Source organism: Marmota flaviventris, chromosome X, assembly GCF_047511675.1.
Source record: "Marmota flaviventris isolate mMarFla1 chromosome X, mMarFla1.hap1, whole genome shotgun sequence".
Lineage (NCBI taxonomy): Eukaryota > Metazoa > Chordata > Mammalia > Rodentia > Sciuridae > Marmota > Marmota flaviventris.
Genome location: NC_092518.1, coordinates 111302721 through 111446899, shown reverse-complemented (window position 1 = coordinate 111446899; position 144179 = coordinate 111302721). Strand labels below are relative to the sequence as shown.

The 144179-nt window shown below is 36.8% G+C and overlaps 1 pseudogene; it reads left to right on the top strand.

Moving 5' to 3' along the window:
- Nucleotides 1-49887: 49887 nt before the first annotated feature.
- LOC114096529 (calnexin pseudogene) lies at nucleotides 49888-138739 on the top strand (annotated as a pseudogene).
- Nucleotides 138740-144179: the final 5440 nt, after the last annotated feature.

Here is a 144179-nt window from a genome sequence, read left to right as displayed (position 1 = left end):
ATCTCTAACCAAACCATGATCCAGCTTCTGTTACATGACCATCACCATTGCCTCAAAGACACTCTGTGCCCCAAACAAGGGTCCAGATGCCACCCCTTCCCAGCATGAAGATGCTACAGAAGATTGATTTATGTCTCTGACCCTTAGGGGGCCCAATTTTAAAAAGGGAGAAATGTAAGGTCCTTGCTTAGCATCTGGATGGCCCTCTTATGTGACAGCAGCCATTTTAAGACAAATTTCACTTTCCCGCCCCAGGGCATTTCAGAGAAAGGCTCACCACTCCTTCATACCAACCCAATCCTAACCACCTGCATTAGGACCTGCCTAGCTCTAATCTCTGAGCCTGCCCCATAAAAGCCCCAAACCCCAAGCCTGTTTTGCCTCTCTCCATCTATGGAGAGATGTGCCTTTATTTGTCAGCTCTGACAAATAAACTCTTGTGTGTGTCTCTGCCTGGTCTCTGTCTTTCATTTCTTGCTTGCCCACCTCCCAGTTCCTCACTTTCCTTTCACTTCCAAACTTATTCTCTGAGGTGAATATTACCCTGATTCCAAAACCAGGCAAAGGCACATCAAAGAAAGAAAACTTCAGACCAATATCTCTAATAAACTTAGATGCAAAAATTCTCAAAAAATTCTGGCAAATTGAATACAAGAACATATCAAAAAGATGGTGTGCCATGATTAAGTGGGGTTTATCCTAGGGATGCAAGGTTGGTTTAATATATGGAAATCAATAAATGTAATTCATCACATCAATAGACTTAAAGATAAGAATCATATGATCATCTCAATAGATGCAGAAAAAGCATTTGACAAAATATAGCACCCCTTCATGTTCAAAACACTGGAAAAATTAGGGAGAACAGGAACATATCTCAACATTGTAAAAGCTATCTATACCTAGTCCCAGGCCAACATCATTCTAAATGGAGAATAATTGAAAGCATTCCCTCTAAAAACTGGAACAAGACAGGGATGCCCTCTTTCACCACTTCTATTTAGCATAGCTCTTGAAACACTAGCCAGATAATTAGGTAGGTGAAAGAAATTAAAGGGATACTGATAGGAAAAGAAGAACTCAAATTAGCACAATATACTGACAATATGATTCTATATCTAGAAGACCCAAAGAAGTCCACCAGAAAATTTCTAGAACTAATAATTCAGCAAAGTAGCAGGATATAAAATCAACACCCATAAATCAAAGTTATTTCTGTATATCAGTGACAAATCCTCTGAAAGAGAAATGAGGAAAAAACTACCCCATTTATAATAGCCTAGGGGGAAAAATACATGGGAATCGACGAAAGAGTGAAAGATCTATATAATGAAAACTACAGAACGCTAAAGAAAGAAAGAAGACCTTAGAAGATGGAAAGATCTCCCTTGTTCTTGGATAGGCAGAATTAATATCGTCTTGTAGACCAATGGTACAAAATAGAGGACACAGAGACAAACCCACATAATTACAGTTATCTTATATTAGACAAAGGCACCAAAAACATACATTGGAGAAAAGATAGCTTCTTCAACAAATGGTGCTGGGAAAACTGGAAATCCACATGCAACAAAATGAAATTAAGCCCATATCTCTCACCATGCACAAAACTCAACTCAAAGTGGATCAAGGACCTAGGAATTAAACCAGAGACCCTGTGCCTCATAGAAGAAAAAGTAGGCCCAAGTCTTCATCATGTTGGATTAGTTCCAATTTCCTTAATAAGACTCCTATAGTGCAAGAATTAAAATCAATAATCAATAAATGGGATGGATTCAAACTAAAATGCTTCTTCTCAGCAAAAGTAACAATCTATGAGGTGAATAGAGAGCCTACAGCTTGGGAGCAAATTTTTACCACTCTCACATCAGATAGAGCACTAAAGAATTCAAAAAGCTAAATAACAGAAAACCAAATAGCCCAGTCAATAAATGGTCCAAGAAACTGAACAGACACTTCTCAGAAGAGGATATATAATCAATCAACAAATATATGAAAAAATGTTCATCATCTCTAGCAATTAGATAAATGTAAATCAAAACCACTCTAAGATTTCATCTCACTCCAGTCAGAATGGTAGCTCTTAAGAATATAAACAATGATAAGTGTTGGCAAGGATATGGGGAAAAAGGCACACTCATCCATTGCTGGTGGGACTGCAAATTGGTGCAGCCAATATGGAAAGCAGTATGGAGATTCCTTGGAACACTGGGAATGGAGCCACCATTTGACACAGCTATCCCACTCCTTGGTCTATACCCAAAGGACTTAAAAACAGCATACTATATGGACACAGCCACATCAATGTTTATAGCAGCACAATTCACAATAGCTAAACTATGAAGCCAAATTAGATACCCTTCAGTAGATGAATGGATAAAGAAAATGTGGTATATATACACAATGGAATATTACTCAACATTAAAAGAGAATAAAATCATGGCATTTCCAGGTAAATGGATGGAGTTGGAGAATATAATTCTAAGTGAAGTAAGCCAATCTGAAAAAAGCAAATGCCAAATGTTTTCTCTGATATAAGGTTGCTGATTCATAATGGGGATGGGGGGCAGGGAGCATGGGAGGAATAGACAAACTCTAGGTAGGGCAAAGGGGAGGGAGGGGAAGGGAGGGATATGGGGGTAGAAAAGATGGTGGAGACATGAATGGTGTGGCTCTACGTTGTGTACAACCAAAGATATGAAAAATTGTACTCTCTCTATATAATATGAATTGAAATGCATTCTGTTGTCATAAATTAAAAATTAGAAAAAAAATTTAAAAAAGCAAGAATAAGTCATAAAAATATAGTGCAATGAAATTTTACAGAGTGAAAACATCAGGATACTACTGCCCACTTGTACAATACATATAATATCACCAACACTCTGGAAGCCCTATGTATGTATTCGTCTTGATAACTATTCATTCCTTCTTCCTTAAAATAAATATCATACTGATTTTAAAATTATTAATTTTCCTTGTTTTTTGGTTTCATATAAGTGGGATCATATAGTATGTATTCTTTTGGGTTTGATTTCTTTCATTCAACAATATGTATATAAGATTTAATTATATTGTGTCATAATTGAATTTTCATCACTGTAGTGTCCATAATTATGCATTCTAATATTAATGGACATTTGCACTGTTGATAACTTTGCCTATTAAAACCCATACACCTATGAATGATCTTATAAATGTGTTTTGTTTCTTTTGGGTATGCACCTAGGAGTGGAATTGCTAAGTGATTTTTAAAAAGTGCATATGTTCATATTGAATATATATTTTCAGTTTTCCAAATAAGTTACATTAATTTAGATTTCCTATCAATAGGTATGAGAGTTCTTTTGCTTCATATCCCATTTAAGAATAGTTTATCTCTTAAATTATTTAGATATTCTCTTGTGTCTTCTGATAAACTTTCAATGTTTCTGCATATTTATCCTACATAAAGATTGTTAAATTTTCTCTCTGAATTGAAAATGTGTGTGAATTATGTTACATCACATTTTATCATCTGTTTTCCATTACATATTTTATTTGAATTTAAAACATTTTAAATTTTGGATGATTTATTTCTGAATACCACAATGGCATTTGTAGTTATTTTGTCACTTGTGCTTTTCTGTTATATGGGTTTGTAATCAGCAAAAGATGATAATATAAATTTCATTTTCAATATTTTAACCTCACCATTTTCCTTGTCCTACTGTTTTAGCTAGGACTTTTAGAACAATATGAACAAAAAATGCATTGATAATCATCCTTTCTTTGATGGGAATTACTTTACTGTTTGAACATTTAATATAATATTTACCATTCATTTTTGATGAAAAATCTTGAAATTAAGGAAGCTCCCTTCTATTTCCAAATTACTTGGAAAGTTTTGATCATGAATTGGTGCAATCTTTATTAAATACCTCTTGGCTATTCTTGAGAATACTCTGAGTTTTTAAAATCATAGCTTTATGATGTACCACACTATAAACTATTTCACATAACATAAAATCTACCCATTAAAGAATAAAATTAAGTGACTTTTACTATGTTTTAAGATTTGTGCAACTATCAATCCTGAATACTTCAGTTACTAAAAAGAAATTCCATATTCATCAGTAGTTTGGCCCATTCTCTTCTCCTTCCAGGCTCTTGGTAACTATTAAACTGTTTTCTGTCTTTGTGGATTTTCTTTTTATGGAAATTTTATATAAATGGAATCATCCATTATGTTCTTTATTGTGTCTTACTTCTTTCACTTGATATAATGTTTTAAAGGTTTATCTATGTGGTATCACTAATCAATATTTCATACCTTTTTAATCCTCAAAATTACAGTGTATATTTCTTTGTCTAACTACCCAGTTGATGAAGATTTGTATTATTTCCATTTCTTGGCCATTATGAATAAAATACTGCTGTGAATATTTATGTACAGGTTTTTGTGTGGATATTTTTAAATTATCTTGTATATATGCCTCATAGTAGAATTGTATGTTTAATACTTTGAGGAAATGCCATATTGTTTTCTAAAATATGTTACCAGCAATTGATGAGTACCTGTAGTGAATACTCCACATCCTTTCTAACACTTGCTATAGGTTGTCATTTTATATTAAATATTATTGTTTTATGTTTTATGGCCATTTGAGCATATTTTTGTGCTTATTGGCTATTTGTGTATTTTCTTTGGAAGAATAACTATTTAGGTCATTTCTTTTTATAATTGTGTTTTTGTATTTTTATTGAGTTGTAAAGGTACTTTATATATTCTAGGTATAAGATTTTATAAGATATATGATTTAAAAATATTTTCTCCAATCTTGTAGGTTTTTTCACTTTCTTGATGATGTTCTTTGAAGCACAAAATATTTAGTTTGAAGAAGTCAAACTTGACTGCTTTTCTTTGTGTTTTCCTTCTACTTTTGGTTTTGTACCTAAGAAACCATTCTCTAATCCAGTGTAATGAAGATTAATATTTTCTCAACTTTATAGCTTTTGGTGTTACATTTAGGTATTGAATTTATTTTCAGTTAATGTTTGTGTATGTTATTTGGTAGGGGAATACTTCATTCTTTTGAATATGGATATCTAGTTGTGCTAGCAATATTTGCTGAAAAGACTAGTCTATTCCCATTGAATTGTCTTGGCATCATTGTTGAAAATGATTGACTTTAATATATGAATTTTTTCCTAGACTTTTAATTCTGTTCCATTTATATGCATGACTATCCTTATATCAATACTGCACTGTCAAGATTACTATTACTTTGTAGTAAAATTCAAAACCAGAAATGTGAATCAACCAATTTTATTCTTTTTTATTAAAATTATTTTGGCTACACAGAGTCCTTGCACTTCCATATTAATTTTATTGTCAGTTTTTCAATACTAAAAATGAACTAGCTTGGTTTTGCTTAAGCTCATGTTGGATTATCAATCAGTTTGAGGATGATTGGTATCTTAATTATATTTAATTTTCTGACCTATGAACATAAGATGTTTTTCCATTTATGCCTTATTTCAATAATGTCTTGTAGTTTTTAGTGTACAACATTTTCACCTCTCTTATTAAATTTATTCCTAAGTATTTTGATTTTATAGTGTAACAGTTTTCCAAATTATAATTTCTAGTTTTTTGTTCCTAGTGTATAGTAACATGATTGACTTTGTATATTGATTCCTGTGTTGATCTTGTAGCCTGGAACCATTATGAAGTTGTTTATCAGTTCTAATACTATTTTTAGAGGATACCGCAAGCATTACAAGGAGCAGATACATTTACATTATGTTTTATATTCATCCATATTGTTACCTTTACTGATTTTTATTCTTTTTAGATGTACAAGACAGTAGAGTCTATTTTGACATATTATACATACATGGAATATAATCTATTGTAATTAGAATCCCATTCTTGTGGTTGTACATGATGTGGAATTTCACTGGTCGTATATTCCTAACATAGGAAAGGGTTATGTCTGATTCATTCTACTGTCTTTCCTATTTCCAACCACTTCCCTTCCCTTCATTCCCTTTTGTCTAATCCAAGGAACTTCTATCCCCCCTCATTGTGTGTTAGCATCTGCATATCAAAGAGAACATTCAACCTTCCATTTTTTTGTTAGGGGTGGGGATTGGCTTATTTCACTTAGCTTGATAGTCCAGATCTGTGTATTCACTGGCAAAAGTCATAAAGTCATATTTTCTGCCAGAATATGGAGACTCGAAGATATCTGATCTCCAACAGAATATTTTCTTTATTTTCCATTGTATTTATATGTGTGTGTGTGTGTGTGTGTGTGTATTTCAGCCTGAATGAATCATTTTATTAATATTTCTTTTAGAATAGATTGACTACTGATAAATTATATGTTTTTGTTTATCTGGAAATATATTATTTTCTTCATCATTTTGAAGGATACTTTTTGTAGAGATAAAATTATGGTTGGCAGTCTTTTTCTTTTTGAGCTCTGAATGTCATCCCACAATCTTTTGGTCACCACAGTTTCTGATCAGAAATCAGCTGTTAACGTTAATATGACTAAGTATTTCTTACATTTGATAAGCTTCTCATTGGCTTTTTAAAGGATATTCTATTTGAATTTTCTGGGTTTATCCCACTTTGAGTTTGTTGAGCTTCTTGGATATATAGATTAATGTTTTCATCAAAGATGAGGAATTTTTTGGTCATCATTTATTCATTCAAGCATTCTTCTACCTTTTTGTATCCTTCAAAGTCCACTTTGGATATATTCTTCTTCATCTTTTATTTGAAGTTTTTTTTTTTTTTTTTTTTTTTTTTTTTCTGGTGGTGGTGGTGGGGTCAATTTTTTGTTTACCCACCTCTTGCCAGCTTAGGAAGTTGTGGTGTTAAACAGATGTCTCTGATTGTTGATGACAAATGTCCAGTTGGAAAAACTGTTCACACTGAATAATCTCTGGGTTAATACAGAAGACAAGCTCTCCAAGTAGGGATTTACAGGCTTCCGACAGAGGCAGTTAATAACAATTTTCAGGAGATGGAGCTTTTGGTAGTCCGAAACCCATTCTTTCCACCTATAGTAACTACAAGGCTGAGGATTTTTAGGGTTACCATGATTTCAAGGCTATTGGTCTTCAACGATACTAAAGAGTTGGAAAAAGGAAGCTATGAATAGGTAGTGTTAAAATGTTGCAAAGTGTACTGTTCTTCCTTAGATCCAGCCATTTTTCTCGAATAAGGGTTTCTTATGGTGTTACAAGTCTTTGGTTAATTCTGAAAATGTTGATTTGATTTGACCTTTTTTTGCCAGTATTTTCATTGCTTTTAAGGAAGATAGGATTTTCAGAGATTCTTCTTCTAACACTTCTATAGTACTCTTTAATGATATGAGTTTCATATGCTTCTGATATTATTCTTTGGATCAGGTGTATCTTGTAGAAGAAGCCTATGGTAGAAGAAGTATATATTCATCCAACATACTATATTTCTAAATATTTTATATTTATAAACCAAGTTTAAAGGACTATTAAATATAATTTGGTTTCTTCCTACCTTAATAATTTTACATTTTATGCTGCTTTTTAACGTCTGGTTTGAATTCAGAGTTCTTAAGCTTCTCAGATTTCTCTGCCAGAATATGGAGACTTGAAGATATCTCCAACAGAATATTTTATTTATTTTCCACTTATTGTACAGAACAGAGAGGAGAATGTGTGGAGGGGTGTCAGAAGAGAATGCTCTAAAGCTCAAGTCCAGGAGAAGGTCTTCTTGCTTAGTTTAATGTTGAATTGCCTGACGTAAAATCTACTTGTAAGATATGATTTTCTAGCATTTTATTGAGAATTGTTATAATAATATTTGGCAAACATTAAATATTACTTTATACATAATTGAATTTTCTTGATAACCAATATTACTCTTATTTTTGATATTTAAAAAACATTTCCATGAAAATATTTTTATAATGAACCTTACATTTCTTTCATTAATTTTGGTCTTTTATTTTAATTTTTAAAACTTCTGTTACCTTTATGAGAGTTCACACTTCTAATGAGTTGTGATATAGAGATGGTCCCACAGTTTATAAAGGTAAATAGTATATAATGAACAAAACATTATTAACAGAATATTTTCTGATTTTAAAATTATTTAAAAATAATTTTAATATTAACATTTAATATTGTTATTGATTTTTAATATTAATGACATTTAGACCATGGAATGCTATTGTATATGGTCAGGTAATATGTTGTATTGTGATGAATATGCAATGTGATATATTGTACAGATTTCTCTTGACAGGAAGCAAAGGTATGCCAAACTTCTGTGGCTTTGTGGATATTTGTCTTTGCTTAAGTTGAATGAAGACTAAGTTGAACTATGCTAAACATGAAAAACAGACAAATGTTATGCATAATTTGGTTTCACTTTGATTTTTGAACATGATGGGCTACAGTTATGGTTTGGATGTGAAATGTCTTCCAAAAGCTCATTGTTAAAGGCTTGGCTCCCAATGCAGCAGTGTTCAGATATGGGGCCTTTGAGAGATGATTGGCATGAGTGCTCTGACATCATCAAGGAATTAATCCTTTGGGGGATTGATAAATAAAATGATAAGATTCCCAGGGAAGGACTTTGTTATAAAAGTGTGTTCTACTCACTTTGCTTCCTGGATAACATGAGTGAAAGCTCTGCTCCATCATGGGCTTTGTCATGTTCTACCTCACCACAGATTCAGAAAAAATGAAACCACATGACTACAAACTGAAACTTCTGAAAATGTGAGCCAAAATAAAAATTTCCTCCTTTAAATGATTTTATCAGTTATTTTGTCACAGGAACAGAAAGCTGACTAACACAGCCACAAATATGAGTATACAGAGAAGGAGAATACAATAATTTGATAATTTGTTGAATATGTTCAAAACGTTATGAAGAAAATATTTTAGTAGCTGAGTTTATGAATATGTTCTTGGGGCTGGGGTTGTGGCTCAGTGGCAGAGCACTTGCCTTGCACATGTGAGGCACTGGGTTTGATCCTCAGCACTACATAAAAATAAACAAAATAAAGATATTGCGTCCATCTATAACTAAAAAAATAAAAAGAAAAAAGAAAGATATTTTAAAATGTCAAAAAAGAATATATTCTTGAACACTTTATAAATGCATTAAATGCATCTTAACTATATCTTTTGATATATTTTTGAATATTTCTAAATGTACTTTTATTTGGGTACTGGCAATTGAACCACTGAGCCACATCCCCAGCCCTTTTTATTTTTTATTTTGAAACAGGGTCTTGGTATGTTGCTTAGGGTCTTGCTAAATTGCTGAGGCTGGCTTTGAACTCTAGATCCTCCTGCCTCAAACGTCCAAGTTGCTGGGATTATAGACATGCACCACCATGCTCAACTCTGAATATATTCTTGAACATATTCTTCAGTATTCTTGAATATAAAGTTACCCATCCATATCTGTGAGTTAAACAGATTTACCTAACCAAGGATGAAGAGCATTTGAGAAAAAATTATTTCTGTACTGAACATGTATTCACTTTTTTCTTGTCATTATTTCATAAGCAATACAGTACTGTAGCTATTTATGTAGAATTTACATTTTTAGTATTATATGTATCTAGAGTTGATTTAAAGTTTAAGGGAGGATGTGCTTAGGTTCTATGCAAATAATATTCCATTTTATCTAAGGGAATTGAGAATCTGTGAATGTTGGTATACTGTTCTGGAATCAACAGCCTGAGGAGCTGAGGGATAACTATATTTAAAATATTTTCTTAGAAATGTCTTTGACTACATTGATGACTACATGCTTGTATATGAAGCATTCTTCTATATATAACCACATTAAGACAATATTCTTGAAAAAGGCTCCACAAGACTTCTTTAAGTACAATTAAATATTAATGTGAATGCTTTATACTTATACCCTCCATTTCTGCCTCTCCTCCAGCTGTAGCAATAGGGAGCTGAGGCAGAATTAAATTGAACATTTCTCAAAATACTGCCATGAAGACAAAATTGAAAATGAACTACATATATTTATTTAAAAGAGCAAGAAATTTAAATATGTTGTTCATTCAGCAAGTTGACCATGCAACTGATTGGCAAATTTTGGTTATGTAATTTAGATTTGTGTGGGGGAAGGACTCTGTGCTAGCTGGGAAGGAACATGACATGTTCTCATACTGGTGTTTGGGAGTTGATCCTCTTTCATGGCCTCTGATGTTCCCTAGGGAATTTCTTGCTGTTGTCATTGCACAGACCTCAAAGAAGTTATCTACTTACTCCCTCTTTGCTGTGGGATGAGAACCACTAAACCATGATTGTTAAAAATTATTTCTAAAATGATATCTGAATATCAGCTTAGGGAGCTATCAGATTACAGGATAGACATTATGACATCCAGTTTTGCTTCTTGGAAACTTGTTTTTTTTGTTGGTGGTTTTCTTTAGCTATGTTTTTGTTCATTTTACTTTTATCCCCCTTGTTGCTGTTAAATGAGGTTTATGGAAAAAGTGTCTCTGATTGAATGAAGCTTGAGATATTACTGTATTTCTGTGGTTTTAATTTATGGAATAATTTAGTGTATATTTCAAAGTTAGAGAAATTTCTTAAAAATGTTATAAACTGCTAGAATCATTGCACTGTTTGATCCACAGCTATACTTTTATTTTCAAAACATATTGATTAATTTTTAAAATTGTATTTATTATCCTAGGTAATTCTGGCTCCTTGACATGATTTGCAAAGCATAAAGTGGGCATTGGAAATTTTTTTAGGACATGGCTATGGCTTTGGGTCCTGTGCTTCAGAAAACATTCTGGAGGAGGAATAGGGATTGAAAGGCCAAACATCAGAATACCTGGTAATCTGGGTCTCCAGCTGGGGAGAAAGAGGTCAAGACGTGAATTCCAGGGAGGGAAATGGGAGATAATGATTAGGAATGTGTATTACTAAGCCAGTGATCCTTTAATATTAGAGTTAATCAAAATAACCTTCAGGGCTTACAAAATGTTGGCTATATTTTTCTACTTTTAATAGTTCATGTTCTCTGTATCTATCAACTTCAATTATACTATGTCTCAAATATTTTACTAAATACAAAAATAAATCAATAGGAATAAATAACCCACTAGTCCTATAATAGGGGGATAGCAGTGGATATTAGTATTTTGGTTAAGTGGCCTTCTACACACTTGCATGCAGGCTCCGATTTCAGAACTCCTCTTCCACTTTAATTGGGGAAGAATAAATGTTATCATAGCATTGTCTGCCTACTTGAGTGGATTTAATGTGTTTGTTTGTACAGTAAATGTTACTTGTTATATATGACTCCTCCAGTCCTTTGCCTAGGGAGGAAAAGGGTCATGAAATAACTCTCCTGATTATGAATTTTAAAAGTACTTAGATTGTACATGGGCTTGATTATTCCAGATATATGTTATTTCTTCTATTTATGGACATTAGGTTTAGGAGACAGGGTTGAGGGAGACTAAGAGGAACACATTTCAGAAAACATAATATCTTGTTTTTCATAGAAGAGCTCTACATAATCAGGGACAATGAAAAAATGGCTTTATTCAAAGAGAGCTTTCTGTAATACCCTGTAAAGCATTGGATGCTCTTTAAAATTGACTTATTGATGTTGAGGGAGTGAGCATAATGAACACAGCCCAGACATGATCAAGAAATGTAGCCTATGTAAAAAAATCCTAATTGCTACTTGCTGAACCCATCAAATAAGATATGTTGTCCCAGTAGGCAGGCTTATGGAAAGAGCATTGCAATAAGCCACCCGATGCCACTTATAAAAGAAGCTGAAATGAAACTTGCAGCATCCAGCACAAGATATGTAACTGTATACTCACCTATATCTTCTATACCTTCATCATCATTATCTGTTTCTGGACACTGAGACTTGGTATTTGTTATGGTTAAGATATAAGGTGTCCTCCAAAAACTCATGCATGAAACAATGAAAGAATTATTTGGAGGTGGAATGGTTGAATTGTGAGGGTTATAACCTAATCAGTAGATGGTAACTGTAGTCAGTTTAGGAGTAGCTAGAGGAGATGGGTCACTGAGGGCATGCCTTTGGTTTATATATTGTCCCCGGGTGCACAGTGCTCTCTTTGCTTCTTGTTTGCCATGTCCTGAGCTGCTTTCTTCCACCATGATGTTCTGCCTCACCTTAGGCCCAGAGTAGTGGAGTGAGCTATCTATGCACTAAGAACTCTGAAACTGTGAGCACCAAATAAACTTTCCTTCCCTATAATTGTTCTTTCCAGATTTTTGGTCACCATGATGAAGAAGCTTGCTAAAACAGTATTTAACATGGGCCATTCTCAATTCCTAAAATTGAAAAGAATAAAACATTTGATGCAAATATTATAAAAAATAGAGTCTTGAAATTTAAAGTGAGGTTAGCTAGATTTGGCAGAGTACCCTGGTTTGTGTCTTACTCTTAGAACTCAATATTTACACATATCGATTGTGATCAAAATACAAGCTAGGTACTTGAAGGGATACAGTGTGTGAGGACAGGAATTTGTCCATGTATTATATACTAAACCTGATGACAGAATATGATAAAGGGCTTATGAAGAATACACAATATTATGGGATTCCATAACAAACCAGATAAGGACTGATTGGGAAAATTAGGGAAGGCTTTAATAATTTAATTTAAATAAGCAGAAAATACGGTTTGGTAGAGTAAGGTAGGGGGGTGGTAGTGGATATCCAAATAAGAGAGTAACAAATTAAATAGGATTCCAGATATCTCCTCAAAAGAATGTTTTAAAATTTTGGTTTTGTAGATTACATACTTTATTTCTTCCTTATCTTCTAAAAAACCCATGTAAATATATATATATATATATATATATATATATATATATATATATTTGTATTTATATTTATATATTGTTTAAAGTAGTGCCTCAAAAATGTATGTGCAGTGTTACCCCAAGTTTGTTATATTTGTATGTAGTACATGGCATAGTGTATTTTTTTTTACTAGTCATGTGTTTAATTTAATACACAGTTGAAAAGCACTGTAACCTCATAATTTAGTGTATATTGTGACTTATGTGGAGTAAAACAGTGACTCAAGTTGAAGAAAATGTTGATCAAATAATAATATAGTTTTAGGGAATTCCTTTTCATAACTCTGAGTATACATTTATTTTTATTTTTATTTTTTTTCAAAGAGAGAGAGAGAGAGAGAGAGAGAGAGAGAGAGAATTTTTTAATATTTATTTTTTAGTTTTCGGCGGACACAACATCTTTGTTTGTATGTGGTGCTGAGGCTCGAACCCGGGCTGCACGCATGCCAGGAGAGCGCGCTACCGCTTGAGCCACATCCCCAGCCCCCTAAAAAATAAAAAAAAAATATTTATTTTTTAGTTGTAGTTAGACACAATATCTTTTATTTTATTTTATTTATTTTTATGTAGTGCTGAGGATCGAACCCAGGGCCTCATACGTGCTAGGTGAGCACTCTACTGCTGAGCCACAACGAAGTATACATTTATTTGAAAACTTTTTGGAAGCCAGCTTTGCATGCTTGCACATGCCTCAGATTCCAACTTGGAAGGCAGAGGCAGGAGGGTTGTGAGTTCAAAGCCAGCCTCAGCAACTTAGCGAGGCCCTAAATATCTTAGTGAGATCCTGTCTCAAAAAAAAAAAAAAAAAAAAAAAAAAATATATATATATATATATATATATATATATATATATATATATATATATATATATATATATAAAGGCTGGGAATGTGACTCAGTAGTTAAGCATTTCTGGGTTCAATCCCTAGTACCAAAATAAATAAATAAATAATACATAAATAAAAAGTACATGGCTGTGGATGTGATTTAGTGGTGAAGCACCTCTGGGTTAATCCAGAAAGCCTATAAATTATGTGATAAACATGTAATTATGAAAATTAATACAAGATTTGGCCCCAAATAGAAGATATTATTTCTGCTCATTAAAATGCTTATAAATTTTTGTTTTAGAGAGGTGTGTGGTATAGGAAATACTGTATAAAGAATAAATGTACAATTTTCAGTCATATTTTCCCTAAATTCCCCTAGTGCCAGACTCATTATTGGGAAGGAACAATGCTACCCGATAATAAACTATTTTCTATTCAAGGCAGCAAGTCAAATATTCGTTCCTCATTAATAATTCAGTGTGACAAATTTATTACCTTGAAGGTGCTACAAGTCAATTAGACAATGGGAAATTGTATCTTCCTTTCAGCCCACATAATTGGCTTCCAAGTGTGACATTCATCAAAATCTTGACTTTTAATGTAAACTTTATTACATGAGTTGGTGTTTAGGTTGACACCAATCACACTTGTCCAACTCTCAGAGTTTGGGGCCTTGTTGACATTTGGCCATGGAATATTAGGGCCTGGCTCTGCAGTGTCACTATTGCTGTTGCTAGGCATGGAAATACTGTCCTTAAAATCTTTTCAAACTGTGTACATTTTTTAAACTGTGTCTATTTTTCTCATTGATGAATCTCACCATCTTCAAAATGATGTGACTGGACTAGTTCAGTGTTTTTTAAATATATTTTTATCAGAGAATAATAAATATACATGGTAATTGGGTTCATCCTGACAAAATCATACATGCAAGGAATTTGATTTCAAGCCACATCCCTTCCTTTTTCTCTCCTCCTCCCTTCCCTTGTTCTCCCTCCTTTATTTTATTAAACTTTCATATATATATATATATATATATATATATATATATATATATATATATATATATATAATTTCTTTTGTTATCTTTATATATGAATATAAAATGCTTTTGTTAAATTCATTCCATTTATCTTTCCCTTCCCCATCCTTCTTTCCTCTCATTCTCTTACTTCTGTTCCACTGATTCTCCTTATATCTTTTGAATCCCATCCTCTCCCCCACTACCTTCTTCCCCTTATTTCTCTAGCTTCTACACATGAAAGAATACATTTGAGTTTTACTTTTCTGAGACTGGCTTATTTCTCCAGTTCCATCCCTTTACCAGCAAATGCCACAATTTCTTAAATTTTTTAAAATATTTATTTTTTAGTTGTAAGTGGACACAATGTCTTTACTTTATTTATTTATTTTTATGTGGTGCTGAGAATGGAACCCAGGGCCTTGCATGTGCTAGGTGAGCGCTCTACCACTGAGCCACAATCCCAGCCCCAAATGCCACAATTTCATTCTTCTTTATGGCTGAGTAAAACTCCACTGTGTATATATACCATATTTTTTGATCCATTCATCTGTTGATGGGCATCTGGTTGATTCCACAACTTGGCTTTTGTGACTTGTGGTGCTACAAACATTGAAGTGGCTATATCACTACAGTATGCTGATTTTAGTTCTTTTGGAGAAATACCAAGCAATGGGATAGCTAGGTTATATGGTGGTTCCATACCTAGCTTTTTGAGGAACCTCCACACTACTTTCCAGAGCGGTTATTATCAAATTCATTACTCCTCCTTATTGTAGTAATAAGTAGGATCTGAGAAATAGAAACATAGGATAGGCAAGATCTTATATTGGGATGGGGAAGGAAAAGTGTGGTGCATGAATTTCTATTTCTAGTCTGCCTATATATTTGAATAGGGTGCTTCAAGAGGAGACGTTTTGCTTTCAAGGATCCCATGATATTGCTTTAGTCATACTCTCTCAGATAAGAACACCTTAAGAAACTACTCTACTAACCAGACCTGAGGAAACATATAATTTAAGGATATATTATTGCTATGACAAAATAATGATCTGACTTGGTATGATTCAATGCAGGGCTATTTTAAGTGTAGAGACTCCTTAGCATATGTTATGGTTTAGATATGAGGTATCCCCCAAAAAGCTTATGAATGAAACAATGAAAGAATGTTCAAAGGTAAAATTATTAGGCTATGAGAACCTTAACCTACTCATAAGATTAATCTATTGGTGAGGATTAACTGAGTGATAACTGTAGGTGTATGAGGGATGGCTGGAACCAGTAGGTCAGTGAGGGCATGACTTTGGGGTTTCTATTTTATTCCTGCTGAACAGAACACTGTCATACACACACTATCTCTATTTCTCTCTCCCCTCCCTCTCTCCCCCTTTCCCTCTCCCTCTCTCCCTCTCCCTCTCTCCCTCTCTCCCTCTCTCCCTCTCTCCCTCTCTCCCTCTCTCCCTCTCTCCCTCTCTCCCTCTCTCCCTTATTGCCCTGTCCTGAGTTTCTTTCGTCCACCACACCCTTCTGCTATGATATTCTGCCTTACTCAGGCCTAGAGCTTTGGAGTTGAACCTGTGAGACTATGAGACAAAATAAATTTCTCATCCTCTATGTTGTTCTTGTCAGGTCTTTTGATCACAGCAATGAAAAATCTGACTAAAACAGCACATGTAAGCATTTGTTTTTATTTTTTATTTTTTTAATTTTTTTTATTGGTTGTTAAAAACATTATAAAGCTCTTGACATATCATATTTCATACATTGGATTCAAGTTGGTTATGAACTCCCAATTTTACCCCAAATACAGATTGCAGAATCACATCGGTTACACATCCACATTTTTACATAATGCCCTATTAGTAACTGTTGTATTCTGCTACCTTTCCTATCCTCTACCATCCCCCCTCCCTCCCCTCCCATCTTCTCTCTCTACCCCATCCACTGTAATTCATATCTCTCCTTGTTTATTTTCCCATTCCCCTCACAACCTCTTATATGTAATTTTGTATAACAATGAGGGTCTCCCTCCATTACCATGCAAATTCCCTTTTCTCTCCCTTTCCATCCCACCTCATCTATCTGTTTAATGTTAATCTTTTCTTCCTGCTCTTCCTCCCTGCTCTGTTCTTAGTTGCTCTCATTATATCAAAGAAGACATTTGGTATTTGTTTTTTAGGGATTGGCTAGCTTCACTAAGCATAATCTGCTCTAGTGCCATCCATTTCCCTGCAAATTCTATGATTTTGTCATTTTTTAGTGCTGCGTAATACTCCATGGTGTATAAATGCCACATTTTTTTTATCCATTCATCTATTGAAGGGCCTCTGGGTTGGTTCCACAGTCTAGCAATTGTGAATTGTGCTGCTATGAACATCGATGTAGCAGTATCCCTGTAGTACGCTCTTTTAAGGTCTTCAGGGAAAAGTCCAAGAAGGGCAATAGCTGGGTCAAATGGTGGTTCCATTCCCAGCTTTCCCAGGAATCTCCATACTGCTTTCCAGATTGGCCACACCAGTTTGCAGTCCCACCAGCAATGTACAAGAGTACCCTTTTCCCCACATCCTCTCCAGCACTTGTTGTTGTTTGACTTCATAGTGGCTGCCAATCTTACTGGAGTGAGATGGTATCTTAGGGTGGTTTTGATTTGCATTTCTCTGACTGCTAGAGATGGTGAGCATTTTTTCATGTACTTGTTGATTGATTGTATGTCCTCCTCTGAGAAGTGTCTGTTCAGGTCTTTGGCCCATTTGTTGATTGGGTTATTTGTTTTCTTATTGTTCAATTTTTTGAGTTCTTTGTATACTCTGGATATTAGGGCTCTATCTGAAGTGTGAGGAGTAAAAATTTGTTCCCATGATGTAGGCTCCCTATTTACCTCTTTTATTGTTTCTCTTGCTGAGAGAAAACTTTTCAGTTTAAGTAAGTCCCATTTGTTGATTTTTGTTATCAACTTTTGTGCTATGGGTGTCCTATTAAGGAATTTGGAGCCCGACCCTACAATATGTAGATCGGAGCCAACTTTTTCTTCTATCAGATGCAGAGTCTCTGATTTGATATCTAGCTCCTTGATCCACTTTGAGCTAACTTTTGTGCATGGCGAGAGGAGGGGATTCAGTTTCATTTTGTTGCATATGGATTTCCAGTTTTCCCAGCACCATTTGTTGAAGATGCTATCCTCCCTCCATTGCATGCTTTTAGCTCCTTTATCAAATATAAGATAGTTGTAGCTTTGTGGATTAGTCTCTGTGTCCTCTATTCTGTACCATTGGTCCACCCTCCTGTTTTGGTACCAGTACCATGCTGTTTTTGTTACTATTGCTCTGTAATATAGTTTTAAGTCTGGTATCGCTATACCGCCTGATTCGCACTTCCTACTTAGAATTGCTTTTGCTATTCTGGGTCTTTTATTCTTCCATATGAATTTCATGATTGCTTTACCCATTTCTACAAGAAATGCCGTTGGGATTTTGATTGGCATTGCATTAAACCTATAGAGAATTTTTGGTAATATCGCCATTTTGATGATGTTAGTTCTGCCTATCCATGAACAGGGTATATTTTTCCATCTTCTAAGATCTTCTTCTACTTCTCTTTTTAGGGTTTTGTAGTTTTCATTATATAAATCTTTCACCTCTTTTGTTAGGTTGATTCCCAAGTATTTTATTTTTTTTGAGGATATTGTGAATGGAGTGTTTTTCCTCATTTCCGTTTCAGAAGTTTTGTCGCTGATATACAGAAATGCCTTTGATTTATGCGTGTTGATTTTATATCCTGCCACTTTGCTGAATTCATTTATTAGTTCTAGTAGTTTTTTTGTAGACCCTTTTGGGTCTTCTAGGTATAGAATCATGTCATCTGCAAATAGTGATAATTTAAGTTCTTCCTTTCGTATTTTTATGCCTTTAATTTCTTTCGTCTGTCTAATTGCTCTGGCCAGTGTTTCGAGAACTATATTGAATAGAAGTGGTGATAGAGGGCATCCCTGTCTTGTTCCAGATCTTAGGGGGAATGCCTTCAATTTTTCTCCATTGAGAATGATGCTAGCCTGAGGCTTAGCATAGATAGCTTTTACAATGTCGAGGTAAGTTCCTGTTATCCCTAGTTTTTCTAATGTTTTGAACATAAAGGGATGCTGTACTTTGTCGAATGCTTTTTCTGCGTCTATTGAGATGATCATATGGTTCTTATTTTTAAGTCTATTGATGTGGTGAATAACATTTATTGATTTCCGTATATTGAACCATCCTTGCATCCCAGGGATGAATCCTACTTGATCATGGTGCACAATTTTTTTGATGTGCCTTTGTATCCGATTCACCAGAATTTTATTGAGAATTTTTGCATCTAGGTTCATCAGAGATATTGGTCTGTAGTTTTCTTTCTTTGAGGTGTCTTTGTCTGGTTTCGGAATCAGGGTGATGTTGGCCTCATAGAATGAATTTGGCAGAGCTCCTTCTTTTTCTATTTCCTGAAATAACTTGAAAAGTATTGGAATTAATTCTTCCTTAAAGGTTTTGTAAAACTCCGCTGTATACCCATCTGGTCCTGGGCTTTTCTTGGTTGGAAGTCTTTTTGATTGCTTCTTCTATTTCATCTATTGTTATTGGTCTGTTTAAGTTGTGAGTATCCTCCTGACTCAGTCTGGGTAAATCATATGACTTAAGGAATTTATCGATGTCTTCACTATATTCTATTTTATTGGAATATAGGTTTTCAAAATAATTTCTAATTGTCTTCTGTATTTCTGTAGTGTCTGTTGTGATATTGCCTTTTCCATCCCGTATGTTAGTGATTTGAGTTCTCTCTCTTCTTCTCTTCGTTAGCATGGCTAAGGGTCTGTCGATCTTATTTATTTTTTCAAAGAACCAACTTTTAGTTTTGTTAATTTTTTCAATAGTTTCTTTTGTTTCAATTTCGTTGATTTCCGCTCTGATTTTGATTATTTCTTGCCTTCTGCTACATTTGCTGTTGTTTTGCTCTTCCTTTTCTAGGGCTTTGAGGTGAAGTGTGAGCTCATTTATTTGTTGGTTTTTCCTTTTTTTGAGGAATGACCTCCAAGCGATGAATTTCCCTCTTAAAACTGCTTTCATTGTGTCCCATAGATTCCGATATGTTGTGTCTGTATTTTCATTTATCTCTAAGAATTTTCTGATTTCTTCCTTTATGTCTTCTGTAATCCATTGATCATTCAGTAACATATTGTTCATTTTCCATGTGATGTAGGATTTTTCCTTCCTTCTTTTATCATTGATTTCCAGTTTCATTCCATTATGATCAGATAAAATGCATGGTATTATCTCCACCCCTGTATATTTACTGAGGGTTGCCCTATGGCATAATATATGGTCTATTTTTGAGGAGGATCCATGTGCTGCTGAGTAAAAAGTATATCCACTTGATGATGGTTGATATATTCTATATATGTCAGTTAAGTCTAGGTTGTTGATTGTGATATTGAGTTCTATAGTTTCTTTATTCAGCTTTTGTTTGGAGGATCTGTCCAATTGTGAGAGAGGTGTGTTGAAGTCACCCATAATTATTGTGTTGTGGTCTATTTGATTCTTGAACTTGAGGAGAATTTGTTTTATGAACGTCGCAGCACCATTATTTGGTGCATAAATATTGATAATTGTTATGTCTTGTTGGTGAATGGTTCCTTTTAACAGTATATAATGTCCTTCCTTATCCCTTTTGATTAATTTAGTCTTGAAGTCAATTTTATTCGATATGAGGATGGCCACCCCTGCTTGCTTACGAGGACCGTGTGCGTGGTATATTTTTTCCCAACCTTTCACCTTCAGCCTGTGTATGTCTTTTGCAATCAGATGTGTCTCCTGGAAGCAGCATATTGTTGGATTTGTTTTTTTAATCCATGTTTCCAGCCTATGTCGCTTTATTGGAGAGTTTAAGCCATTAATGTTTAGAGTTACTATTGATATATGGTTTGTACTTCCAGCCATGTTTGATTATTTATCTTCTTCTTTTTTTTTTTTTTTTAATTTAGTTTGTTTCTCCATGGTTAGCTTTCCCCCTGCCCTCTGTCTTTATAGAGGCACTTCCCACTGATGGTTTTGGTTATTGTTTTTCATTTCTTCCTCGTGTAGTGTTTTGCTCAAGATGCTTTGCAATGCTGGTTTTCTGGCTGCAAATTCTTTTAGCTTTTGTTTATCATGAAAGATTTTTATTTCGTTATCGTACCTGAAGCTTAATTTTGCTGGATACAGAATTCTTGGTTGGCATCCATTGTCTTTCAGTGTTTGAAATACGTTGTTCCAGGATCTTCTCGCTTTCAGCATCTGTGATGAAAAATCCGTTGTTAACCTTATTGGTTTACCCCTGAATGTAATCTGCCTCCTTTCTCTTGTAGCTTTTAGTATTTTCTCTTTGTTCTGTATATTGGATATCTTCATAACAATGTGTCTTGGCGTTGGTCTACTGTGATTTTGTGTGCTCGGTGTCCTGTATGCATCTACAATTTGTATATCCATTTCCTTTTTTATTTCTGGAAAGTTTTCTGTAATTATTTCTTTCAGCAGGTTACTCATTCCCTTGGTTTGAATCTCTGTACCTTCTTCTATCCCGATGACTCGTAGGTTTGGTTTCTTTATGTTATCCCATATCTCTTGGATGTTTTTCTCGTGGTTTTTAACCAGCCTTTCTGAGTTGGCTAGGCTCTTTTCAAGATGATATATTTTGTCTTCATTATCTGATGTTCTGGCTTCTACTTGCTCCACTCTGTTAGTGATACTCTCAATTGAGTTTTTAATTTGGTTTATCGTTTCCTTCATTTCTAGAATTATTGTTTGGTTTTTTTTTTATAATCTCAATCTCCTGATAAAGATGCTTAACTTCTTCTTTTATCTGTCTATGTAATTCATTTTCAAAGTGTTCTTTCACTGTTTGAATTTGCTGTCTCGTATCTTCTTTAAGGTTCCATTCCATCTGTCTAAGGTATTCCTTGAGTTCTTTATATGACCATTTTTCTGCTGACTCTAGGTCCTCCTGAATATTTAGGCTGTCCTTCATTGTTTGTACTACTTTACTTCCTTGCTTTTTTATGCTGCTCATGTTTATTCTTGTTCTGTTTGACTGCTGAGTTACTGTTTACTCTTATAGATTTATTTGATGCTTGAGAGGAAAGATATTAGAAGGGAAGGGAAGAAGTCACTATAGAGAATGAGAGTAGGCAGGTAGAATTCAAGGAAGGTGGAATAAGAAAATTGAAAAGAAATGAAAAGACAAAAGAAACAAGAATAACAAAGATTAGATAATAAAGAAAGAAAGGAAAGATGAAAAAAAAATTTTTAACAAAAATAATAGTGATAATAAAAAATGAAAATTAAAATTAAAAAAATAATAATAATAAAATAAAATAAATTAAAAAAAATAGAAACATTGAAAAAAAGTTAACGAACAACAACAAATAAAAATTGAAAATGAAAGAAAAAGAAGAGAAAAAAAGAAAAAAAAAGAAAAAGAAAAAAAATGATAATAATAATAATAATAATAAATGCAGTCCTAGAGTTCTATTAACTTCTCTTCCAGTAGGTGGAGCTGTGCCCACTGGGCCAAGCTTCTCCTCTCAATAGGTGGGAAGCATTCACTGTGCAGCAGCTCTTTCTCCTAGACTGGGCGGGTCTCCAATCCTGAGTGTCTAGGGCCTTGTCTTGTGTTTCCTCAAGCCAGGCCGTGCTCACCTGTGGCGCTCACCACAATACTGGCTACACGCCAGGTCTGCTGCTCCTGGGAGCCCTGTTTTCATGAACACCTGGGCTCACTCTCCCTGTTTGCCTCCCTCAGACCCTACGTTTGTAGAGCTTGGGGCTGAGATCCCCCAGCGAATTTGCTTGCCCTCCTGTAGCCACGCCCCCGGTAGCTGGTGCAAGAGACCTCAGTTGTCAGCACTGGTGGGAGCGGTAGCAGGGAGTTCCGCGCCGCGAGTCCCGCGCCACTCCTGATTCCCTTGGTCTGGTTATTGCGTTCACAGGAGAGCTGGGAGTGGCCCTTAAGTTTTCCCTGCTGTGTGGAGAGAGATGACTAGGGGATTACACACCTGTAGCGCTGGTTTCAATGCAGTTATCTCCTCCGCCCGTGACGCCGTTTCTCTGCCATGGTGATATCCCATGCAAATGGTGACCGTTTGTTCCCTTTGCCGGGTGACCAATGCAACGGGTGGGTCCTGACTGTCTCTCCCAGTCCCCGTTTCAGTCCTGTGGCCACTGCCTATGAAGGCTCGGTTGGCTTTTACCTCTGTAAGTTCCTAAGGGCCGGCCAATTATTTCAGCGGGATCGTTAGTGCTGAGTCACATGAAGCAGGCAAACCGGAGCTTAATTGCTTCCGATTCGGGCTCTGTGTGTGTGTTCTGAGGGGCCCAGCCTGTACACCCCAGATCCACGTCAGCTCAGCATTGCCTAGTGATCCTGAGCAAACAGCATTTAGACAGTTTACGGCTCCCTATGCCCGCGCAGTTGAAGATGTCAGAGACTTGATCTCTCTGCGCCTGCCACCATGTTACATCTCCTCAATGCTATTCATGTTGCCCTTACAGCTTCCTGGTATAAGCAAGTTCTTGGGATTATACAAACTGCTGCTTCTGTTTCCAGTCCAGATTTCTAGAAATGAAACCCTGCCGCCGTCGCCTCCGTCTCTGGGCCGCGCTTGTCTGCGACTGTAGCAGAGCCGCCCTGGCTTCCGCAGCTCTTCAGCCCTGTGCCCGGCCCCAGGGGCCCAAGCGGCTGCCGCCGCGGCTCTCCGTCCCCCTCCTCCGGAGCACGGGTCCCCTGGCAGGGGGGTGCAGAACGACCCCAGAGCAGGCTCTGCCCGAAGGTGCAGCGGCGAACAGGCCACCGAGACGCTCGAGGCTGCAGTCCAGCCTTCGGAGGACAGGGCTCGGCACGCAGCCCAGCTCCAACCTCTAGGTGCGGCTGCTGGACAGTGTATACAGAGCCATCAAGACAGCAAGCAGAAAGCAAATGGCGGCTCCCGCGGAGTGGATTTTCGGCACAGAAACCACAGCCCCGCCAACAAACCCAATCCACAAACTCTCCCTGTATAAAAAATATTCAAAAAAAAAAAAAAGAAAAAAAAAAAAAAAGGCGGGGCACACTGAGCTTTCTTTGCCTCGGGTACTTACAATCCACTGCTGATTACACATTCAGCTTCTCCGCCCGGAGCGGAGCGAAGCGAAAGAGGAAGCAGATGGGAGCAAAGCGCCCGCGGCTCTGAAGCATTTGTTTTTAGATCCTAAGTAGTTGAGTAAAATATCAAAGGGGACAGCCAAAATTTCAAACAAGTGTTAGAATCAAATGTCTTTAGAAGTTCTATTCAAAATTAGAAGAACATGTCCTGGGAAGCTAATTGAAGAAAATAGTTTGGCTTTCAGTTCAATTTACTAGCAACATATTAAGAAACTTGTTTCATCAAGTGAAACTCGTTCTATAGGTATTTCATTTTCTTCTTTCAAATTTTTATTTGTTCTTTTTAATATACATGACAGTAGAATCTATTTATACAAATGTGGAATATATTTTATTCTAATTAGGATGCCAGTTTTGTGGATGTACATGATATTGAGATTCGTTGTGTTGTATTCATATATGTACATAGGGATGTTATGTCAGATTTATTCCACTGTCTTTCCTATTCCTATAGGTATTTGATTTTCTTCCACCACATGTTCCCAATGTTTCCTATGCAAAAAATGACCTGTAAAAGACTCCTTCAAATTCTTTGCTTGTCAGGAGCTGCTTTACTGGTTATTTAATTTTTGCCTTTGCAGTTTGTTTGCTCATAGAGATTCATTCTAGTCTGTTGAAATTGATGCTGGTTCTTTCCTGGATTTGCTAATATCAGGTCTTAATCTTTTCAAAACATTCTTATGAAGAAGTTCTTCAACCCCAGAGGTATTTCTCAAATCTCTGAAAGGAATGTGACTACCCTGTCATCATGGGATACATTTAAGTAGCAAGTTCCCTTGAAGTAAAATCCAATGACCAGTAGCCAACCATAAGAACTTTTGTCCCTCTGTTGTTGCAGTTCATCTCCTTACTGAATACAACTTGCAGCAAGGTTCAAATTCTTTTCCTCCTAATCTGACAGCTGTTGGGTATATGAACATGAGGTACCTAGCGTGATACAGTGTGGAGGTTGAGAACTAGAATGGGAGGCAATCCAGGGAGAGGAACAGAGGGGAAATGTTCACAATAAGGTAAAGATGGATATTTCTATATCTGAGAACATTTGTTTGAAGCTATGGAGCCCAATTGATACCCCTGCAGAAACCAAAATCCAATTGAAACTATTTTATTTATTTTTTCTTTGTCTTTACAGTAGACCTCTATTTTTAAATTTGTTCTAATTAATTATACATGACAGTAGAACGCATTTTGATGCATATATGGAATATAACTTCTCATTCTTCTGGTTGTACATGATATAGAATCATACTGGTAAGTCATGTAGTCATATATGTATATCATGTCTAATTCATTCTACTATTCTTTCTACACTCTAGACTACCTCCCTTCCCTTCAATTCCTTTTGCCTAATCCAAAGTAATTCTTTTTTCCCTACTCCTCCCCTCCTTTATTGTGAATTAGCATCTACATATCAGAGAAAAAATTCAGCATTTGATTTTTTGGGTTTGGCTTATTTCACTTAGCATGATATTTCTCTAGCTCCATCCTTTTACCAGTAAATGCTATAATTTCATTCTTCTTTAAGGCTAAGTAATACTCTATTGTGTATATATACCACATTTTCTTTATCCATTCATCTGTTTAAGGACATCTAAGTTGGTTACATAGTTTAGCTATTGTGAATTGAGCTGCTATGAACATTGATGTGGATGTCTCAGTGTAGTATGCTGATTTAAAATCCTTTGAGTATAAACTGAGGAGTGGGATAGCTGTGTCAAATGGTGGTTCCATTCCACTTTTTATGAGGAATCTCCATTTTTTCTGAAATCGGTAAAGATCATTAGTCCCTTGCCACCCCCTCTCTCAGATCTCCCTAGTTGGATCTATGGTTTTATTAGGATTGCCACAATACAGAGCAAATTCTGTCAGATTCAAGTATTTTAAATTATTAGTGTTTTTCATACCCCCTGAACATGCCTAAATTTTTTGAGAAGCTTGAAATTAGCTTAGCCCTCATACCCAAGGTTCTTGTTCCACTATGTGATACTACTGTCCAATTTTTGCTTCCCTAGGAATAGAATCACAACCTGAATACTGGCTCTAAAGATGTTTCCATGAAAGGTCTAGGGCCATTCTCCTTTGGATGCCTTACTGTCTTATTGATATGATCTCTGAACAGAGAATATAATGTTGAGTTGTATGCTAGGTGAAAAATGTTTGAGGACTGTATCTACTTGGTATAACTGTCTTTTGCTCCCCCACCAGTTAATAAACCCAGTATGTTTAGTGTTGTTCACCCAAGCTATAACAAAGAGAAATAGAGGCATGGGCTCCAAATTTATCCTATTATTCAGAAAGAGAAATATTATTTGAAGTTAGGTTTATTTTATCTTTGCTTACTTAATTGCTGTGTGAAGATAGATGGATAGATACATAGTACCCCTCAGTATTCATGGGGGATTGATTCCAGGAACCCCCGCAGATACCAAAATCCACAAACGTTCAAGTCCCTTATTTTAAATGGCATGGTATTTGCATGTAACCTAAGCCATCTACCCACATACTTTATTTAAAAAATATTTTTATGAGTGCATTATAATTATACACAATTTTCCTATATACTTTCAATCATCTCTAGATTACTTGTAATACCTATGGCAATGTAAGTTTAATTCTATGTAAATAGTTACAATACTGTATTATTTAAGGAATAATAGTAAGAAAAGTCTGTACATATGGATTTTTAAAATTTTATTTTTGATCTTTGTTTGGTTATGGATGTGTAACCTGTGGATGTGGAGGACTGTGTGTGTGTGTGTGTGTGTGTGTGTGTGTGTAGGATGAGGAAGGAGAAAGAAGAGTGGAGGGGAGCTGGGAATTTAGTTCACAGTTTTCTGTATTTGGCTAAACTCCTGAAAATGTTATCTTGAACTCTGTGTAAACAAAGCAGATAGGGACAAACAAAAAGTGAGAGGACAGTATATATTAGCAGAAATAATTTAACTCATAGTCAAGAGACCTTATTTTTACTGCAGCTTCAATATATTTTCTGACAAACTCTAGGTGGAAGGGAACTTTTTGTATCCGACAAAGGCTACCTATGAAAAACTCACAACTAGTATTTAACATTATACTTAATGTGACACCCAAGAAGCTTTACCTCTAACATGAGGAATATGACAATGTTATCCACCTTCACAATTTTTATTCACCATTGAATTTGTGGTTCTAGCAAGGGAAATTAGTTAAAAAAAAGAAATGGCATCCAGATTGGAATGGAAGGAATAAAAATATCTATACATGCAGATGATATGATCTTGTATAAGGAAATCCTATAGAATCCACAAAACACTATTAGAGCTATTTAACAAATTCAGTCAGGTTGCAGAATACAAAATCAATATGTAAAAATCAATTGTATATCTAACTACTAATAGTGAACAACATAAAAATGAAATTAAGAAAGAGTTCCATTTATAACAGCATGAAAGAGAAAAAAATATTTAGGAATAAATCTAATAAAAGAAGTGAAAGATTTATACATTGGAAATTAAGAACATCATTGAAAGTAGGGCTAAATAAATTATAAGAAATTCCATGTTAATAGAGCACAAGACTTAATATTGTTAACATGACAATACTACTCAAACTGATTGACAGATATAATATGATCCCTAAAAAATCCCAGCTAGTAGCCTCTCAGGAATTCATAAGTTGATCAAAAAAATTTATATGAAAATGTAAGAGACCTATAATTGCTAGAATATTCTTTTTAATCCAAGAATCTTTATTGCTTTGTAGTTATACATAATATTGGGATTCATTCTGATATATTTTTACATGTGCATTACATAAATTGGTCAATTTCATTCTCCAGTACCTCCTCATTCCCTACCCTCCTCCTCCCCTTTATCCCTTACCTCTACTCATCTCCTCTTATAGTCTCCCTTCTATTTTCACGAATTTCCTCCTTTTTTCCCCTTTGTTCTCTCTAGCTTCAATATATGAGAGAAAATATCACCCTTGACTTTTTGAGTCTGGCTTTATGTGAGATATATATTAAAAAATGAATTTTACTCAACCCTAAAGAAGAAAGAAAATTTCCTTTTCAGGAAAATAGGTGAAACATCATGTTGGGTAAAATAAGAAAAACATTTTTTGAAAGAAAACATAGTTAGAAGACTCACATTTTCTGGTATCCAAATTTACCAAAAGTTTGAAAACTCACATTTTTTGAACCCAGGGGTTGAACCCAGGGGTGTTTAACCATGGAACTTCATCCTCAGCCCTTTTCATGTATTTTTTTTTTAACATTGAGACAGGTCTCGCTAAGTTGCTGAGGCTGGCCTTAAACTTGTGATCCTCCTGCCTCAGCTTCCCAAGTTGCTGAGATTACAGGTGTGCATCACTGTGCCCAGCAAGACTCACATTTTCTGATATCAAAACTTACTACACTTTTTCTGTTATCAAGACAGTGTGATACTGGCAAAATTATAGATATTTAGGTTAATGGAGTAGATTTGTAATCCAGAAATAAATCCACACATTTATGGTCTATTGGATTCAAAGATAATTAAGTCAGTACAAACAGTACTGATACAACTGAATATCCTCATGCAAAAGAGTGAGGTTGTCCCCCTGCCACATGTCATTTACAAATATTAATATAAAAGGAGTTAAATTACTAGATTCAATATTGTAAAAATCTTATGAAAAAACATGACTAAATTTTCATAACTTTCTAGGCAATGGTTTCCTAGATATGAAAACAAAACCAAAGGCAACCAAAGGAAAAAAAAAAACAGATAAAATTTGACTTTACTGAAATAAAAGCTGGGTGTGGTGGTGCACATAAATAATCAGAGCACCTTGGGGGTCTGAGGCAGGGGGATCATGAATTTGAGGCTAGTCTCAGCTGCATAGCAAGACCCTGCTTCAAAATTAAAAACAAACAAAAAAGGGCGAGGATGTAGCTCAGTGGTAGAGCACACCAGGGTTCCATCAGCAGTATTGAACAAAAATATAAATCTTCCATGCTTATTTCAAGTGCATTATCAAGACACTGAAAAGATAATCCACAGTCTGGAAGAAGGTATTTTGAAATCATGTATCTGACAAGAGACTTTTACACAGAATATACAAAGGCTTTTATAACTCAATAATTGAAAAATTAATTTAAAAAATTGTCAAAAATTTTAATAGATATTTCTCCAAAGAAAATAGATAAATAATCAATAAGCACATGGAAAGATGTTCTATGTCATTTTGAGCTATCAATGAAATGCAACTCAAGACCACAATGAGAAACCACTTCATGTGTACTAGGATAGCTATAATAAGAGACAGATAATGACAAGCGTTGGTGAAGATGTGGAAAAATTGAAATTCACACTCATTCCATTGTGGGAAAGTAAAATGGTACAAGGCACTTTGGAAGACAGTTCATTAATTCTCGAAAACTTAAACAGTTACCATATGACCCAGCAATTCCATACCTAGGTTTATGCCCCCCAAAATGGAAAACTTGTACACACAAAAACATGGACATGAATGTTCATTGCAGCACTAGTCATAGTGGCCATCAAGCTGAAAACAAACCAACTGTCCATCAATTAATGTATACAAGGCATGCTAAGTGTCTACAGAGGAATATTATTTGGCTATAGAAAAACTTGATGAATGCTACAACATGGATGAGCCTTGAAAATATTATGCTAAGTGAAAGGAACTTGACACAAAAGGCACATATTCTCTGATTTCATTTATATGAAATTTCCAGAATAGAAAAATCCATACAGACAGAAGTTAATGTTTTCCAGGGTCTGGGAAGAACAAAGACGTAGGCAGTGAGTGTACATGGATATGAGGTTTCTTTTGCAAGTGATTAAAATGTTCTGGAATTAGCAGTGGTGGATGTACATTCTTGTGAATATAATAAAAAACCTCTGAAGTGTACACTTGTGAATAGTGAATTTTATGGTAGTGAATTATATCAATGAAGCTATTTTAAAAGTGTATATGTGTATATACACATGCATATAGCCTTTGTGGGATCACTCAAACTTCATTTTAGTTATTTCCTCTGTCAAATAAAGGAAAAAATGATCCCTTCTCTTATTTCTATCTATGGATAGGGTGCAGATCAAAAGTGATAAAATTAAGTATGAAATGTGTCTTGAATTCAAAGGCTTATTTGTTGTTTATGCTAATATTTCTTTGCACTTATTCATAAGTGCCTCTGTCACTTATTGCTACAGAATCTGAAAGGTTTATGTGTAGTTAAGTTTGGGATCATGAGGTTAGAAAAATCAAAGATTTCATCTTCTTTTCCCCCATTGTCTCCCCCACCCCCACATGCACACACATACTTCCATCTCAGCAACATTTTCTTTATTACCTTATAAGGAAAGTCCTGGGTTTTTTTTTTCCTTTCCCAAGGAGAAACGTAAGCAACTGTGTTAAAATGTATGAGACAAAGTTTGAAGAAGCTTGATTTTAGGGTGGAAAAAAATAAATACAGCCTGCAGTTGAAACCACGACAGGGGGACCAGTAAAGTGGCTACATGACTAATCTCTTCTTAGAGCATCACTGTGTCATATGGTTGTTTTAGATAAAATAATGGGCAATAAACCTGTATCCTCCAAATTGTTGTGTTTTGTTAATTCTGCCTTCCTGATCGAAGCCAGGAAAACTGGGATATGGGTAGAACCTGGCACTCCTAACAGAAGCATAGTCAAATGTAGTTGAAGAATGTGTCTATAAATACGTATAGACACATGCAAACTTGTGCACATGTGTCTTCCTTTATTTTATTTGATTGTGGCCATTTGTGTATAACACTTCAGGGTATAAATCAGTTTAACATTAATTAAAATGTATGAAGCCTCATAAAATGATATTAAAATGCCAGGCTTCAGTTGCCACCCCTTTAGGAAAGGACAATAAAAAAGATAAATCTTGTCCTGTTCATCTTTTTTCACCCTGTCTCTTACATTCATTCATACATATACAGATCTCATAAACCCCTTTCCTGTTAGACTTTGCTTGAGTCTTTATAATAGCTCCCTGTTGCCATTTGGATGAACTCCAAGTGCTTCAGACTGTTTTTTAAATAGCCTGTCCTAAACTGGCTGGACCTTACCTACACAAACATGCTTAATTTTGCTCTGTAGAGTCTTTGTTCGGTTTGCATCCTCACTGCTTCCTGCCCACTCCATGTTTATTCTTCTGTAGCTTTCCTAACTATTTTCTAAATCTTTCTTTGTTTGCCTGCATTAAGACCCTTGGAACGAGCTTCTATGGCACAGTCTCTGATAAATCTTAATCATGTTATTGTGTTTACCAATTATGAAGTGTGTTTTAATTTGGTAAAAATAATATATACATATACACATATATGTATTTATACTTTTCCTATATATATTTAACTGAATTAAATTGAAGTGGATATTGAATATATATGTAATATGTATATTCAAGTGGATTAATTCTATAATAGACAGCTCATTCAATCATTTGTAATCAAATGAATGTGATTTCTTGGGTGGGAGAGAAGACTTTAATTTTTAGAATCCTAGATACTCTTATATAAGATTATCTCAGTCATGTAAAAATTAATTCATACATTTATATAATACATACTTATTGAGAACTTTATTCCAAGTGTAAGGATGATAATTCATTGTATGCGTTGTAGAGGGGAACTTGGTTGAGAACTGCTGGCTTACCCACATAATTTAGTACCTGATTATATATTGTTCGATATCTGTCTCTAATTGTTTCTTGAGGTTAAATTTTGTTTCCCCAGTCCCAACTCCCCAACTGAAGCTTTGTGAACTCACTGAAGTCTATTTTAATCCCCTGCAGTAACTAACACAGGAATGAGGATACAGTAGTAGATGCTTAATAAGTATAAGTGATTGATTAAAATATGATTAATGAGAGTCGGAGACATTGGGAAAATTGAAGTGCATAAAATCCAGAGAAACTCATATTCATATCTGACAACTTAAAATTATGAGCTATTAAGTTGTCATCACCCCAGGTTTTGTTTATTTCATTTTTTTAAGTCTCCATCTGAAATTACACTAATTAATAAAAGGGTAGTTAGCTTAAATGTTCTAGTGTGCTTAATTACTTCTCTTTTTATGTGTTTAAAATTTGATAGTTTAAGATTTTGAAATATATATTTAGAAAATAGAATAGATATAGGTATAAAAGGGATTTTAAACTCAGTTATACAATTTTATAGTAATTTAAATTACAATGTAAACTAGAATCAGATAATTTTAGAGCTCAAAGGGGCTTTAAAAAGTCTAACCACTTATTTTATAGTTGAGAAAAGTGAGGTCTAGTCAGGATAAGGACTTATTCAAGGTCACACACTCTGTGGACAAAATGAATGTTCTCTGTTATCTGGATGCACATGGGCTGTTCTTGTACCTGGTTTTATTTGTTAAGAATGGCACAAGTGTGGGAACATAGAATAAATGCATGTCTATTACTGGGGAAATAACCTGCAAAATGACAAAGCTGACACACTCATTGACATGGTAAATTGTAAGTGGCTTAAAGAAATTGTTAACAATTTTTCTGGCCACATGACACGAAATGAAGACAGATAATAAATAATCCCGAAATGATTGATGTGGTGATGGTCTCCTGAGGAGGACAAAGAACTAGCTAGTCTCATGCTCCTCACTTAATCACATTTAATCATGGATTGTTTCCTAAGCTTCTGGCATGATTTCAGAATACATGAACAAGGAAGTGTTCTAAGTAAGAAAATATGCCATTCTTATGATTTTCAGCATACGTCTGTTTCAATTGATTTTTTGTTTATATCATCCCTCTTAAACTTTAGGAGAAAATGTTATCTTCTTTATTATCTGGCTCCTAATCACTTATCTTTTAATTACAGCATATATTCCACATATATACTATATTATCCAATGTTCTTATAATAGTATGTATTGAAGAATAGCTTTTAGTATAAGGTAGAAGACGATTGTACCTTATTTGAATTATTTTTGGTCGAGGTATGATTACATATATGAGTCACATTCTTTAATAGAAAATCTGGTACCAAGAGGGTCTCCCTTGAGGTATCACAGAACCTTTGCATCCAGAGCATCATTTCCCTGAGTGTCAAAGTATGTTACTGGGAATACAATTTCTGGAATATGAGCAGTGAATGGAGGCTTTTTGATCAATTGAGTTTTAGAAAAATACAAGATAGACTGTTTCCTTCAGAGAGTTTACCAATCTATGCAAGTATACTTCAGGGCATGGAGAAGCCCTGCAATAAATTATCTGCTTAACTCCGTCTAGTACTACCCTCATTTTTGCTTAATACTAACATCAAGCAAATGAATTTTGATTGGATACACTTTAGGGAAAAAAATGATTTTTTTGATCTCCTTATTTACTGATTTAGAAAATTAAGAATCTGTGAGGGAAGGTGTTTTACCCAAGGTTGTTAGCTCTTTAGTGGCAGAGCTGGGTCTGCATGTCAATCTTTTGTTGCTAGGTGAAATTCACATTTCAGTGGAGGAACTTCTGTGACAGGACAAAGTGCTAGTATATTCCAGTTTTATCCTTTTCCTTCTGTTTTTATGTGCCAAAGATTTCTTTCTTGTGGCATCTTTCCTTAAGGCACTTGCAATGGCATGTGTCATAGAATCCCTTTTGATCTCATAACTTTTCTCATCAATGTTATAGTCAATAAAATCTGATCTCTTCCTCTTAGTTATGTGATTTCTTCAGTTCTTAATTGGTGAGGTTCTTCTCACCTTTAGATTCAAGCCTAAATAACACCTCTTCAGTGAGACCTCCCCTGATAATCCCATGTTATTCCTTTGCCTCCTACACTACCATTCTCTGTTGCAGCACTATGTTCTTTTATGCAACTTAAGAGTCATAAGTTTCTCAACTGTTTCACTTACCATATGCCCTTAGCACAGTGCCGGACCTGTAGTATTATTCAATAAATATTTGTGACTGGATTAATGAAGAAAACAAGAAATTTTTTAACTCACTATTGTTAGTTTCTGTTTGATAAAAGTGTCTCCCCTCACCTTCCTTGACCTTTGGGTTCTTTTGAACTTTTGATTAGTTGGAGGATCTGCTAAGTAATTTGTGGGATTTCTAACTGATCAGTGTGACACATTTTCTCTGCATATTCCACCCTTGGACCCATTCCTATGCAAGTCAGACATCATTATTTATCTTCTTCATTATAATAAAGATTTGATTAACTATCCTTTGAGAAGAATCTTTTACAATTTCTAGAAGTTTAGTGAGGAGATTTAGTGGAAACACTTGCCAGGAAGGTTATAGATGAAAGACAGGTCTCCAGTACATAATTGACAGACACTTTGATTGATGTGGTCAATTAGATTGCTGTTCAAAAATATCTACTTTCTCCTCCCAACTTCATGAGTACATGTTCCCACCGCTAACTGTGATTACAACCATGTAATTTGCCTTGGCCAATGGAATATTAACAGAAGCAGAAACATGAAAGCTGTTCATGTGGTTGAGCTTGCCCTCTTGTGTCTCTGCTATAATCACAAGAAAGAGCTGCATATTCAGCCTGGTTCCCAAAATTATTTTATGTAACCACACTTGAACCAGTCTTTTATCAAGGAGCCAAGTCCAGCTGGATTTGCAGCTAGAAGGAGAACTGCCTTGTCAAACCCAATCTAAATCATCCAACTTCCTGTGAATTGGTAAACTTATGACAATAAAGCTTTAAAGTTTGTTAAAGCACTGAGTTTGAGATTTTTTTTTTTTGTTTACTTTGTTTGGGATTTTTCCCCTCCAGCAATAGCTGACTGATAGAATGGACTTCTGGGCAATCTGTTAATTTTATCAGGGTGTTTTAGGCATCTCTGAATACTTCATTATGTTCTCTTTACGATAGTGCTTGCTAATGTCTTTCCAGTCTGGGGACAAAGTCAACTTCCTTGAAAGTTTTGTTGAGACAGCTGAAAGCTCATCAACTTAGCTACTTCTAATAACTGGGAGGTAGAATGCAATCATGTTAGTTTGGATAAGAGGAAAACAGGAAGAAACTGGCAAAATGATGACTGTTGGTTGTGGAAGAGGAATTTTGGGGGTAATAATGACTACTGAGAAATTTGAGTAGTTGCTTGGTGTCTGTTATTAGCATTTTCCTCCTCTTGGCCATGAAATATTCAGCAAAATCTATACTATCCACTATTTTCTTATAAGGTTTCTTTTGATGTAATGTATTACTTAATCCTTTGAGGTGGACCTGGGCAGCCATACTGGATACCCAAGGGCTCATGGTGTAATTGCTGAACTATTGAAGCATTGGGATATACAGATAAAATGCAGGAAGGTGAACCATTTGTGGAGAAAATAGTTCTTCAAAAGCTAGTAACAACTTTGTAGGCACTACGTGTCCCAGGTATTCATTTTTTCCTTACCACTCCCCATCTACCATATTGCATTTTCCCTTCCTTTTACTTTCTCCTTTCTTTTGCCCAGAGTTTGGTTAGCATTTGAGAGATTCCATGAAGGCTCCTCATACTAGTTCCTACATCTTAATTACTGGCCTGTTCTGGAAACTCTGAGATTAGAGACTTAATCATCTGGATTCAGACATTGTTTGCCTTGAAATGAAATTGATGGGTATGTAATGGGTACTAGGTAAATATTTGCTGAATGGATAAACATGGCATTAGAAATTTACTTGTAAAATAAGTACATTTCATTTGGGGCAAACTGTTTTAGGACCTTTGGGGATAGGATGCAATAGAATTGTTTTATTTTTGGATTATGAAATAGTTTAAACATAAGAAATAAAGACTATCCATAATCCATAATCCCACATTAATAAATGGTAATATCTTTCCTTTTTAAGAAAGAAATAAAATGTAATGGAGTTGTATTTCCTCCCCCGACTCTTCTTAGAGTTAGCTTGAATCCTACCGTTGATATGTATGCTTTCCTTGTATGTTAGATTATTTACAATATGTTATTAACATGTAATATACAATATAATATTAACATTTATAAATATATATTCACAATAATGTACAGTATTATTTTTAAAAAACTTTATAAATCACTAATCTTACCTGCTTTTTTGTATTATACTCTATGAAACAATAAAACAATCCATTTTTCTTTTGATGAATACTTAGATTACTTCTTACAAACTGTAGCAACATAGTTGAATGTGCTCTTTATTCATGTGTACCCCAGTTTTCTGAGATAAATGACTAGAAGTGGAACTACTAGGCATTAAGTAATATACAAATTGAAGTTCACTGAACATTGCCAAGTTGCTCTTCTACATGATTTCCCAAAGTATATTCCTACCACCAGTATATGGAATTCTCTTACTTGACAATGTTTAGCATTTTCAGACTTTGCATTTTGCTGGTAGTAGAAATGGTACCTTACTTTTCTAATTTGTAATATTTTGATAACTATTGACATTGGACATACTTTCATATATGTATTGGGCATTTGTATTTCTTCTGTGAAATGTGTGGTCAAATATTTTGCCTATTTTCCTATTGTATTGTTTTTCTTGGACTTGTAGAAATTTGTTTTATATTTTGGATCCCTAACTTTTATTAGTCATATGTATTATCAATCAGTGGCTAATTTATAAATATGTTTATAATATGTTTTATAATGCAGAAGTTTTACATTTCCATGTAGTGAAACCTGTCTATCATTTTATTTATAGCTTGTATGTTTGGGTTTTGTTTAAGGATGCCTGACTATAATGAATACCTGAGGGAAAAGAGGACTGAATGGGCAGATGATGGAGGATGAAAACAAACATCCCTTTCATTGTTCTTTTTCTCTTCTTTCTTTTCTCATAATTTCTCCTGGAAATTGATGCCTTTAACGAGCAAGTTGGGCTGCTTTAGGCTGTATTTTTTTCCATTTGAAATCTAGATATCTTTGGCTTTATTCTGTTGGGCCGTTTTCTTTAAAACTTTTCCACTTATTTGGCGTTACTAACAAACCCCAGTGTAGACAACTGGTTTGTTCCTCTGCATAACTACAAAGCCATAATTAAAAAAAAATACCTAAAAAAAACAAAAAAAATCAATAAATATACCTCAGGATTGAAATAAATGTCCTTGCTGAATTACTTTGTATAATTAAAATAATGAGGAACAGATATTATTTGGTGAATCTTGATTGTTTTTTGGCAAAGAAGGTAAACAATCATTGTCTAAACCTTTCTTCCTTTAAATTACTACTGTAGTAACATAGTGCCACCTCTGTCAGCCCCTTCATGATACAATCATATTTGTTGTAACTTCAGTAGAGGATCAGGTGAGGACTATGGAAATTGAAGGGCAAAGTTGCATCAAGTTTTCTCAGACTTCCCCTAATCCTCCCCCCTCCCACCTTCTACCACATATTGCAGCCTGAATTATTTAGTTACTCAAATCAATCCATTTTTCTCTGTTCAGTGGTTGGACAATAAAAGTAAGATTTACTACAGCAAGTGAATAATAAAAAACGAATTAGCTGAAAACAAACAAAAAGCTGCTTACGTGGCAATCTTCTGTGTTAATCAAAACCTTGAGGACAGGTCGGAGATCAATATTTGACAAAAGATGAAAAGAAGCAATGCTTCCATTGAGAGTGGGAAAAGAGGGAGACCTAGGGGGGAAAGACTTAAGGGCAGGGCTCTTCAAAAGTGGTAAAGGGCAAAATTTCATCTGCTCCTTTGGTGGGCTGTTTTAGGGAAGTCTCTTCTGTGTTAGAGAAATAAGTGCTTTCTAAGCACATATCAAAGTTCAGCTTGATTGTCTCATCTGGGGAAGAAGGCCATCTGTCAGTATTCTCCAAATAATCTACATAATTGACTTTCAAACAAGCCTCAAAGAAACGGGCATTTATCACCCTAATTGTGGCAGGTGGAGTGTGTGTCACTGCCATTTTATCAAGATAATGGTAAATGGCACCCAGGTTTCTTCTTTCCTGTCTTATACTAGATTCCCTTCAATTTCTATGTATAGCTACATTCCTCTTTGAGACCAAATTTAGAAAAAAATATCAGCTAGTCTGCCAGGGCCTAGAGCAAGGGGAAACTTGTTTGAATTTTGACAAACCTTGGAGTTAGCCACCTGTCACCTTCTACCCTGCCCCTAGGGACTCAATACAGGAGTAGTTAGTAGAAGAGGGTCACCAAGACTCTACAGTATCAAAACTGGACTCCTGAGTAGCTTAATTCTGTGAGCCTGCATCTTCTAGGTAAGCATCACATGGCTTGAGGTTCCCTTTGGATCTTGGCAGGACTGGGAAAAGACCCAGGACTAGCTTCTCTGTAAATCTAGCACAAGTTAAATGGGTTACATTGGCCTCTAGTACACAAGTGAAATTTATTAAGGAATGGTACCCTTGTTCCTATAGACCCAAAGTGAGACTGAAAAGGTGCTGAGATTATCGTGAGGTCCTTTCTTGCACAGCTTAATCCAGTAACTCATATCTGTGGGAAATTATTGCCCCACAAAATATATGTAAGTATATTAATTAGGATCTTCCCTCAAATTCAAGATCTAGGACAAATCTGCCTTGAATAAATATTTTTTGGTAATTTTCAGGGCAAACATCACTTTTTCCTTTACTTTTCCAGATTCTGAACTGTACTTCTTAATCAGGTTAAGTTTTTAAATTTATTTTAATTAGTTATACATGGCAGTAGAATGGACTTTGATACATCATATATAATGGAATATCATTTCCCATTCTTCTGGTTATACATGATGTAAAATCCCATTGGTTGTATAGCTATATATGCACATAGGATAATAATGTCCTTTTCATTCTAATATCATTCCTACCCTTATACCCCCTCCCTTCCCTTCACTCTCCTCTACCTAAAGTAACTCTATTCTTCTCCAGCCCCTCCCCCCATTGTAAATTACCATCCACATATCAGAGAAAACTTTTGGCCTTTTAACTAGGTTAACTGTAGGCCTCCCTATCTTTCCTATGTGAAAATTGAGATGAAAGACAATGCTGCCCAATATTTAGTAGGGGGAACAAAGAACAAATTCCTAAACGGGGTGGGGGTTCAGTCAAAACCTGTCCCCCTGGGAAGGCTACAATTTTAGCCATAGAAGAAATAAATGGAAGTGCTTTTAGGTTTCTAAGAGTTTGAAAGTATCAGTTTGCTTAAATTAATCAGTAATCCATTAAGGAGATGATACAAATCCAGGCAGGATGCTCTTGTTAACAAATAAGTTACTGAGAACAATATATAAATAAAAATAGCAATCACCTGAAAGTTCTTTTCCATTCATATGAACTTGAACCACTTTTGGTTCCTAGCTATAGTGTTCATATTTAAATTTATACACATAGTAACTCTGTGCTTCTGTATACATGCAGAATATCATATGATGACAACTATTTCCAAGTGTTAAAATGAGGACTTATTCCATAAGACTTGAGTTATAGATATGATGAGGCATTTTTCTGTACTCAATGCCATTATTGAACAATCTTTTATGGTCTGTTTTCTCTCTGATGCAAACATGTGTGGCATTTTGTATTCTGATTAAAGAGTAGAATATAACAGCATCGCCAGGGCTAAATGGGCTGGGACCGGTTATGATAGGCAGTGTAATTCATTGACCTACTCTTACCATGTGAAACTGTTACACTGAGAGGGGAAGACACTGGGCTTTACTGCTTACAGCTCCATCAAAAACTTGGGAGTCAGGTTTGCAGGATAGGAGGTTTTATTTAGAGCTTTGAAGGAAGATAGAAAAATTTTGTTTTGAATCATCATCTGCAGAAAACTCAAAGGCAAGGAAAGCTTTTGTAGAAGAAAAGGCAAAGTGAGACAAAAGGCAGGAAATAAATATATGCAGATTTAGCAAGACTGTGTTAGAGGACACATCACTGGTGCATGGCTAAGCGTAGGAGAGTATGTTTGACTAGGAAGGAAGTGAAGGTAGAACAAAAGCTGGTATAGAGAGACAAATGTGATTGTTTCGTTTGGTATGGATGTCTCTTCCCAGTGTTTGTCACTCAGTGTGCTATGGTACAGTGGTGTCCTTGAAGGAAGACATAATAGGTGTAATGTATCAGATTGGCATTGAGAAAAGATTGAAATGTATGTTCTGGAACATAAGAGAATATTTCTTGTGGGGGAAAACAGGTTGACTCAAATGACTTAAGGCTAAAGGTCAACCAAAAGAATCCATGACTATATTTTTAATAAACAGTGAAATTTTGAAACGCTATAGTGGGGATTGTATTTATTACTCATTTATTTAAAGTTTTTTTAAAAATCTATTTAAGTGTACTGCCACAAATGTTGGTGTGTTGACTTAGATGCAAAGAATGTTATGAATAAAATAATTATATAATTTTATAAATATGAAATCAAGAACAGGCAAACCTAATCCATAGTGATAGAAGAATTCATAACAATGATTGTCTCTGAGTATGTACATGGAAATGACTCAAAAAAGACAAGGAAAATTTTTGGGGTGATGGGCATATTCTGTATCTTGTTTTGAATGGTGGTTATAGGAGTATATATACATTTATAAAAATTAATAAACTGAAAACTTATAACCTGTGCACTTTACTATATGTTAATGGTCTCTAAATAGAAACAGGCAAATGCATAAAATGGAGCATTTGATCACAGAAATACTGAAAGTTGCTGCTGTTCTCTTTATTTCAAGATTCAGCTGCTTTCAGGGGCTATTTGTTATGCGTTTGTTAGGAGTTCCGTGATAAACTTCCTTTACATGGCAAAACTCACTACAAAGTAGAGGATGGCTCCCTTCAAATTTTTACACAACTTTTTGTTGTTGATATTAAGTGATATACTTCCCAAACTCAAGATTATTCAGTCTTAAATGTGACCCCATGTGGAATTCATTCCCTCCACAAATCTTCGTAGTGCTTCTCTGTGGAGCACAGTGCCCTCAGGGTCTTGTGAGTTTCTGCTTCACTGATCTTCTCTCCCACCAGAAAGTCCACCTGAGGGCTGTGCCTGTGCCTGATTTATTGCTGTATCTCCAGCACCTAGCAGTCTGGCATAGAGGGCAAACCATTCAGCCAATCTTTGTCAAACAAAGTGTTCATTACATGAATGGAAAACTCTATCTTTGAATAACTAATTCATTAAGTCAGAAAATGATCTCTGCTTTCTAGGAGCTCAAAAAAAGATCTAGGGGGCTGGGGTTGTAGCTCAGTGGTACAGTTCTTGCCTGGCATGTGTGAGGCACTGGGTTCAATTCTCAGCACCACATACAAATAAATAAAATAAAGGTCCATCAATGACTAAAAAATATTTAAACAAAAAGATCTGGGAAGATGGCTCTTATGTGGTTTAAGTTGATCTACCTTTTAGGAATTTATAGCTTGTTCCATGTATTGTCCTTATTACCCACCTCTCCAACGTGTCTTGAGTCTCTCTACAATAAGCTAAAAGTAAACTAGATGATAAAGTTAGGGATACTTCCTCCACAAGGCCTCAGAGAAAGTACAATTATGCACTGTAGTCTTCTTTAGTTCTCTTCCATTTTTATACCAATATGGATTATCATGCAGATTTAGTTATAGTATATGGAGATCAGAAAGTATGATCTACAGGAAATGAAAGATTTTAGGAGTTTACACATTTCTGTTTAGTCACTATTCATGTGTTGGGCTGAAGACAGTAAGCAGAGGTATTGTGATGTTTGGGGTAGTGGAGTAGAGGATGTTAAAGACCTGTTTCAGTAATATGATTTATTAAGAATCCCTTCTTGAATATGTGCAAGAGGAAAATTTAGAACAAAGAAAATACCTCAACATACAGTTTTTGGAAAGATCCAAAGCCATAACTAAAAGAACCCATACTGAGTTAATGAGGGATGTTTTAATGAGTGTTTTTGCTGTGACCAAAAGAGCTGACAAATAGTTCCCCAACTCTCCCCTCTGACCCGGCACAGTGCTTGCAGCTATGTGGCTGGTCCATAGCTTGCAAAGCCTGGTCCTGATCTGCCCAGTACAAAACATCTCCAGAGAACAGCCCACAGGACCTCCAAAGAGAGAGGTTCCTGATTGGGAAGTAGAACGGGAGGGGGTGAGTGAGGTACAGTTTAGAGACTAGAGACCAATAATTGTGAGGTCCACAGGTGATATAAGGGGATAAGACCAGGCGCCCACATCACAGGAGTGGGGCCCAAAGGAGATCTTTAGGGTACAAGTCTTCCAAAGGGGATCAGCAAGTGCTATACCCCACCTTTAGGAGTTCTTCCTCCAAGTACAACCCCCCACCACCTTGATAACCTTCACCATCCTGAGGGTGGAGATAGCAGCAAACAACAGACAACCCTACCTACTGGATGAGAAGGGAAGCAGGAAAGATACTGATCTCCAAAAGAAATAATCCTCTTATATTCAAGTTTTTTTTCTTTTTTCTTTCTTTTTCTCTCTTTTCCCACTCTCACATCCCCAACATTTGTGAAACCAAATACTTTTCATGCATTAGGCTACTGAGTACTGGAATGTCTCAATAGTATATTAGAGTTGTGTTGCATATTATTTTATCTTCTATTTTTACATTTTATTAATTTTATATTTGTTTCTTGTACTCTCTTGATTGTCTTTCCACTTACTTGTCTCCCCAAAATCTCTCTTTTCCTGTGCTACTAGCCAAACTCTTTTTTTAAATTAATTTTTTATTTATATATGACAGCAGAATGCATTACAATTCTTATTACACATATAGAACACAATTTTTCATATCTCTGGTTGTATACAAAGTTATTCACACCAATTTGAGTCTTCATACATGTACTTTGGATAATCATGTCCATCACATTCCACCATCATTTCTAACCCCATGCCCCCTCCCTTCCCCTCCAACCCCTCTGCCCTATCTAGAGTTCGTCTATTCCTCCCATGCTCCCACTCCATATCCCACTATGAATCAGCCTCCTTATATCAAAGAAACCATTCCTAGCCAACCTCTTTTGATTCTTCTTTCATGCTTCCTAAGATCTAATAATACTATATCCTCACCTCCTACCTCTTTAACATCTCATCCTACATCCCACCCCTGGTTCTCTCTTTGTCCACTATTAGAAACTATAGTTTTTGCAAATCTATTGTTTATATTGTACATAATAATTGAACTCACCATTTCTATATATTATAACAAAACTGTAAACATTCTAATAGGGGCTATTTGGTTTAAGATTGTATATTGTTTGTATTGGGATCTGTTAATATTGATCTCCCCCTTAAAGGAGAGGTATTGGAACCCTGCAGGGACAGTATAAGCCTAAAGGGTTAAAAACTCAGATCCACAGTGCTAGAAGGGAAGACACACAAGCAGTATGAAAAATCAAGGGAAGAAAGTGCCCCCCCAAAATCAAGATATCACACTATTAGAATCTATGGCCAGCACAGCAGAAGAAATATCAGAGAAGAAGTTCAGGATGTACAAAATTAAAATGTCCTGCAAATTAAAGGATGATATAAGAGAGTAAACACAAGCAGCAAAAGATCATTTTGATAAAGAGCTACCTAAGCAAATACATGAAGCAAAAGATTACTTCAATAAGGAGATAGAGATTCTTAAAAAAACAAAAACCAAAAAACCAGAAATCCTTGAAATGAAGGGAACAATAAACCAAATTTAAAACTTAATAGAAAATATCACTAACAGATTAGATCACTTGGAAGAGAGACCCTCAGACAATGAAGATAAAGTATATAATCTTGAAAATAAAGTTGATTACAGAGTGAAGATGGAAAGAAACCATGAGCAGAACATTTAAGAATTATGGGATAACATGAGAAGACCAAATTTAAGAATTATTGGGATAGAGGAACTCATAGAGTTACAAACTAAAGGAATGAACAATCTATTGGATGAAATAATATCAGAAAAATTTCCAAACCTGAAGAATGAATTGGAAAAATCAAATATAAGAAACCTACAGGACACCAAATTTACAAAATCACCACAAATGTACAACAAGGCACATTATAATAAAAATGCCTAGCATATAGAATAAGGAGAGAATTTTACAAGCCACAAGAGAAAAGAATCAGTTTACATATAGGGGGAAACCTACTAGGATATCTGCTAAATTCTCAACCCAAACCCTGAAAGCTAGAACATCATGGAACAACATATACCAAGCTCTAAAAGAAAATGGATGCCAACCAAGAATCTTATATCCAGCAAAATTAAGCTTCACATTTGATGACAAAATAAAAACCTTCCATGATAAACAAAAGTTAAAAGAATTTACAACTGGAAAGTCTGCACTACAGAACACCCTTGGCAAAATATTCCATGAGGAGGAAACGAAAAACAATGAAAATCAGCAAAGGGAGGTATTAAACTAAAGGAAAAAACAATAAAAGGAGAAACAAAGTCAAGCTAAAAAAACCAAAATGTATGGGAATATAAATCATATCTAAATAACAACCCTGAATTTTAATGGCCTAAACTCATCAATCAAAAGTCATACACTGGGGCTGGGGTTGTGGCTTGCCTAGCATGTGTGGGGCACTGGGTTTGATCCTTAGCACCACATATAAATAAATAAAATAAAGGTACATCAACAACTAAATATATAAATAAATAAAAATAAAATATTATATAAATAAATAAAAATAAAATAAAATAAAGGTACATCAACAACTAAAAAATATTTTAAAAACTTATAGATTGGCAGATTGGATTTTAAAAAAAAGACCCAACAATATCCTGTCTTCAAGAGATTCATCTTATAGGAAAAGGCATCCACAGACTGAAGGTGAAAGTTTCAGAAATAACATATCAAAAGACCTGAAGAGAACAACATAGAGGAGGAAAGTTTATCTTGGTTCAGGATTTCAGAGGTTTAGTCCATAGTTGACCAAATCCATAGCTCTGGGACCAAGATGAAACAGAACATTGTTACAGGTGTTTTGGAGGAAACAGTTCAGGACATGGCAACCAGGAAACAGAGAACACTGCTCACCAGCAACAAAATATAAACCCCAAAGCATGCCCCTAGTGATCTACATTATCCAGCTATACTTGTCTACAGTTATCACCCAATTAATCTATATAAGTAGATCAATCCACTGATTAGGTTAAAGCTCTCATAATCTAATAATCTTACCTATGAACCTTTTTGCATTGTCTCACACATGATCTTTTAGGGGATACCTCATATCTAAACCATAACAAAGGGCATTTGAATGCTTGAAGAGCCTCAAACATCTCTAAACTTGGGGGATGACAGGTTGAAATAAACCAGGTCCTTTTATATACTTCTCCAGTACAGAAGTCTATGAATACAATAAATATGTGTTATATAGCTGAGTTGTTGAATGCAGGTATGTTTTCTAATGGTAAGAATTTTTGGTAAAAACAAAAACAAAACAAAACAGAACATAAGGCTGCAGATCACTGGAGCAGTACTTCTATGGAAACCTAGGACCTTGAAGGATAGTTTGCTCTTTAAGGCTATTATGAACTTATCCTCCTCATGAGTGTCCTGGCTCTCAACTCCATAAAACCTGCAATAACTGCTGTTTAATGACCTACACCTGGTCATAACACAAAAGATTGATTGGGCTCCCATCCTACAAGGAGGGAAGACAGCACTTTCAAATATGTTGCTTCCCAATAGATTTTTCATGAGATGAGCCAAAAATGCTTCTTCAAGATTCATGAAGGAAAATATGGTCAGTGCCCAAGTCTGTAAATAATATACTCACTCTTTAAAGCTTATGCTCTGACCATTATGAGTTTGTGGAATTCTTATTAGAGCCAATAATGTATTAGAGGGATGGACTATGCTTTAAAAATTAGATTGAAATGTTATAGAAAAATAAACTGCCGTCTTCATGTATTCTTCCATTTTCTTATCTCCTCTCCCCACTCTGTAACCACTTCAGGAAAGTTTCTGTTAAATCAGCCTGATATTTTCAAGACTATCATAAGCCGTTGACAGTTTTATGCAACTAATAGAGAAGATTAAAAAAGCAACTGTAACTTTCTATATTCTGAAATCCAAAGCAAAAAACAAAACAAAAACCCTCTTGTCCTCTTGTGTGGGAAATGTTAAAGGCTGCCTTGCTGGAAGGTGCTGGAAATATGATAGGAAAAAAAAATGACTTCTATATATCTAAATGGCATTTGAAAGAACAAAAATCAGAGGCTGTTAATGTAGCTAGATGTTGGGATTCAGGTAATATGGCCTATAATTCATTCTGACTGACAGTTGTGAGGAGAAATTAGTGTAGGGCTGACCAAAATAACATTCCTTAAAAAAAATCAGCTTTAAAACTGATAACTCACACATCAACCTGATCTGTCCAAGGGGACTCCTTTCTAGCTAAATGCTGAATTAAATTTCTTATATCACATTTCTTAGGAGAGATTTAGTACTTTAATTATATTTTTTATGTGTCACAGAACTGTAAACATAAATTATCCTTTTGTGTTCTTTATCTTTAAAGGAGTGCTTAGAAAAATAATAATAAAGGTGCATGTGATTCTTCTTTGATTCTTTTCATTGTTTGTGTGGAAGGGACAATAGTTCTTTGTATTTGTGGTTGAGGAACCCTCTGGTCAAACCTCCAGGACATCTCAGCAATGGCTGGAAATCTAAAAGTCATTCAATCAGCTATTTGTTTTGCCTACAGAGACAATGATCATTTTGACATTTTTCTTTTTCTTCCTGAAATGCTTTGAGCTGAGCATTTATTTCTATATCATATAGTTGCTGCTTAGCTACACCATGGGCTAGAGGAAAATGAATGGAAACATTTTCTTAATTTTTAAAATATTTTAATTAGAACATTGTAGCTCAAACCATCCCCCGCTAATCTTTTCAATCCAAATGTTGACATCAGTAGTGTTGGATGATAAAGGCAGAATTGATAATCTAATAGAAGTTTCCGAGCATTTATTTGGCTGTCAATACCTTGAGGAGTGGGGTGAGATATTTTACAAATCAATTGGCCATTTAAAATATCCTCTGATGATATCATGTCAACAGTTGTTTTTCCTACATGTTTACAGAGCTACTAGTAATGTGTTTCTTGCTAGAAAGCTTTGCTACACAAAGACTAGTCTCTTCCCAGGCTGCATGTGGCTTGTAGAACATGCCAGCAATGCTTAATGTAATGGGTCACATCTGTCAAGGAGGATTACAAATTGTACCTGTGATGCTCTGTAATTAGTAACCCTCAAATGGCTCCAGCTGCTATTTCCCTGAGCATTTGCCTTGGTAACATCTTATAGGAAATAAAACTCAGAATCATGAGGATTTAGGTCCAAAAGACGCTAGTGAAATCTGAGTGTTTTCTTCTAATCTAAAAAGAAAATCTCTCTTTTCTTGTCACTCTCACCAACTTTACTAGAGGGTCTTTCATCTGGAGACCAGTGAGGAATGTTTCAGCTTGTTGAGAGAGTTGGCTTTTGACATTGTTTTAGGGCAAAATTCTCCCATGAATCCTGTGAAAAGTAAATATGTCTGTTTTCTATGTGTTAGGGTGATTTCAGAATGAGTGCAAGACTGTAACTGGAGACTTCACACTGGGAAGTTGACCTTTTGCTTGCAAAGGAGATTTGCTATTTGGTTGGCTCATGGGTACATCTGCAAATGATGGCATGCTGGGTTGTGTTTACAGATAAGAATCTATTACTTGCTGAGATCGAAGGTGCAGTATTGCAGTATGGAAAATGGAGGTTTAAAATATATTTCACTAATTTGAGTTTTTAGTATGCTATTTTTCTGAATTTAGCTGAGCAAGTCTCCAGCAAACTCCAACTCATAAATGGCTATCTAATAAGAATAAATTAAAACCATAATCTTATACCATTAAAATTAATGGGGTGATTTAAAATTAAAGTATGAAAATGAGAATATAAAGTAACAAAAAGAAAATGCAGGTATTTATATGTAAACTCTTATAGTAGCAATCTCTCTTTCTCTCTTTTACTGCTGCATAATCATTATAAGATTGGTATACATTGTGATCTTTTCATAGTGTACATAATATGATTTGGTCAATTTCATTCCTCACTACCTCCCCTTACTCTCCCCTGCAACTTCTCTATGTTTCCCTTCTTCTAATCTACTGCCCTCCTTCTATTTTCATGAGATATATTGTTCTTTTTTTTCTCTCTAGGCTGAGAAGACATATGACTCTTGACTTTGTGAGTCTAGCTTATTTCATTTAACATGATGTTCTCCAGTTCCATCCATTTTCCTGAAAATGATATAATTTCATTTTTCTTTATGGATGAATAAAACCCCATTGTGTAGATGTATACCACATTTTCTTTATCCATTCTGTTGACAAGACACCTAGGCTAGATCCATAACTTGGATATTGTAAATTGTAGGGCTATAAACACAGATATGTGTGTGTCTCTATAGTATCCTGATTTTAATTCTTTTGAATAAATACTGAGCAGTGGTATAGATGGGTCATATGTGGTTCCATGCCTAGTCTTTTGAGGAACCTCCATACTGATTTCCATAGTAGTTGTACTAATTTACAGTCCCACTAACAGTGTATGAGTGTACTTTTACCCCACAGCCTTGTTAGCATTTATTATTTGTATTCTTGATGATTGTCATTATAACTGGAGTGAGATCAAATATCAATGTAGATTTGATTTTAATTTCTTTAATTGCTAGGGATGTTGAACATATTTTGATATATTTGTTGGTCCAGTTAAGGGGAAGTATTGGCAATGATCAATTTGCCTTTGGAGTTCTACCACCTCCTCCCCCACCTCTCTTCTGGGGTTTGAGCAAAGAGAACTCTCTCTTAGCTATATTTCCAGCCCTTTTTGTTTTCTATTTTGAGACAGGGTCTCATGAAGTTGCCCAGGCTGGCCTCTGCTGAGAGCCATAGCCAAGTAGGAATGTCGCATGGCATTTTTGGTTGAAAGGTGACACCAGCAAGCCATTGAGATGATAATGGTTATGTTAAGATGTGCATTCAATTGGAGATTAGACCCCTGCTGTCTGCCTTGGCCTGCTACTTTGGAGCTCTTGTGGGACTCCTGGAGAATTCCCATTGGTTGGGGAAGTGCGGTAGGAGGGAATTCCAGAGGAGGGATTTCCTGTTGGTGTAGTGTGTCCCGGGAGAAGGCCGCATGCGTGGCATTCGCGGGAGTTTTGGAAATAAAGTCTGTTCCTGCTTGAGTGGCTCGTGATTTTGTGCCCAGCCAGACTGCGGCATTTGGTGGCCTGTATAGGGAGGAAAGACTGTAATGTCTGACCCTGGAAATTAACCCATCTGGGCTCCAGTTTGGCCCCAGTGAAAAGAGATTATGGTTTGACCACATCTTGACAAGGACACCGCAGGGGTTCTCCCTCTTCCCAACAAAGCCGCTGCTGCCGACAGAGCTGTACCTTTCTCCCGGGCCCCACAGGAGTGAGGACAGGCCACTTGCCTTGCACAGGCGGATTGCTCACAGCCCCACTCAAACTTGGAGCCAGGAAGAACTCACAGCAGTCTCTGCTGGTCTCACTCTTCTGGATGAGCCCAGGCCGGTCCATACCTTTCACGGTTAACATCATTCTTTACCTTTCTAATCATCACCATCACCATCACCATCATCATCATCTTGCAAGTCTTTGCCAGAATCTTTTCATCCAAACCGCCTTTACAATAAGGTCTCCTCTCCAAACCACCTCTCGTTCCAATATCTTCCCACTTCCAAATAACTTCTAGCTTCCAGGTCACTTTTCAGGGGAGGTGGGCAAGTTATGAAAACACTCTCCCCACCCCACAGTTCTTTCCCTACCGCGCCTCACCCTCTCCCAGGGGTAGGTAGGCAAGGGTGGGGGAAGGGCCAGGGCTCATACCGCAGTCTCCCCTTTGCTGCTGTGGCTGAGTCTGTGGTAGAAGCGGCGCCACGACTGCAGGGTCTTGCCCGACCAGATCCAGAAGTGGGTGGTGATGCCCATAATCATGGTCATCAGATATTTGATCATGAAGACGGTGAAATCGGGGCTCATGGGTGGGAAGTGGTTATTATGTATGTTTCTTGTCCTTGGAGCTACTGTTGTTCAGGCTCATGTTGGGCATCAAGATGATATTATTGATATTGAGGATGACCTTGATGATGTCATTGAAGAGGTAGAAGACTCAATATCAGATACCAGTATGCCTCCATCTCCAAAGGTCACCTACAAAGCTCCAGTTCCAACAGGAGAAGTTTATTTTGCTGATTCCTTTGACAGAGGCACTCTGTCAGGGTGGATTTTATCCAAAGCCAAGAAAGATGACACTGATGATGAAATTGCCAAATATGATGGAAAGTGGGAGGTAGATGAAATGAAGGAAACAAAGCTTCCAGGTGATAAAGGACTTGTATTGATGTCTCGAGCCAAGCACCATGCCATCTCTGCTAAATTGAACAAACCCTTCCTATTTGATACCAAGCCTCTAATTGTTCAGTATGAGGTTAATTTCCAAAATGGAATAGAATGTGGAGGTGCTTATGTGAAACTGCTTTCCAAAACTCCTGCGAATGCTATGCGTGCGGCCTTCTCCTGGGAAACACTACACCAACAGGAAATCCCTCCTCTGGAATTCCCTCCTACCGCACTTCCCCAACCAATGGGAACTCTCCGGGAGTCCCACAAGAGCTCCAAAGTAGCAGGCCAAGGTGGACAGCAGGGGTCTAATCTCCAATTGAATGCACATGTTAGCATAATCATTATCATCTCAATGGCTTGCTGGTGTCACCTTTCAAACAAAAATGCCATGCGTCATTCCTACTTGGCTATGGCTCTCAGCAGGCCTCCATTTTTTGATCCTCCTGACTTTGTCTCCCTCTGGAGTATCTGGGATTCACAGGCATATGCTACCATGCCCAGCTGCATCTTTTTTTCCTTTTAAGTTATAATGTCCTAGAGATTTCCAGAGTCCTCAGAGTTTTTACTCACTCAACTATTCAATCATTCATCTATCCAACAAATATTTGTTGCATATATACCATGTGCCAAGCTTGATCATCCCCAACACCCCATTCTGGAAATATTTCCTAGTTGTCTCTTATCCATAATTATCAGTCTGGGGAAACTTTCCCTCAGAATCTGTTAGGTGATTGACAAGGGCATCTTTCTAACAAGTGCTCTCTGTTAAATAGGTGATAATAGTATGGTACTTGAACTTTAAGGGAACCTTCAATATCTGCAATGTAAACATTGCAGATGATTTTATAGGGATATACCCTTCAGAATATGCCACTCTCCCATGTCTACACTTGTTCAAACTGGACGGCAAGCTTCCAATTGTGCTCCTCCCTGTAGTGCCTTGGCTCTCTATTTTATAATTAGTTTACTTGTCTGATTTCCATTAACAAGCATGCTTCTGGATGTTAATAATGCATATCAGTTCTATATTTTAGGTCCTGACCTTCCCCCTCCTGTGCTCTTCTACTTCCTGCCATCTGTCCTACTCTGCCTTCTTGTATTTACATCCTTGTAGTCTGTGATCTGCCACCTTGACTCTAGCTTCCACACTTGTTCTGATCCAAACATCTGCTCAACTTTACTTAGAACCTATATAGTTTTCTACCACTACTGTAACAAATTCCCACAAACAAAGAAGCTTAACACAACATCAATTTATCTTATAGTTCTAGAGATCAGAAGTCTAGAATGAGTTTCACTGAGTTAAAGTCAAGGTGCTGATAGGGCTGCGTTTTTTTTTTTTTTTTTTTTTTTCTTCAGGGCTTAGGGGAGAATCTGTTTCCTTGCTGCTTTCAACTTCATTGGTTGCTTGAAGTCCCCTTCCTCCAACTTCAAACAACATTGCATCTATCTGACAGTTTTTCCATAGTCTCATCTCCCTCTGATCATAGCCACAAAAGGTATCTCCACTTTTAACAACTTTTAGTGGGTTGAATTGTGGTCACTCAAAAGATATGTCCACATTCTAATCCTCAGAACCCGTGAATTTAGCATTGTTCACAAAGTTTATATGTAGATGTGATTATGGACCTTAATATGAGAAAATCATTTTGAAATATCTGAATGGGCTCTCAGTCCTATGACAACTGTCTTTATAAGGGCAGATGGAAATTTAAGATAGGAAAGGAAGAAGAAAACACAGAGGAGAAAATGTGATCCTAGAGACAGATTGGAGTAATGCAGCTATAATTCAAGGGATACTTGGAGCCACCGGAAGCTGAAAAAGGCAGAGAAGGAGTCTCCCCAGAGCCCTGAGAGGGAATGCAATCCTGATCATCCTTGATTTTAGACCAGTAGTATCCAGAATGTGAAAGAATAAATTCCTGTTGTTTTAAGCTACCTAGTATGTAGTAATTTGTTATTGCAGCATCAGAAAGTTAATATAGGACTCATGTGATTACAGAGTCCTCCCAGATAATCTAGAATAATTTCCCTACCTCAAATTCCATAACCATGATCATATCTACAAAATACCTTTTATTATTATGTAAGATGTATTCATGTGTTCCAGGAATTAGGATGTGAACACACTTAGGCAGCCATTATTCTGCCTACCACAGTACACAAGTAGACTGTTTACCCATAAAACCGTGTATTGCCCATGCCTTCCAAAAGCACAGCCAATTATCTTTTACATGTGGCTTCCATTCCTACTTCCTTTTCTAGGATCTGTTTCTTGGATGTCAGTTTTCCAAAACAGAAAGCACACAAATGTGGAGTCAGGCAGATCTGTGTTTAATTTCTGCTTCTAAATTTATTCTCTGCATATCCTTGATCAATTTATTTAATTTCTATAAGTTTGCTCCCTCATCTGTAAGATGTGGGTAGTAATATGCACTCCACAGAGACATTGTGAGGATTAAGGGAGATAGTAGATATAATATGACTAAAACATAGTAAGCATTCAATGCATGTTGCATTTCTTTTCCTATCATCCTATAGTCTATAAACATGTGATGATCTATAATCTTGAAGTAAAATGGTCTAGTAGAGGAGATATTTTGTTTAGGAAGTTTCTCATTTTTCTTTAAATCTCTCTTGGTAGATAGTTTTCTTTTTATATCCCCTCATATATATTAAGGGGAGGTTGATTAATAAAATTTATACATAAGGGCTAGGAATGTAGCTCAGTAGTAGAGTACTTCCCTAGCAAGTCCCTGGATTTGATCCTCAATTCCACAAACTATAAAATAGCCTTCTAATATTATTTTTTCCTGATGCCCTGGCATTTTTAAAAATTTCATGATTAGGTGTACATGACATTATATTTCCTGGTTGAGAAAGGAAAAGTGGAAAGTCCTACCAAATTGGTTGCTGGGCATAATAAAGTATAATAAAAAATAAACAGATGTTTATTATGCAGCTACCATCTGTTAAGTTTTATAGAGACTATGGAAGGAGATTGACACAGTACCTATTTATTGAGTGGGGAAAACTGACTAGGAACTAGCTGATGCTAGTATAGTATGATTTGTGCCATGATGAGCACAAAAGTGGGAGGGGCTTGGGGACAGTACAGAAGGGGAAAAGGCTCTCTGCAGCAAGTGAAGTCTAAGTTGGTATCTGAAGGTGAATAGACAGTAGTTATGTAAGTCTCTTACAATTCTCAAAAAGGAAAAGGAGAAAATGAAAAAATAATTTGCTTAAACATGAATTTTAGTTAAAAATTCTATGTATATAAACATAGCCATTCTTGTTTGTCCTTTAAAAATGTTTGGATATAGTTGCACTACTGAGATTGAAATAAATGGTCCATTGACAGACTTCTTTCAGGTCACTTGGAGGAAAAAAGGGCATTTATTACATTTTATTTTGCACACATGGCCCCAGTGGGCAGGCAGGCAGTTAGTCAAGATGTAAGTGCTATACTATAAATGCCTGCTATGGTTTAGATATGAAGTGTCCCCCAGAAGCTCATGTGTGAGACAATTTAAGAAAGTTTAGAGGTGAAATTATTGGGTTATGAGAGCCATAATCTAATGAGTGCATTAATGCTGTTCAATGGATTAACTGGGTGGTAACCGTAAGCAGGTAGGATATAGCTTTAGGAGATAGATCATTGTGGGCATGGCTTTGGGGTATTACTTTGTCCCTGGTCAGGAGTCTCTCTCTGCTTCCTAATGGTCATGTCCTGAGCTGCTTTCTTCCTTCACAACCTTCTGCCATGATGTTCTGCTATCTTGGGCCCAGAGCAATGGAGTCAGCTATGAACTGAGACCTTTGAAACTGTGAACCCCACATAAACTTTTCCTCATCTAAAATTGTTCTTGTCAAGTCTTTTGGTCATAGAACAAAAAAGCTGACTAAAACAATGTCTTTAAATACAAAGCCCTGATTTAGGGAAGAGGGCAGATGTAGACAGGATTATGGTTATAATAGAATGCCAGGGGTAGGGTCAAATACTATTTGCTCTCTAGAAATAATAATAGCAACCAGGATATGTTGTGCATTTATTTATGTGCAATGTACTGTTTAAGATACTTTTTGGTATATATGGAATAATTCCAAAGGTCAATTTTCAGTTCTCATTTTACTTGATCTTTTATCACAATTTTGCATAGCAGATCATGCTCCTGTCCTCTGGGATATCACTCCTAGTTCATTTTCTCTCTCTCTCTCTCTCTCCCCTATGTACCAGTAATGTTGTATATAAATCTAATTCAGTACTCAAAACAATGTGTCTGTGGGTGGGTAATACTACTATCCTCACTTTATATATAGAAAAACTGAAGTGCAGAGGTGAAAAAGCATTGTCTAAATTTAGATAGTTACCAAGTGATGGAGCCAGGATCCATATGAAGACAATTGGTCTTGAAAGCTTGTGCTCTTAATCCTTAAAGTAGTTGTTCCCAGACTTCCTTAAGGAAAGAGAGTTTTGTGGAAATGTAGATAGAGAAATGACACTTGAGAACAAATAAACCAAATTTCAACATGATCATATGTCCATATACCCATTACATGCCAAGAGACTAGTTGAGTTAGTAGTTACTGAACCCAGATTTGGTATAGGGATAGTCAAGATTGTTGAAAGAAAAAGAAATCTTAAGCAGAGTTAAGAGAGGAACGTAACTGCAACTATTACTAGCTAACATTTTTGACCTCCTACTATGTACCAGTAATGTTGTATATAAATCTATTTCATACTCAAAACAACCTATCCAGTAGGTACCATTATACAGTCATCTGCTAGTATCTGTGAGGGATTTGTTCTGGGACACCCTGCTTCCTATGGATGCCAAAATGTATACATGCTCAAGTCCCCAATATAAAATGGTGTAATATTTGCACATTACCTTGGCACATCCTCCTGTATAATTTAAATCATCTGTACATTACTTATTATATCTTAATACAATGCAATGCAATGTAAATAGTTATTATACTATGTTTAGGAAATATTGACAAGAAAAAAGGCTGTACATAGTCAATACAGACACAGTTTAAAAAAACATTTTTTAGTATAGTGGGTTGGATCTATGAAGTGGGAGCCAGGTTTTGAACAAAGGCATTCTGACTTTCTTAAATATATTGAATTGCTCCAGTGACTCTCTGTCTTTCTGATGTTAACAATCTTTTCCTCTTTGCTAAATTATTCCCATAAGCCTTCAAACATATTGCAATCATTTGCATTATTTAAAAAAAATTTTTTAGTTGTCAATGGACTTTTATTTTGTTTATTTTTATGTGGTGCTGAGAATTGAACCCACTGCCTCACACATGCCAGGCAAGTGCTCTACCACTGAGCCACAACCCCAGCCCTCATTTGCATTATGTTTAAAATCAATTTTTTTCTGTCACTCTTTACAGCAAAAACTGCTGGAAAGAATTGTCTAAACTTACTGTCTCCATTTGCTCTCCTTACATTCTTTCTTGAACCCACTCTAGTCAGACTTTCACCCCTGTGCCTTCACTGACCTTTCTCTTGTCAACATCACCACTGACCTCATCATTGCTAAATGCAAAGGTCAATTCTCAGTTCTCATTTTACTTGATCTTTTATCACAATTTTGCATAACAGACCATGCTCCTGTCCTCTGGGATATCACTCCCAGTTTTCTTTCTCTCTCTATGGATTCTCCAGTTTCCTTTTACTAATTCTTCTTCATAATTCCAAATTCTTTATGTCAAAATCCTAGAATGTTTCTCACTTCTATTCACAATCACTTCCTCAATTATATTGTCTTGTGACATTAAATATCATAGACATAGTGTTGAATCCCCAATTTGTATCTACAGTCCAAATTTCTCTTCCAAACCTCAGAATCGTATATCCAACTGCCTACTTATAACCCCACTTGTATGTCTAATATGAATCTGAAATTTAACATGTCCCAAACCAAGTTGTTGATACTTTCCACACAATCTGATCCTCCCTTTATCTGACCCATTCCTATTAATGGCTGTTCAGTCTTCCAGTTTCTTAGGCCGAAAGCCTTAGCATTATCTTTGACTCTTTCCTTTTTTCTTATATGCCCATCTTAATCTAAATGAACCTTAATACTAATTGCCATGACATGTTGGATTATTGCAAAAGTATTTAAACTAGGCTTCTTGATTCTTCCCTTAATCCTTTAAACAAGAACAGGCAGAGTGACCTTAAAACTTAAAATCATGTCATTTTGTTATCAAATCCCTCCAATGACTCTTCATCTAACATAGATAATGCCTATGCAGTGTTTTTTAAAAAATGTTTTTAGATGTTGATGGACCTTTGTTTTGTTCATTTATTTATATCTGGTGCTAAGAATCGAACCCAGTGCCTCACACATGCTAGGCAATTGCTCTAACACTGGGCCACAACCCCAGCCCCCTACACAGTGGATTTTAATCATTATTATACATTGAAATCACCTGGAGAACTGAAAAAAAAATGTCTAACCACCCCCGCCCCCAAAATGAATTGAACTACATTGTAGTTCTAGGAGGACAAATGTGTGGTGTAGTGTAAATGCCTGTGGTTTTTAAAAGTTCTTCAGATGATTCTAAGATGCAGGGATGATTGAGAATTCCTAGCCTCATTATCCTTTGATCTTCTTTCTGCTGTTCACTATCTCACTTAGTCTACAGCAGCCATATTTTGCCTTCTTGTTGGAAGAAGCTAGGCATGTTCTTTCCTTGGGGGCTTGGCACTACCTGTTCCTTCTGCCTAGCAGGTCCATCTCTAGTTTTCAGTCTGCCTCCCCCCTCACCTTCTTCAGGTCTTCTGTCAAATGTAACTGCTCTGTGAGGCCTTCTCTAGTTCCCTATTTAAGAATGCACCCAACATTTCTACTTATATTAATCTACAGTTCTTATCATCATAAGTACTATTGTTTTAGTTACTTCTTATAGTGACTATCTTCCCCATCTAGAATGTGATGTATCTGAGTATAGTTATTAGACCCACCAGTAGATATTATTTGGCAAAACATACCTCCTGCCTGATTTTTTAATATAACATAAAATTTTTGTGGAAGGCAGCTAGGCTAATACATGTATATATTATTTGTGGCTACTTTGTGCTATAATGGCAGAGCTGAGTAGTTCCAACAGAATACATTGTCCAAAAAGATAATAAACTTTATAGAAAAAAGTTTATCAACCCCTGATTTAATATGTTAATACGCAGGCATTTTTACTGCTAGTATATTACAACTTTAAAATTATTTCAAACTATATTTGAGAAAATAATTGACCTCATGTTTAGTTCTATAACTTTGAGGTAGCAATGAGCCTAAATGATATTTTGACCTATAATATTTTATGGGCATTTTGATTTTGGGGGGGACAAAGTCACAAATACTGTCATTATTAACTATGACTTTTACATTCATAGTTAAAATAAATGCTGAATTATAATTAGAGGTCAGTATAATAAAGACATAATTTTTCCCATCCAAATTCACAGACCCATGAATTCTGTTTATGGACTCTAGTATAAGAATCTACTGAGCTAGGAGCCTTCGTAAGCTGTTCAAAGTGCATGTAAACAATTGAGTGAACATTAAATTCAGAGTGAAAATCCCTTATGAGTTTGGAACAGACACACATCTTGATCACATAGCTTTGTGATTATGGTATAGGATGATGGCAAAATTGATCTCTGCAATGTCCCATACCTCCTAGTAAAGTATGTCAGAAACAGCTACTCAACATAAAGAAATTTATCTATTTATTTATTTTTAAGTTTTAACTTTTATTATTCTCTTTTTTTATTGGTTGTTCAAAACATTACAAAGCTCATGACATATCATCTTTCATACATTTGATTCAAGTGGGTTATGAACTCCCATTTTTACCCCAAATACAAATTGCAAAATCACATCGGTTACACATTCACATTTTTACATAATGCCATATTAGTGACTGTTGTATTCTGCTACCTTTCCTATCCCCTACTATCCCCCCTCCCCTCCCCTCCCATCTTCCCTCTCTACCTCTTCTGCTGTTGTTCAATTCTCTCCCTTGTTTTTTTTTCCGCCCCCTTTCCCCTCACAACCTCTTATATGTAATTTTGTGTAACATTGAGGGTCTCCTTCCATTTCCATACAATTTCCCTTCTCTCTCCCTTTCCCTCCCCCCACTCGTCTCTGTTTAATGTTAATCTTTTCCTCATGCTCTTCCTCCCTGCTCTGTTCTTAGTTGCTCTCCTTATATCAAAGAAGACATTTGGCATTTATTTTTTAAGGATTGGCTAGCTTCACTTAGCATAATCTGCTCTAATGCCATCCATTTCCCTGCAAATTCCATGATTTTGTCATTTTTTAGTGCTGCGTAATACTCCATTGTGTATAAATGCCACATTTTTTTTAATCCATTCATCTATTGAAGGGCATCTAGGTTGGTTCCACAGTCTAGCTATTGTGAATTGTGCTGCTATGATCATTGATGTGGCAGTATCCCTATAGTACACTCTTTTAAGGTCTTCAGGGAATAGTCCGAGAAGGGTGATAGCTGGGTCAAATGGTGGTTCCATTCCCAGCTTTCCAAGAAATCTCCATACTGCTTTCCAAATTGGCCGCACCTATTTTCAGTCCCACCAGCAATGTACAAGTGTACCCTTTTCCCCACATCCTCGCCAGCACTTGTTGTTGTTTGACTTCATAATGGCTGCCAATCTTACTGGAGTGAGATGGTATCTTAGGGTGGTTTTGATTTGCATTTCTCTGACTGCTAGAGATGGTGAGCATTTTTTCATGTACTTGTTGATTGATTGTATGTCCTCCTCTGAGAAGTGTCTGTTCAGGTCCTTGGCCCATTTGTTGGTTGGGTTATTTGTTATCTTATTGTTTAATTTTTTGAGTTCTTTGTATATTCTGGATATTAGGGCTCTATCTGAAGTGTGAGGGATAAAAATTTGTTCCCAGGATGTAGGCTCCCTATTTACCTGTCTTATTGTTTCTCTTGCTGAGAAAAAACTTTTTAGTTTAAGTAGGTCCCATTTGTTTATTCTTGTTATTAACTCTTGGGCTATGGGTGTCCTATTAAGGAATTTGGAGCCCGACCCCACAATATGTAGATCAGAGCCAACTTTTTCTTCTATCAGGCGCAGAGTCTCTGATTTCATATCAAGCTCTTTGATCCATTTTGAGTTAACTTTTGTGCATGGCGAGAGAAAGGGGTTCAGCTTCATTTTGTTGCATACGGATTTCCAGTTTTCTCAGCACCATTTGTTGAAGATGCTATCCTTCCTCCATTGCATGCTTTTAGCCCCTTTATCAAATATAAGAAAGTTGTAATTTTGTGGATTGTTCTCTGTGTCCTCTATTCTGTACCATTGGTCCACCTGCCTGTTTTGGTACCAGTACCATGCTATTTTTGTTACTATTGCTCTGTAGTACAGTTTGAGATCTGGTATCGCTATACCTCCAGATTCACACTTCCTGCTTAGAATTGCTTTAGCTATTCTGGGTCTTTTGTTTTTCCATATGAATTTCATGATTGCTATCTATTTCTACAAGAAATGCCGTTGGGATTTTGATTGACATCGCATTAAACCTGTAGAGAACTTTTGGTAATATCGCCATTTTAATGATGTTAGTTCTGCCTATCCATGAACAGGGTATATTTTTCCATCTTCTAAGATCTTCTATTTCTCTCTTTACGGTTCTGTAGTTTTCATTGTATAAGTCTTTCACCTCTTTTGTTAGGTTGATTCCCAAGTATTTTATTTTTTTTTTTGAGGATATTGTGAATGGAGTGGTTTTCCTCATTTCCATTTCAGAAGTTTTGTTGCTGATATACAGGAATGCCTTTGATTTATTCTTGTTGATTTTATATCCTGCCACTTTGTTGAATTCATTTATTAACTCTAGCAGTTTCTTTGTAGACCCTTTTGGGTCTGTTAGATATATTATCATACCATCCGCAAATAGTGATAATTTAAGTTCTTTCCTATTTTTATGCCTTTAATTTCTTTTGTCTGTCTAATTGCTCTGGCTAGTATTTCAAGAACTAAATTGAATAGAAGTGGTGAGAGAGGGCATCCCTGTCTTGTTCCAGATTTTAGAGGGAATGCCTTCAGTTTTTCTCCATTTAGGATGATGCTAGCCTGAGGCTTAGCATATATAACTTTTACAATGTTGAGTTAAGTTCCTGTTATCCCTAGTTTTTCTAGAGTTTTGAACATAAAGGGATGCTGTACTTTGTCAAATGCTTTTTCTGCATCTATCGAGATGATCATATGGTTCTTATCTTTAAGTCTATTGATCTGGTGAATAACATTTATTGATTTCTGTATATTGAACCAGCCTTGCATCCCAGGGATGAATCCTACTTGATCATGGTGCACAATTTTTTTGATATTCTTTTGTATTCGATTCGCCAGGATTTTATTGAGAATTTTTGCATCCAAGTTCATTAGAGATATTGGTCTGTAGTTTTCTTTCTTTGAAGTGTCTTTGTCTGGTTTCGAGATCAGGGTGATGTTGGCCTCATAGAATGAATTTGGAAGAGCTCCTTCTTTTTCTATTTCTTGAAATAGCTTGAAAAGTATTGGTATTAATTCTTCTTTGAAGGTTTTGTAAAACTCCGCTGTATACCCATCTGGTCCAGGGCTTTTCTTGGTTGGTAGTCTTTTGATGGCTTCTTCTATTTCTTCCTTTGTTATTGGTCTGTTTAAATTGTGTGTGTCTTCCTGACTCAATCTGGGCAGATCATATGACTTAAGAAATTTATCGATATCTTCACTATCTTCTATTTTATTGGAATATAGGGTTTCAAAACACTTTCTAATTATCTTCTGTATTTCTGTGGTGTCTGTTGTGATATTGCATTTTTCATCCCGTATGTTAGTAATTTGAATTCTCTCTCTTCTTCTCTTCATTAGCGTGGCTAAGGGTCTGTTGATCTTATTTATTTTTTCAAAGAACCAACTTTTAGTTTTATCAATTTTTCAATGTTTTTTTTTTTGTTTCAATTTCGTTGATTTCCACTCTGATTTTAATTATTTCTTGTCTTCTACTACATTTGCTGTTGTTTTGCTCTTCCTTTTCTAGGGTTTTGAGATGAAGTGTGAGTTCATTTATTTGTTGGTTTTTTCTTTTTTTGAGGAATGAACTCCAGGAAATGAATTTCCCTCTTAAAACTGCTTTCATTGTGTCCCATAGATTCTGGTATGTTGTGTCTGTATTGTCATGTATCTCTAAGAATTTTTTGATTTCCTCCTTTATGTCCTCTGTAACCCATTGATCATTCAGTAACATATTGTTCATTTTCCAGGTGATGCAGGATTTTTCCTTCCTTTTTTTATCATTGATTTCCAGTTTCATTCCATTATGATCAGATATGGTGCATGGTATTATCTCCACACCTTTATATTTACTAAGAGTTGCCCTATCGCATAGTATGTGGTCTATCTTTGAGTAAGAACCATGTGCTGCTGAGAAGAACGTGAATCCACTTGATGATGGTTGATATATTCTATATATGTTGGTTAAGTCTAGGTTATTGATTGTGTTATTGAGTTCTATAGTTTCATTATTCAGCTTTTGTCTGGAGGATCTGTCTAATGGAGAGAGCGGTGTGTTGAAGTCACCCATAATTATTGTGTTGTGGTCTATTTGACTCTTGAACTTGAGGAGAGTTTGTTTTATGTACGTTGCAGCACCATTATTTGGTGCATACATATTGATAATTGTTATGTCTTGTTGGTGGATGGTTCCTTTTAACAGTATATAGTGTCCTTCTTTATCCCTTTTGATTAACTTAGGTTTGAAGTTGGTTTTATTCGATATGAGTATGGCCACTCCTGCTTGCTTCCGAGGGCCATGTGAGTGGTATGATTTTTCCCAACCTTTCACCTTCAGCCTGTGTATGTCTTTTCCTATCATATGCGTCTCCTGAAGGCAGAATATTGTTGGATTTGTTTTGTTTAATCCAGGTTACTAGCCTATGTCTGTTGATTGGTGAATTTAAGCCATTAACATTTAAGGTTACTATTGAAATATGGTTTGTACTTCCAGTCTTGTTTGTTTATTTATTTATTTTAGTTTGGCTAGTTTTTCCTCTTTGGTTATTTTTCTCCCCCTTTACTGAGTTACCTCCCACTGTTAGTTTTGGGTGCTACTTTTCAATTCCTCTTCTTGTAGTATTTTGGTCAAAATGCCTTGCAGTGCTGGTTTTCTGGCTGTGAATTCTTTTAACTTTTGTTTATCGTGAAATATTTTAATTTCATTGTCAAATATGAAGCTTAATTTTGCTGGATACAGTATTCTTGGTCGGAATCCATTATTTTTCAGCATTTGAAATACGTTGTTCCAGGATCTTCTCGCTTTCAACGTCTGTGATGAAAAATCAGCCGTTAACCTAATTGGTTTACCCCTGAATGTAATCTGCCTCCTTTCTCTCGTAGCTTTTAATATTCTTTCCTTGTTCTGTATGTTGGATATCTTCATAATTATGTGTCTTGGAGTTGGTATATTACGGTTTTGAATGTTTTCGGTCCTGTAGGCTTCCAGGATTTGGCAATCCATTCCATCTTTCATATCTGGGAAGTTTTCTAGGATTATTTCATTTAATAGGTTGTCCATTCCTTTGGTTTGAACCTCCATACCTTCTTCTATCCCGATGACTCTCAAGTTTGGTTTTTTTTATGACATCCCATATCTCTTGGATAGATTGCTCATGAGTTTTAAGCATCCTTTCTGTGTTGACTATATTCTTTTCAAGTTGATAAACTTTGTCTTCATTATCTGATGTTCTGACTTCTACTTGATCTAGTCTATTTGTAATATTCTCGTTTGAGTTTTTAATTTGGTTTATGGTTTCCTGCATTTCTAGGATTACTGTTTTATTTTTATTTTTTGAAAATCTCTATCTCCTGGTAGAGCTCGTTCTTTACCATTTGAATTTGTTTGTTTAATTTGTTTTCAAAATATACTTTCATTGCTTGGACTTTCTGTCACATGTCTTCTCTAATATTCTGTTCCATCTCAGTTAGGTATGCCTTGAGTTCTTTCTCTGTCCATTTTTCTGATGCCTCTAGGTCCTCCTGTAGATTTAAGTTGTCCTGCATTGTTTGTAATCCTTTTTTCCCTTGTTTTTTTCATGTTGTTCACGTTACTTTCCAGCTCTGTTTGACTGCTGTGTTTCTGCTTTCTCCTACAAATTTGTTTTGGTTGTGTATATCTCTGTTGTCTCTCCTTTGTGATGGGAGACTATGCCTTGAAATGTTGGGCTTTATTGTACTTTAAGGCTGATACATTCAATTCATAAAAGGCTTCCAGATTCTGTATGCATATAGTGATTTGTTGTCTGTTCTTAGGACTATGTGTTTAGGTTAGGTGCTATGATGGTATGAGGGTTAGTATTTCTTGGCTACTTTAGAAGATTGCTCTACTGAAGGGGGATACTAACAGGTGATTGGATCAGGGTGTTGGTAGTAGCTAGGTATTTAGGAGCCCTATAGATAGCCTCGAAACATTCACCTATTTGCATTTAGACAATTACACTTAATGGAAGACGTAATGCTTGGGATGAAAGTTGGGGGGTAGGGGAAGGAAGGTGCTCTTAAAAAGAAAGAAGGAGAGATAGATAGATAGATAGATTAGAGGAGAATGGAAAGAACAATAAAACTTGAAACAGGAAAGAAAGAAAGAAGGAAAAGGGGAGAAAAGAACAAAGAGAGAAAAAAGAAAAAAAATTGAAGTCTTAGAGATCCATTTTCTTCTCTTCCAGTAGGCGGAGCTGTGCCCTCCGAGCCGAGCTTCTGCTCTCTATGTGCCGATAGCAATCCCTGTAAGGCGGCTCCTGGGAGTCTCTCAATCCTATTAGTCCAGAGCCGTTTCACTTCTCCGGCCCCTCCCCCCTTCCTCCTGCCAGGCAGCCAGCCAGGTCCTTTTCACCGGAGGCGGTTCCCTAAAGATCTGGTTACACTTGCAGCCCCACCGCGTGTCCTATTTCCCGAACGACTGAGCACTCTCTCCGTCATTCATCTAAGCCCCAGTGCTGTGGTGCGGTGATCTGGGGACCAACAGTTTAATTTTTCCGGACCCCTTTGTTGGGCATGCCCCCGGAAACTGGCGGCTAAGACCTTGGGTGTCACCGCTGGTGGTAAGGGTAGTTGGGGATCGGGAATCCCCTCTGCTTCCCTACAGACACGCCCCCAGGGAGATTCCTGAGGTTTCCTGGCTGCTTGTATCTGGAGGGGGTGGGAGTCACACACCTGCTAAAGTGGATTCCGCTGGGAAGGAATTCCGTTGGCTGAACTCCGGTGATGTCACCTCTCTGCTATGGCAGGCCCCAGGCTCCTTGCCGGAGTGTCCGAAGGGAGGGGTGGGACTGTTCTGTCTCTGGTTGTTTTTCAGCTCCCGGTTTGCTATTTCATGAAGGCCTGGCTAGAGACCTCTTCCTAGAGTCCCTGCGCCGCTCCTGCTGAGCCGCGCCTCGGGGGTTAGCCACCCAGTTGCGGGGGCCACGGGCGGGCGGTCACCGAGTCACGCGGGCAGTGGCTGGCGGGTCCGGACCTCTGTGCTGCGTGGCAGAGATTCACTCGTCTGGGGCAAACTGTCACCTCCAAAAATCCTACCAATTGCCAGCCGGTCTCTCTTCAGTGGAATTTCGCCAGGAGCCTCTCAGCAGGTAGAATCCAAGCATATTGATGTGTCTCTCTGACCCTAACCCTAACCCTCCAACTTCTTAAAATTCCTAATAAAAACTCTACATACCAGCAATAACTTTGAAATACCACAATTTTCACTAATATTACCTCATACCCATTTCTACTTTATAGTGCAGTTTCAATGTAATTGTAGCTACTGCATTGATTGAGTCAGAGAATCTATGTGGATTTCTAAGCATATGTAAGCAAGAGCTTTTTCAGGACCCAGAAACTTATTGTCCCTTTAAAGTGGTAGTTAAAAGAAAAAGAAAAAGCCTGGTATTTTGAATTTATTGCAATAATAGAAAAATTGCTATGTACTTTTGATGAAGGAGTTTAAAGTGAATGTAACACTGCATATATTGACTACATATTTCAATGCACATCCAGATTTATTGATTAGAGAAGGACTGACTCAAGCCAAAATTGATTTGATAGAAATCACAGTCTGCTTATTTATCATGTGGAGAAAATTTACACGTCTACCTAGGCATAAGGGTATTACTTTATTGACTCTGAATTAAGTCTTGGCTGAGTGTCAAGTTTTTACCTATAGTCTGTAAACTTCTTTCAAGAAAATTCTTGTTTGCATATGAGTAAGAAACCATTAATAAAACATTTTGGAAGTTTGAATGCCCAGAATTACTTTGAAAAATCAAAATATGGTAAAACATTGTTAACTGCAATTTGCGGTAATACTACCATTGTTGGCTAAATGAAGTTTTCTTTCCTTCTATTTAAAAAAAGCAAATGAAGAATGGTATTCACAAAAAGACAAAATTTTAAGCACTTTTTAATGTGCTAAAGATCAAATCTAGGGCCTCACACATGCCAGGCAACTGCTTTGCTACTGAGCCACATCCATAGCACTACAAACACTTTCTTTTTTTTTTTTTTTTGTACCAGGGATTGAACTCAGGGGCAGTCAATCACTGAGCCACACTCCTAGCCCCATTTTGTATTTTATTTGGTCTCACTGAGTTGCTTCGGGCCTTGTTTTTGCTGAGGCTGGCTTTGAACTCATGATCCTCTTGCCTCAGCCTCCCGAAGCACTGGGATTACAGGTGTGTGCCACCGTGCCCAGTCCTACAAGCAATTTTTAGGTATGCTCATAAGTAAATGCCAATTAGAAATCAGCCTCTATCTAACAAGTTAGGATGTTAAGGTAAGTAGTCTAGGAACCTGAGTAACTCTACTTAGAAGTATTTGGTTAGGTTAGCAGTAATGTAGCTAACATTTGTGAAATGCTAACAATATGCCAGGATTATGCTATGTATTTTCAGAGATGGTGATTTAAATCATTTGCAAAAATTCTATTTAGTAGCTGTTTGTATTGTTCTCAATTTACATTTCAGAAAACTATGATTCAGAGAGGCTAAGTGACTTTTCAGAAGGCTCACTGTGAAAACATAGAGCTTGGAATAAAACCCACTCCAGGGGGTTCTATAATTTGAGGTTTTTGAGTGAATTATTTTTCCCTTACTATGAGTAGGGGGTAGGAGAGAAAGGGATTGATCAAAAATTGTTAACTGAAAATCCTAAATTTTATATCTTTCAGGAAAGAACCATACTCGGGTTCTTTCCTGAAAGATGCAATCCATGTGGTATTACATTTTGGAAGACAAGGGGTTAACCCAGTTTGCTACTGGTTATTTCCCTTCAGTACAACAACTTCATTTCAAGGGAAATTGCTGCTCATAAGTGTTAAGGGCCTTATTACTGTTCAAATGCCCTTTTAATACTCTTTATGCTGGCAAAGGTACATTACAAATGAAATACAGGGGAAGAATAATTCAAATTCCTCAGATGGTGGCATTTTGTAAACCTCAAAGCCATAGTACAAATCTCTCTCAAACCTCTGGAAATCTATCTTCATAGCACAGAGTAGGTAGGAAGGGGCTTGCAAATCCTTTTCAACCTGACAGCTCAAAAACCTAACTTGTTTTCTGATTCCTCAGCCATGACAGTTTGGTGGCAGAGTATTTTTCACTTCAGAAGCTAAGGACTCTTGCTAGAGTATGAGGGTCCAAGCAACTGGGCCTTAATGCTACATTCTGTGCAGAGAAGACAAAAGAAAGAGGAGAATGTAGTATACTTCAGGCCTCTTCTAATATTTTATATGAAAATAATTTGATGACAAACAATATTTTAGGAGTTCCTATGGTTTCAAATACAATATCCTCTTAGCACATTTTTAACAACTTTCCTGTTATATATATAAATCTATTTGTTCAACTCAGACAACCCTTTCCTTAATTCTTCCTCTTCAAGAAATCTATCTCCATAAAATCTGAGGTGGCAAATAGCCTGTGTGCCCCCAAATATTTCTCTACTACTACCTGTGTACTAAGCCTGAAATTTTCGCTATAATGTTTTTGTTCAATTATTTTCCCACTTATTACAAACGTCCATCTATTCATTCACCTACCAATCTATCCAAAACACACTTTTCATCTTTTCTGTGTTAAGCACTCTGCTGGGTTCTAAAAATTCATTGGTGATTTGGTATAGGCTTTGTCCTTGAATGTATAGCCCATGCTTAAGGGCAAAAGAAATAAACAAGCAAAGGAACACTGAATTACTTTACTTCAAATTGTGCTAAGTGCTAAGATGAATATGGTGGCAGCAGGGAACCATGATCGAAGATAAAAAAGAAGGAATCTATTTAGCATGGTCAAGTGTCACTTCAGTTGAAACTGAGACATTCTTGTGGAGGGATTTCATTTAAAATCTATTTAAAATACTTCATTTAAAATACAAATACATTATGTAGCAGGGGTAACAAACTAACTAGGATGATCAAATTCTCAGAGGATAAGACTCAGAGGCATGATTCTCAGGTCATTTTTTTGAGTGGTGTGTGGATCAGGGATCAGAGAGGTAGACTCATTGATCCTCCGCAATGTTCTAAACTCTGTAGTAGGTACTGTTTTTAAGTGATTATCTCATTGTAACCTCAGTACTAAAGGTGAGTAAAAACTCCATTATAGAAATGGGAAAACAGTTTCTGAGAGGTTAAGTCGACAAAGGTCACAAGCTTAGTCAGTGGAAAAGCCTAGGATTATGAGCGCTAGGGAGTAGTAGTTGAAACTGAGACATTCCTGTGGGGGGAATTTATTGGATTTATTTACTTCAAATTGTGCTAAGTTCTAAGATGAATATGGTGGCAGCAGAGAACTATGATAGAAGATAAAAAAGAAGGCATCTACTTAGCATGGTCAAGTGTCAGTTCAGTTGATACTGAGACATTGGATAGCATCTAAGGCCTATCAAAAGGGAAACAAAAAAAAGGAAGAAAGGTTATGGTGTTATTGACCAAAAATAAAATAAAGACCTAGGCTTATCATGAAATTGCTTACAATTCACTTGGAGAAACATGACAAACTCTTGAGAAAGGAGAAGAGGATATAACAAGCAATACTAATAGTCAAGTCCAAACTCTCTATTATTTCTGAGGAAGATAAACAGAGTATTATTGGGAGGAGCAAGAATTCTTTGAAAAGGCTACTAGGAGCAGGTTGTCAAAACCATCTAAAATGGATACTTCCTTTAAGTGTAGTGCTTATTTCCCTTTGCTTGGATGAAATCTAACTTGCTTTAGATTTTAAGCAAGTACAGTACAAAACCATGATTACTGAACTGTCTGGAAGGTCAACTGGCACATTAAGATCATTGAGTTATGAATCACTGAAGGCTATATGGATCCAGGCAATATCCTGTCTGTGGACACTATTTCAGGTTGAAATACACAATACCAATTGTTGTCCCCAGCTTTACTTCCTGTCACTAAAATGTGACAGTGATTAAATGCAAAATATTATAGTATGTAAGTACAAATTTAAAAATAATGGTGGCTTATTGTCTGACAATATGGAAAGGTGAAGTTTCATGGATTTTGTTCTTATACTTGCAAATGTGATATTTACAATGGGTTGACACAGTGCTACATGACCCAATACAAGGCAAGGAAAGGATCATGGAAAGCAGGACTGGAAAATTGTGAGCATTACCAATTTTTTCCTGGTACTAGGGATTGAACTTAGGGATGCTTCACCACTGAGCTACACCCTCAACCTTTTTAAAATTTTTAAATTTTGAGACAGGATATCCATAAGTTGCCTAGGCTGACTTTGAAGTAGTGATCCTCCTGCCTCAGTCTCCCAAGTACCTGAGATTACACACATGCACCACTGCACCATGAGCATTGCCTTTAAGGAATCATAAAGGAACACACAAAGAGGGAGGAAAGTAATTTCAAGGTCAGTGTTTCTTAGACATTACAAATACTCCCTATGTTTCTAACTTTTTTATGAATCAGGGTAAATGCCAAATTACTAGGTTACCAGTTTGATTCTGGCATAATGTCGCTGAATTTCAATTCTGGTTTGTTAATTTTCTTATAATTCTTAAATCTCTCATTCTGGAAAGGGCTGGAAAGAATCTTAAACTTTGTTCCAAACTTCAATTTGTCAGATGACTATTGTATCACAATGGCTATTGTCATACTTCTCCTCTTTCTCCTCGGGTATAGAATGCTAGTTTCCCATGGATGGATTACTACCCAGAGTAAAAATTTCGATTATAGCTTCCTTATATCTAGCCAAGGCCATGAGGTTAACTTTTAGGCAGCAATATGTGAGCAAATGTATCAAGTGGAAATTCCATGGAGGCTTCTAAATTGAATGAACACATTTAAGAGGGAGCCCCTTTTGTTTTTCTACCTTTTCTCCTTCTTCATGCCTATAGAGAAGACATGATGGTTGGATCTCCAAGGGATCATGAGGTATCTCTGAGGGTTGAAGACATGTGATAATATGACAGAAAGCTAGGAACCTAGGTTTATGATGATACCAGAGATTTTCCCTGTGGTTTTGAAATGTCTGCTGTCCAGCCTGTTTCACATAAAGGAGAAACTAACCTATTTAGCTATTGTTATGTTTACTGCGTTTCCATTACATACATCTGAAACTAATCCTAACTGATGTGGCTATATTGTTTTTGTTGCTTCTGGCATGAATGACCATTTAACTTTGACATGGATACTTGTATTGGTAGGAAACTTATCTTTGAGGTGGCTTATCTTTGAATGCCTATTAGTAATAGGGGTGTTTTTTTATTGAATGTGAATTTATCTTTAGTTAGATCTGTCTTATGGGTCCTAGAATGATTTTTGTGTCACACTTTCTAACCCTCTTTTCACACATCACGTGCTTGAAGATGTGCTCATATTCCTCTGGGTTGGCTCATTGCCAGTATGTATAGCTCCAGTTCTTTCACTTACTCCTCACAGAAGTGATTTCTTCATTTCAACAAACTTAAGCTGACTTTATGTAAAAAAGGCTCTCCCACAAACCCTTATGGAAAAGAGCTCCAGGCTATAAGATTTAGCTATGTTTTCCACAGTCCTATTTATTTACTAGATTCAAAAGGAAAGGCATGCTCTATGTTAAAGTAGCAGCCTGTGGTTTTACATAATGGTCCTCACTATTTTTGAGGTGTAAAATCAAGTTTCAAACAAACATGTTCATTTAATCCTATACTATATTATAATCAGAGTACACATGAAGAGACTTAAAATTTTAATTCATTATTAACCACACTGTACACAAACCAGCTTCTCCTTTTACATAGTAAAAGGCAACATTTTCAGTCATTAGCTGTGCTTAACCTGCTTAAACACAGCTCACTTCCTAAATGATTTCCGAGGACGTAGTCAATCTAGATTGTTGGACTCTCATCTCTGTGACTGTCTGCTTAACACATGTCAATCACTTGTAATGGAAGCATACCTTAGGAGTATACTGAGGAACCATTTTCTGTATGCATTGGAATAAGTTTATAGTCTTTCAAAAATGCATGTCTAGGAGTTATGCTTCTCTCCCTACCATCCAAGTAGAACACTGGAAAAAGTCATTGAATGCTACCTGTAAAATTCAATAAACTAATATTGTTCCTCATCGCAGTTGACACCTCTGTGGTATTTGACACAGTTATCTAAAATATTTTCAAAATCATCATCTCCCTTGGTTACTGATGTAGTAACCCTACTGTTTCTTCTCTGTGGCCATTCTTCAATTTCCCCTGCTGGGTCCTCTTTCCCTGATCACCCTTTAACTGTTACCATTCTTCAGAGCCCTGACCATGGCCCTCAGCTTTTGTCACTTTATAACTTTCACCTGGACAATCCCATCCACTTCTGTGGAATCAACATAGACTATTATCCTTTGAACTATATCTCCAGCTCAAACCACTATTTTTCACTTGCACAGAGGCAGCAGTTTCTTTTTACTTTTATTTTAAAATGTATTTTAAAGTGTACATGAAAATATAAAAATTTTACATTCTTATGGGGTACAATGTGATGGTCTAATACATGTATATATTTTATAATATTTAAATCAGTTTAAATATATCTATCTTCCCCAACACTTATTTATTTGTGGTAAAAATTTTTCAAAATTCTTTCTTCTAGCTTTTTGAAATCTTTATTGTTATTTATAGTTACCCTACTGTGCAATAGCACACCAGAGCTTTTGCTCCTATCTAACTGCAACTTTGATCCCATTGATCAACCTCTCGCCATCTCTCCTTCCTCCTACTCTCCCTAGCCTGTGGTAACTACCACTCTACTCTCAACTTCTATGATGTCAGCAGTATCTTACAGACACACAGGCACCACAAACTATATATCTTCAAAACTCATCTTCCCCTCCAACTCAGATACTGAGGCCACAATCTGAGAATCAAGCCCCATTTTTACCTCTCTGTAGTTATTCCTCCCAATGAAGATGTCATGTAAGTATTATTATCCCCATTTGTAGACCTGAAATTCAAAGCTCAGAGTGGTTAAATTGCTTACCCAACAAATCCTTAAGCTACTACAAGACAGATTCTAATGTATTTCATTCTGACTCTGGAGCTGGAACTCTTAATTGACTGTGCTAAACTGCCCTTACTAGGGGATTCTGTTATAGCATATTTTGTATTCATCTTAAAACCAGAAAGCAAGACCCTGAGGGAAGGGAACACTAGAGAGGACAGTATTGTTACACTTGATCTTAGCCAAAAGGTTGAGAAGCAATGAGGAAACTGTTGTTAATTAGGATAGGAAAGAAGGTAGGGTTGCTGAGAAAATGGGAGAAGCTCAAGCTTAAGGAGGCAAGGAGCAAAAGGCTGTTAAGGGGAAAAGTGGGTGGAGGGAGGACAGAGAAAGCCTGAGTCAAGTTCTCTTAGGGTTTCTTGGGAGACAATTGATGTCACTGAGATTCAGTTCAGCCTGTATGAAAATGGTTTCCATATAGAAAAGGGAAAAACCTTTTGTTAATCCCAAACCTTGATTATCAGATAAGTTGTACTGAAATCAAAAGGGCCTATTGACTGATAGATACACATGGCTGGTAAACATGATAAATAGCTACAGGATATAATAAATGGCATTACTTTGGAACAGAACCAAAGGTACACTTTTTCAACGTAAGTTCAACCATGAAAATTATAAGCCAGTTGAGAGTGAAATAAATATTCTCAAACATTCTTTTTCCAATTTGGTTTGGATAAACATTTTTTTTCTATTCTAGTTTTTTTTTATTCCTTCCTCCCTAGATATTTTCCCCATATTTATTTATTTATTTTTTATTAGTTGCTCAAGATGATACAATGATCTTGACATATCATACATTTGATTCAAATGGGGTATGAATTCTCATTTTTCCATGTGTACAGATTGCAGGATCACATTGGTTATATAGCCATGTATATTTGAGTCATGTTCTAGGGGCTTTAATCTAATCAATCCCTTTAGAAATGGAACTCAATGTGATGGCAAATTTCTTAAATCTGAACATTCTATCAGTATCTGTTGCTTGACTAGACCAAGATTTCAAACAATGTTGTATGTAAGACAAATCCTATTTTGCAGTTGCCTTACAACTTGGGATGCATTCCCGTACATTCCTCCCTATGCCCTCACCAAGTAGAACATGTTAAAAATAATGACAGAGTTACATATCAAGATATTTCTTTAAAAATAATCTGCCATTTCTTAGATGGCTTTAATGCCATACTTTTTTGGGGGGGTGTTTTATTTGGGGTCCCTCTTCTGCCATAGGTCCATTGTTCCTCTTGCCCTTCACCAGGAAATGAATTTATCCTAAGCCTTGCTAATATTCTGAACATATTTTTAAGTTTTTCTATAAGTCTAAATAGTATCTAAAAAGTATAGGTATGATGCTATGCTTTAACACAAGGTACTCCAGCATAAAAATACCTTATATTACATTTTTTGATACTTTAAGATTTAAAGTAAAGGACATCCTTTTTGGAGGAGCGGGTATGGGGATTGAACTCAGGGGCACTCAACCAGTGAGCCACATCCCCAGACCTATTTTGTATTTTATTTCGAGACAGGATCTCAGTTGTGTTGTTTAGCACCTCACTTTTGATAAGGCTGGCTTTGAACTTGTGATCCTCCTGCCTAAGCCTCCAGAGCCACTGGGATTTAAGATCTGCACAACTGCACCTGGCTAAATGACATCCTTTATCAACATCTACATTAGAACTTGGGAAAGTGAATTTGTTTAAAACAAGGAATAATTTTAGTTAAACTCAGGTCTCTATCCCCTCCTTTGTATTGACATTGGCAAAATTCTTTCATGTGGCTTATGATTTCATTTGTAATGTAGTTAGAAAAAAATCCAAATACTTAACCCTAAATAGCTAATAATTTATTTTTTAGGCAACCAAGGCTGCATGGTCTCTATAAATTCATTAAAAAAACTAATAATGTCTTTCATGTGTGTGTTTCTAAATGCCATGTTTATTATCCTTAGACAAGGTATTTAACATCAGAGATCCTGCATTTCAAATAATAACATCACCATCCTATTCCCTTATAGTAGATATGTGAATTTATAGGTTGATGATCAGAAAAATGGGTGAATCTGGTATTTGTTTAAAGGTATTTCATAGGCACACAATGATGTAACTAAATTATGAATTCTGAATTTTTACATCTTTTCTTTGAATTATCCTGGCCCTTTCTCATGTTTCTATAAGAATTTAAGACCTGCTGGATTGGGTCATACCATTCCTTTTGTACCCAAGATTTCACCTTTAACTCTGAAAGTAGGAGAAAATTTATGTGGTAGGATTGGTATGTGTGATTTTCATGACATCAACCTTTAAATCTGAAGAATCATCCCTTATAATGTCTTTTAAACACATTTTAAAATTTTCCATACTTTAATTGACAAAATTGTAAATATATTTATGGAATACAACATGATAATTTGAAGGACATATACATTGTGGAATGGTTAACACAAGCTAATTAACATATATTACATCACATTGTTATCACTAATTGTGCTGAGAATATAAAATCTAATCAATTTTCAAGTATATAATATATTGTTAAGTATAGTCATCATGTTGTAAATGGATCTTTAGAACTTATTCTTCCTAACTGAAATTTTGTATCCTTTGACCCATAAGAATCTTAACTGCTTCCCAATTCATTAAGAAACTCTTATGAATAAATTTATCTTAACATTGTTATGACCTTCTTGCATTTTACACTTGAATTACTGTATTTTTCTACTGTTGATAAACTACAGATTTGACTAATCTTTATCCACTGAATTTCTTGATTTATTGACAGATTAAGTTGGATGTTTTGCCATTTTATAGATGTAGCCAAAGGCACAAACCAAATAAGCAAACTGAATAGGGAAATTGCTTATGACAGTTTGGCCTGAGGGCACTGTCAAGCCGCTCTGGCATTCAACAAGATCCCTTTTTTGGAGAAACCAAAAGGCATGACAAGATCAATGATCAGGTCAGGTCAGCATCCAATATTGATAGCAAGAAAAAAAAAAAAAAAAAAAGAAGGAACTGGTGGCCAACCTGAGTCAGATGGTAAGGACTGAGTGGTATCAGACATACAAGTGAGTGTGACTGCTATGACCTTATCATATGTGAACTGGATGTTACTTGATTTCAAGATAGGAGGTAAGATGGCAAACTTCCGTGTCCTGGGCCTTGTGTTTCCATATGATTTAATTACTGACAAATCAGTTACAGGGGGAATGATATTTAGAGGAGTGCAGAATCCCAAACTAGCAAGGAATGGATCTATTTTAATCATTGGTGACTAGCTTTCCCTTAGTTTTTTTTTTGGTACTGGGGATTGAATTCAGGGATACTTGACCACTGAGCCACATCCCCAGCCCTATTTTGTATTTTATTTACAGACAGGGTCTCACTGAGTTGCTTAGCACCTCACTTTTGCTGAGGCTGGCTTTGAACTTGTGATCCTCCTCCCTCAGCCTCCCAAGCCGCTGGGATTGTAGGCGTGCGCCACCATACTCAGCTTTCCTTTGCTTTTAAGGTAAAATATTAGCTTTCTTTTTAGAAAGCATTCTTTAAAGGGGTATAATCAGGCTGGAGTCTTTTCATAAGAGGAGTACTACTAGTGTGATGACACAAGAACTAAGGATACATAATTAGGAGGATAAAGGTATCCTGGGAGTGCTGTTTTGTCAAGGAGGAGTTAAAGTTGTTGTTTGTGACTACCTACAAGAAATCTAAGAACAGATTTCAGCTGGATATAAGTAAGCATTTTCTATCAATTGGAGCAGTCCTAATATAATGGACATCCTCGATAATGCTTCCTGCTGTGAAAGGTCTTTGGGTACATACATGTACCCAAAAGAGCAAAGAGTAAATGAAGGTGGGGGGAGTAGGTGTGTTTATTCTAATGGAGCTCTCTCTCTATGAACATATGAGGTAAGAAATGAAGTAAATATGGAAAAATGTCCACAGTAAATATGGGGAAAATATGTAGAGTAGACAATGGGCAGGAACAGGGTAGAAGGGAATCCTAAAATGTATGGAGGCTTGAACCAAGTCAATCATTGGTTGAGTACTGGATTGGTATGGCTAGTTAGTGAAGATTCAAAACAAAAAAAGAAAACAAACAAAAAACCATTCAAAGCACTGGTATAGGTTTACAGCTTTTATTTATTTATTTTTAACCAAGTATGGCCTGATAAGGTTTTCGGAGGCAGTAGAGAGCACTTTTCTTCTCTGAGTCTGAAACCTATTAGAATTTGGAAGGAAGATACTTGGCTGTGAGTATAGACTAACACTAGCTCAGTAACCTCAGAAAATTTCATTGAACTGTCTGTGCCTCAGTTTCCTCATCTATAAAACGTGTATAATGATACCTACATCAAGTTTCAAGCATGTGAGCAGTCCTGTGTTCATAATAAATGCTCTATAAATGTCTGCTGTTAGCTCTTATTTGAGACATAGATTCATGAGTCAGTTGGAAGATAAAATGTCACTGTTAACACTGATCAAGCAAAAATCAAGATTGTGGCTTTAGATCTGTAGCCAATTGAGTGTGCTAATACTTTACTCCCATAACCTTACTTATCAAGTCATTGGCTCACCTGGATAATAAGAAGTCTTCTCTGTAAAATCTGATCTCTTACCTGCTTGGCAGAGGAGGTGAACATCCTGTCGGATCAGATGGCTTTAGAAAGTGAGAAATCCAAAAGGGACTAAGTTGAAAGGGCTTACCTTTTTCTTTTTTGAAACTTACTAAATAAAATATTTCACTGCCCCTCCCAAGGCAAGGAGTAAATGAAGGTGGGGAGGGTAGGAGTGATTATTCTAGTGGAGCTCTTTCCTTATAGAGATATGAGGGAAGAAGTAAAGTTTTACCCTCTATAGATGACAGTAAAATGGGGAAAAGAGCAACTACCATTTCAAATACTATCATTTTATATCCCCAAAATATAAAGGATACAATCTCACAATGAATCAAAGTCCTTTAATAAATTTAGCTTTCTATAACATTGCTTCTATTTTCACAGGCCTGCAAAATTTCATTAGGATTTGGCAGTAGTCCCTGGAACTAGCTTTTGGGAGGCACTGAACTAAAAGTCATCTATGACTTTTAAGGTTCTTCTAACCAGGAGATGTTGTAATTTTATGAGAGAATTTCATTTGTACCTGGTTCAAAGAAGAGAACCAAGGGACTAAACTTGGGTCAAGGGAGAGACAGATCCTGAAAATGTGTTTGTGAAAGGGTTGGCAGTCAGACTCAGTGCAAAATATATTTTTTTTCTCTTTGGAATCCTTAATCATATTTCCCAACTGTCAATATGGAGAAAAATCATCTAAAAAGGCCAGAGGGTTGTTGCAAGGAGAACTTGATGTTGAACCTCTGTGCCCAACCTTGGGCTTTAGGATTTCCATTTTCAGCTTATGCACCATGAGAGTTAGAATAAAAGACAAAAATGTCAATTTGGGCTTTTCTCTCAGTAATAACATTTCAAATATATTCATTTCGTTGTCTTAATATTTTATTACCTGCTCATAGTTCACTTTATCTCACGTGTGGTCCCACTCTCTTCCCGACTCCCCCCCCCCACTCATGAACTGATGAAACTACATTGCAGAAAATTGAAATAGAAAACCACATATCCAAGGTGATTTATCGTTAATGTGAAATTCTATCCTAACCCGAAAGTCAAGGAGCAGGAATCCCAAGCTATTTCAGAATTCATATTACAAGACAATCAGATGCCCCCAAACCACAACATTTTGTACTCTATTAATCGTACACTGACAGAGCCTTTTGGTTGCATTTATATTTACAAATAAATACAAACATATGTCACCATTTTTTATTGATTTTGGACTTTCCTAGGAAGGAAACACTGTTAAATTATAATAAATGGTGTCAACTAAAACAAATAGCGCAAAAGCCATTAAGAAGGCATTTGTTGCAGAACTTGGTTTGATTTGTTGGCGTCAGTTGAAATCATGTCAAAATAATGTCTTCGGAAACCAAATAAAAATTTGTTTGCAAATTTGTCTGCAGCAAGCATTTCTAGAGCATAAAAATCCTTAAGAATCAATATGGTTTTATTCAATATGCAAATGAACTGAAAAGCATTACAGCAAAAATTCTATTGCTGAATTATATGATAGTGTTAGTGAATTAATAAATAATAATAGATGATAAATATTATAGTGGCTGAGTTATACAATACATTTATGAAGAAGTAGAGGAAGAAAAAGATTAAGGGGATAGTCTTGGGAGAAGATCAATTTTTAGATAAGCTAAAATAACATTTTATATTCAGAAAATTAATGGAGTTTAGTTCTATAACTCACAAAGTCCAGTTAAACTAAATTCCACTGCAGCCTTTAAAGAAAGAAAGGAGAAGCAAAATGCTTAGGTCTGAAGTGATAACCATTTGGTTCTAATATTAGTCAGGCTGCATCTGTAATTTGCATAACTGTGTTTGCCTTCCAGGTAATTGGGAATTTAATTGCTATCAGAATAAAATTTGAGTCTTATTTCCAAATGATGTCAGTGCAATGTATCCCAATGTGCATTTTTGAGAGTCACTGTAATTAAGCAAGTGGGAGGGCTGCAGTTGGAACTGAGCTTTAGTATGAAAGAAAGTATTTCTCTTTGGCATATACTAGGTCATCTTTCTCCTCATCTTACTGTGTTATCTATGCTGAATTGGACCTTCCTGATCCTTTCTGCTTCCCCTTCATACTGAAGTAGATCCATCTTACTTTCCAGTCCTTCTAATTTCATTCCTAGTATGTCCAAAGGACCCAATTTGATAAATTAGTAATGTCTTTATTCCTTACCTCTCTCAGTTAATTTCTGTTTTTGCTAAGTAAAAACTGAAAAGCAATCCAAACCTCTACCACCATCTATTACCATCCTTTCCTAAAAGGAAAGGCATTTTAATGAATCCCTGCAATAGATGCAGGAAGGACATAATCTCAGAATAATGGACAGTTCTTTTTACTGAATATTATTTAGCTGTATGACAAACTTATTATGGTAAACTTGCTTTCTAATTTTGTTAAAAAAGAGAAACTTCACCACAGCCCAGAATTATTTGCAAAACTGGTATTTGAAAACTTATTCTAAACCAACAGTATTGCTGTGGCATTAAGAAGGGAGTGTGATGTTTCTTGTGACTGATTTTCTATGTTTGGGTGAATTATAGTTTTACAAAAAAGCAGGATAGAGCTATAAGGCTCATTTTAGGGATCAGACAGCAGCAGCAGGCTCTGCAGTAAAGTAGAAAAATGCATGGAATATAGGAATGACAAGTAAGACCAGATCAGTCGGGAAGTATGGTTTGGTAGAAAGGGTCACAGGGGCTTTGCAAACATGGCTGCTCAAGGGAAATCCCCTGACTCTCACAGCCTCTTTGACATGAATGAATAGAATTATAGGGCATTGTGTGGTGAAGCTGACCTTTTGCTGTCCATATCACACTGTGCAGCCAGCCCTGTTGTTGTAGTGATTGGTTGCTACATTTCCCCTTCCTCTGTAAGATACTACTGATATTACCCAATTCCAGGATGGCAGGATAGCATTTTTTATTGTTTTGATTTTTGCAAAGAATCCTGTAAGCAAAATCTTCTAGAATCAGGGAGAGAAAAGTTACTAAATTATGCATACATTGTGTGTACATAATTATATTTGTATGTATATTCCAACTACCAATACAGATCATACCAGTTTCTATTTTTTTTCTTTGCAAAAAAACAAAAAAAACAAAAAAAACCCAAAAGGCCCGAAAGTGCTAAATCAAAGCTTGAACCAAATGCTGTCAGGGTTCTGGTTTTGGGGATTGTTAGAAGCATTATGAGAAAAATCCAACAGAACAATGCCCTGTTGTTAGTTGTGAGTGAAACCTGGAGACCATCAGAGGGAGTACTTTAGCTGCTGTGAAAGGGCTCAGAGGGAGACAGATAATAAATGTACAACAAACAATCCAATGTCAGAAATGATCACTATTGCAAAATGAGACTGAAAGCCTTTTTTTTTTTTTTAGCAATTTCTACAGATGAAGTTCTAACTCTGACTATGGTCAATATTAGCTGGCTAATTCTTTGAATCTGGCTAAGGTGGAATCTTCCAAGGACAAAGAGGATTTGCTCACTAACCGGTAAGAAAGGTACTGGTCATGCATGCTTAAATGTGCTAATAGTTCTGGTCTTTAATGGTACCAACTTAATGAAGATGATGTTATGCATTTTTAATTGTTCTCCTCTGATTTGACATTAGCCATGCCTTTCTGACTAATATGAAGATTTGTTGGCCAGCACTGACATTAGCTGAAACCTTTAAATTACCAGTTCCTCCCACATTTGCCTTGTCTTTATCTTACCTAGTGCCTTTCAACTCTATTGACAGGCCCCAAATTGCAGGCCCAGATCATCCCTTACCCCATTCAGTATTTAACGTGGCAGAAAATATACCAGTAGCTTATACCAGGAGTGAACTTTATACATTTATTCCACTACCACTGATTTAAAATGCTCTCTATCCATCTTCCTAGGTTACTTTTGTTTTGATCTCCCACTCTATAGCTTGTTCAGTAATTTGGCCTTGTAACTCATCTAGGTTTGAGTCCCCACCCTAAACCTTGCCTACTTCTTGCCAATTTTCTCTGCCTAGAGTCTTTCTGAGCCCACTCCTGATAGCCTACCAACTGGCAAAACATAAACACATCAAGATGATGATGAACACTATGCTTGACCTCTGTATAGGAATCTTCCTAGAATTTCTTGTTGCTAAGTTGGATCTCTTCCTTCTGACTATTGTTTGAGGATATGAACACTACTCCAGATAGTCCAACTATCCTGGTTGAAGTCCTGCCCTGCATTCTGGTCAGGTTCCCTTAGTACCTAGCCTAACAATGGGTCTGGTCTGTTCTTGGCTCAGCTTCCTCTCCCTTTATACTCTGTGGCTGAATCCATCTATGATTGGTCTTTGTTCATTATATGATGGGTACTGCAAAAAGCTCAATCTCTAAAGTTTCTATCAATGATAGCTGAAATTTCTTGTTAGTAGAGACATAGCCTATTTATTTATTTATTTTTGGTACTGGGGATGAACCCAGGGGTCCTTTACTACTGAGCTACATCTCTATATTTTTTATTTGAGACAGTGTCTTGCTAAGTTGCTTAGGGCCTCATTAAATTTCCCAGCTTGGCCTCAAACTTGTGATCTTCCTGCCTCAGGCTCCCAAGTTGCTGCACCTTTAGAGATAGGGGAATATATCTGTAGGTTTTATCTGTAAAAATGAACATGTTCTAGACATCTTAGAGTGTGCTAGGCTAAGCTGTGTCAATGAGGAAACTCAAATGTGTACTGTCTCAACACAATAGTTTCTTTGTCACATAGCAATCTTGTGGGGTTTTTCAGTCAGAAAGGGTGTTCTCACCATAGTCATTTGGAGATTCAGAATTTTCTCATTTTGTGGGCCTTCAAATCCTTAGGACCTCATTGGCATCTATACCTAGGTAGTAGAAGATAAGAACAAGCCTGGAGTCAGATGTTTTACTGAAAATTTTAATCTGTAGGTGGTATCTTATACTAATTCTCATATGTCATTGGTCAGAATTCGATCACATGGTTACATCTAATTTCAAGGAGACTGGGAAATGTAGTTTAGTTATTTTACCAGGAAAAATCGGAGAAAAGATTTTGGAGGATAGCTGATAGTTTGTGCCATAACAAATAAGGATAACACACCAATTTATTTTTGGCCTTGATACATTAATAAGTTTTTTCATTAAATCACTAATATCATGGAAAGCAAATTAAAAATTGCCACAGTCCGACTGCAGCAAAATAACTGGGGGGGTGATGAACAACTTGTGTAGATTGATACAGCAGGAGTGGGAGCCGTTTATTGTAGGACAGGAGGGGTATTTATACATTCCACACAGCTTATCTAATTAACATAAACTAGATACAGCAGTCAACCAATAAGGAATCTCCACACTTAATGGCTCGCTGGCGTTACTTCACAAACCACTCCCTCTGGCAAAATGCCAGGCGCCATCTTGACTTGTTTACAGACTCTAACATTTTCCCCTTTTGTTTAATTTAAATAACGACCATAGTAGTTTTTACACAAACACCATAAATAATCTGCTACAAACAGAAGGGCCACCAAATACACCAGTCTGGCTGGGCACAAAATCACGAGCCACTCACAGCCTTGTAGATTCAAACAGCAATTCTTTATTCCCGAAACTCTCACCGGCACTCTACACACACGTTCTGGGGAAAATCCACACCTCCACTGGGCTCTGCATCCCAAATACTCTCTGAATCCCACGAGAACTCAACGGGAACTCAAGGAGCAGGTGGGCGCCTGAGGCAGCAGGATACTCCCTATTCCCAGCAGGATACACCCTAAACCTGGACCCACCCTAATCCAGCAGGATCTTCCCTAAACCCAGATCAACCCTGGTCCTTGAGCAGGGTCACCTTTCTCAAACATTCATGCAATGTCACTGCAAATGACCTGGGTCCAAGGCAAGCCCATTTCCACAATGGAGAGTTCTCCCTCTAAGCAACATTGGGTAGGCTGACAAAGAAATTGCCATGCGTCATTCCTACTTGGCTATGGCTCTCAGCAAAAAATAACACAATATGGGCTACATCAGAAGAGTAAAATGGAGGGAATAAGGGGAATACATCATGAATATATGAATCATTAATGGGAAAGGTAAAATTTCTTTGAGGTGGCAATTTTGGGGGTGTGGCAGAGCAAGGCTGTGTGAAGCAAAAGCAGCTATGGAGATCCTCAGCCACTGGTTCTTTGTGATCATGCTGGGAGAATTTCAGACAGGTTACATGTAGTTGCAGGCAGGAGTTTATTGTTAGTTTTCCTTCTTTCCTGTTTCTTTCCCTATCAGTGGAGAAAGGAAGAAAGTAGGTCTTCTTATGGAGGAGAGAGATGGCATGCCCTTCCTGCCCTCCTCTTTTATTGGGGGTCCCAAGGAAGTTTCCAAAGGGTGCCACCTGGGCCCACCTTTTGAATTTTGACTGACAGAAGGATTACATCAGAATTTAAAGTTCCCACTGCACATGATTTTACTCCATAGAGGGGATATTTTACTATTATAATGACATGCTAAAGATCCAAGGAAAGTCTGGGTCACCTTGACCTATGCTGACCTGTTCTAATTGGTACTTGTTCTTATATTTTTTTATGGGGAGAGGGTTTCAATTCTAATTATGCTGTCTCCCCGAGTCCTGGAATCTGGTCTGGGTAAAGGTCATAGAAGTCTTCCTTTCAGGGTAACCTGTGTTGTTCTTATTGGCAGGGAGGGGCCTTTGGGTCTGCATTTATCCTGCAGATAATAGGTTGTTTGCTAAGGAATGTAGCATATCCTATGGACATAAGCTAGTCAGGGATAGAGTGGTCTCCAGTAAATTTCTTTTTAAAAGAAAGCATATGGGGGTCAGCACAGTAGACTCAGTGTATAGAATTTCCCCCTTAACCTCTTGTTCCTACTGCTCATATCTGTCTGCTACCTATAAGGGGGACAGGACTCTTAGAAAGTGAGGGATCAAGCCAGTTGTGGTGGTGCACACCTGTAATCCCAGCAGCTGAGGAGGCTGAGGCAGGAGGATCACAAGTTCAAAGCCAGCCTCAGCAACAGTGAGGCACTAAACAACTCAACCAAGATCCTGTCTCTAAATAAAATACAAAATAGAGCTGGGGATATGGCTAAGTGTTTGAGTGCCCCTGGGTTCAATCCCCACCCCTGCAAAAAAAAGTAAGTCAGGGGTCAATATGAAAGTACATGGAATGGGAAAAATAAGGGGATGGAAACAAAATAAAAATAAAAAGGACATCTCAGTTTTCTTTCAGGCTAGCCTGTTTATATACTCAAAACTCTTGCCAAGGGAATGTCTTCAATACATGAATAGTTCAGTTCTGTGCATATTTCTGCCGGTCATCTTTCTTTGTGAAGGAGAGGGAGCAAAGTACTCCAAAAGCCCAGATTTTCAGTGTGCTCCACAAGTATCCTGCTTCTTCTAAGATTTTTCAGCTCAGTTCCAAACCAGAAGAATTAAAATCTCATCATTTTCATCATTATCAGGTGTTAGCTCAGGTCACAACATAACAATAATTTTCTTAAAACTATCTATTTGGTGTCAAGCTGCCTGCTAGGAGCCTTAATATGTATGAGACAATTTTTTTTTTATATAAGAATGGGTTTCATTTCCTGTTGGACTGGCTGCTTTACATGAACAAGTACTGACCTCAAGTTCATTTACATTCTCCCTTCCCCCACAACAATACAAACTACAAGAAACTGACTGGCACTAGTGACTGACTGACACATCCTTAGCCAGCAGGGAACAGGGAGGTGAGTAGGAGGGTGGAGGTTGCCAAGCAATGTGCCTCAGATGTTTTCTTCAGAGCTGTTAATGGGGCTGAATCCAATTTGTGTTTAGCCTGCAAGCACTTTGCAAAGGTAGATGGGAGGCAAAGGTCTGGAGATGCAAAGGCAATAGAAACCGTAGATTTTGCTTTTGTAGCTTATGTCCTGAATACACTCACTAGATAGGAAAAGAATCATTGAAGGTGGAGAGTCAAGGGCAGTCATCCATTCTGGATGAATACATTTCTAAGGATCTTATGGCCTTATGAGTGTAGATAGTTATCCATGTAATGTAATGTGAGGAGTGCTCCAGAATGTCCATTTTCTTTCATTGCCTGAAATCCCATCATTGAAGATCATCACCCTTTAAGAACTTTCTAAAGTAATTTTAATAAACTGTTTATTTAATCAACAATTATACAGTACTTAGTATACACAAGTTCTAAGGGCCTTATATATGTATTATCACACTTAGTCCTTATAATAAATACTATGAGGTAGGGTCTATATTTAGTGCTCTCATTTTACAAATGAGAAAAGAGAGAACGTGTCCCAAGAACATACACCTAGTAAATGGCAGAGCCAGGATTACAAACCAAGGCAGTATGGTGCCAGAGTATGTGTTCTTATCATTATGTTCTACTGTCTGTGAACATAGTATGTTACATTTATTTTGGGGAAGTATAACCTATTATAGCAGAAATTTGTTTACCTGATTATACTATCATCCATTCTAGCTACCAGAGAGCAGAAGAATTCTGAATGTCTTAAAAGGAGGGGCATAGGAGGTCTTGATGAGGCTACTGGGGGAATTGTTAAAGGGCTAGATTTCCCCGGTACTGATTTTCCCTAAACATGCATCATTCAAGGAATAGAGCTTTCACCTCTTTTTTCAAGCTTGTATTAATTTGATTCCAGCAATTAGCATTTTCTGTCTTTAAAAATAATTTTATTTAGTATGCCCATAGGTGGTACAGGCTGAAGTTTAAAGTAGGTGGCTTCTCATTTACTCAGGGAACAAAGAATGGGTTGGGCTGACTGAGAAACCATGGACAACCATCTTAATTTTTTTTTTTTTGCTTCTGTATTCAGAGTCAGTATACCTTGCAGTCCCAGAGCAGCTCCATGAAGGTTGCTTTGTTGGGAATGCTCCCCCTCACCTGACTTCCCAATGAATAATTTGACATTGGATACTTCTCTCTGAACACTTAAAGCTCCTGTTAGCTTTTTGCCATCCTGTGTCTCCCTCACACAGTAATCTGTATGTGACTATTGGGTCTGTTGCCAAAGGGCCACAGCTGTTTATCCCAGTGTTTTCACAGAGCCAATGACTTTCAGTCTACCTCTGGCTCTTTTATACACCATTGTCTGTGGCTCTTCAAATCTTTAGGAATAACTCATGGAAAAGGGGGAGGGGTGATGGTTTTAGTGGGTACAACTTCACCAGTCCTTTTCCCTGGAACAGTTCTCCCAGGTAGATATTGTAGCTAAGTCAGTCAGCAAAAATCCATGCACCTACTATGCACAGGATACAGATAAACCACTGCATGCCCCAGGCAATTTTAGCTGGCCTGACCTCACTAGGCTATTACATTCTATCCTAGAGGAAGAGAAAATATCTTGACTGACAAACAGACTTTTGTTCCCTGTACATAACTGGGGATTCAGCTCCTACACTTTGGCGCTGAGCTTGTTGTCTTCATAATTAATGCTAAAAAGAGCAGATTTGGTAAGAACACGGGAACAAGAGGCTAAGTCTCCAGAGGGAGCCTTAGAAGTGGACTCAGTCCCCCGTTCCATTAATCCCCCATGGTCACATGTGGCGAATACAAATGCCCTTCTCAGGCCCTCTGGTTCAATTTCACCATAAGACAATTGACCTATCGGCACTGTGAGAAGCAAAGCCTCGAACAAAGCAGCTGCCGAAAGGACTTTGTCAAGCTGGAAATGAATTATTAATATGGCTCTGAAAGGGAACAGCATCGGAAACCAGGCTCTTTATTATTTACATTAATGAGCTGGAAGATGATGCAGTGAGCAAAATCCCAAGTTTGGAGAATGCTACAGTTTGAAGTGCAACAACGAGTGAAGAAACAATGAAATCCAACAAATGTAAATCCAGTCTAATATGTGTCTGAACAAAGACTCTAAGGAAGAAATGTTTTCAGTGCCGGAAAGGGCTAAAGCAGGGAGGTAAATCATTACTGAAATTCCCTACAGTTTTTTTTTTTTTATTTTGTTTTTTATTTTGAGAATGAAGCTCAGAGTAAGGAAAGCAAGAAAAAAAAATATGCCCAGATTGCCTGCTGGACAGATACAATACAAGGTACCTATCAAAGGTGGCAGCGTTATCTCTATTAGAGATGTGTGCCCAATACAATGTGCCATTCGCCTCTTATCTGGGTTGAACAGCAAAGTAAATTATTCTAATACAATATCATCTTCTTCTCCTTTGAGAGACTTTGAGACTTCACAGCTTGATTGGCAGAGGATTGTGTACGTGCACACTTTCTGTATTCTTCCTCTAACGCTAGTTGCTTTCCTTTTGCTATATACAGAGCTCTGTTTCCCACCAACATCCTGCCTCCCCTTCATCAGGAATGGTCTTTTGCTTACCCTTTCCATTCTGTATTCCAGTCATATAATCTAAATATCTGTCCTGTTAGCCCCAGTCTGGCAATGACAGATTGATGTATGCCTTCACACAAAATATGAAATAATCCCCTGAGTTGAAAGATGAGGCAACATTTTGCCCCATTCAATCAGATCCTCCCCTAGACTGCTATTTCTATTTTGTTGGAATTGTGCTTTGACTTGTTATATTGCTTCATTTCTGGAAATTTGGTCACTTGCATTTCTGTACATTTCTACTTGTTAAAGAGCTCCCAATGTTGACCTCTTCTATCTTAAAGCATTTGTAGCTTCTTGGTTATTTTTTGTCATGCTTCTGACCTACTATTTGGCCTCACTTTCCCTCTTCTTCTTTGTACTGGCTCTAGCTTGCCTACCTAGACCACTGCCTGCCTTAATCACTAGAAACTGCATATTCCCTAGCAAATTCACTTATTTCTCTGGCCTACCTTCTCTCCAGTGTAGCACTTCAACTGGCTATAATTGATACTGTGGAGTGATAGCATTGTGAATACCTTTTACAACTCTGCACCATTTCTTTTCAATAAGGCTTTGGATCAATTTGCAGATACAAGGATGGCTAAGAAGAAAGGGTGTATGTGTGGGGGGGGAGGGTCATTTGCAACTTACTTTTAATAGTTTCTGTTTACTGTATATTGCACCGAGGCATCATATTTTAAAATGACCTTAAGTGCTCTCATTATATTGATTCACAGTGTCAGTCTTGGGCTGCAGCTATCCTAATCCTGAATCCTGAGTCAATAAAGCCTTTGGCAATGCTTGGGAAAGAGGTTTGATCTGATTTAGCTGCATCTGTTAGTGTAGCATAATATAATACATATGTATATATTTTTGAAGTGACAATAGTTATGGGTGATCATAGACCTTTGGCATTTTACAGTTTAAATGATTCTCAAATGTATTATCCTGTATAATCTCTTTTAACTAAATTAAACTATATGGGATTGTCTGTATTTGAGCATTTGATCCACAAAAATGAAATGGTAATTTCATACAGATCACTCTAATAGTTTACAGATGAGGAAATTGAGGTTTAGATAGATTAGGTAGATTATTCAAGGTCACTCATTTCCACACTATATAGTAGAGCTGGCATTATAATTTCACTCTCACTCTCATTTTCTTCTTTTCTTGGTATATGTGTTTCAAGTTAACATTCTGTTAGAAGCACTTGTCCATAAGTTCCAGAATTCATGTATAATTTTTTAAAAAAATATTTTTACTTGTAGATGGACACAATACCTTTATTTTATTTTTATGTGGTGTTGAGGATCAAACCTAGTGCCTCATGTAGGCTAGGTGAGCGCTCTACCACTGAGCCACAACACCAGTCCCTCATGTACAATTTTTTTATCTGAGTAGCTTACTGGAATAAGTGATTTTGAAATGCCCCTGAACATTTTAAGAATAGTTTCAAAAGCCTCAAATTGACAAAGAAGACAAAATTCTCACACAAGTAGTTATGTTCCAGCTATATGTCCTCTGCTTTGGAATATGAAAGTACCTGGATACCTGTCTCATTTTTGTTTCTCCTTTGTTCTCTATCTTTTAAAAAAATACTTGCTATCATTTGTTTTGTCTTCACTTTTTACCCCCATCCCGACCCCACATATTTGTCTTCAACTTATGCCCTTGAACTTCCTTCTTTCTTTGACACTATCTTTCTTGACCAAGATCTAATTATACCATTGATCTCGATTCAATTCAATTTATTTCACCAAATAACAATGCGGAACAGGAAAACTAGAGTGTGGAATCAGACATCACAGCAGGGACCACCGCCACTTGCCATCTGAGAGCTTCCTGTTTTCTAACCTGCCTGAAAGCTTCAGGAAGAGGCTGACAGATGCCCCACCCTGCAATGCTGCTAATGCTGTCCCGAGGGAACACTTTTCAGACCTGAACAGCCTCCTCTCTCTGCTGGGCCACAATACTATCTTGAAGTGGTGCTTCACTTAATTAAGTCAAACTGGTGAGCACCCTGCATATTAATGAGCACTGTAATGAGCATTAATTTTTGATGTTCTTTGTTAACAAGCATTATACACTATGACAAATTTTGGTTTGACTTTGTGCCAAAATGAGGATGAGTGGTTGTTTAAAGCTGTAAAGCCCAAAAGCTTCCCCTGAGATTTAGAGGGCTGTTCATTAATATTTCTGGAACTCTCAATGTCAAATAGGACAAATATATGGCTGGATATGGTTCTCACTGCCCATGCCTTTTTTTAAATAAGTGGACTGTTTTCCTTACCTCCTCACCCCACACAACTTAAAACCACTTTTCATTTCAGACTGTTGGAAAAAATGCTCACATCTTGGGAGTTACTAGACCTAGTAATTGCCTGCAAATTTCAGATAATGAACTTCCAGCTTCAAAATACAAATGCTTGGCAAGAATAAATAGATGGATGAGAGATGTTTCTTTTAATTGAGAATTGGAAACTTCATTAGAATTTTTTAAAAGAAGCCACATTTTGCTTTAATGCTGGTTGTTAAATAAGAAAAGTTCAAGAAATGATGTTTTTAAGGCACATATCAAAACCAGAAGGAAGAATAGGTACACTAGGAGGGGCATGAAAATGTCTTTTGGCTCCAAACCTGTTTCCTCTTGGGCCTGCCAAGGTGCCTACATTCTTGTCATTAGATTTCCTCTTTAGAGTTTTCTGTTTTAATAGAGCTAATGCTTTATATTACCTGGGAGGGGTAGCCCATTAGTTACCTGGTAACAGGGTTTGATTATTTCATTACATTCATTGCCACCCTGCAGACTGTGGAATTAAGGGCCTGAAATATGAATAAGTATACTTCATTGGAAGAATAGGGTTGAGATTTCTTCCTTTCTTAAAGAGGTGTACTTGTAGCCATAGGACAGTCATTGGGCATGAGGTTTCTGGGTATAAATGGGAACTGAATAGTAACCTTTTCTCTGCATCTGCCATAGATCTTTCCTTGCATGATCTACCAAAATAAGAATGAAGACTATACCTATAATGTAGAAATTGAGACTATGGCTTTGAATAAGACAATGCTGGGTTCAAGTCCTAGCTCAACCACCTCCTACCTGTGATATTTTGAAGAAGTCTCTTAACCTTTCTGGGCCTCAATTTCCTCATATGGGAAATGGGATTGCCCCTAACATCCAGCTCACAGGATTATTATATGGATAACATGAGTTGATTTGTGCAAAGTGCTCAGTACAATGTCTGACAGATAGTAAAAGGCCAAAACATAGTGGATCTTATTTTTCATGGTCTGATGTGTGGAAAATGTAAGGCCTCAGGGTCATGTCTCTGTGTGTGTTTCCACCTCTGTGTTACTTGTTTTGTTCATTACCTTCAATAGGGTATTTATCTTTCTTGGATAGCCTTCCTTCATCAGCGAGTGTGTTCTCAGGTCTATCTTCCCTGGCTCCCTTCTCAATATATTCTTATGGATGATTCATACTTTCAGGGAAACCCTAATGAGTTCACAGCACATCTGCCTTCCTGATCAAAGAAGGGATTTCAAAACCAAAACAAAATGGCTTTTGGATTAACTGTGACATTATTTCTCCTTCTATTGTTGCCCTAGTAAAAGCTATCCTCTCAATATGTTACCTTCTTACATGCCTGTGATGTGGAAAAAATAAATGAGAAAGTAACTTGGTATAGAGGAAGGAGGTAGGGAATAAGGGGGTAGATTTTGCAGAGATTCTCTATGTTGTAGAACCCAGGAGTAAATTTGGCAGTGCTGATAGGCACACAGGCACACTGAATGTGACAGGCAGATTCAGTCAATTGACATCCACTTACTTTTTATACAAACCTGTGCCAGGTGCCCTGGAGCTACTAAGACTTATGAGATAGTATTCCTGACCTCAAGTTGCATAAAATTGAGCTTGGAGTTTGAGTCTGTGACTTAGTCAGCTTTTAGATAAAAATGAAGTAGGGAGAGTTTTGTGAGGGTCAATGGCATTAAACCTAAGCCATGAAGGTTGCGTTTAGATAGTCAAGGAAGTGGAACACATTCCAGTTGTATGCATATTGATGGTGAGAGACAATAAAGGGACACAGAGATAATAAATAGTCCATGAGTAAGAATAAATGTGAGCGCTGGGGTGTGGCTCAGTGGTAGAGGGCTTGCCTGGCATGTGTGAGGCACTGGGTTCAATCCTCAGCACCAATGAAAATAAATAAATAAAATAAAGGTAATGTATCCATCTACAACTAGAAATTTAAAAAAGAATAAATGTGATACATGGAGAAGACAGGTTAAGAGGGGCAGAAAGTGCATGGTGGAAAACAGTGGAAACTATGATTCTAAGGCATAAATATAGCAAGTTTCCAAAGTATCTTGAAAGACGGGTTGAGAAATTTCACTACACAATATTTAATAGGGAACCATTGTATATTGGGAAACAGGGATAAAATTGCAGAACAAAGACAATGGAAATAGGGATCTGGTGGGAGGCCATTACAATGCTATAGGCCCTATATACAAGTAATGTTTAGCAATATTAACATCAGTATCCCCTGGGGTCTTGTTAGAAGTGCAGAAATTTTCAGGCCCACCCAAGACCTATGGTGTAAGTTATTTAGTACTGCATAACTAATTAACTCCAAATTTGGTAGTTTAAAACAATAGACATCATTTCATAGTTTCTGTGGTCAGGAATCTAGGACTAGCTTAGCTGTGTGGTTCTCTCATGAGGTTGTAATCAAGATTTTGCCCAAAGCTGTAGTCATCTGAAGGCATGAATGGGGTTGAAGGAACTCCTTACAAGGTTACTTATGTGATTGCCAGCAGGAGGCTTCAGTTTTCACTAGCTATTGGCTGGAGGCCTCAATTTGTCATTATGTTGGTCTCTCAATAGGCTGAATGAATGACTTCTAAACATGGTAGGTAGCTTGAGTAATCTGAGAGAAAGAAAATGCCACCAAGACAAAATTCATATTTTCTTCCATGATCTACTCTCAGAAATGGTTTACCATCACATCTGTACTTATTTTTGTGATCACACAGACCAAACTTGATACAATATAGGAGACTACAGGAAGATAACACCAGGAAATCGGGGTAATTGCAAGCCAAGTTACAGACTGGCTGATTCAGCATCTGTATTTTAACAAGCATGCTATGATACATATGCATACCATGTACATCAAAGTTTGAGACAATATAGTTGAGGCCACTATATGGCAAATAGTGAGGAAGATACATGTGAAAGGATTAAATTGATAATTTATTGGGTGTGGGAAATGAAGTATAAAGAAAGTAAAGAATCAAGTTTCTAGTGTAGGAGGTTAAAAAATATGAAGATTGAGATGAGAAGGAGTTAGCATACTCTTTTACATGCTAAGTTTGAAGAGATGAGATATCTGGATTTGGAAATTTGAGGATGTAGTGCCAGCATCTGTATGAAAGGTGAACTGGGGAGTCAGCAGCAGGAAGAAGGTAGTGAAGTCATGAAGGAATGTTGAAAGTTTAACAGAAATGATGTAACTAAGGTTATAGAAAGGAAATAGATACTAACATTCAAAAGAAACAATAGTGGGAGGCATGGAAAATAGAAATAATGGGCCAAAACAGATAATGGGTAGAAGGAGATGAGCTCGGGAAAGTTTAAAATCATTAGTTTTAGAAATAGATATTATATAAGAATTTGGTACAGGAGTCAAAAGTTACAAAAGAAAGTCTCCTCTCATTTTTGTCTGTTAGCCAGATACAACTTCCTATATAACCTCCCAGGTATTTTCTCTCCTATTTATTTAACAAATGTTTAAATGGTGCTTACTACGCTCTAGGCACTATTCTAAGACTTTTATGAATACTAACTCATCCTCAAAAAAGCCCAACAAGGAAGGTGTTATTATTACCTCTACTTTATAGATGAGGAGACTAAAGCACAAAAAACCCCACACATTTATTAAGAAGTAGAGCCAAGTTGAAATCCAAGCTGGTTGGCTTTGGATTGCATGATCTTAATCATTACGCTATACTGCATTTCAAATAAACATACAGATATATTCTTTTTCATCAGGATTTAGACAAATGATACCATGCTATATTCCCCTAAATGTTATTTATTCTTTCACTTAAATAAATATTTTTTAAAATATTTTTATAGTAGATGGACACAATACCTTAATTTTATTTTTATGTGGTACTGAGGATTGAACCCAGTATCTCACATGTGCTAGGCAAGCACTCTACCAACTGAGCTACAGCCCCAGTCTTTAAATAAATATTTTGAAGAGCATTTTCTTTTAGTAACATACCAATGTCCACTGGAGTCGATTATCCATATCCATGGTTCTGCATCTGCAGATTAAACCAATTATGGTATGAAAATACTAAACCATTTATATAAGATACTTGAACATCCCTGGATTTTGGTATCTGCAAGGAGTCCTGGGAACCAATCTCCCAAGGACACTGAAAGACAACTGTATTTGGATCTACCATAATTTATAAACAAGAGACCTACTGACAAACATTTATTTCTAATCAGTTGCTATTACAAGAATACTCCAGTTAGTATCTTTATATATTCATCATTTATTTTGCATGAGCATATCTGTAGAATCAATTCCTAAAAGTGGAATTATCTTGGTCAAAAGGTAAATGCATTTCAGATTTTGATAGATCTTGCCAACTTGCTCTCCACACATGTTGTGTGAATTTACACTCCCTTCAACAATTTGAGTGACTGTTTCCCCACACTCTCACCAGCAAATGTGTTAGCAATTTTTTTCTTAATCATCACTAGTCTGACAGGTGAAAAATTATCTCAAGGAGATTTTAATTTGCATTTCTCTTATGGATGAAGTTCAGCAATTATAATATGTTAATTTGGTATATAATTTCTTATAAATAATATGCTTATTATCCTTTGTACATTTTCTATTTGCTTGACTTTTAAAAATTGAATTACAGGAGATCTATTTATATTAAGAAAGATAGCCCCTTTTCTGTGATAGAAATTGAAAATATGGGGTTGGGGTTGTGGCTCAGTGATAGAGTGCTTGCCTGGCAAATGTGAGGCAATAGGTTCAATACTCAGCACCACATAAAAAATAAATAAATGAAATAAAGGTATTGTGTCCATCTATAACTAAAAAAAAAGAAATTGAAAATGTTTTTTTCACTTAGTCATTTCTTTTAACCTCATTGCAGTTTTTCCTATGAAGGGATTGGGATTTTTACATAGTTAATTTATTTGACTGTTCCTATTTTGGCTCCTGGGTTTTGTAACATACTTTCAAATAACTTCTCCCTACTATTAAGATTTTTTTTAAGTGATCCTACTCCTCTGATCTTTTTACATAGTTTTATTTTAGCAAGTTTTAGGCCAAAACTTTGATCTATCTGGAATTCATTTGGGGTCACATGTGAGCTGTGGTTCTAAACTTTACTCTTTTCTAGACTACTCTTTTTCTGGACATCTGTCTCAATACCGTTTAACCAAATGTCTCTTCCCCATGGAACACCTGTAGCTTACACTAAGTTCCTGATTGGGTTTATTCTAGACTTTCTGGTCTGTTTAGCTGAGGAATCAATCACTCACATTTTAAAAGGAATTTTCAACTTATAGAAGGATTCCTAAAGGAGTTGTCTATGTATGGGGTGTGTGTGTGTGTGTGTGTGTGTGTGTATTTGTCTGGGTTGCCCTTTGTGTTTTTAAGTGTTTGTTTATACATGATTAAGTACTTGGCAGAAATAATTGGGGAGGGGCTGGGGATGTGGCTCAAGCGGTAACGCACTCGCCTAGCATGCGTGGGGCACTGGGTTCGATCCTCAGCACCACAAAAAATAAAATAAAGATGTTTTGTCCACCGAAAACTAAAAAATAAATATTAAAAAGATCTCTCTCTTTAAAAAAAGAAATAATTGGGGAGAAAGGTGGAGGAGGTAGTGAAGCTTAAGACCAACTTGTTAAGAGCAAGTAAATATAAGCAGTTCATCTGAAATTTTCATGTAAATCAGTGAGAAAATAGGAGTGAATTTACAGAAAGAGTAAGGAATACCCCACTTATCTAAAATGTGAGATGCCTTTACAGGTCACTTACCAGTTGCTATAGAATATGCACTGTGGCTGAGAACAGTGGCTGAAATCAGTCCATCAGAGTTAAAATTCTAGCTATAAATAATATCAATAGTAATACATTGAAGAAATGCTATGGCTATGACCATAATGTATTGCCTTGCTTATTTATTCTTCTACAGCTCTTTGGAACACAGTTTGATGGATTGACTTGATCTAAGTCCAGTTAACTTTGGCCACATAAATACCTGGCAGATTTGAGCTCTCACTACCACTACTGCTTGGTTGCTTAGAATTCTTCGTGTGTAAAGAGTAGGTCAGCTACTGCCAGCAGGTCAAATTCAGTCTACAGAATGTTTTTGTACTCACATCGTTAAAGGCTTGTAGCAAAAAATTTAAAACCCAAAACAAACCATACCACACCAAAGCAGTATGTGGCAGAGGCAGTTATGTGACCTGCAAAGCCAAACATATTTACTATGTGTTTTTTGTAGAAAATATTTGTAACCCCTGCTGTATGTCTAGATATGTTCTTCATCTTATAAAAATGATATTCTGTTTGTCTATAACAAAATAGTCTGCCTATTACACTCTTAAGTGCAATTACAAGACATTTATATGGTATCGAAATAGAGTCCTGTTAGTTTATTCCCAAAACTAAACTCATTCTCATTTTCATGTATCAACTGATGTAGATTTAAATACCCACAAGAAAATTTCCTTTGCAAGACTTTGGGGTAGGATTCATGGTTGCAAATCTGGGGGAGCTTTCAAGATAGACTTTTTTATGTTGCAACCTATCTCTGTTTCAGGCTTGTTTAGTATAAATCAAAATAACTAGACATCAATTTATTTTTAAAACATCCATTTTCTTCTTGTTGGTTTTCTTGTAAGCTCATAATCACTTCTTTGCCATGCACTCCCCCTGTTCTGTGCATGCACACTCATATATATATTCTCTCCCTGCTGATTCTCTGAGGTCTGGGATTTTTTTCTTGCATGGGTGGAATTGGTGAATCATAGAATATTAACATTTTTTATGATTTACATGATATGTGTATAATATTTAGGGACCTTGGAAATAATTTTACACAATTGCATTGTGTACCCAATTACAAAAATCCAGGCTTTCATTTTCTATACCAGGGAATTGGAGTCATGAGAAGTTTAGTGAAATGACTAAGATGGCAGAGCCAGGAAAGGACACAGTTGGACTAGAGTATAGGTCTCTTGACTCTCAGCTCACAACTTTGCTTGTAAGTTCATGCTGTTTCATTATCACCAATCAGAACCCCTTCTCTGCTTTGTTTGTCTCCTCTTTTTTTCTAGGGTGCTAAAAGCAGGCTGGGTTAGAAAGGCAGAGTTAAGTAGACACTATCGTAGCTTGTTCTCTCTTCATTAGAGTACAGGTTGGCCCTATACATGCTACTAGTTTCTCTCTATATACTCCATAGCAACTCCAAGCAAGAAACTATTCCACTAAGCTTTATTCTTTTATTCTTACTGCTTTGTTTTACCAGGAATGCTAGGACTTCTCATGTTATAGTTTATTTTAGGAGCTAACACTATTTTTGGTTCTTTTGAAACTTTTTTTTTCTTTCCAAAAAAGTTTGTCTCTCAGTATCATGGAGGGGGGGGGCAGTTATTGGACTCTTTCTAGTCCAATTCTAGGATTCCTTCCATATTGATGCCCAAATGTTAAACAAAATGAGTTGGTATCTGCATATACATACAATCTAGTATACTTTAAGTCATCCTTTGTAAATAGTTGTTGTACTCTATTGTTTAGAAAATAATGACAAAAGTTCATACATGTTCAGTATAGATCCAATTTTTCCTCAAATATTTCTGACCCATATTTGTTGGATGTGGAACTCATGGATATGGAAAGCTGACTGTATCTCATTTCCAATCTCACCTGAGATATAATGAGCTGGATTACCTTTAGTAAAACAAAAACCCCTGGTTCAGTTAATCTTAGCCTAGATAATATGTGGCAAGTAGGGGCTGTGATTTTTAGCCCTCACATATGGATCTTGACTCCCATACTTTCTTGAGCTGAAGCTCAATCCATCTCTATTTCCCTTTAGAAATATGTTTTAAAGACTTTTGAGCAATTCCTAGGAAACACTTCTTTACCCATGTGAAAGTAAACAATATGAAGTGTCCACTTCACTTTAGAAGCCTACTTGGTTCATTCTTACACATCTCTAGACACCGAAAATGTTTTTCTCCCTAAGGTAGAGCAGATTCTAGTGTTATTTACAAGCGGAAACTGTCTGCAGAGTGATGGAGTTTAACTGAAGTGGATAAAGATTCTCCTTTTTTCAAGCTCATGAGAATATCTTTGGTTGAATTTAGAAAACACTCCACATTTTGAGCAAGGCTCTTAGGCTTCCAGTTTCTCAGCTCAAACCTGAAGTTTTTCAGGGATCACTTGGCATTAGTTATACCTGCATAACCAGATCATCCTTATATTTCTTAAATTAAGCTTTATTATCTATGATTTCAAATAAATGATTGAGATGTTGAGCCAAGACCAGTCTGAATTAATGCAGCATTTTAACATGTTGTCTGGGATTTGTGTTTTTAGAAGGACCACTAAAAATTTAAAAAATTTCTTGCATTTTCCATAAATAGTTGGATGTGCCCTTGGATAGATCAAACATCTTTCTGAATATCTTGTTTACAAGATGCACTTGTCATGTCATCACCAAATTAGTGTTTTTTTCTTATAAACTAGGTTCATTCTTTGGATTGCAGTTATGCTATAGTAATTTACAGGTATATCCATTTATTCAGATTCCATGAAAAGGGGTGTTTTTCTTAAATATTTTTAAAGGCACAAGAGAAAGTTTTATGCACTTAAAAAGAAAAAAAAAGCAGATGATACAAAATGTGGAGAGAGGCAGGGCTTTTTCTCAAAAAAGTAAATATCTACCTCTGGTCATTGGACACCTCTACCTGGCCTCATGCTAGTTTTCTGACATTTTCATTCAGTGCACATCGATCTGGTGCCCAATCTGCCCAGGCACTGCCTTTTGTCCTGTGTCTCACAGGGCCCCTTTCTTTAGTAGCTCTTTAGTTAAAGTGAGAGGTGTGAAGGTTGGTTGAAAGCTTCTTTGTAGCTCCTGCTGCTGATGATCATTGACTTCACTTCGCTTCACTTCCCCCATTCATTACTCTGACACTTGGTGAGTTGAACTCTGTCTCCCCCTACTCACTACTTTGAAAGACAATAGCATCTTTAACCAAGTAGCAGGAATTCACTGAGCAAACTGACTTGTATGCAGCAGATACTAAATCACATGTGAACTTGGGGACTACCCTTGGTTATTTAGTTAGTACGACATTTTGAGAAAGTAGAGGGCCCTGAAGGAGGAAATGTTTGAAGATATATGTAGAAGATGGTGAGGTGTCCTACGCTGGGATATTCGGTTGTAATACTGGTATTTTTAATATTCAGAACTTTGGTGTAATGCAGATAAAATTAAGCCAGTGATTCTTACTTACTCATTTATATTTTCCATACCAAAGCAATACAAGCACAGAAAAGTTCTTGAAGCATTTATCCCAGTGGCTGATTCTCCTATCTTTTCATAGCCATGAGCAACTGACTTAGGCTCTCATGTACCCATCAGCTGGAGTTCTACCTGGGCCTGTCTCATTATAGAATTTAATGTCCCTACCACCCATCCTCATTTAACCATCTCATGAGTCCTGTTTTCTCAGGGCTTCATTCTACTAAGTGAAAATGAGTAATTTAGGTATCAACTACACAAACCCATGCTATTTCCTTGTTTCTCTCAAGCAAAAATTCTCAATATAATTCCACTGCACATGATTCTAAAAAGGCCTAAATATTAAACCTTTGTCTCTGAACTCTCTCACTGTATGTGAAACTTTCAGACATTTGACAAGCCCATAGAAGAATTTTAGATATTGGTATTACTTGATACTTTTTTCTGTATTCCTTGGAATTAACTATATTTTTAGCCATGTGCAAAAATTCAGGTGAGAATTTCATATACTGCCTTATTTGAAGTTACCCCTCTTATTTCCTTCAGGCTAAATCCTAATTGTTTTTCAAGACCTATCTCAAGACTTTAACTACCTTATATAGAATAACCATCACTTTCTAGCATTCTCTATTCATCCTCTTCCCCATATTATTTTATCCTGTGGCACTTATCACCATCTAAAATGCATTTTACTAGTTTTTTGTTTATTGTGTATGTTCCACAATGGCAAGGGCTTTTGAAGTTATGTTTACTATTATATCTCTTTTACCTAATACACTCTTGGTAAATATTTTTGAATGACTCAGTGAATGAATATCATTTATCATTAAATCATTCTGAATATCTCAGCTGGAAGTTCTATCTCCCTCTTCTGTGATGTTTTTGCACTGTTTATATTGTACTTCTTATGGGGTGCCTTATATCCCAGGATTTTTTTTTTTTTAGTTTTGTTTTGTTGTACTGGGGATTGAACCTAGGAATGCTCTGCCACTGAACTATATCTCCTGACCTTTTTACTTACTTTTTCTTTTTTTAAATTTTGAAACAGTATCACTCAGTTATTCAGGCTGTCCTTGAATTTCACATCTTCCTGCTTTAGCATCCTGGATAACTGGAACAATAGGCTTGTGCCACTGTGCCCAGCTATGATTTTTAAAAATAAATATACTATGCATATATGAAGTGTGAGAAGGAAAATAAGCATTACCTTTGAAATTTAAAATACATCCAAATTGGAAAATATGATGCTATCATACACCTACTGCTATGACAAAAATTTAAAAGACCAACAAAACCCAAGTGATGAGAATATAGATGAATTGAAATGGTCAAATGTTGCTGATGGGAGTGTTAAAACTGTACAACTACTTTGAGGAAAGGGCCTGGCAATTTCTTATAAGACTAAACATAAATACCCTATGGCCAAGCAATTTCATTCTTAGTTATATACCCAACCCTAGAGACATGAAAGTATATATACACACATATACTTGGATAAGAATGATCATAAGTGGGCTGGGGTTACTTTGCTGAATTCATTTATTAGTTTTAGAAGTTTTCTGGTGGAATTTTTGGATCTTCTAGATATAGAATCATGTTGTCAGAAATAGTAATAGTTTGGATTCTTTTCCTATTTACAACCCTTAAATTTCTTTTGTGTGTGTAATTGCTCTGGCTAGAGTTTCAAGGACAATGTTGAATTAAAGTGGTGAAAGAGAATATTCTTGTCTTGTCCCCGCTCTTAGAGGAAATCCTTTCAATTTTTATCCATTTAGAATGATATTGGCCTTAGGTTTAGCATATAAAGCTTTTAAAATGTTGAGGTTTATTCCTACTCTCCCTAGTTTTGCTAATGTTTTGAACATGAAAGAGTGCTTTATTTTGTCAAATGCTTTCTCTGCATCAATTGATTTAATCATACGATTCTTCTCTTATTTATTTATTTTTACATACATGACAATAGAGGAATGCATTACACTCATTATTACCCATTAACAGCCCAAGTTTTTGTAACTCTGTATACAAAGTATGCTCACGCCAAATTATGTCATTATACGTGTACTCTCTCTCTTTTTGAATTACTATTCTTTTTTTTTTTAAGAGAGAGAATTTTTAATATGTATTATTTTTTTTTAGTTTTCGGCAGACACAACATCTTTGTTTGTATGTGGTGCTGAGGATCGAACCTGGGCCGCACGCATGCCAGGTGAGCGCACTACCACTTGAGCCACATCCCCAGCCCAACATTACTATTCTTAATACACATATATACCACAATTTATTATATCTCTGTTTGTATGTAAGGTATGTTGACACCAAATTCAAATCTTCATACATGAATTTTGTATAATGATAACCATCACTTCCACCATCCTTGCTATTCCCCTTCCCCCTCCCTTTCCCTCCCACCCCTCTTCTCTATCTAGAAATAATCTTCCTCCCATGCTCTCCCTCCCTACACCATTTTGAGTCACCCCCCTTATATTAGAGAAAACATTCGGCATTTGTTTTTTTGGGATTGGCTGACTTCACTTAGCATAATCTTGTCTAACGCCATCCCTTTACCTGCAAATGTCATGAGCTTTTTCTTTTTTAGTGCTGAGTAATATTCCATTGTGTGTAAATTTTTTATACACTTATTTTTATCCATTCATCCACTGAAAAACATCTAGGTTGGCTCCACAGTTTAGCTATTGTGAGTTGTACTGCTATAAACAATGATGTGGTTGTGTCCCTGTAGTATGCTGTTTTAGGTCCTTTGGGTATACTCTGAGAAGAGGAATAGCTGGGTCAAATGCCTATTTTAGAGAAAGATCCGTGTGCTGCTGAGAAGAAGCAGATTTGCTCATTGATGGATGAAATGGTCTATGTATGTCTGTTAAGTCTAAATTATTGATTGTATTATTTAGTTCCATAGTTTCTTTTTTAGTTTTTGTTTGGATTATCTATCCAGTAGTGATAGAGGTGTATTGAAGTCACCCAGTATTATTGTGTTGTGGTCTATTTGATTCTTCAAATTGAGAAGGGTTTGTTTGATGTACATAGATGCTCAATTGTTTGGGGCATAAATATTTATGATTGTTATGTCTTGTTGATGTATAATATATTAAATAGTATGAAAGGATCGAACCCAGTGCCTCACACATGCTAGGTAAGCACTCTGTCACTGAGGTAGAGTTCCAGCCCCCTTCTCCCCAGTAAATCTTAAATTTGCTCTCTTCATGTTATCCCATAATTCTTGGAAGTTCTGTTCATGGTTTGTTACCATCATCTCTGTGTGGTCAGCGTTATTTTCAAGATTATATATTTTGTCTTCATTATCTGAGGTTCTGTGTTTCAAGTGGTCTAGTTTGTTGGTGATACTTTGAATTTTTAATTTGATTTATTAATTCCTTCATTTTGAGGATTTCTGCTTGATTTCTTTTCAGAATCTCTCTTTATTGAAGTGATCTTCCCTCCTGAAATTTATCTCTGATTTCACTCCATACATCAACCTTTATGTCACAGATCAGTTTAACAATGTATATTCTAAACGTGTTCTCTGACATTTTTTCTACTGTGATGTCAATGGATTCCATTATTGGAGCATCTTGGTTTGATTGGGGCACTTTGTTCCCTTGTTTTTTTATGTTGTTTGTGTGTATGCCCCTATAGCAGTGTGGATCTGAGGCAGTTCAGTTTCTACCCTGTAGATTTATAGTGTTCTTGAAGGTTTCCAGTACCTCACCTTTATGGGGGAGACAAATAATAACAGCACCCAATGCAAAAAATATACAGCCTTAAACCAAATAGCTCCTATTAAGATGTTTACAGTTTTGTTGCATCAGACATAAATGATTTATTCAATTATAGTCTATAAAATAAACATAAGTTTGCATAATTTCAAATGGTGGAAAAAGGGAGAATAGAATTGGTTTAGGATATAATGTTCATGAGGAAGGAGGAAAGAAGACAGAAATAAAAAATAGGAAGAATGAAAGAGGAATTAGTAGAGGTTGGCTGTTTGTAGGAGAAAAGAGAGAAAGAGAATCCAGGGCAACAGAGAAATGAGAGGAAAAATAAATAAAAGTTGAAAAAAAAAGAAATGAAAGAGAAAAAAAAGTAAAAAATAAAAGTATACTCAACAAACTAAAATATACTATTCAGATTTCCCAGTCCTCAATATACTGATGCATGAAAAATACTTGGTTTAAAAAATGGTAGAAATGTGAGAGAAGAATAGAAAAGAAAAAAGGGATCTCAATGAAAAATTGAACAATTATTTCTGTTTGAGTTCAAAAGTTTCTCACCTTCCCTTCTCAGAAGTTAGGTTGGGTTGTCTGGAGTTTGATGATATCTCTACCTCAGGATGGTTGGGGTTGCTAGGATAAGAGGGTTAGTCCTGGAGGTGAAACTCCTGGAGGTAGGGTATAGGCTTAGGTCTGCTCCTGTTTCTTCACTGGGTGCCTATTGGTCTGGATATTTTAAGTCAGTGCTCAGCAATTGCCAGACCATGTTGGAAGACTGCACCCCAGGAATCTGCTTCGGGTTCCACTCTTCCCAGTTTACTAATTTGCCTGTGGATCCCATAATTCCTGGTCTCTGATTCAGACTCCAAACTTGATCTCTCCAGCCCCCACCCTTTTGACTTTCAAGCCAGGCACTTCTCTCCTGGCCAGGCCTGCAAGCAGCTGGATTGGAGGGGGATGGGGAAACTAGGTGGGTTTCTGCAACCAGTATTCCCCAGAGTAAACGTCTCTGCATGCTTGATTTTTTTTTTCTGGTCACTTAGGCACACTCTCTATCATGCAGCATGTATTTTTCCATCATTTTTAGGCCAGATTTGGGTCTGCCAGTAATTGGCTCCCCATCCCATCATGGCTGCAAAATGGTTCCTTTCACTATGCTCTGTGCATCTGGCTGAGAGAGATGGCTTCCCCCGATACAGGGTACTGTGCAGCACAGCTTTCTGTCTTCTTTAGCAACGTCTCTGATCTCTAAGCTCTACACACCCTGACATGCCTCAGTCTCCCTGTGAATGGGGGTTCCTTTAATTCCTTCATTCCTTTACTGTATTCCTGTAGGGACTATTCTGGTTTGTGCTTCTAGCCACTGTTGCACTTGTGAGGCTGACGATCTTTCCCCCCTTATTATGTAAGATCTCCTGATGAGTCCTTAATCTTTTTTGAGTATCCAGTATTAAATTCCAGTAAAGCCTCCCCCTCCCAATTCTTGATCATTCACCCACCTTGTTTAAAAGTTGCTTTTCTTGGTTTACACCATGGATTCATCAGGGAAATGACCACTCTATTCCACCATCTTCCCAATGCCCTTTGGTGGTATTGTTTTGTATTGAGTATTCTCTTAGGATAGTTAGAATAATGAATTAGGAGAACATTTCCAAAACGTCCTTGATTATAAGCATCCTTCCACCTCAGACCTACTGTATTTGATTTTTTTCCTCAACAATCTCACAGTCTATCAGAGGAGGTAAACAGATAAATGGAAAATTGTAATATAATGGTTCTAATAAAAAAGAAGTTATGGAATACTGTGGAAATATAGAGCAGGAGTACTGAATCTATCTTGGGGATGATGCTCAGGGAAGATTTTCTAGAACTGGTAACATGAGTTAAGCATTATATAACTAATGGAAAAATTCTGACAGGTGTGGGCAGTCATGAATACAGGATAATATGTTTTAGGCAAAGGCACAGGGAGGCAAAGTGATAGAGTATGGCCCAATGATTATTGGAGTAAAACCTCAAAGAGTCTGCCTATCATCCCTAGTGCATTTGATGATTATGGTCTGTTGACAAAGCACCATCTTCACCCTCTAGGAAGTTATATTCCAAAGCCGTGATTCTTCATGTAAACTCAGATAAGGCATTTTATTTTTTCTTTAAAAAGGCTTTGCTTTGTTGCCTATGCAACTGAATAAGTCAGGGTTAGGCCACTGCTTAAATATCTGTTAGAGGCTAATGCTACCCTGGCATACTTATTTGTTATTCTCCATGCCTGCCCCTTGGCACATGGGTAATATTTTTCCAAAGGTATTTATCCATTAACATTTGTGAAGTGAGTTATATGCATTTTTATTTTAGGGTATGTTTTGGAATTTTATGGTGAAATTGGCAACCCACTAAATTGTTTTTAAATCATGGTTGAGATTGTTGAAACTAGGCCTTCTACAATTTACCAAAAATTTATTGAGCTCTTACTATGTATCAATACTTTGTAAGGTGACAAGGTTACAGAGTTGAGTAAGATATAGTACTTAGCTTAAAACAATATTGGTTCTCAAAGAACTCATGATTTGGAGAGAGAAATAAGATAATAGGCAATGATAACAGAATGATAAGAGCTTTAAGAGTGGGAAGCATAAGTGGCAGAGAGATTCCAGTAGGCCATTAAATAGTACTTGGTGCCCTGACAAGTTGCTCAGCTGCCTCTCATATGTAGAAGTGACACTTGGAGACATGTCTCTGCTAGTTAGTTTTCACTAAGCCAACCATACAACATATCTTGGTGACCCCAGTGACCAATAGCACAGATCTGTGAGATGACTGGCCAGAGTTCACGGGTCAGTCGACGACTGTGGAAGAAAGCACAGTTAATTGGCCCACATGGGCTTCAAATTGGCAAGCATGGCCTTGTTAGCACTGTGCCCCTCCCTATTGCGTGCTCTGGCTACCAACTTGGCTTCCCAAAGGGACTTTTAGAACCTAGGTATCTTTGGTCAGCTTTTGCTTGCTGGGTCTTATAATCATGCCTGAGATTATTCTACGTGTACAATTTTCAGAAGAGGAAATCAAGGCACACACACACAAAAATCAGATTGAAGTGAAATTGCTGACAATTTCTTGAGGAGTTTTCCAGATTATTTGATGAGTTTTACATCCTCATATGACCTGTACACCCCTAGGGTGGGTAATAGTCAGACTTTGCTTCTCCTACCAGCTCTTGACCTTCTAAGCTATGGAAGGTTGCTCATCATAAATTGTAAAGTTAGATCTGAAAATGAGTCTTTCACATGCAGATAGGGGGAAGCAGCCTCCCCTTCAGCCATTTCTCTGTTTCATCTTCACACCTCCTCCAAACTCAAACCACTCAGTTCCTCCAAATTTTCAAATTCTCTCCCCTGCACTCCCCAGTTCTTAACAAGCTGTTGATGTTCCAGGAAATGTCTTTTCCTTTGAAAGACACATCACGGCAGCTAAACAGCTGGAGTTCTCTGACAGCCAATCAGCCAGACCTTGGGGTATCAGTGTGATGAGCAACTCAGCTAGAAAGTGTCTATTCTCTAGCTGAGCAAATGTCATCTCCACCAGGAAGCCGCAAAAGGATGGAGAGAGACTGCACTGAAGTGTCTGTGAGGCTGAGTTCCAAGGAAAAAAAAATCTATAAATACAAATATGCTGCAATATGGGAGTGCCTGATTCAAGGGTAAATATATGAATGTATTTCTGTTTGGAATGTTCAGGAACATTATTTAAACACTTTGTACATTAAATGGAATTATTATAAATGGTGTATCTTAATAGAATCCTTACTTTAATATTAATTCATAGATTTTCCTAAGGTAGACTCTTACAAAAAACTCATAACATTGTGTAACTAAACTAAATGCAATTTACTTGTTTTTTTTCTTTTCTTCAAGAAAATGTCTGCCTACCACAGCAGGATAACACTGCTGAATTTGACTGTTAATTGGAATTAGTTTGTTTTGATTATTTCATACACTCATTAATGCTATCAACATCTTTCTGAGCAGAGAATTGCAGCCTTGTTAAAAAAAGAAAAAAAATATGTGTATATGTATATATTAGTATTGGAATATACTTGAATATTAGATTGCCAATATTTTTGCCATGTAAATAAAATACCAACCAATATTAATATTATTTTGCATAAGAAAAGGCAATTTAAAAACATGTAGGAAGACCAGAGTATTCAAGTGAAAACAACCTTTTCAGCTGATTACATTAAACTACAGGACAGTGTAAAATAAAATGAAGAAAAACAGATGAACTAAGAAATAACAAAAACAGTAATATTTCATTCCCAGCAGGAGTGAAGTCTATCACAGTCTAGTACTGACTGGTGAGCTGGCATATGTGATTGTAGTTTTGGGCTGAACCCACCCATAAGAAATGGGGTAAGGTCTAAAACTCTAATTCAGGTTCCTTCACAAAGCATTATTCTAAAGGTGAAACTTTTCTACTGATTAGACCCTTTTGTTATCACATTTTAACAGGGTTTTATAAACATGTTTTAAAGACCTAATAAAACTTGGGTGGCCTAGTCTGCTAACTGCTCAATGTGGATTCCTCCAAAAGAGTAACAGGATGACTAAAGGGATCTGAAAATGTGACTGATTCAAAAAACGTGTTAGTGCAGTACAAAACGAAGCTATTCCTCTTCTATCATGGAAGAGACAGCCAATGAGGTTAAATTTCTGTAAATTATTTTCTTCTTCCAAATTTCTGCTGAAATAATTTGATGTTAATGCAGCTGATTACTTCTCATACTATGTTAAATAAACTTTTATATGGATTTGGTTATTCTTTTCCTAATAGTTGATTATTCTTAACTTTATGTTCTGCTATTTACCAATCTAAATTGTTTTATCATATTGACTATCATGCTGGATTTCCCTGAGATAGGGATGTTAGCAATTCTATGGTATGCTTTTTATTATCTTTTGTTTTTTATCCTGGTATTTTCTCATGTAACATGACTTACACCCCTACCAGCTTCCTTTGCCATGCAAACTTTTGGGAGTTATACATATTTCCTTCTGACTGATTTCTTATGCTCTTACAATTTTGATCTGTGTTCTACTTATATTTTTTCACCATCTCCCCATTCTTTCCTCCTTGTTTCATAGTAACATGTATTTTTGTAGTTCACAACTGCAAATTCAGTAAACATATATTCCATATTCAGTATTTTCAAGGTACCATGTTAGGCCACACAGAGGACTCAATCATGAGTATATCTTAATTTCTGCCTCTACAAAACTTAGGATTGAATAGTAGAGGAGGATAAAATAATCACCCCAATATCTAATAAAAGCTTGACTATAACAGATATGGGGAAAAAAGACATTTTATCTAGCTGGGTAACTAGGAACTTTCAGAGAAAAGAGATTATTTGAAGTAGACCTTGAACGTGTATAGGATTTTGGCAGGTAAAGATGGGAGTTGAGAGAAGAACATGAGCAGAGATTTGGAATGATTCTTGACAATTGGCTTTGCCTTAGGATTTTGAGCACACACATTATCATTTGTCTGACTAAAGCAAACTAAGTACTATGGTAAAGGTAAAGAATAAAAATGATACTAATTAAAAGGTTGTTTTGGTTTTAAATCAACAAATTATGATAATTCATTTAAAATGAATATTTTTCTTAAGCATAGTGAGTTGGTGAATAAATTTTGAAAAATGCATGAAGTTGAACTCACATTTATTTAGCTGTGGAATCTTGCATAAGTTACTTAACATATCTTCCTTGGTTCTTTTACTTGCAAAAAAAAGTGAGACAATGGTTTTAAAACAGTGCCTAACATATAGTAAGCATGAAATAAAGTACTGACATTATTATTTAGAAAACAAGGTCCAATGCTGGGTTGAATACCAGTTTCTTTCTGAAGTCTCTCTGTACTTAGGGAGGTCTTATCTGCTAATTTTCAAATGGACTACTGTAATCTATGCCTGGGATCTCTGTATGTAGCCATGATCTGGAAGTCCTGTACCAGGTGAGCTTAAACTTGAAATATCAACAGGAAGAAGGGACATGTATGTACATTTCAAATCATGTAGCTGGTGGAGAAATTTGATGCTTACCTGAAACACTGAAAGTGACTTTGGTTGAAGTAGACAGTTTTCCAGATTTAGTCACAAGATGCTTAGTGCTGTTGCTACCCTTGAAAGCACAGGTGTGAAGCAGTTAGCCATGGTGGCTGTATGATTTCCTCATTTATCAGCTGATACAAAGAATGCCTGATTGCTTCAAGTTGCTAACAATAAGCAGCAGCTGTGAGTTCACTAGACAATTGCTGGGAGGGAACATGTTTTTTCCTTACAGGGGTGTATTTAAATTAGGGAAGTTGCTTTATGGAAGAAGGGCTGGAAGAAATTGCTGCTGCAGGTGGTTCTGCTTAGGAAGCCCAGGCATGTCAAACTCACCAAAAAGATCAATTACAAAATTCGGGTGGTTATTTTTTCCACTATGAAATGACTCCTTAAAATTGAAGGTGCTGGTCTGAGGTTGTGGCCCAATGGTAGAGCACTTGCCTAGCATGTATGAGGCACTGGGTTCAATTCTCAGCACTGCATATAAATAAATAAAGCAGAAGATCCATCAACATCTAAAAAATATTTTTAAAAAATTGTTTAAAAATTGAAGTTGCCTACCTAGTTCTGTTATGCTTAGTTAACCTATCATAAACCATTGATTGAGAGGACTCATCATTAAAGTGTTCACAACTATTGATCATTGAAGATCTATTAGGAATAGACACCAGTCTCTGGAGTCAGTGAAAAACTGGGATTGACTTTCTTTATAATCCTGCTTGTTCGCTTGCCTATACTGTTTTTACAATAGTCTAGGCATTGTAATAGATACTGGAGATACAAGCATACTCCCTGTCCTCAGGGATTTTTCCTTTTGATTTGGGAGGATATAGTGAGTCCAATAAGAACAATATGTATGAATTAGAGCATGGGCACTCATGTGTGCATATTGGGGGTTCTTTACCTCTGTGGTCACATGCCTCTATCAGTGTCTACTTGGTAAATAGTAAGAGATCAAAACAGTTTTTTGAATTTAGACCTGTAAGAGGAAATTTCACTGAACTCTGCTGGAGTCCAGAGTGTGTGTAAGATCCAGCCTCTAAGGCAAGTCAAAAATGTCATGGAGTTTTCTCTGCTTATGTGCATCAAAGTCTTTGTTTGCTTTGTGATGAATGAGTCTTTGGATGCTGTTTAGCTCTCTCTTACACACACACATATTTGACAGTCATTTCTCAGCCCTCTGGGGTTCTGTGCTCAGCTGGGTCTTAGCTATAAGACTGTGGTTTCACTGGATAGGTGAGGCACCTCTAGGACTACATAGCCCTGGCTGCCACTTTTACTTAGGATCAGGAGTGATCACTGTCTTCTTCAAAAAAGACAAAATCAGGAGACAAGCAACAGTTGGTTCTTTTGACACAGAAGATGCTGTGGTAAATAGATGAGCCAAGAATAAGGTCTGGAGGAAGAAATAAGAACAGAAAACCTGGAACTTCTGTGAGCTGAGGTAAACATTTTGAGAAACCCATCTTCTTGGCTAGTTGAGCCAATTTTTGTTATTATTAAAATTGAGGACTGGGGTTGTGGCTCAGTGGTAGAGCACTTGCCTAGCATGTGTGAGGCACTGGGATCAATTCTCAGCACCACAAATAAATAAATGAATAAAATAAAGTTCCACCAACATCTAAATTTTTTTAAGTTGAGTCTTTGAATTAATTAGTTTGCATAGGTTGTAGTATCAAGGAACATTCACTGTCTTTTTAATTCTAAGTGTCAGAAAGAACATTGCTCAGCTTGTTTTATTTTGTTTTATAGATACTTTCCTTTCTATAATATACAAACCAATCTTTGGCAAAACTATGAAGTCAAATATTTATTTTTGGCACTCCTTCATCTTCATTGGTTTCCTGTTCTGACTCCTTTTTATTCCATCAATGATTTGTTCCTTTCTTTTTTCAATCCCTTGTAGAACCCAGGAACACTAAGATTTCTTCTGTCTTACTTCAGTCAAATCCTGCTTCAGGAGGGCAGGGAGGAAATGTTTCATCATAAGTAGAAAAATAACACGACAGCTCCAAGAGGCAGTGTGTAGGAGGGCAATTGACTGAGTTAAAGGAATAAATTTCCACATGAAATGGTTGGCATCTGCCAATTGGGGACGGGGTGGAGGTAGCGGTGGCATGGGATGGAAGCATTTTGTTTTTCTCTTGACTCACCTTGAGTTTGAATCTCAGTAGGTGCATGGTTTTTCTCTGCTTAGCATCATGGTGAAAATATAGGCTTTGAAAGCAGGCAGACTTGAGTTATTTTTCAAGTTCTGTAATATATCTGTGCCTCAACTTCTGTAAGAGTGGATGAAATATCTAGCTCACAGGTTTATTGTAAGGATTAAGTAAAGTAATATATATAAGGCTCTTAGCATGGATGTTAAGCATATAGAGCGATCATTTAAGTATTAAATATTACAAACACAAACTTATTTATCACTCCTTTGCTCAAAAATCTTCCATGATTCCCTATTGTCCTATAGAATCAATTTCCAAACTCTTATTTTGCATCTAAGACTGAAATTTAAGTTAAAATGCTCTAAGAATGCTTAGAACATTCTGTTTAACATTCATTCTCTTAACTAGAGAGATGGATTCAACTAAGAAAAAAGAAGAAAATCTCTCCTGGAGAGCAATGAGTTGTGTATAAACATAAGCAAATTCAGTTCTGTTTTGTAGAAAAACATATAGAAATCCAAAATAATTCCTCTTCACTTTGGGGTAGCCAGGGACAAACCATGGGGCATGCAGGGGAATACTGGTAATACACAAATGGGTAACAGATTCTGGTCAAAATTAAGAAATTTATGCCTAAAGAAATTTAATCACACAGACCAACTATAGAGTCCTTGAACTAGGACATTGTTGTCCTGACTTACAATCTGGTAGAGTTTTATACCAGTTTTTGTTTGCTATACCATGCTGCCTTCTGTTATAGGAGTGGTGCTGAATAACAAAATTCACTGTTAGTTGATACAATTTAGAAGTAATTAATTTCTCAGAGCCAGTCAAAATCCCATGTGATATGCTAAGGAAAAGGGTCACTTAAATAGAGAAGCTTAGGTGAGAGACATGAGATACTGCAGGGAGAGCAACACCAGATGGTATACAGCACTGGGAGGCTGCAAGAGGGTGCTGAGCATCTGGAGAGCAGCGAGCCAAAAGGGGAATTAAGGCATGCTCCAAGAAAGGTCCTCCTATTTCTCAGTCTTATATGCATACTTCACTTGCCTTTTGAGGGAGGGCGGGGAGAGTGAGATGGCTGAGATTCAGGGTTGACTTGAAGTCTGCTGAAGAAAGGTTACCTAATCCTGACCTTCATTCATTGACTGATATTGAATCCTGCATTCAAATAAATTACTCTTTGCAGTTCAAAGATCTCAGATGAGTCCTTTTGTAAACTGTGCTTGGCAGACTAATGCATAATACTTGAATATGGATTTACCATTGAAGAGCTTATGAGGTACAGTCTATAAAAATGGCTAGAGCTACAACCTGCTTCTAGGATTGTCATTGGTAAATGCATTTGGATGCCCAGAGCCCTCATTCTAGTACCTCTCAAGTTTATTTCTGGGCTCTGATCTTTATATTTGTCTTGTGCTCTGACATCTCGGAACCCTTGCTGTTCCTAAATTCTACGGAACTTTTAATAATATTTGAAGTATATATTTCCAGAAAATAGGATTCTTGTGTCAGCTGACAAAAGAAGTACTTTCTGATATCCATGTATCTAGGAAGCAAAATTGGTCAGCCAGCATATTGGGAAGAACACTGAAGACTTGGTAGCTGTTTAACTTTGATTAAGTCCCTCTGCTTGAATCTGGTTTCCCTTCTATGAAACTGGGGATGATCTTTCTATCTTACAGGATTGTTGCATTGGTTAAATGAGAAAGTATACAAAAGTACACAATATTCTATAAAGTACAGAGGAACTTAAAGGAGGAGTAAGAGCTTGCAGAAGGTAAAAGGCTGTGCAAAATTCAGATATTAATGGCAGCAGTTAGATGAATGCAGTGTTTTAGAACAGACTCTGGAATCAAAATGTCTGGCCTCACATTCTGGCTCTGCCATTTACTAGCTTTGTGATCATGAACATGTTAAGTTCTCTGAGGCTCAGTCTCCTTACCTGTATGATGGGATAATAATAGAACCCATGTCCACATGGTAGCTGTTAGGAGTAAATCATTAATGAAGATTGTTATTATGTTCCCTGGCACAGAGGAAGCTTTTAATGAATAATAGTAACAATTCCTTACATTGTACAGCCATGATCAACTTTCATACACAGAGTCACATTTGAGTATTAAATAGCTTCTTGAGGACAGGACACGTAAATCACCATTTTACACAGAAGTTGAGGATTTCCTCAAGGTCACTCAGAATGTCAGTGATAGGTCTTTGATTAGTAGCTGGAGTTCACATTTTAAGGCTGAAAGCAAATTCTGAGACTGTCAGGACAATAAAACAAGGGAGAGCACTTTGTAGCTAGGGCCATGCTCATAGGCAGCTGCCATCCTTCTTTGCCTATGTTTAAGCCCTGACCTACCACATGGAATATATTGTTATGTATGAAGGTTTGTGTCCTTCTCCCCCGAGTTTATATGTTAAATTCCTAACCTTTAAGGTAATGGTATTAGAAAGTATGGTCTCTGGGAGGTGATTAGTTAATGAGGGTGGAGCATTCTTGAATGGGATTAGTGTCCTCATAAAAGAGACCCCAAAGATTCACCCCTTCTACACGAGGACACATGAAACCTATGAATCAGAAAATAGGCCCGTACTAGAAACTACATCTGCTGTTACTTTGATCTCAGATTTCCCAACATCCAGAGCTATGAGAAATTTCTATTTTTATAAGACATTAAGTCTGTGATATTTTGTTATGGCAGCCTGAATGGAGTAAGACAACTATCAAGTTATCAAATAGGCATGCATATATGGAGATTCCTCAAAAACCTAGGGATGGAACCACCATATGGTGCACTTATTCCACTCCTTGGTATTTCCTCCAAAGATCTAAAATTAGAATACTATAGCAATACAGCCATCTTGATATTTATAACAGAACAATTCCTAATAACCAAATTATGGAATCAATCCAGGTGCCCATCAATAGATGAATGGATTAAGAATTTTTGGTCTATATGTGTGTACGTACACTCTCTCTCTCTCTCTCTCTCTCTCTCTCTCTCTCTCTCTCTCACACACACACACACACACACACACACACACACACACACTGGAGTTCTCAGCCATAAAGAAGGATGAAATTATGGCATGAAACAGTAAATGGATGGAAAGGAGAATATCATGCTAAGTTAAATAAGCCAAACTCAGAAATCCAAAGGTTAAATATTTTCTCTCATATGTGGAAGCTAGAGTAAAATAAAAGAAAAGGGTAGGGAAGAATCAGATACCATAAATATAAAGGGAAGATCAGTAATATAAAAGGAGATCAAGAGGCAGAGCGGAGGGATGGGTAAGGAGAGGCAATGCAGAATAAATTCTTAAAAATCATGTTATGTGCATACATAAATATACCACAGGGAATTTTGCCTTTATACTAAGTAAAAAGAAACACTCTAATAGAAATAAATAGATGAGCAAATGGAAGTCTATTAAAGTAGAGGAAGTAGAATGGGAGAGAGGAGGGAAGAGGGAGGATCATGAACTGAAATTGAATTCCATGCATCTATGAGTTTGTTGGTATAAACCCAACTACTAAGTATACCTATAAAGCTCTAATTAAAAAAAAAAAACACAAATAGGCATTCAAAGGAGGAAATGGGGCTTCTTCACTTCCTCTCTGTGTTTATACTTGAAGCCCTTGATTTCCCCTCCTATGTGTTACTTTGTGTTGGGGTTATATTGTGGGAAATGTGTCATTAGGCACTTTTGTCATTGTAGGAACCTCTTAGAATGTACTTAAACAATCCTAGATGGATATTCTACTGTATACCTATAGGCTATATGGTATCTACCATTGTGTATAGGGTCTGTTTTTGACCACGATGTCATGCAGCTCATGACTGTACTGATATATACATTTCACCATTAAATACATTGCAGCTTCTTTCTAATATAAGAATGCTACTGTCTGTTGTGCTCTCTAAGCCTTTCCCACGCCTCTGTCTTCTATGAGGTTGTCTTTAAAAAAAAAAAAAAAAAAACCAAAAAACTTCTTTGTTAATCACAGCAGATATCTCTGTCATTTGGGGACCCACTCTGTATTAATGAATATGGATTGGACTCTTCCTAATTGTTCTCTGAACACCTCCCAATTTTCAGGAGGATAATTGATTTCAATCAACTTTTTTAGTGCACTCTCTACACTCTTGAAGCTTGTAATTTTCAAGTTCAATATTTGTGTGCTCACACCCTCAGGAGTGCTTCAGTTGGATCTTGTTATAATCCTGGAATTCAAACCAGTCACCAGCTTGGAGTATATTTATCATTTAACTTATGTATTTTTTAGCATTGCTGAGCCATTCTTTAAAATATGCCCCATAGCAAAAATATAAATTGTTTGAAAAACAAAAGTACAGAAGTATTTTAAAATGTAAAATATAAACACAATTTTAGTAAAGAATGTACTGAAATTTTTCTCATGCTTTTAGGGATATGATAGAATCTAGGGCTAAACAACCAAGGTGGTCAGACATTTACTATAGACAATTACTCAAAAAGAAAGCAGCTTGGAAATGAGAGTGGCTCATTGGAAAGATAATATTTCATTTATAAATCTTCACTTTTAAAAAGTTCATCTTTCAGAAATGCTAATAAAGATAAGTGTATTTAAGTATACTTAGTACATAATAATTGCTTTTTTATTATGAAACTTTTCCTATATTTATATTTTGTCTTTTTTTGGCCCACATTCTAAGACCTATGATGGTTTACTATGTTTGTTTGGAGTGACCAATTTTATTCTACACTAGATATTCTATCATTAGTTCTACTTCTTAGAGTTCAAAGCTCCACATTAGATTTTTTTAGGAGAGAAACTCAACATGAGAATATAGGAAGTGACACATGCTACTTCTCATATTCCATTAGAAATTAGTCACTCACTCACATAGCATCAAGGGAGGCTATGAAATGTAGTTTAGCCGCATGTATTGAAGAAGCAGAAGGCAATTTTTGGTGGCCATCTAGATGTTTATTCCACACTGTGGAAATCTGGTTCATGAGCTATCTTCTTTAGGCCTTTGTTGACCTCTCAGCTAGAAGCAATTTCTCCTTCCTAGAGGATTCTCAAAATAAAAAGAATCACCTATGAATCTTTTAAAACTATAGTACCTGAATCAGTTTATCAGGACTGGGGCCTGAGATTCTGCATTTGTAACCAACTCCCTGGTAATACCCATGTACTGGTATTCAGAATATACTTTGAATCTTCTAGCCCATTTTCTATTCTTGTGAAGTGTAACATTTTCTAATTCATATTGGCTATTTGTGTGCATATATTTACCTTCTTACTAGACAGATAACTCCTATAGCAGACTCTGGATCCCTTTGGCATATGTCGTTCCTAGCTCACCTCCCTTCACCACTAAGAATAGAGCCTTGTGCTCCTATTGGTACTTAATAACTATTTGCTAATTGATGAGTGGCTTCTACTAATTCAGAACATTGAGTATAAACTTTAGAAAGGCAACACTGCTTATGCTAGTTTCCAGACTATGCTTACTGTAATTACTTGTTTGAAAATGGTCTATTGAAAACCCCACTCTCACATAGCTCAGCCAGGCAGACTAAGGGAGAACTTGCCAGGAGCTGAGCTGAGCTAAGTGGAATTCAGCAAATGGAAACCACATTTTATCAAGGACTTTCCCTCTCCATGTGCTGTGACCATTTCAAAAGAAATGCTAATCCCTGTGTTTAGAATTCATTTCCAGAGAGCCTCTCTGTTTAACAAGAGTGATTTTGTGCCCACAAAGCTTTGTGAGCCAATTTGATCAATTTTGTTGAAGAGGTGGCTTTTTCCCCCTCCTGGAAGTATTCAATGATCTTCCTTTTGGAAAGTCTCAAGTTGGGTACCAATTAAAGCTGGATGAGCATGACTTTTTGTCATCTTGGCACTGTTTTAACCTGTTTTTTTCTCAGTCCTGCCATATGCAGTCATGTTCTGGACTTGGTGCTTGGAGTAGAAGAAGAGAGAGGAGATGAAGTAGGCTTGGGTTTAAAACAGAAATTACTCTGTAATCTATCCTGAGTCACATGGAGCAAAGTAAGAAGACCTGAAGTCTCCTGTCCCACTGCTGCTTGAATGATGAAACTCCTAATTAAAAATAGTTACTATTTGTAATTTTTCATAAATGAGACAAAGCTGATTTTTCCAGTTTAGACTCTGTATGGGGAAAGGTTTCACAAGCAAATGAATCATGTTATCAAGATTTTGGAGATTCTTAGCTTACTTGAAGAAATGAGTTTTACTTTCTATTATCCCAATGATACAATCAAGTAAAGTACTAATCACAAACCATGTAAGTTCAACATAGGATCCTTCACGTTTCACATAAGGATCCTCTTTCCTTGGCAGTATTGTTAGCCTTGAATTCTTTTAATAGGCTTTGAAACTGAGAAAATGATATTCAGACACACCACTAATTCATACTGATCTCTCCCTTTACTGTGACCATATATAAGAGTTTATAATATTATCTGCACAGTATGGCCTAATTAGTATTTATTGCACATGTCTGCATTTGGTTTGGTAAGTATTCCACATTGTTTGGCCTTTCTACTCCCTTGGTGAGAACTGAGAACAACACAGTTCAAGAATGAAAACATTCCCAACAGATTTGGGACTATAGAGATGTAAGTCAGGCCCCAAGAGAGCAAAACTTAAGGGAGCACTCAATGTATATACTGGCCCTGCACTTTCATGACCTTAAAAGTGAGTGTCTCCTCAAATTTTGTGCCTAAGGTGATTTGCTTGGTTTATACTAGTCTAGGTCCTGCTTCTTAGTGCATAAAACCCGAAGTTTTAGGTTTTTTTTATATTGTTTGAGTGATAGTCCCAATATTTTACCCCAACTTTGCATGTGTGTGTGTGTGTGTGTGTGTGTGTGTGTGTGTGTGTGTGTATGTGTATGTAGATCTTACAAAAGCAGATTGGAGACAATAAAAATAAAGTTCAGGAATAATGATTTTATTAATCACATAGAAGACTGGCATTCTGTTCATTTGTCCTTTTTGCTGCAGCTGAACAACATCTAGCCATAGATTTTTTAATGAACATGCATTAATTATTGGCTCTAGGATCTCCTTGAATTTAACTCTTGACATTACTCCATGGTCTCAAAGGCCCCTGATTTTTCAGACCATCAATAGCACATCTAAATGTAGAAAAGCATATCATTCCTATCTAACTGCCTAACTATGCCCATTTGTAAGGCATATGTGAATACCACCTAATTAGCTGTGAAGTGCATTTTGGCATATGTCGGAAGTTAAAGCCACTTCCTTAGAGGAACTCAAACTCCGAATTTATCTTTATTAAGGCCTTGTCCAAATGATAAATATACACTGCCTCCTTGCTATCTACTGCTTGGAAATAAATCACTTTAGGATTGATTTGCTAACGGCTTTCTTCACTCAAAGGGTCCTCCTGCTCGAGAGGTCACACTGTCCTTCTCCACAAATGAATGCTGATAACCAAGCAGAAGATACCACACTGACCATACAGTGAATGAAGAAGGAGAGCTAGGGTAGGGGGAAGTGTGTCCCTTTCCAAATACCAGAAAAACAGTCTTACCAAGGTGCAATGTTATGTTCTGGAAAAGAGCCCCCTAAGCCAATTATCAAGTTCATGAATGAACAGATGGGATATATTCATCATTTTTCATCAAAGCATCATGAACTTTGGAACTTCAGTCAGGAATTACAGACTCCTCCAGGAGTCTGCCAGGTAATATAAATAAGTGAAACTATATGGATATGAGACATTCAGGAGTAACAGGGAATTCAGAGAAGTCATTTCCTATCTACTTCTACCCCCTTTTGCCACTTGACAATATGGGCCAAATCTTGTTATATCTGCCAATTCTTCAACAGAAGCAGGTGATTTTATTTTACTTAAAACATGATGTTTCCCATATTTTAAGTGTTGGAAAATTAGTTTAAGAAATTTTAAAGTTACCATGTGGGACATATAAAATATCTCTGAAGAACAGATTTGCCTCACTAAGTCTTGAAGCCTAATTCCTTTCCATTTATGGTTCCTTGCTCAGGGCCATAATTTTAGATTCACTTGTCTTCTGATGCTCAGCTAGTCATGTTTAGATTGTATATTCTTAAGATGTCAAGTTTTAAGATTTTATTTTAGAGACTCTCATTTGAAAATGTATGGTTTGGATCTAGAATGTCCCCCAGCAGGCTCATATGTTGAAAGCATGGACCACAATGCAGTAAGGTTCAGAGGTGGGACTTTTAGGCAGTGACTGGATCATGAAGACCCTGTCCTCATCAGTGAATTAATCCACTGATAGCTGAATGGACTACTGGGAGGTGGGACCTAGTTGAGGAAGTAGGTCACTGGAGGCATGGCCTGGGAGGGTTTATCTTCTCTCTTGTCTGTCCGTCTGTATCTCTGCCTCTCTCTCTTTCTGCTTCCCTTCTGCCATGAGCTGAGGAGTTTTCCTCTGCCATGCCTTTCTACCATGATGTTTCTGCCTTGGAGCTGGATGACCATGGACTGAATCCTCTGAAACTTTGAGCCAAAATAAATCTCTCCTCCTCTAAGTTTTTGTATCAGGTATTTTGATCACAGTGATGAGAATGAATCAGTGATCTTTGTCTCACTTCATACAGGTGGCCTACCCTGCCTGCAGTCTTAGCTCCTCTACATTTTCAGCATAATGTAACTATTCACAATTTATGCCAGTCATAACTGATTGACCTATCTTTACCTTTAGAGTTGAAGTCATGGAGCCCCATGAAAACACTTGCTTCCTGAGGAAAATGTAAGTGGAAATAATGCTGTCTTAACCAGCTTTAGCTTTCTTAAATTCTTAACGTCTTGCTTTCTCAACAGTTTATTCCTTGGCCATTGAAACTTCTCCTTATCTCTTTCTGAATTGGCAGATTCTGACTAATAGAAGTGGAACTTGAATACAGATGTCTACTTTTCAAGAGCATGTTATCTAAATTTGTTTCTTGTACATTGAAGTAATACTTCTTTGATTTCCCCTGGCCCTGTATATTTCAAGTCAGTTTAGAAATTTCCTGCCCTTATGATCTAAGATGTGAAATTTTTCATGGCCTGTTGAAGTTCAATCACATTCCAAAAATTTTTGTTAACTTCTAGGGAAGTCTCATATGTTATTTCCTGGGCACACATGATGTCACAGTCACTTGATATGAAGTGTAACCTCTGTCTTTCTCCCTGATTCTTTTGCTTTTGCTCCTCTGTTCTCATTATATTCATGTGCTCCATAGACATTCCTTAGTAAGTTGGACAGGGTCACATTATCCCATATATAGGCTTGTTCCATCTCATTCCTATTGCACCCTCTCATTTTGTTTCAGCCCTGCCTCTCCTCTTATATTTCCCTGAGAATGCCAAATTCTTTCTTCTCTCTGTACAGATAGAGAATCCTCCTCACTTTTTGTGGTCTTGACACTTAACACTCATAGAGTTGGGATATGTCATTTTCAAGCCCTAAAAAGAAACTCAGATTCTTTTTGTTAATTAAAAAAGAATATAATGCTAAACAATCATGTTGTCTAGTATCTTAGGTTGTCAGACTTTGCTGTTTGAAATCATATCAGTAATAATGGAATATTCCTTTCTTGCCTAGAAATAGCCTTGATTTCCAGTCCAATTGTAGAGTTTCAAATAAGAGGATTTTAGGCACAGCATTTTACATTTGTCTTAATTCTTTAGTTTCCAAGGAGACAGGACTCCCAGGTCTAATTGTGAGCCCAGGCCTGATGTTGACCCCTTTATACACAGCCATGTTCTATTTTGAATCTATCAAAACACTGCTTCATTTAAATTTCACCTGCACTCTTTTCTCCCCCTCAATTCAAAATAACCCTGTCACTTTCTTTGATTAGTTGCCCCATGGTTCCTTTGGTGTGCTGTCTCCCTTGCTCTAAATAGTCCTGAAAGTCATGAAATTATCTTAATATCCTTATGAGTATAGTACCACATTTCAGCTTCCTCTGAACTCTGCCTTGGGTTCTAGAAACAGAAAGACCTGGAATAGTCACTTTGCCCATTGAGGCTACTATAAAAAATACCATAGACTGGGTCACTTATAAATAACAGAAACTTTTCACAGTTCTGGAGACTGAGAAGTTCAAGACTAAGGCATCAGCGATTTGATGTTGGTAAGGCCCCAATTTCCGGAGCATCAATGGGACTTTCACTCTGCATCCTCACATAGTGAGAAAAGGGCAAATAAGTTTCCTTGGGCTTTGGTTATAGAGGCACCAGTTCCAAGTATGAGGACTGCACCCTCAAGACTTAATTACCTCCCAAAGGCTCCACCTCTTTCTACTATCACCTTGAGTATTAGGCTTCAATATATGAATTTTGGGGGACACAGACAATTGAAACCAGAGCAGATTTTGGTGACATTTAAATAGCTGTATAATTTTGGATGCATTATTTAACCTCTTTACACCTTTCTCTTTTTTAGCTGTAAAATAGGATGCTACTTATCTTACTTGGTTATGAGTATTAAATAGAGTGATTTAGGTAAAGAGATTATTGTTGAATCTGGCACATGGTAAATGCTCAGTAAATATGAGGTAGTAATTTTCGTTATAAGTCCCTTTGGCCTTAATCTTTTCAGATGCTAGATGCTTACACAACTCTGTGTGTCTGGTCTTATTAAAAACTAAAATTTCATTTTGTTCTGTGATATATAGTAACTTATATATGTCTTCTTTTTTAGTTATAAACTCTTTGAGGGCAAGTTCTATGTCTATTTATCCATGAATTACCATAGATAAAGTACATTATCACTAGCTCATAGTAGGAACTCTAAATATCTGAAAAGAAAAGTCTTCCTGAATAGACAGCAGTAAGTGTGCAGAACCAGGCTTGATTGGTGAATGCTGAGTCTAAAGTGAGTGCTAATTGATCATGATAAAGCATTAACAGCTTCTTTTCTGGATGTTTGTGGAATCTACCAACTAAAGAGGAGGGGCAGGAGTAATGAGGAGCTTTTCTGAGAGCTGTGGAAAACTGAGACATCCCAAAGAAGTGGATGTGGATCAACTTGGTCATTTAATTCCTCTATTTCTCAGGAATTGCCACTCGAGTTTAGCCTAGCAATTTGGAGCAGAGGGTGAATTTTATGTAGCTAATTTGCACCCAGAGATCACTGTGCTGAGCTGTATTGCAGTTTCCCTGTCCTGGAGACAGGGTGGGAATCTGTGAGTCCCTTGTTTATTAGTACCTCTGGGAATTGAAACTTAAGGCAGAGGAAACTACTTTTGCTTTTGGGTGTGTCTAGCTTTCTCAGTGGCTCTTCCTTTGTAGGAGTATTTATGACAAGCACTCTCTTGTTTCTCCCTCTCTGCTTCCTTTCTCTCTTTGTCTCCTTCTCTATCACTCTCTCTCTCCCCTTAGTTCCAGGTATCATTAGTCCCCCTCATTTCATTCTGTCTAGTTTTTCTTTTTTTTTCAGTATACTTAACTTGAATTTGTCACTTATATGTTGCTAAAAGTATATATGATGTTATTTTAAAAATATTCTGGAGCTGCATAGCCACTTGAAATGATTTACTGGTATCAATTTTTATCCAAATCATTGCTTTAAATTAAACATGTGACATGCACAATTTCAAGAGGATTTTTTTTTTGTTATTTTAAAATAGACTTTACTTTTTAGAGCAAGTTTGAGCTCACAGCAAAACTGAAAAGAAATTTCAGAGATTTCTCATATATCCTCCTGCTCCTACACATGTACAACCATTATTAACATCCCCCACCAGGATAGTACATTTGTTGCAACTGATAAAACTACATTGAAACCTCATTATCACCAAAAATTCAGTTTAAGTTAGAGTTCATTCTTGATATTCTTGAGTTTTGATAAATGCATAATGACATATATCTACAATTTTTAGTATCATACAGAGTAGTTTCAGTGTGCTGAAAATATCCTCTGTGGGGTTGGAGATATACCTCACTTGGTAGTGTTTACTTTGCATGCACAAGGGCCTGGATTCAATCCCCAGCACCACACATACACACACACAACATATTCTGTGCTCCACATATTTACAATCCCCACAGGCAACTGCTGATCTTTTTATTGTCTCCATAGTTTTGCTTTATCCAGAGTGTTTATATGGTTGGAATCAAACATAGCCTTTTCAGACTGACTTATTTCACTCGGTAATATGCATTTAACTTTTCTCTAAATCTTTTCATGGCTTGATAGCTCATTTCTTTTTAGCACAAACATTCCATTATCTGGATGTACTTTTGTTTATTTATCTTTTCACTTACTTAGGATATCTTAGTTTTAGCAATTAGGAATTATAAATATCTATACTCAGGTTTTTGTGGGGGCTTGTCAACTCCTTTGGGTGAATACTAAGGATTGTAAGTACTGGATCCAATGCAAATAGCATGCTTAGTTTCTTAAGCAACTGAAAAATTGTCTTCTAAAGTAGCTGTACCATTTTGCATTTCTACTAGCAATGCATGAGAGTTCCTGCTGCTCCCTATCTACACCAACATTTGGTACTGCCAGGGTTCTGGATGTTGGCCATTCTAATAGGTGTGCAGAGGTAGCTCATTATTGTTTTATTTACATTTCCTTGATGGTACATGATGTGGAACATCTTTTTATGTGCTTGCCATCTGCGAATCTTGTTTGGAAAGATGTGTGCTAAGGTCTTTGGACCATTTTAATTGCATGGTTGTCTTATTATTGAGTTTTTAAAAAATATTTCTTTAGTTGGAGGTAGACTCAATGCATTTATTTTTATTTATTTATTTTTATGTGATGCTGAGGATAGAACCTAGTGTCTCATCCATGCTAGGCAAGCACTCTATCAGAGAGCCACAACCTCAGCCCTTATTATTGAGTTTTAACAGTTCTTTTTATATTTGGATAACAGTGCTTTATCAGGTATGTCCTTTGCAAGGGATTTTTTTAATACATTAAAAAAACACCCAGTGAATCTTCAGATATTTTTTCCCCTAAAGAAAGATCTGTCTTTCAATGATGTGGGACTTAAATTGTACTTTACACTTTCCTTTTAACCTATCCCCCTTCCCCTATCTTGTTAAGCAGTGTACTCCTTTTCTGAGCTCATGCATCTCTTGACTTATCCTGACAATAGCAGTCAATAGCAGGCAGGTCTAACTACTGATAGTCTGTTTCCCTCCCTTCAAAGCAGAAAAGAGTATGTCCTATTTTCTGCCTTTCAGGTTCTGTCAGCTAACAGCTTTACCATACTTTGTAGTTACTTAAAATAGATTGTCCTCTGTTCAGGATTCAGTGCAGTTTGGTGTCAATCATAGCTTGACCCTTAAGAAGATTTCCCCATATAATTTTTCCTATCATCACCCTAAAATAAAGGATTTGATGATGAAATAAAATGTGTTCCAGGAGAAGCTGAGGAAAATGTGAAAAATACACAAGATAAACAAAGCTCTCCATATTTTCACTAATATAACCATCCATAATAGTGAGGAAACAAATGCTTGAACATAATGGAGACCAAAATATTTCAATAGATCAAATAAAGAACAATATCATATTTGGAAAATATTATGATAGATACAAAACTCCTTGGAAGTATATACATACTTCACTTAAAATTCAACTCTGTTTATTTCATCTGATTCTTCATGGTTTTAAATGTTAACAAAAGGCTGAAATAGAATGGTATTCAAGAAGGGCAGACTTTCTGAATCTTCATAAATGCTGTGCTTATGACATCTGCTCTGCTGGCCATCAGTCTCTATGGAATCCAAGTTATGCTTTTTGATATGGATTTGACCCACATTTCAAGTGGTAAGTTCTTATCAGTATCTTTACTCTCTTCTTTCATAATCCAAGCCTTATTTACTTTCTAGCATTTATGAAAGCTTAAATAAGCACAATCATGATTGCAGGGACAGATTATTATGGGTTTGTTTTTCAGTTAAAATCATGGATCAAGATATTGATGGAGGCCTTGAAATTGGATACTTGGGTTAGAAAATGAAGTCAGTAGCCATGAATCTCATCAAATGTCTTTTTGAAAACTATGGTAAGAACACTTAAATTGAGGTCTACCCTCTTAAAATAGTAATTTCTCAGTACAGTATTGTTAAATATAGTCGTGATGTTATAAATTGATTCCCTATACCTTATTCATCTTATAAAACTGAAACTTTATATACTCCATCTTCTCTTCCCCCCCCCAATCCCTGTAAACCACCATTCTACTCTTTGCTTCTATGAGTTTGATTCTTTTGGATTCCACATATAAGTGGAATCATGAAGTATTTGTGCTTCTGTGAATGGCTTATCTCACTATCATGTGATTCAGGTTCTTCTATTTTGCCTCCAATGGCTGGATTTCTCTCTTTTTAAAAAATGTTTTGAACCCTGAATGCAGGGGTGCTCTATCACTGAGACACATCCCCATCCCTTTTCATTTTTTTTCTTTTATTTTGAGGCAGGGTCTCACTAAGTTGCTTAGGTTGTTTTCTAAGTTTCTGAGACTGGCCTCAAACTTGTGATCTTCCTCCCTCAGCCTTCCAAGCCACTGTGATTATAGGCACATGGCACTGTGCCTAGCTAGGGTTTGTTTTTTAAAGGCCAGATACTATTCCATTTATGTATGAACCTTATTTTCTTTTCCCATTCATCCATAGACAGACACTTAGGTTGTTTCCAGATCTTGGATGTTGTGAATCATGCTGCAATGAACATGGGAGTACAGGTATAATTCCTTTGGATGAACACACAGAAGTGTAATTGCTAGATCACATGATAGTTCTATTTTCAGTTTTAGAGGAAACTGTACTGTTTTCCATAGCAGCTCTACTAATTTACATTCTTCCCAACAGTCTACAAAAATTCCAATTTCTCTATGTCCTCGCCAATACTTACTTTTAAAAATAATAGCCAGACTAACAGTTCTAATGTAATATCTCATTTGGTTTTGATTTGAATTTCTGTAATGATTAGTGAATATGAGCATCTTTCCATATACCTGATGTGTATTTTATATCTTTATCAAACTATTTGTTCAATTCCTGTGCTCATTTTAATTGAGTAGTTATTTTGCTATTGAATTGTTGGAGAGGCCACTGCATGTGTTGGGAAGAGCTGTATACACTTGGTTCTTGTCAATCAGTGTGTACTGCCTTTAGCATCCTATTGTTCTGAGCTCTGATATTTTGGTCTTGATCCAATTTCTTTCTGTTTCCTATTAGAATACATAAGTAATAGCTAAAATACCAAAGTTAAATTTTAGAAATTTTCTTCTTAATACTCAAAAACATGGTGAAGAGATGAAAGTGTTTTTTTACAGGCCACACACATGCAAACAAACACACATGTACATAATGAAAGAATGTTGTGTCAAGGACGGGTGCTAGCTGCTACTTTTTGTAGTAATTAGGACAGAAGCAGAAAGAAAGACTATGATTTTGTGGTTCTTTCATACTCTGTATGAATTGACAAGAGCCTTTCTGAAAGAAAAATTTCAGTTATGATGATAGTAGGTCCCCTGAGACACCTCCTATAATAGAGTCAGTCCTCTATTCATTAGCTGTGGTAAAGGCAGTAGGGAGCAATAGTTTAAAAATATAAACAGTATATTATTCACTCTTGTATTTCACCTTTTTTTTTCATGTCCTCACATGTTGTGCTAAAATTTGCTCCCCATAATTTAATATATCATTTTTTGCTGCCAACAGAAACTTCTATAAATTGAATGTGCTTACTCAAGCTTAGAAGACAAGGATGAATGAAGAGAGTTGTGCTTACTTGCAATCGGTCCAGGTGGGGGAAGCAGAGAGACAGCTAGAGCTCAGTTTGGCCAAAACTACTTAACATGTGTGAGGTTTGGTCCTAATTCCTTTAGTTTTCTTAGGCATCCTCAGTCTCTGCCCAGATACCTCATACAGTTACTCCTTTCTATTCTTTTTTTCTCGGGCTGGAGCTCAACAAACCTCACTTTCAGAAACTTGGATAAATCTAAGCAATTAACTAGGACTCTAATGACTACTCTATATGTGTGTGTGTGTGTGTGTGTGTGTGTGTGTGTGTGTGTACGTGTACACAGATACACAATGATAGTCTTCCTAAAAACCACAGGGACAAACTGTGATATACAGGTAAAAGTTTAACAACATTTTTTTAACAACTTTTTCTGCAGAAAAAAAAGTGTGCTATGTGTATATATTTCTACATTCTACTTATATAAAGGATGGGTAGCATATAATTTAAAAAACATCTATACTTCCTTTTTACATTCCATATAGCTATGTAGTTACCATAGAATTTTTATTAATTTTCTCAAAGTTCTTGTATATATATACAAACTTGTATATATATATACAAACTATGGTTGTGATTTTTAAATGACTGTAGTCTTAACATTAATATGGCTTATTTTTTTATTTATTAAATGAGTAACAAGAATGGAACAACAAAGATGCATGTCAGAACTTTGCTTATCATCCGTGCTGTGAGCAATCCCTTTGTTGAATCAGTTAATATTTTTTTAAAATGCTGGACAAACATGACCTTCATTTTCTGTGTTAGTGTCAACATAATAGATGCAGATACAACAGTTTTAAACTTAATGTGCATTATTAATGCCTTCTCCATTAGTTTTTAAACTCTAAGGTATCAACAAAACAATATTTCCAAGCCTTGACTTTTAGAATTTTCCAATTCCCATGTTGTAAATACTGCTCACTATGGCTGATGTCAAGCTATAATTGTGATGTCATTAAACTAGGAGTTGCAAGAGGTGTGGAGCAGCACAGTATTATGGGGTATTTTCAGCACTCAGGTACTATAGACACAAATAACCTCAAGGGCATGGATGAGAATAAAAATAAAATAATTAAAGAGTGATGTTCTTGTGAGCTGGAATGTACTAACTTCCAGTACATTGGCAAGCAACCAAACTTTAGAGGGACCTGTAGTGTGCTAGACATTGCATGTATAACCTTCAAGATTTAATGGTTCTCAAGTTCCAGTAATAACAGTATATAATCCAGTATCACTGCCTCTTGTTTCACCTGACTCTTGCAGGATCCCAGTCCCCTGTTGTATTTATCACAGCCTCAAGTGTGATTTCTACTATGTTATCATGAATAAGTTAACTTACCATGTGCTGTTGATGGTTTGTTGGAGATTAACTAGATATTCATCTGGGACTACTGTCTTCTTTTAAGGCACTATTGGTTCTTGGGTGCTGGCACTACTCTGAGAGTCTCTAATGACTCTGTTACAGACTCTGTTGCTCTTCTGATGTGCACAAAGCACAGATGTGTTCAAGATATCAGAGCACCTGGACAATTTGTCTCAAACTTGGAGAAAATGTACCTCTTTCACTTGTTATTTTATTGTATTGGAGGACTGATGATAACCTTACACAATTTTTTAAAGTCTTTTTATTTCACAATAATCTTGTTGTATGTAGAAAAGATTTATTTTAGAGAGCTGCCATATACCTCACACACAGTTTACCCTATTGTTCATTATTTTGCATTATTATGGTACATCTATTACAATTAATAAAATAATATTTATACATTATTATAAACTACAGTCCATACTTTATTCAAATTTCTTCTGTTTTACACAATGTCCTTTGTTCTGTTCAAGGATCCCATATTACATTTAATATCCGTGTCTCCTTAATCTCCTCAGGGCTGTGAGAATTTTTAGGACTTCCCTTGTTTTTGATGAACTTGACAGTTATGAGGAATACGGGTCAGACATTTTGTAGAATGTTCCTCAACTAGAAATTGTCTGATGTTTCTCTCATGATTATACTTGGGTTTTGTGGAGGATACTACAGAGGTAAAATTCCATTTTCATCACATGATATTAAGGGCCCACATAGATATCAATGGTTTATTACAGTTAATGTTAAATTTGATAACATTGTGGTTATCAAATGATTTCTCTTTGTAAAGTTAATAACTTAAAAATGTTCTTTCCATATTGTACTCTTTAGAAGGAAGTCACTACATACAGTTCATGTTTATATAATAGGGGATATCTTGAAGGTGGAGTATCTGCTTAAACTATTTGGAATTTTCCGCATGGGGGAATTTTCTCTTTTTTTTCCATTTATTTATTCAATCATTTTTATTAGTAAAACTTCACAGATATTTATTTTAAGCTTTGAATTACACTCTAATATAGATGTTTTTATCATTCACAACTTCTATTAATTTGCCAACTTGCTAAAAGTTATTTGTAACACCTGTATTATTCTAGTTTTCATTGATATACTAAAATACTTGAGGATAGATATTTTGTAATAAAAAGAGGTTTATTTAGCTTACAGTTCTGGAGGTCCAAGAGGATGGTGCCAGCTTCTGTTTGGGTCTGGTGAAGGCCTTATGAAGATGGTATCATGTGTGAGAGGACCATGTGTGAGAGGGAGAGATCACATGGTGATTTAGGAAGATAAAAAGGCCGGGAGGGGCTGGTCTTACTCTTATAATGTCTTGCTTTTGTGAGAACTAACTCATTCCACAATATCAACATTCATCCCTTGAGGGGGCAATGTCCTCTATGACTTGACCACTCTCCACTATCTTGACCCCTTAAAGATTCCACCACCAATTAATGCCACCCCACTTGGGAGCAAATATCCAATATAGACCTTTTCGTGGTCTACTTAGTGTCACATTTTCCCATTTTTTTTGTTTTGTTTTGTTAGTGTATCTATATTAAGGTTAAAACATGAGTTAAAATTGATGAATTCAACTTTATTACCCCCTCGAATCACTATCGTTTGTCCCCCTGTTTATCTGTAACCTCCCATTCCAGTAACAAAAAATCCTAAATCTCACCATCTGCTGTCCATTTGCTTAATTATTCAAATCTAGTATATATGTATAGCAATAACAGAATTGTTAATCCACAGTCCTGTGGGAAGCAACTTTTTCAAATACAGTTTGGTGCTTATGTATAGTTCTTTTTTCTTTAGTCTGATACCCTGTACTTATCTCCAGAATAACTTAGCTCAGCACCTTTTTATCTCTTACACCTTTTGATAATACTCTTTAATGTCCTTGCCTATCCCAGTCTTTCTGATTCAGACATAAGCCATGTGGAATTGGGCAAGGAAACAAATTTAAGTGACAGAATCCTACTGTGCTTAGGATCCTTAATAACTAAACTGTTTATCCCCCTATTTTGTTCTTTCATCAAGGTCAATGTGCCTTTTACTTCCTTTAGCATGATTCTCTTCCAGAAGCCACCTCAGTTCACACAGAAATGGGCTTTTTTAGATTGTACCAGATATACCCAAACATGTCTGAGTCCTAATTAGGTATAAGCTGTGACCCCCCAGTCTATATGTTCCATTTCATTTAATTTCACTTAATTCTCATAGAGAAAATTCCTAAAATGTATTAAGTGCTTAATATTCTCAGACATTTTTCTAAGAATATGTGTTAGTGTTATGAGATCTTGAAATCCAGTGAGGTAGTATATATTAGCATTCTGACATTTTATAAATGGAAAACAGGCTCGGAATGGTTCTTTTGCCATACTTAGCCACTTGGAGATGCCAACATATTCCAATTCAGTCAATAGGGTGTATTAAACACTTACTTTCTGTAGGCACTGCGCTAGGCACTGGTAAGAAATAGGAGAAGTGGTGTGATTATACAACTCAAGGAACTTTCAGCTTGCTGGGGGAAAGCAATGTATACCTAAAATATAATTTCAAGTAATATGGGAAGGAAGTAAAATTATCTGGTTTATTACAAACCCAACCTATTCATTCTGGGGCCTTATATTCTGTGATATTTTTGACTGATCTTAACATTAGAATAACTGTCTTGTGAGTATCAGCAACCTGGGTCTCCAGGGAATATTCTGTGACTCTGAGGAAAGCCAGCTTGGGATTCCAAAGTGACTGTGGATAACCTATGTTATAGAACACTACAAGTTGACTCTGGTTTTCTATAGGAAATCAGTACTCCCAGTGTAGCAGTGGGTTTTATGTGGTGCTTTGTGCTTGCCTGGCTTCTGCTTAACAGTCACTGAGGGACAGCCTGAGCTTCACCTTATTTCCTTTTGGCTCCCAGACCTCTCACCCCTCTTTCAGGTTGGCATTTCCTGGCTTCCTCACCATCCGCTCTTTTTCTCCCCAGTCTAATTAGTAGATTGGTGGGAGGTAGCCTGAGAAAGGGAAGGATTTTCCCTGTGTACCCATTCTTTGCAGCAATCCAGTCATTTGGGCTTTAATTGGCTTCAGAGGGCCCCTCAGTGCTTTGTCCTTTGTGCATCAGGAACTTAATTACTTAATAAACCAAATGGGAGTCTTTCAAAAGTGCCAAGTTAGCGCTTCTCTTTCTTAGAGTACAACTTAGGCCAGGCTAGGGTACTCTAGTCACTGTAAGAGCCAGCCAAGAGCACGTCTGTGAGGCTGGAAAAATTTTGAGTGCTTGAAATTTAGGAGTCCAATTTCATTCTAGGGCTTATCTCAGATTCCTAGGGCCCCTCCCTATGCTTGTCTCCTGATCTTGCCCTTCCTATCTTGCTCACTTTCTCTGAGCTTTGATCTTTTGTTAGGGATTCTTTTAATTAGAGTTTATGTTCTATGTTACATTTCTGAGAGAGCTTATTCAGTTAATCTGATAAAACAGTTTGTAATAATATTAGCAGCCAACACTTACAATATAAACCAGTACTTATAGGCATTATCCTAAATGCTTCATACTTATTCAATTTTCTTAATAACCATATGAGTTTGATAGTTCTTACACTTGTGATGTATATGAAAAAAACAAAAAAACAAACAAACAAACAAACAAAAAACAACCAAGACCCGAGAAGTTAAATGGTTTGTCTAAGATCACATAGCTAGCAAGCAGTAGAGCTGGGATTTGAATCCAGGTTATCTGATACTGAAACCCATGGTCTTCAAAGCACCAAATTGTAATGACAACTGTGTTTTGTAATGACTGATAATGGCCTAGTTGTTGAAGCATATTTACATAATTTCCTAACCTTTTTCTAGAGTACCAACTCTGGAATTTAACTTATAATATAGCTTATGACCACCTACTGTGAACTAGATGATATTTTCATCTTTATAGTTACATTTAATGTCCTAATTCTCAGAACTGGTTAATGTAGGCATCATGAAATCATTAAGGAACAACTAAGTGTTAAGTTTCAGAGCAGTGATTGTAAGTGTACTGGTATTTTAGGAGGTGTAGTTGTGCTAGGGTTGGATAGGTAGAGATAAAAGAGGGAGAAAGCATTTCAAGTGGGGACAAGTGACAAAGGATGCAGTTGAGAAGATGAGAAAGGAATAATGAGGAGATGTACCTAGCTGGCACAGTGATTTTCAAAGTCTTTATGTAAGCAGGATGAGAAACTCCAAGTCCAGCCTTCCTGCTCCATCTACCAAGGACAATTTCTAGCAGGGTAGGGACACTGTTCTGTAATAAGAGCTAGCATTTTTAAAGTATGTGGTTATACAATATCTAGGAGAATTTCTTCATTTAATCTTTGAAACAAACTTAGGAGGAAACAGAGGCTCAAAGGTGCTAAGAAACTTACCCAAGGTCATATAGTTTATAATAAATAGAACTTAATGATGAACCCAACAGTTTGACTATAAAAATATGATCTTAACTATAAAGCTTCTGTTCAGACATTATTAGTACTGGTTAGGCCCTTGTGCTCCCTCTCTAAGCTTCTTCTCTCATTTGTTAAGCTACCATTTATTTGAAAGGATGAGTTTTGTTGTTCTTGCCTGTGTCTTAAACCAGATCCTGATCAAGTAGCCTCTTTGATTCTTTATTCTAGGATTCAATCTTGGTTTTGGCCATGAATGTCTTCACTATCTTGAAAAATGCAGCAGAGAAAGACAAAACCAATGCAAAGAGAGACCTCTTTCCTAAGTCTGAAGCAGGGCTGGCCTAATTGCCCTTACTAGGCTTCTTTGCTATGGGCCTAACTATAATCCTATTGTCCCCCCCCCCACATTAGGTGCTTCAGCAGGAATACTTCCTAAAGGTAAAGAAGCAATGGAAAGAAGTTTTCCATTCACACACACATACACACACACACACACACACACACACACACACACTTTTAATCTTTTACCAGAGTCATACCTTCTAATAAGGTGGACAGATTGGGTTCTTGGAGGACATTTTGACTTTCAACCTTAATGAGTGCTTCTGTTTCCTAGACTTAAAGTGGATGAAGGGAAAAACCTTGAGCTTTCCTTTGAGGTTATAGGGCAAAACCACTGCGGCACCATAATTTGTTGCTCTGTTTACCCAAGAGGGCAAATAGTCCAGCTTGTGGTCACCCAGGAATATTCTTCATTGCTTTAATGGAAGAATTCAGTAAAAAGTACAAAACATCCTACCTCTTCATCTATGTAAGGTTACCTTTCTAATCCTCACCACATAGGCCCAGTAAGATGTGAGTTTAGGCCCTTAAAACTTTTGTGAATCTCTCTCTTCATGTATACCCCTCCTCTAAGCTTCTGAAATTGTCTCATGCAGTGACTTACTTTGATTAAATTGACCAAAGAAGGACATAAAGGTGCCCTGTATTTTCTGTTTCTCATTTTATGTTACACACAGCCATATTAGAACACCCTGTATAGTGGGGATTTAATAATATATTCATTACTCCAAATTGGCCTCTACTCAGTCAACACTAAAACTCTCCTCTTATTATCAAGTTCATCTCTGTTCTCAAAGAGAATTTAAAGTTCTAAGAAAAGATAAAACCCCCGTCTCCCCCTCAAAATACCAAAACACAATTTCTCTTTCCTTGTTTGCACAGCAATAGGCTTTATTTAGTAGGCAGTAGGTGGCATTATAAATTCTTCTGCAGGGAAGCAGCATGATAAAAGTGGTGTTACAGGAGGTTGATCTGACAATAGCATACCTAATCTTAATGGAACATTTCTCACATTGTGCTACAATTGCCTGTTTGCTTGCCATTCTCTCTTGATAGATTGTAAACTCCTTTTGGCACACTTACTCACTGCACCTCCACTGCTTAGTAGAGAGTTAGTTGAGTGAGGAGAGACTTGATGCAGAAGGATCAGGTGAGGATGTAAAAGTAGAGGAAGGAGAGAGTTATTGAGGGGAGTCCAGATATGTGAAGTGGCAAGAACCTGGATGAGAACAGGGATCTGTGAGATATTTTGAAGGTACACATACCAGGATACAACATGGATGAAAAGGTGAAGAATTTAAAGTTGAAAAATCAGAAAAAAAGGCCTTACTATTCAATTTTAGGGGAATATAATGCTTCTTTGTTCCCCTCTTGAGTTTAGAATCAACTGATAAATGAGATAATAAATAGAAGAACAAGATATGAGTATTAATGCTCTGTGAATTATGTGGATTTTCCTACCCAATGATTGACTCACCAGAACAAAAGTAGTCTTCCCTTCCAGGAGCACAGTTCATTTTGTAAGATTCCCACAGGGCTCAGAACAACCTCAGACATTCTCAAATCAGGCAGAGGTGGAACAAAACCATAGGACAGGGGTTGGCCAACTTTTTATGCGATGTTCCAGTTAGTACATATTTTAGGCTTTGCGGGCCTTGTATTTAGTCTCTGTCACAACCACTTCTCTCTCCTGCTGTGATGTAAAAAAATCCACATACAGTTAATAACAGAACGAGTGTGGTTATGTTCCATTAAAACTTTATGTACAAAAAAAGGTGGTGGTCTGGGCTTGGTTCATGAGCTACAGTTTGTCAAATCTAGCACAGAAGAAACTGAGTTGAACGGTTTCTTTATCAGTCTCACCCATAAGTCACATCTTGAGAAAAAGGGAAATGGGCTTGGTTCCCAGAGAGACCAGGCATGTTATTATAGCGGGAACTGTCTCAGTTGGGAATATTGATAGCATAGAAATGAGCAAAAGCTAGACATTAGGGTCTTCCTGCCCTTTACCCCATGAGCCTATTGTTAAACATTTACCAGCACATCACTGCATGGAGAATATGTGAATGTGGATTGGAGAGGAGTCATTTGCTTGGAGGAGAGAGTTGAAATTGACAGTGGATAAACCTACTGATAATGGGCTAGAAAAGAGCAGGTTAAATGAAACAAAATACATGTGGCATAGTCACACTTTGGGGTCAGTATAATTATTACAAAGCAGAAGCTGGGAAGAGAGATGGGAGAAATAGAATAAGAAGGGAGAAGCAGTGTTACAGGAGGTGGCCATCACTCATTACCTATGGTATTAGGTTCCTTGCAGAACATATCAAAGGACCACTTATGCCTTATTAATTACAAATCTAAAAGCTCTCATTCTCCTGAAAAAGTGATTTTAGTGGGGATGGCAAAAGAGATTCCATGGAGCCTGTAGGCCTTCCAAGTGGACCCAAAGTTTGTGTCCCTCTAAGGCGTTTTCCCTGCATATTTCTTCCATCAACATCAAGGGGGATAAAATTTGTAGCAGCTAATATAATTCCACTAACTAACAATTAAAGACTTTGAATTTCACATTATTGCATTTAACTCATAAAGACTCTAGCTACTATTGTGGTTTAAAGCCTTGTACTATAGTCCTAGCTGAGAAATACAACAGTGGGAATTCCCCTAAATAAGAGCAGTGTATTAGCTGATTGCATATTCTAGAAATCGGTTGATGGTTGATGGGGGCTGGGGCTATAGCTCAGTGGTAGAGCGCTTGCCTTGCATGTATGAGGTACTGAGTTTGATCCTCAGCACCACATACAAAATAAAATAAAGATATTATGTCCATCTACAAGTAAAAAATATATTTTAAAAAGAAATCAGTTGATAGTTATGCTAGCCACAGTGGCCTGCTTGTTTTGAGGTGAGGCATACTGAACTCTAGTAAGAGTCTTGCTCTCTTCCCATGGGATTATGATACTCATAAAAATTTTGCCACTTTAATAGTCTAAGTCCTTAGAGTGCTTCTCCTGACTCTAGAGCTCACTTTGATCTCTACCTAAGACTGGTTCCTTATAAGGCCCCAGACACCCAAAATAAAGTGCTTCACTTGCTAATTATGGCCCCTACCCAAGCCTGAGGATACTAGGTAAAACCACATTTAAGGTTCCAAACACCAGTGCTAGTGAAGTTCACCAAAACGATGATCTCCTAATGTAGGACTTTGTTCCCCAAATGCTACCCCTAGTGTTTATCCCCTAAATTTTCTGGGCTGTGTTGGAAATTTTTGAGGTTAAGTTGTCTATCATATTTACACTGCTTATCTCTAACCAGTTGAGAGCAAACAGAAGGAAGTAGATACAGATGAATCTCTCTCCTTTAATACCTCCTATTAGTGATGACAACCAAAACTTCTTTATTGTTGGATATAGGTATTTTATTTGTATCATTTAACCTAATCCTTATATCAACTCTATGAAATAAATATCATTAATGTTTCCATCTTATAAATGACAAAATTAAGGGCCAGAAATATCTAATAACTTATCCATTATGAAGTAGGTGGCAGACTCAAGATAAAAACCTTAGTGATCTAAGTTTACCCATTCTATCATCTCCCTGCTTATGTCTTAAAAAGATAAAAAAAAGTAAGATTCTTTGTTAAAGATCAATATGGTTTAGCCATGAGGTAGACTTGTGCTCTGATTGTTCCAAATTAAAATTACCTCAAAATTAAAATTCCATCCTTAGAAGGTGGAAAATAGAAAAAATTGTCTATAGTTTAGAGTCTCTACTCAGATGGACTTACAGAATGGAGATCAAGAGCTGAGAAAATGCTAGAAAGAAAAGAGAGAAGCCCACATTATCCTTTCAACAAAGAGACCCTGCTTTCTGGTTACTATGGCCCAATTTATGTTCAATCTTCCTGTGGTGAAGAGGAGCAAATATGAGATTCTTCTCCAGCTCTTTCCTAGGCCTTGTAGCAGTAGGCTTTCCCCTCCATAGATATTTGAGTTAGAGAATAAATATTCCTCAAGACCATTGACATGATATTTAATCTTTTGGAAATCTACAATGATATTATATGAAAAGTGGTTACTTTTATAGTAAATACTTGATTCATATTAATTCCTTTATTAGGCCCAGGCTACACACACACACACACACACACACACACACACGTGTGCGCTTGCATGTGGCAAAAAATTTCTCCTCTGGATTCCCCACACACAGCGTGTTCACTGCTCTGATATGCAGCTACTCAATCTCATCCACTCTGGTTCTCTTTCCTCTCATGGAAGGAGACTCAAACACTAAACAATTGCTATAATGTTAAGTAAGTGCCATGAAGACATGAAAACATGGCAATGGGATAGTGACTGATGGAGTGGGCAACATTAGAAGAAAGGTCATCAGAAATGCTTCTCCGAGGTGGTGACAGTTGAGCAGAAACCTGAGTGATAAGAAAGACTTAGCCAGGCAAGGATATGGGTGAAGTTCCCAGACAAAAGGAAAAATTTCTTTCCTGGAGACCATAAAGTGGGTGTGTTTCTGGCTATTGGATAGTTCCATCCCACCATTATATATTAATAACTTGAAGGTCCATTTTATCAGTCTGTTTATTGTGAGTTTCTCTATTGTGAATCAGTCACCAGAGGCTTGGGGGAATTGACAATGCCAAGGTCTGGTCAGTTAAGAGTGCCAGAACTTGATTTGTAGTGACCATACCAAAGTGTACACACTTTCAAAAGGCCTGACTGGAAAGTAATCTGCTGACCACCTCCAAGCTGTCTTAACTGCAAGATCACTCAACTGTTTCTGCTTTGTTTTCAAGCTGCTTAATAAACAGCAAACAACTCTAATCTCTCTTAGCCAGTTTGCCAGCTGGAGCTACAGAATGCTGTGGGGAGCTGATGAAAATGAGGTGGCACTTCAAAAACCTGGAACCAATTGACCTTAACTGTGTTTCTTCATGCTTTTGTATGTCATTGTTGAAGCTGCAGGTAAGTGATTTGCTGGTCTTGGCTCTGGAGAGGTTGTATATATTGTTCCTGTGGTCATAATTCTCACCCATTTTCCTTTCATCCTTCTCAGGTAGGGGAATAATTACTGCTTTGGCCTCCTGCTTTGGGGGGTACTATTATGTGATTCACCAAAAAGCTGGGTCTGTCTGTCCTTCCTACTTCCTTCCTTCCTTTCTCCTTTTAACGTCTCTTTGTTTAGAAGAAAGAAATCAATTTTTGAATTGATTTCAAATTGCATTTGAATTTGGAAAATTAAAACAGATGAACAGCAAAATACTATTATTTTTAGAGCTCATAAGACAAAGCCTGGCTGACTTGGGGTTTTGACTATTGGTTCTTATAACAAATGGCTCCTTTAAGATGGCACCAAAGTCAATACTAATGGTTATTATGATTAAGTACAGCTCCCTTGGCATCCGTTTCCTGCTCTTTGGCTTCCCTCCCCACTCTCCAATGCACACACACGTGGTTTTAGTAAAGTGAAGTGTCTGTGAGATAGTAAGGAGAAAAAGTTTGTATAGGACTCTACCTTTTACCAAGTCGTTTCTCACTCTTTATTTCATTTTTTTCACCTCAAAACAGCATTGTGAGGTAGGGGATATTCATATTAAAAATGAGAAAACTGAGGCTAAGGGAGGTTAAGCAATTTGCCTGACATCATACAGCTCAAACTGGCATCCCACTCTATATTTTCTGCTCTGTTACACTGTCTCATAATTATTTATCCCAAGAATTTTTGGAGTACCATTTGTGCTAGGCTCTGTGGGATACATTAGTGGGTGAAACAGACATAGTCCTATCTTTACCGGAGCTTATTATATTTTAAGTGTGGAAATATAGACAAAATAAGTGAACAAATATATTTTTAAAATTACAGATCATGGAAAAATGCTATGATTGCAAGTGGAGGTAAGAAATTTTTTTTGGGGGGGGGGTAACTTCTCTGATAGGTATCTTGGAGTGGGTGACCTTTAGGGTAAGTCCTGAAGACCATTAGCGAGCTAGTAATGATGGGTGTGAGAAGATTAGATCAAGCAGGTGGAGTGCAAAAAAACGATCAGAAATATCCACAGTGTACCGTATACTCTGTCCTATCTACTCCATGTCCTCATAAGCTGCGTTCTGCATCCACAGACACTCTGAGTCCTTAATGAAGTTTCATCAGGAATTGTTATGCTATCATGCCAACTATATACACATACTCTCTTACATACTAAGCTCATTTTCTTGCTTTCTATAAGAAGGCCCTTAGAAACCAGGGTGATTCTCCAAGAGAACATCATAATGTTTTCTGTTGAAGGTGGACATTGACCCCCAAGCTATGCCTCCCGTTTCACCTGTAATTTTCACAAACATTGATCCTAAATATGAGAATGTGAATGGCAAAGGAAAACCCATCCCCACTGCTGGAGACAGTTCACAGGGGCCATATTGATCAAGAGACTCCAGGATGAGACCAAGTAGAATTTTGTGTGTGCAGAACAGATTGCGTGTTTGGGGTTTGTAAGAGAGGAGTTTGACTTCTTTGGTCAACTGAGTTCTCTCACACCAAGATGATGGGTGCTTTGCATCTGATCAGTGCTTAAACATCATCTTGATAATGCAGGAATCTTACACTAAGCTGTGTACCTTCTTCACTGTTGTGCTTCTCTTCTAGATATTTCTAAATCAAATATGAATTTAATTAATCACTGGCTGTGTGCCTCTCCCTGTACTAAGCCTTGAGGTAAATGCAGAAATATCACCATCACAGTCCTTGCCTTGTGGAGGCTGCAGTCTACATGAGGAAACAAAGTAGAAACATGTTTAAGAACTAGAAAATTAAGAAAATCAAATATTCTTCAAATGCTCTATTTTGGCATAGGGAAGTATTGTGAGTTCAGGAAAGGAGGGAATGCTTACTGGAAGCTGTCATATTGAACAAAGGGCTCAAAAAGTGGTAGGAGTTGGGTTTGTGGAAAACACACACAAAAGGCCATTCAAAGAGGGCAGTGTTTGCTATGCCCTGCATATAGTCAATTTGTGTATATTGACTGATTCACAGATGCTGGTGGTAGAGGGAGAGAGATCCACTGCTACTGTTGTTCTGATGATGATGCTCTAAGGATGGAAGTGTGAAATGCTCTTGCTTTATTTTTCACTCACTCTTCTCAAGCTCTAAATCAAATTTTGAGATTTGTGTTTTCCCCTTTAAGAATGGCTTTAAATTTAATTTTTTGCTCACATTCACCTAGATTCAAAGACTGGTGATGGTGAGTGTGTGTGTGTGTGTGTGTGTGTGTGTGTTTGTGAGTGTGTGTGTGTGTGTGTGTGTGTGTTGGAGGAATAATGAGATTGGAGTTAAAGCAGATCACTTTTATTACTGTGGATATTTGTCAAGGATGACTATGAAATTTATCCCTCCATGATAGTTCTGATATGATCACACGGGTGAAGTTGAAATGAGCATAATTAAGGCTCAAGGAGGGTGGCTTGGGAGGGATGGTGACCACAAGTGAAGAGACTTAAAGCACAACCAAGGACACTTCCCAGTAGCTTTAGGATTGGCCACAGACCTTATGGAGATGCATAAGAAAAGAGACACATTCATGCCCTTACAAAGCATCTGGTATAGTTGTTAAGACAGTACATAAATGGAAATAACATCAGGTAGCAGGATCAGTAGACATTTTCCATGTAGCTCCACGGGAGATATAGGGAGGCATATGGGGATTAGGTCAAAGTGTGTCCTTTTAACCATTAGAGCTGTTCAAGAGTGGAAGGGGCTGCCCCATGGAGTGCTGGGCTTCCTCCTTGTGGAGCTGTTCCAGGGTGGGGTACCTCCCTGTCTGGGATGCTTCAGTCCAAAGAGTTTAGACTGCCTGCCCTGCTCTTTGTTAGCATCTGGGAGTTTGGAGCTTCATGCCTTTTAACTGACCTCACACATTGAGAAGCATGTAAACCACCCGTGGTCACAGCACAGACTTGACCAGCAGGTTGGAATGGCTCACTAGACTAAGAATTCATCCTCAGGCTTGCAGCAGGATCTGTGCCTGACAAGGAAGAAAGGCTGCTAAAGACTTCACTGACTGGAACTGCTTCAGGGCTGCTCTGGGAAAGTGGTTTTAGACATCTCTCTTCATAGACAGGTGTCAGCCAAATGTGTGGCAAGTCACCTCACCCCGGGAGGAGCTTTTATGCCTAAATCCTGGGGAAGCACTAGAACTAAAACATCGCCTGAGGGAATCTGCTGCAGGTTTGGCTCTGCAAACCTTCTCATTCAGCTAATGAGGAAGGCCTGATTGAAAGCGGCAGATGGAAATTAAAAAACAGAGAACGCAGCTTTAACCATAGCAACCTTCCACCCACTCCATTAAGGCTAAGGCTTGGGCCCCAACACTCCTGTGAGTAAAATGAAGGTCAGAGAACTTCAGAGACATCTACCCAAAAGCTTCAGAAGTGAATTCTGGGCCCCTTCCTGGTACCAAAATTTAATTCTCTGGGCTTGAAAAGATTCTTCTTAATGGTCTTAGTGGACCAGGCTGTATTGAAAGTGAAAACGACTTCCCAGTCCTTCATAAATGCATAGTAATTCATGGAGCTACACTGAGCTGAGCTCTATTAGATGATGATAAACTACTATTTAAATTTCACATAAACAAGGAGAGAAATGAATTATAGTAGATGGGGTAGAGAGAGAAGAGGGGAGGGGAGGGGAGGAGGGATAGTAGAGGATAGGAAAGGTAGCAGAATACAACAGTTACTAATAGGGCATTATGTAAAAATGTGGATGTGTAACCGATGTGATTCTCCAATCTGTATTTGGGGTAAAATTGGGAGTTCATAACCAACTTGAATCTAATGTATGAAATATGATATGTCAAGAGCTTTGTAATGTTTTGAACAACCAATAAAAAAAGAAAATAAATAAATTTCACAGAAGTCTCAGGTGGTGTGATAAAGAGGGAAGCCATAAAAGTCTGCTTCTTGCTGATGTAGTTCATGGCCGAGGTCTGGTTCTCCACCAGATATAAGGGAATTATTACATCATTCATATTCATGGATGATCCAATTTAGCTTTCCATTGCAAAGTTACCAACAGGAGCCCCGAGTGGGTCACTTGGGGCTGAAATTGGGAACTAGACTCTGGTCAAGCTCCAAGCAAGGGATATGGCATTTATTGGGAGCCAACTGTAATGTAGCTTAAAGGTTAGATATAACCTGACCATCATAGCAGAAATTTCTACCTTTAAAACTCTACCATTAGCAATCATTTGGTTTCCTTCATATGCCATGTTTTTGGGAGAATGTGGTCAGTATATAGATGTCTATATAAAAAAGGACTGCCTTTCATTTGCCTCCATACTAAACTATCTCAGAAGTTTACTTCCATCAGCCAGAAGCTTTATGGTACTTAGGTCTGGCTTGAAGTGACATTGGAGTCTACAGTGGCATCAGTTTCCCTGGCGGGGGAGCTTATGGACTGCCAGAGTGCCCAAGATCATACTGGGGTTATCTGGATCAATGAGATCTTCTCTGCTCCAGTTGACTTGGTTAAACCTTTTGTTTGCTCTTATATCAAGAGATTTGACATATTAACTGCTCAGGATCAGGCATAGCTTGGATACTTAACAGATTACTTAAAGGTTTCCTGTGCCTGGACACACACTGAAGTGCCTCTGTGATTTTTGTTAAACTTTTCATAAGATTTCAAAATTCAAGTCTCCCAAGCCTCTGATACATACCCCCACCCCTGGCATCTTCATCATTCTGAGCTCTCCCTTTTCTCTTCTCTTTTCTCTTGGTTGAAATACGTTTCTAATCTTCTAGGCCTCTCAAATGCATCGGTGTTTCCTGCTTCAGTGGTCCCGGTGGAGTCACTCATTCTGTATTTAATGTATTCCGCACTTTAAATGGGCCTGTTAATTACTCCCTCCTCACTCTGAATTTACTAATTTATTGATCAAATTTCTTTTTGTGCATGTGAATTTTATTTTGTATGTGCAAAGAATTTATTTGGATCAATTTTATTGACCCCCTCCCACCTCCGCCTCCTGGGATACTTTCCCAAACTTTAATTAAGTCTCTGGGAAGTCTCTTGCTTAAAAGGGAACCTCTTGCTTCTTCCTTTTGTGAGCATTGATAGCATCTGAATACTCCAGGCTAAGTATGTGGGTCTAATCACATTCTCCAGAAAGAGAGTATTTTGAATGGCAATTTGAATGGGGAGAAACTGGAGTAGGAGCTGTCAAAAGTGTACTACCCAGACCAGTAGCCTCAGCGTTCCCTGAGAACTTGCTAGCAAAACTAATTCTCAAATGTACTCCAGATCTGTTTTATTGAAAACTCTGGGATTGGACCCAGCCCTCTGTGTTTTAACAAACGTTTCACTGGATTCTGATGCCCACTCAAGTGTTGGAAACACAGCTGTGGTCCAGTTTGTCAACCTCAGTACTATTGAAATTTTGTACCATAATTCTTTCTGGTGGGCGTAGTCCTGTGCTTTTGTAGGGTGTTTAGCAACCTACTAGACCCTGCAGACTGGATGCAGTGGCATTCCTGAGTTGTAACAACCAAAAATGTCCTTACACATTGACAAATGCCTTAAGTGGGGCACGACATCATCCTTTATTAAGAACCACTGCACTAAGGGTGCATATTACCCTCCCTTCCCTTTTTACAATCATCTCCTCTTTATTTCCTTTGGGGACTGCACACATCAGGTAAATATAAGTGCAAACACTTTATAGTCTGTAGCATACAGCCTTGTTTTGTGTTTCACATGGATGCATTTCTTATCCCCAAGTAGTGTGTTTTGGGCTAGGCAGATAATAAGCCAGAAGGCTGATTTGTTTTAACAATCCATTTAACCACCTAGGATTAATGCCCCATTCCCTGGCCTATGTACAAAACTCCTTAACTGTTTGGAAAGGGTGTTCTTGTTTTCATATCCCTCAGAGTCTTGAGATCATTTCCAGGCTGTGGAAGAAGCAGGTGGGTTTATTCAGATGATGTCATCACTAAGGAGAAGGGTGGGAGTAGGGATTACGGAGCAGCTTCTGCTCCATGCCCCTTTCCCTGGTGAGATTACCCAAGTGCATTATGAAGAGGGCAGGTGAAAGTTATGTTCAATGCCTAGATTAAACAGGCTAGGCTTAGTGAATTTGCTACTTCCTCTACTGCCTTCTATCTTTCCTCTACTACTGCTCTATGGCAAGCCTGCCTTTCATTCTCATACCTGAGTGACACCATCTCCACTTCTCATGAAGCACCACTGTGTGTATAGGGCCAAGATGCAGATTTAGGGAGGTGCTGAGCATATGCCAATGCCACCATCAGCTTAGGTACCTGATCCACTGAGAGAGGCACCAGTCAGAGGGTCTATCATAGACACCTACTTCCTTCTGCAAAAATGTGCCAGAAAGATTCTTTTTTTTTTCCCATCATGCCAATTTGAGAGATAAAGTGTCTGCTCCAGAGAAATACCCTTAAGGCCACAGGGCTTTCCATGTGCCAATCCAGATGGGCCCTAAAACATCACTGGAATAAACCAGGAATATAGTGCCAGTTTATTCAGGTTTCCATACATGACTTCACAGAACTGGTGACATGTAAATTGGTTCTGCTCCTTCCAAAGTTGACAACATCCTCGAGTGAAAATTAGAAAGGAAAACCAAACAAACCCCACCACCAAAAACTTGCTTTACAGTCACAGTCAGCTGAAATTCTGACACCTAATAATGTATGGCATAGTGCTGATAATAGCACCAAAGATTTATTAACTAAACTTTAAACCCTTTAATATGACTCTCAAGAAATTGTTTAGAAAATTTGCAAAAGAACAATGGAAAGCAAGAATGAAGAGGAAATGTGCTGCTAAAATAGCTTCAGCCAGT